Raw genomic sequence first — 123,398 nt, 5'->3', positions numbered from 1 at the left:
ATATCACTTGCACGACGAAAGTCATATCAATATATGGCTGAGGATCGTTTTCCGTGCGAATCTATCGACATAAGTAATTTACTACATTACGCAACACATTCTAGCCGTTATCTGCTACCTCAGAAAAAGGGTTAGCGAAGCAAAATGTTCTATAATGATGCTGTAATAGTTACCTTTTCGGGTGGGTTCGATTCCCAAAACTGGAAAATGTTTGTGTGATGAGCGTGAATGTTTTTCAGCGTCTGGGTATTTATATATATACTATAAGTATTTATGTAAATTATTCATAAGTCATCTCAGTACCCATAACACAAGCTACGCTTACTTCGGGGCTAGATGGCGATGTGTGCGTTGTCGTAGTATATACATTATTTATTTATTTATTTACCTTTACTACATTTATTGGCAACCAATGTGTGTAGTTCATGTTATTTGCATACTACACCCTAGTGGTTAGGACTTCGGCTACACTCGAGGGGCCGAGTTCGAATCCTAGCACGCTCTTCTAACTTTTCTGTTATGTACGTTTTAAGCAATTAAAATATCACTTGCTTTAATATTGATGAAACATCGTGAGGAAACCTGCATGCTTGAGTGTTCTCCATAATATTCTCGATGGGGTGTGGAGTCCACCAATCCGCAATGGGCCAGTGAGGTGGACTACGGCCTAAAACCTTCTGTGTGTGTGAGTGGAGACCCGTGCCCTGGCTGATGATGGCGATGCTGATGAATACGATTCGTCTTTTTTTTACTATTTTAAGTAAACACAAATTTACAAAACCCTGTCCAGTGGTAATAAGATATCAATTTTGCTTCATAAAGGTACCTTAATAGAATGCAGATAAAAAAAAACAAAAAATAATTTCTAAATAAAAGAAACTTTATTAATTATGTACTAAACGGAGATAAAAGTTCATAATAAAAATTACACGATACAATGGCATCTATTAGGAAGGCCACACATGCGACAATACATTTGCGCACACGTTTGAACAAACACTTGGCCAAACTATGCGCAAATTTATCATTGCATTTGTGGCCGTATACGCTTAAAATTTATCTTATTGTGGCCACATGCGACGTATTGACAACTTTGAACCGTTTTCAATAAAGACAATAAGGCTTAATTATATATAGCTTTCATAAAACTGAGGCTGAGCGATTCATTCCAACACATACCTTATTCAGTAATTAATATAGATACGACACAGTAAAATTACTTAAAACAGCTTTGAGACATTGTTTCCGATCCATTTATGTGATCAACACACGTTCAAGTATACGTTATCTCCAAAAGTTACTTGAGACTAGAGCAAGTGTGTTAAATTGCACCGAAAAAGGCTTTCAAGTCTGTTATTGCAATTGTGTTGCATCAGTCGATCAATAGCATCATAGACGTAATAAAAAAAAAAAAACGTTTACTAGTATTTAAATATTATATGAATATTATGTTTTTCACAGTTAATACACGTTTTTTCATCGTACTTTTTGCTATTGAGATACAATAATTGTAGTGTAATAAAAAGATTAGGGGCCCAGATATCGTTGTTGGTAAAGTGTTCCTACTTCTTGGTCATATATAAATGGATTTGAATTCACAGAACACGTGTCAGCGCGTAAAATGTAAACCCTACACGTTTGATTCTGCCTCTAGCTTGCAGATTGGATCATAGATTTGAACGTGTGTAAGGCACATAATTTATAGCAACAGATTATGAATAAGTAGGTAAATACATTTGGCCTAACATGTGTTATACATACCTACTTAGATCAATAACCGAGGTCAACGAAAGTATATATTTCTGATCTTATGTTTTTAATAATTAAATTTTGACTCCCATTAAAGAATAATAAAACAAAAACTTTTTATTTAATAAGTTTAAAATTCGATCAGGAATACATATGTCCGTAGCTGGAATTTATTATACAGTTTTTATAATATTATATTTATAATTTATAATTAAGTAAGTTTAAATATAGCACGACACATACATACAAATTTAAAATGACATTTTTAATATCAGAAGTGACATTTTTGACTACTTTTTAAATTCTCTTTTATGTGCGCAAAGCTTTAAGGCGCACTAAAATTGTGCGCAAATATTTAATCAAATGTTCGATAGAACTTTGCGCTCTCGCAAAACTTGTTTGCGGGTAATCTGAATTAATTAAAAATATATAGTTTTGCGATTGCGCGCTAGAAAATATTTTATTCCAAACGTCAATAGAAGTAAAATATAATATGTAAATCTTTTAAAAGGTATTATATAAAATGTCATGTCCAAACTTTCCATTTATTTATTCAACAGCACAAAGTTGGTCACAGTCTAAAAATATTGACACGTATAATATATTATATTAATATACAATTTATTTCTAAACACATTTGCGGTATTTACATTTTTTGTTTTTTTTATTTCATTTTAAGTGTAAAGCACCCCCTTTTCTAGGATATTAATAATATTATTCTTAAAAAATTCCATAAATGAAACAGAAGTAAGTTTATAGACAACTGTTGATATAAATAGAAAAAAAAAATGAGTATACCAATTTTTGTTCCTCTATTTAACAAGTACCATTTAGTTTTAATTAATTTATACAGGATGCTTCAAACTTAAAAATTAAAATATATTTTGTGTTATTTAAGAATACAACCATCGTATTATTTGCTATTAAATGCTACTTTATTTTTTTGTTAGTCAAAATATATAATTTTGCGTCAAAACTCCTCAAGTTTTGACAGCTTTCTTGATTATAGACATAACTACTTTTTTTTGATTTTCAATGCCCTGCGACAAAACTACTTAATGATCACCCATAGTTGGGACCATATCAGACTTTTAAATTATACGAGAGTCAGATTATTATTATTATTATGTATAAGGACCGTTTTAGAGCTTGGACCCACCACGCTGCTCCTATGCGTGTTGCTGGGCTTTTACGTTTATCATCACATGTTAGGGATAGCAATCGCGTCAGTTAGCCCTAGGGCTACGAACTTTTTTTAACAAAAACCCATTTACATAAAAAAATCTTGGCCTGAACTGGAAACCGATCCCATGACTTCGTGATCCGCATCTGAGCACGCGAATGCAGTGAAAAAACTATGAGATATAAAACGCGATGTGCAAGCTCTTCCAAACATGCGTCAAATGTTTGTGAGAGCTTTTGTGAGGCGTCCCAACTGCACGCAAGGTCATGAACAATGGAATCGCGGCTTAACATAGTTAGTGTGAATTTCCTAGCATTATTTTAACATTAGTAAGGCTGCATCGTAATATATCAACAATCTTCTGTAAACCTATTTTACAAGCAGGGTGCCTAGTGTGAGATTTATCTACCTACGTTAAAGAGCGCCATCTAGTGATAATACTGTTTGCCCAGTTTTGCAACTAGGTGGCACTCTTTCGTTTAGATAGAAAACGCAGTCAACTCTCGCGCGATTGAATAAATTATAAGAATAATAAACGTAAGTAGAAAATCTCATACAGCACCCCGAACGATATAAACGTTTGCAATACTTCTTAAAATACAGGGCCTAACATATTGTAACATTGTTTACAGACGGAAATAACGCTTCGGCTTCGTGTCATTTTAGGATGAGTATTATGCAGAAAAATAGGAATGGAAAATTTTACTCACATTAAAAGATATAATAAATATTGGATAGAAGCAAAATATGTTTTTATTTTATTTATTTTAACATACTTGATTTTTTTAAACAAGTCGTATACTAAATTATATTGAAAATATTATTCAAAGTCTGGCCAGGAAAATAATAAACCTAAAAGCCATATGCGGTATACAGTTACTCTGTCAAATGCCACGCAAAATTGGAGACTCCAAAACAGGTTTTTTTTATTTTCCTGATCAGGCTTTCAGCTATCCAAATTTGTTTCTATTTTCATTCAAGACTTCCATTTTGTTTCATCTGAATTCTTAACTATTAGCCTGGTCACACCCTGTGTATGCCTTCTATATACCGTTTAGAGTCATTATAATTCCAAACCCACAGTGTAGGTAAGTTTCACTAATCTGTGAGCAGTGTGGATTCGCGACGCCTGCGGTAGCCTGTCAAGACTTTGCTTGCGCGGCGGTACACTAAATGAGTATACAAACACTATGCACTACTAACCTTGCGGTGAATTATATTATATTACCTTGCGTGACAATACAATGTAAATATAGCTACAATCTTTAGCACTTCAAAATTACACATTATACGACCCTGTCTGTATCATGTTATGTATTTAATATTTAATAAATATTTCATCTTTACATAAGGCCTTACATTAAACTAGGCACAATTATGAATAAATAATAATATACATCGATAGAAATAAGGCATGTCGATTTCATAGTGTATTCAAAGGCACTACTGTATATTCACTTTAATATTCACAATGTGATAAAATAAAATTATATTTTAGTTAAAAGCTCAGTTCTGAGCCCGAAGCATAAGTTTTCCAGATTACAACCGTGACAATGGAGTTGTGGTAGTTTTACAGATTTGTATTCACGTACCAAACATGTTTTAATAATAAAAGAAAAAAAATATTTCGACACAAAAAAGTCAGTACTACTAAAGCCCGATTTCACCGTTGAAACTTAACACAAAAAAAGCAAGCTAAACTCTGTTTACGCCAACTGGGTTCAGGGCAGCTATTCAAAAAATTTAACGTGTAACAAATTTGTTGTTTTGTCAAAATGTTTTTTTGTCCAAAAATACCGGTGTAATCAGCCTTCAGCATTCCAAACGATGTTATTTAAGGATAATTTCTTACTTTTAACGTGATTTATCGTTACTTTGTTACTTGCGGCTCAGAACTGGGCTTAACGTAGGCTTTTTATGGACGGGTACACAGTACTTTTACGTAGGCACTTTAATCGTTCACATTAGTATTAATATAGAAACTCGGGATGGCACTGCACATTTTGGTTTTCTGTCATACATCATTGATGGATTACTAGATTTGGATTCAGTTGTCAAAAAGTGTCCGTCAAAAAAAACTTTCACTGAAAAATGGGGATTCTATTCTCGTTAAAATCATTTGTCAAAAGTATATTGACAAATAAGCTTTCAGTAACTAATAGGGGAGATCATTTCCATTGAGGTCAGTCGTCAAACTGTACTTTATAAAATAAGGTTCGCTCACCAATTTGGAGTCTTTTTTCGTTGAGGTGAGTCGTTAAAGTTAAAGTGATAAAGCTTTCATAAATTGAGAGTATTTTCATTGTGGTGATTCGTGGAACGTCATGTGAAAATAAGCTTTCACTATAGAATTGGGAGACTATTTTTATTGAGGTGAGTCATCACTTCCAGTCAGTGTACGTGAAAAATAGGCAACGAATTGGGAGTCTGAAAAACCAATACAAGTGACTCAATATCTTATTTTAAGAAAGCACATACGTACATATTGGTGCAAATTTTTTTGTACATAAAACACTAAACGAAATTGTCAATTCTAAAAAGCATTACTTTTAGACTTGTTATTATAGTTTAGTTTAAGAGATTTATGTACAACATAATAATGACAGCATCTTATACCTGTTGTTAATATATTATGTAACTGTGTAAATATTTTCATAATGTAAACTGTTACTTTAAATAATTCAGGCCATCATAATATTGTTACTATTATGACACTTATATTGTATTATCGAATATAATAAATTAAAATGTAAAGAAACCGCTTAGAAAGCATCATTGATATTACAAAACCCAAGATACACAATTCTTGTAAAAATATAATAATAAAAATGTCATATGTCAGCAATTTGTCGTGATTTATAATCATTGAGCACGCAACACTGTTGGGCACAGACGCCTCACTTAAAAGATAAAGACCGATAATACCGCTGGTATACGGGGTATGAAATTTTAGATAGTTACTTAGCCTACGTTTATAAATGACCGATCAACGGTTTAACATATTCTCCGAGACTCAGGCGTAACTCAAAGGCCTAGAGTCATTCACCGATTCAGTTACTGCCTTGGGTTAATGTTAGATTACCAGCACTATCAATTGCGCTGTTGAACCTAGCTCGTAAACTCTTTATGTACTATTTACCACATGTTGCATATCCCTATACCTACTAATTTTATAAATGTCCATGTAAGTTTGTTTGTTGCGCTTCCACGCAAAAACTACTTAACCGAAGCGGACAGCAGCAAACCCCTTATTTAAGGCTTAGCGATATTGAATACTTAATTGCTGCAACAATTATGAGGACTTCAGTGCTATGACTAAATACAAAATGTTAGAAATGTTCTATGTTAACCTTTAGCATTTGAATCAACCAAACTTTAAATATTTTTAGAACTACAACTAAATTGAATGGCACATCAAAAAACAAAAACAAACGCAGACGAAGTCGCGGGCAGCAGCTAGTATATTATGAATCAATGATAATTAATTCATTTTTCATTTACAATTAGAACACGATAACAAACCATGGCATACATTATTTCTATAATATTCCCATAATTTGCTAGCACCGTGTAGTGTATTTGCTATGTTATGCATGGGGACAACTCATACACTGTTTTATACACTATTGTTTAAGAGTTGCCCCTAACAATCAATTAAAACAAAAAGTTTTATAAGGCCTTTTAACACAGTTGAATAAACTTTCTAAATTTAAAACATTAAGTGTATCTTAGGTTTTTCTAATCAATGTTTTTAATTTTTTTTACTTTTATATTACCTTTTTCTTAATTTTTTGTCCGAATGCACTCTCCTTCTTCTCTCTCTCTTAAGGCACGGGACACACCACAGTGATCTTTAGAGGAACTAATGCTTACTTAAATTATTTTGAGATCAATTAAAAATATTTAAAAAATTTGTCCGCGCGATGTCCCAAAATTTGGTATAAAAAAGTCAAGACGAAACGACACTGAGATTTTTGAAGACATATTCCATTTATTTTCCGAAACGCTTAGTAAATTAGGTAGTTATGTTTTTTTTTAATATTCGTCCCAAACAAACATATACAAGTAAGTAACAAAATTTACAATTTAAAAAAAAAACTATTTTTCTTATAACGAAAAAACAACGTACTATTAAACCGAATAGACACAATTTTGTTTTCATCATATTTCACACCATTTACACAATACACTGATGGCACATTTTTAAGCCTGACATTAAAAAAAAAAAACTTTTTTTTACACATTTGGTCTTGACTATACATAATTAATATGAAATAATTCTATATTCCACAAACATATGCTTATTTTGCGATATTTCTACTTACACAATACATAATCTATTTACTATCAAATTACTATTTAGAAAACCATCCGTTACCGTAAATTAAAACTAAATTATTTGTGGCCCCAAAAAATAAAGTACGCCAGTTGTATTCATTTATAAGTAAATTTAGAGAATTAAAAGTTTTATTTATATTTTAGGAATACAGTCAAATAATTATTATTAGTGTAAAAAATGTTATTTTACTAACAATTTTTTATGGAGCCACATAACCTATGCATATTTTAATATAAAAATGTTACTCCAAAATAACTAGAAAGCTTTATTGGCATGCATTCTCATACACAAGCGCAGAGAGCAGAGACAATTTTCAATGCATTTAAGACAAAGAATAAGTACATTAAAATAAGATTTATTTTTAGGTTTTTTGTCATCAAACTGCCGTAATCATAAATTTTGCATATTTTTTTTCACATCATTCGCATAGCAACAAAATTTAACCAAACTAAAAGTGAGGTTCAAATTGAGGTGATCTTATGATGGGGACAGAGGTGTCTCTATCAGCTTAATTTTACCATAGTAATCCATGGTCGACCTCTCTGGCTCAGTGGTAAGCACTGGGAGGTCCACCACCATCATGTCATGATGGGCTAACCTTGCTTACTTTTAATGATAAGGCTGCCTATACACCCTTGCAATAATTAGGTGCTGTTTCTGTTATCCTTGTATTGTTCCTGTGCGTTTTGTGGCTATAAAAATGTGTCTGTGTGTTTATCTGTATATTATAAGTATTTATGTATATTATATTCATAAAAAAATATTCATCAGCTATCTTAGTACCCATATCACAAGCTACGCTTACTTTGGGGCTAGATGGCGATGTGTGTATTGCCGTAGTATATTCATTTATTATTTAATAAAGTTTTCTATTCTATTCTCGGTGGGCATTAATCTGTGTTAGAAATTATAGAAATACTATACCTCAGTTAGCGACCGAGATACATTGCCAAAGAGGTCATCTCGGTTAGCTTCTGATACTACAGAATGAAGTAATTTTTTTTTTTATGTGCAACAAGCACATTTTTATGTGCTTGTTGCACATAAAAAAGCCGTAATTTAATATCCACCGAGATACAAAATAGGCCTAGGTGAGATTGCAGTCAAGGTCAACTAAAAATGGAAATATCTCAATGCACTTTAACGTCTTTTAAATGGATACATAGAATCTCTACTCTCCAAGCAGTACAATGTGAACGTACACTTACATTTATCATTATTCGTATAGTTACAATACCTTGACATACCGTGTCCGAAACTAGCAACAAATCTATGAATTTTTTTCATTTATATCCTAAAAACCCAAGAAGTCAATCCGATGTATTTAATAAAGTTTAAAGTACCATAAATAAATCTTCCGTGCATCCTTAGTAAGAGTTATACCAAATAAAAAGCAAGAATATTTTTGACAACATTTTTAGGTCGGTGCCAAGTAAACCGTAAAAATTACTAAATATATACTTTGTATGACGTTCGCTGTTTTATAGTAGCAATGAAGGTACCTATTTAGTAATTTTACACGATATACAACGTGTAAATAAAACCCAAAATGTTAGATCACAGGAGTTATAGGTAAATTATTTACTGTCTCTGAGACTTATCTGTGCAACATATATAGCTAACAGTTCTTGAGTAAACAACTGCCATAGTATAGAACGAAATCAGATACAGCCCCATCATCACATGCAAAATTCAAATAATGTGTCTCCTGCCACTTTATAAGGTACGCGTCGCGTAGCGTAGCAACTATGCGCGTGTCAGTCTTTGATCATCAATAGGGTTGTGATAAGTAAACACTTAGAATATTTTGAATTAGTTTGTATGGATAAATTAATATGCTTGTTTTTATTTAATATTTTTACAGGGCTTTGACGTTGTGGTGCGGCAGTTGAATATGTTTTTTTTTTGTTTTTGTACGTGCTGTCAGCACTTTCCTAATGCCTCCTTTAAAATTATTATTTAATTCTGTTACACGTTGTATAACCATCGTTTGCAATGTAAGCGCACAACAATAAGTTTTAATGACATCACATTACAAATCTTTGAATTTATTTGCTTTTGTATACTATAATATGCTCTTAAATCACCCTTTCTACAACTGATAACTGCATTAAAATCCGTTGCAGAGTTTAAATGATCCAAGCGTACAAACAGCGGAAGTTACTTTGTTTTATACTATATAGTAAACTTTATATATTAATAATAGTATTTCAAAATTTACTTCTTGAGTTCATAGTATATTAGAAGCAACAGCTTGATTTTAATCGAACACTTATTTTACACCAATAATATCTTCAACTTGTCATTATATTGAACATTCACGAGTATAATATTCAAAATTCAGTTTCAATTTAAATATTCATCCATTTTCAATGTATGTCTTTATATAATTAAAATACCGAGTACACTTAAAAATACGTCTTACGTTTTCTTCCATCTTGGACACATGATTTGAGCTACAATTTTATAAAATAATTTTAGGCGTGTTAAGGTGAATCGTAAGATTAAAAAAAATTAAATTAAATATCGACTGTTAGAAATTATGAAACTGATGTAAGGAATGCTTTAACAATATAGCTTCTGTGGCTCTAACAAGTTTGTGGTTATTATATTTATCATCATGTTGGTAATCAAATGCGTCAATAATACAGTGTATTATGATTAAACATGACTATTACATTTTTTTTTGTAAATAACAGATTAATAAGAGATAAAAATCAATTAAGTACTTAATTGCTTTTTTTAATTATCTGAGACGTAGATCTGTTTATTGTGAAATAAGTCACGAAAAACCGCGTGAAAAATATTGCATTTTGACATGCACATTATTTATTCTATAGCCATTTTAATTAAAAATTATGAATAGCTGCTAAATTAAAATTATATCCAATTCGTTTTAAACAGTTCGAAGTAGCACCAGTGAGAATTCACCTTAACAAAGAGGCCCATACATTTGAGAAAATATAAAACCGTTACATGGCAACATGGTGTATAAGTGAGATTAGAAAAAAAAAAACTATACCATAACAATGGTAATGTTATCATTGTACGGAAATTTATTAATTGAATAATGCGATGGGATTTCAAAACTCCAGCTAACTAATCCAATTATTGAGACTATGAAACAATCTGATTTAGCGATTCCTGTCCGAATTTGTTTTAGTGAAAACGCACCTTAAGATCCCGTTATAAGTTTGAAATCCCATCATAAACGGGAAGCAGCGAAGTAACAGAAATGCACATAATAATTTTGCGAGATTAAATCCGAAATAAAATACGAAAAAACCGGTGGGGGAAGAAGGAAGAACACACGGCTAAGATACAGACGATATCGCGTTATGGGGCGAGCCCATCTGTGTCAGCACTTTGTCCAGCCATTGCAACGGACCATGGAGGTGAATCTCTATCCAACATGGAGTAGAAGTCACGTCTTGTCTATGGTATTCCGCACCCCAACCCTTCACAAACGACATACGTATCGTGCACATCTTAGTCAGCTCGTAAACCGCTTCGAAACCGTGATTGACACTTTGGGATAGAAGCTGGGCGAACTCCCTGTTGTTAAAGATCTTCAGCGAGCACCCTGGGGGGATTTTGCACACGGTGGAAGGGTGGAACCCATGGTGATGGTTGCAATTACGACTCTGGACGAATATCGCTGCATCGGATAAACACTCAGCGTACACCTCGCCGCCAACGTAGTATAAATGTACACCTTTGCCTATGTGACGCCTCGTGTTCTCGATAGTGGAATTTCTGTTCACATTACTCAACTGCCCCAGGCAGAATCTGTCGCTGTTGTTCGAGGGATCGGTGAAGCCATCTACAACTACAGAATGACTGTTGCAGTGGAATACCTCGCCAACTCGACAGTTCAGCTCGTAATAAGCAACGGACGCCCAGTATAAAGGCTCTTGGTACGAAACCGGGGCGACCTCCCCGGGGGGTTCAGAGTCGTCTGAGGGTGGAGAGTACGCCGGGGGTGGAGTATCGGGCAGTTCTGATGATGCTGAAGGCGGGAACCCGGATCCGGAGTAAGAAACGTTATGCGGCATCGCTGGTTCCGTGGTCCTTTGGAAAGGTAGAAGGGAGTGGCCAGGCGCGAACTCCGAATGCCTGGGAACTAGCACGGGTGGTAATACGGGACTCTCGACTCGCTTGTAGTGGTAGGGGTTGATGCATACCTCTTTCTGCTTCGCGCTGAAGGGATACTGACATATTTCGAGCGGTTTCAACTCGTGATGGCTCTGGAGATCCGGCCACCGCCATACTCGGCAGTAGATGACGTGCGGTAAACCTTTGCGATGGGAAACCTGTAATGTGGAAAATTTTGATGTTAACTTTACAACAAGCGATTAACGTTCAGGTGCAATACCGCGTAGAGAATGCAGGTTGTGGATAGTTTAAGAGAAAATACGTACGCACTTTGTCAAGGTTTAATCGCGACTCGTTATTAGTATTTCCCATTATTTAATTGGGATGGCTAGGCTTGTGTGCGCTGTGAATGTGTAATAGGAGAATGTTTGTATTTTATTTATTTATTTATTTGTACACCACTCAGAAAAACGAGACAAAAAAAACAAACACATGAAGAATGAAGCAGGATACAAAAGGCGGCCTTGTCGCTAAGTAGCGATCTCTTCCAGGCAACCTTAGGATTGTGAAAACTAAAAAGAAAACAAATAGGTGGGGTACACTATTTAGTACATACATACGAATATCTACATACTAATACATATCTTAATATACCATAAATACTTAAATATAAGTTTGAGTAGATAAATAAATAATAATAGTCGTCTTTACTGAGCAAGATAATGAGCCTTAACAGCATTTTTAAATATGCCCAATGACTTCGACTGTCTTATGTTCAATGGGAGTGCATTCCACAATTCAGTAGCTTCGACAGTGAACGAATGCTTATAAAACTTCGTTTTGTGGAACGGCATGCACAAAGTCAGCGCACGACTCGATCTAAGTTCAGACTGCACTCCAAGAAATTAAACTTCTCCTTAAGATTATAAGGAGTCTTATGATTAAATAACACACAGTTCATGTATGCGCGTTAGCTGCAAGTATGAAAGAATACGTGTAAGATGTACGTTTGTATATTATGTCTGTGTCACATATTCACTATTTAGCCTTATTTGACTCAACACAGGTAATACCATATATCTAACAGGTAGGACTGTCTAAAAATATTTCCTGTCTCATTTTTTTTATATAGTAAAAAGTAGTATGTCTAATCTGACAATGTGAGATGGTGATAACAAAAAAAACACTGGGGTTCTAAAGTTTATTGTGGGCTTCTTCTTAGACCAGGACGCGTTTGGAACCCTCGTAGCTTTTAAGTTTACCAATATGGTTATCGCCATCATCATACTAACGTATGCTAATCATGTAATGTACGCATCAAAAGTGCCACCTATGGGCCTACTTGAAGATATTTTTGACTTTGACTTTGACCTAGAAACTATTTGCTGTGAAACTACCGTGTTCAGTTTTTTTCCCAAACTATACGGCCAGTAAATGTTCCATAGGATTCCGTTATGATTTTATCCGACATCTCTATACTTTATATGTTATATTTATATTATATCAGACAAACAGACAGACAGACTTGATGGACCAAGCAAATGGCCACCGAATAGTAAGCCGAAAATCATCGCCCATAAACAGAGCATCACATCATGCAGGAGCACATTCTACCGCCTCAGGTTGGTGGACTGGGTGTGTCCACCAACCTGAGGCGTAGGTTTTAAGCCTAAAGTGGATACAAAATGCCAGTATTCCATACTTCATACCTGTAATCGTCCATCAAGCGATCTTGGTATGGTGACGCACTTGGAAGGCGTGCCGGGACAGGACAGAGCGCGCTCCAACTCCTCGATGGCGCCTTTCCGCTTCTTCAGCTTCTTCACCAGACTGTCCACTGCCTTCTCCGCCCATTTCTCCTCTTCATCGCCCTGGAGTATATACATTGCAAATATCATTAATAGTTCCAAAATAAGAGTTTGCCCATAATCACTGGTCAACGAGTAGGTGATAGCTGCAGATAGTAGTAGTTACTTAAGAGTATGCTACTGCCTTTACCCCTCACCCTCACGCAGAAGATGGGTGGTGGCAATTGACTTCTGATCTGCTGTATCACTCATATCCCAGATACAAGCTGTTGACCACAACATTGTCCGAGTTTAATTCAGCTTTTTAAAACTCATGCGGGAAGTTTTTTCCTGCAGTGAAGTGTCCATCCAGGGTGAAAGCTATGTTATATTCAGTTTTATTCAGAACCGTTTAAATGCTAAGCCATCTTTAGGTAAGAAATACTGTCAACTGAATTTCCAGGCTTAAAATGAATGGATATTCTTTATTCGTAGGGAGTTAAAGGTTTTCATAAAGATAAATGTTTGCGTTGCGATTGTTCTCGCATTCTTTCTGTTTATTTTTTATTTTTTGTAGACTTCTGTTAATAACACTTTCATAAAGATAAATTATTTAGGAAGCCATTACTGCTTCCAGAACCATGATATGTGGTCCAGATAATTTTTTAATATGTTTTTTTCCCTGAATGAAACTTCTGAAAAAACCCAAAAAAAAATTCACCAGTCAATAGGTTAAACTATAAAATGTAATATATTGAAGGTTTAATGTAATAGTAACTTCTCTATATTATATACGGTAAGGTCAAATTTAGTTCATCTCATTTAATGAAATATAATATAGATAGACATGTACTTTATTATTTTTAGATATATAGATAGATATATATTTGATTGTATTGAGCAAAAACGATGAATGAACCTATGTAAATAATATTGGTTAAGAAATTGAATAAAAGCTAGTATGAATTCATCATACAACAACATTTACTATGATTCAGATGTTTTCTAAGAATGATCGGCAGTCAATAGAAGTGACTCATTAACAAATAATACACCAATAGATTACATATAAGTACTTATAGACAACACACTTTTTGACTGAAAAAACCTAGGTGTTTGTGATGTAACTTAATTGATTGACTATAATTGACCACTTGGGCCTCACCATCAAAGCCTGACTTACTGACATTGCAGCCTTATGTATATCCAACAGTTTGGCACACCTACTCTCTATAGGAGAATGATTTAAAGGATGGAACCTCTATAATTCTCCAATGAAGGAACCACATACTGGATAAAAACCACCACTCCCAGCCAAAAATGGTGTTAAATATATAATTTCTCTGCCATACTAGCCAAATCAAATCAAATCCTTTTATTTGCATAAAACATTGTAGGTATACATGTTTAGTCATAATATATGACATGCAAATCTTAATCCAGGGTTAAACAATGTCTTTCAAACAAAATGAAGGCTGTGGAGGTGTTGGAAATGCCTGGAAAACATCTGTAATAATATTATTACTGATGTTATATGTTTTATTTAATGAACTAAATAACAAATATCAGCTTTAATATTAAAGCAGCCTTAAAATGATTTCAATGGTGGATGGAAATTTATTTTTAGGACCAGTTGAATTACTGAGGTTGTATATGGAGAACATAGAAACCCTTATTACATGGTCTACATTTAGCCATTATATCTCTTGTCAATGCTCTACATTTTGCCCCTTTATTTAATTTTTATTTATAAATATATTTTTATTTTCCTAATTTATTTTGGTGACAGACTAACTAACGACTCTTCACTAGTTTCTTGCTGGTATTACACTGAGTATTGCATTAGGCAGGCAGCTGTTTTATTTTAATCTGCAATATAATTTAGTATGTAGCACTTCTTAAGGACACTTTTATAAAAAGTTATGGTGCAGGAATTATTCATCAAAGAGGTGATAGCCTAGTGGCTAAGGAATTGGAATTACTTTTTTAATAAAGCAATTAAATGTCCCTTGCTTCAAATGCTGAAGGAAATCTTGGTGAGGAAACCTGCATGCCTGAGAGTTCATAATGGATCAAGGGTGTGTGAAGTCAATCCACACTTGGCCAGAGTGGTAACTATAGCCTAGACCCTTCTTAATCTTAAAGGAAGATCTGTGCCTTGAAGTGGGTTGATGAGGATGGCAGATGAATGACTTAGTTTGAAAAAATCCTTTTGGCAACGCAGTTTCCTTTTTCCATAAGCCTATAAACATTAAAGTGTCCTCTATGCAAAAGTAAGTATAAAGATACTGGCTAACTAGAACAATTTGTTCACTATATGAACTATATATAATCATTATTATTAAATCAATATGGGCCAACATTAGGTACTCTTTTGTAATGAGAAAGGTAATTGTTGTAGTCCAACAATCCATGTGCTAATCGAACTTGGCTTCCCCAATAGGAAAATATCCAAGTCTGAACCATGAGGTACCTTCCTTGCTCTACCTCTCCCAGAGTGGAAAAGAAGTCCCACCTACTAATGATAGCAGAAGGAAGGTTAATGCCACATAAAGATAAATATCTATCCACCCAGCTAGAACTTCTAGAATAGAATAATAGAATTCTACATCCTCCTTCCAACTAATATTATAAATGCAAGAGTTTGTGAGGATAATCTATCTTAAAATGAATGAATTAATAAATAAATGTATGGTTGTTGTCTTTTACTCTTTCATGCAAAAACTACTGAATGGATATTGATAAAACTAAACAACAGTAATATAGGTTATCTATCAGAATAACTCTTATTCAATAATAAAGATAGGTTCTTGGTTACATTAAAATTCTATAAATTCTTTACGAAATATAAAAGATAATTGTGTTTTATTTTTCATTTTCGCTTGTTGAATTCAAATTCGGGCATAAGTCTACCTATTTTGGGTGCAAATTACATATATGAATAGTCACCAACAATTCTACTAGTTTTGCGTTCAGACTTCCGAGAACCCTTTTAGCAGTTTTATAACTGAACTTCAGCGGCAAACTTAATTATTCTAAACGGCATCTATGTCAAAAACAGGCGTTTATATCAACATGTTCGATCGTATTTTGTATTTATTTTCTATGCTTCTATTTATTATTGAATAGTTGATTTACCTGTTTCCAGCCTAATAGCTTCTTTACGGCAGGGCTTGTGAATGAGAACAAGCTATTTAAACTAGACATAGGCCCACTGCTTGAAGATTCACCATCGTCGGTGTCCATGGTGACAAATGTATATAGGACTTCGATGAGTCACCAGGAGTTACGGGAACACGCGACCCGTGAATGCTTTTACTACGGAAGCGGTCAATTTGCCATCGATCACCATTAAATACACTTGGTATTCCCCACAGTTCACCAATAGTAGTCACGAATCCATGCAAAATAGCGATTAGCGTGACATTAGCAGTAAACAGATTAAAAATATGTCTAATCGTCTATGCGCCATGATAAAGATATAATTTTTTCAGAAGTTCTAGTTCTGGATTCTTGCTTTTTACTTTTTTGGGCCTTTTGGCAAATAGCTTTTTAATTTTTTGAACCTAGAGGTATAATATAGATATTATTTTAGCTTAGAGGTCTGGTGATCCCTTTCGTTTTTCTTCTTACCGGGGAAATTCAATAATGCATTTTAATTGATTGAGGGATAAAGTTTTAAAAATGTCTAAAATAAAGTCTGTTCTTTACTCAGATCAGTGTCTTTTATTCTCAGGTACTCTAATAATAAATTGAAATTTAATTAATTAATCATTTGTTTTTGTGTTTGTATCCTCATTCTATTCATCGTTTGTAAGCTATTCTATACTTTTTTAAGCTATTAACAATTCACAAAGATTATCCAGAAAATTCTCGAACTCGAAGTGTCAGTGTCGTTTTAACTTTTACGTTTAGGTATTCATAATTCATTATTCAGTGCGATTCGGTGAATTTTTATCTTAAACATTTGTTCCTTGAAAAGATTTGAGCAAGGCGAAGGAAAAACGAATACATTGTAAATTCCTAGTGTAGAGTGCGTAATAGTAGTGCGTTATCTAGTTTAAATTCATCATGGAGTGTCATCATTCAGTATCAATCATGGAGCAGGTAAGGTTATGCCGATTTCAGCTGTTTTGATGACTTATAGGATGACTAGACTTTAAATAACTTTTTTTTACAGGTTAATCTATTGAAAGATCAAGGTAATTTGGCTCTTTCTGCGGGGAATTGCAGGGAGGCTATTAAAAGCTACTCGACGGCTATAGAATTAGATCCGCAAAACCACGTTTTGTATAGCAACCGATCGGCTGCCCATGCGAAAGCGGGGTCCTACTCGTCCGCGTTGGACGACGCTAACAAAACTGTGTTACTTAACCCTACTTGGAGCAAAGGTTATTCTAGAAAGGGTAGTGCTTTAGCATACTTAGGTAGGTATGATGAGGCGATTGCAACGTACGAAAAAGGGCTGGAGCTCGAGCCCGGCAACCAGCAATTGGCGTCAGGCTTGGCGGAAGTGCGAAAACAAGTGGAGAAATCCAAGTTAATAGAAGAGGCTTTAATAGAAAAGTTGAGAAGAAACCCGGAGACTAGAGAGTGGTTAAAGAAACCAGAAAATCTTGAAATGGTTAAGGTAAGTCTCTAGTTATTAATGATAATTATTGTTTATTACTTTCTAGAGTTAAAAGGCTTTTTATAGGGTTGTTTCCTAGTACTTAACTGAACTCTTCTTTTTCCTATGAGCAGGGTGCCTTTGCCCATACTGAGTTGATGGAGAAAGAGATGCAACTCTTATCATTAGCAACAATAATAATTATGTGTACAATAGATACATTTTTTAATGACAAGGCTGCTTGGAAGTATCCAGCTCTGCTTTCATCTCTCACAAGATAGAAATATGAATGTTAAATTGTAAATAGTTGATTTTGGAAAGCTACTACTAAGTATCTTTCCAGCTTCTTTTTGGTACAATCTGCCTTCTGAACCGGTGGTAAAGTCACTACAAACAGACAGACTTAATGTTCCAAAAGTTTTTATATTATGCTTACTATAAATGAATTTCGAATTTTGATCAACATTTATTAAACTTGTTATTGTCACACTGGAGTCATTACAATAGTCAGTTTATAGTTGATTACTGTGCTTGCAATTATTATTAAAATTAATATAGGTGTAATATTGCAGAGTTTATTATTACTATCAATTTCTGTTGGCACCCTCACAAGAAAACCCTTATTTGTGGTTGCTGTGATTATTTTCCAGTTGCAGTTTTAAAATTAAAAAATATTAAATTATATTTTTTTAGTCACTCAGACACTATTGCAATAGTAGACTTGGGTCCCAATCTCCGGACTACAATCATAATCTTTGTAATTTATATTACTTTTGCACATATTGTGTAGCCTGCATTTTAATAAATAATAACATTAAATTTTATATAGACAATGTAAATTTTACTTTGTTTTCACTTGGTTGGCACATTCTGTATTACTGATTTAAAACAATATGTTGCTATATTTTTCTCAAGTCCATGAAATAAGCTGAGTAAACCTAGTGAACAAAAGTTTTGGAGAGTTTCCAAGGTTAGGTGAACATGTTGCACCCAACCAATTTGCATACAATCGAATTTACATAAATTTGCTAATGAAATATTACTTTGTTTGCTATATAGTAATTCATTTATCTAACTAAATGTGGTTAAACTGATAACAACACCCAAGTTGCAAACTACTAAACCTATTCTACTTATTAATAATACTAGTACCAAATATGTTATTAAGTTATGTTTAGTGTTCAATTTAATATGGAGTTTTGGTAAGTTTGGCCAGAATAACATGAACGTTACTAACATAACAAGTGATATACTCGGTTATAAAGAAGAATGAGGAATCGCGGAATGAAGTTGAACGGAATCAAATCAACAACATGGAAATGTTGCGTTTAGCCCCTATCGAGATGCATTCAATTATAACGTAGAAAACGAATAGAGTTCACAACAAATCGTTGCTATTGGACCAATGAACGTTGTATGCTGTCATATATAAGTATCTACATCATTTGTTTACCTTTTCTTAACAAAAGTAAAACCAAGTGGGTAGTTTAATTAACACATGTATAGACTGTCAAGTTTTGCTACCTAGCTCAATAAACGTGTTACTATGCAATATCGTATTATTTATACATAATATATGCCAATATCGCAAAGCATTTAAGTTTATAAATGAAGCTCCTGGATTGTGTTGCGCGAGCGGACAATTCAAATTGACGCCATTGGTATACCGCTATTGGCCACCGCCAAAATAATACAGTCCTAGTGAGACAAAATATTATTCTTCAAAAAGGTGATATTAACAATCGACTTATCAGAAACGGACTTAGATTGGTGATATCTGCTGCATACCATCTGCGAAAGGTGCAGAACTCCTTTGTGGGGTTGAGTTTACGCTTTTATAACATGATTCCTGAGGTAATTCTGGACTTACCAATGCATACATTTAAAAAATGTGATAATAGTAGGTTTTCAGTAAATGAATTGGCTCACCAATGAGTAAGCTCATAATTTTATGAGTACAAAATTAAATTTAATAACTTTAATCTTGGGAGAGTCAATAGGTATTTTCTAGGCAAGCGTGGGCGCAGGCGACCTCATCATTGTTTTCTAACAGGCATGATTTTTGCCAATAGATTGCCTATTGTCAATAAAAAATAAAACGTGTGTGTTATATATAGTTATACTTCTTTGCCGTAACAAGATAAAAATCTATTCAAAAATTTTATCTTATGCCTTATTCTACGTTTGTAGAGAAAACGACACTAAGAATTGAAAAAAGGTATTTAATATTGAAAGTTTTATTACAACCCATTATCTAGTTATCTCATTATCGGAACACCAAGTTTCACTGAACGTTAAAATTTGAGATTTTGTACAATTGAATCATTTTAATCTTCAATTTATTGAACTTCTTCAATTTATCATACAAGGTACAGTGGCAGGCAGAAGAAGAACAGGCCGTAGAAGAATATCATGGCTCAAAAACCTACGTCAATGGTTTGCAAAGTAGAGCTGGATTTAGTGATTGCCAACTTTCGTAAGAAGACGGCACAATAAGAAAAAGATTTTATAAAAGTTTTTTTTTTTTTTACAGAGTCTCAAACCACAAGACTTTGGTTCGCTTGATTCGAAAATGGAAAACGATATTAATCTCTCAACATTGAACACCATTTTAAGGTTCGCATCAGAAGAGGCAATGGACGTAGAGCCCCCCATCCCGGAGCCGCCTGCGCCAAAGCCAGAAAAGCCTCAAAAAGCAAAATATGAGGACCTACCGGCAAACCGTAGATTAGCATTACAAGAAAAAGACTTAGGCAATGATTGTTATAAGAGAAAAGAATTTGATAGCGCTATTAAACATTATAGTAAGGCAATTGAACATGACGCTAATGATATAACGTTCTATACAAACATGGCGGCAGTGTTCTTCGAACAAAAGGAGTATGAGAAATGTATAAAGGAGTGCGAGAAGGCGATTGAGATTGGTAGAGAAAATAGAGCTGATTTTAAACTTATTGCGAAAGCTTTTACAAGACTTGGTAAGTGATATTAAATGTTTTATAATATTGGTTCTACAAATGGGTTCTCCAATTCACTAGACAGTCGTAGTATATGTAGCATTATCACCTAATAATAATAGTGAAAATTTAAAGCTAATAAAATATCACTTGCTTTAACGGTGAAGAAAAACATCGTGAGGAAACCTAATATTCTCAAAATCTACATTTGGACAGAGTGGTGGACTATATATAGCCTAAAATCTTCTGATTGTGGGAGTTGATCAGTTTAAAATCCTACCCACTGCGTCATATACATTCAGTCCGTATAAAGTAGGTATTCAATTAAATTAAAAATACACAGCGTAGTCGTTCTCAGGCGAATCGACTTACTAGAAACGGACATAATTTAGTGATATCTGCATATCGTCTGAGGAAAGTACATAAATCCTTTGTGTGGGTGGGTATATGCTTTTAAAACATGATACCGAAGGTAATATTAAATCTACTTTTGCCTAAGTTTTAACAATATATTAAAACACATTAAACCAATCGTGGTTACTACATGATTGATGAATTTCTTAACGACAAGGATGCTTGAAAGCAGTCCACTCAGCTCTCATCTCTCACAAAACGGAAAGATTCTAAAAGATTATTGAAAAAGGATGTTGGATAAGAGCAAGCTGAGTTTCTTGCCGGCTCTTCTCGGTGGAATCTGGCTTCTGAACCGGTGGTAGAGTCACTACAAACAGACTGACTTGACGTTTCAAAAGGGCTACTTGAAATAAATCAATTTTGAATTTTGAAACGTTGAATCGCATTGTTCGTGATATTCTGCGTAATCAAAAATTACTAAATCCCATAATTTCCGACGTAAATTATACTTGCGTGCATCTTTTCACATAGTTGTAGTAAACTTGTCACTTACACTCTGTATGCTTAACAAATAAAAATTGTCTATGTTTTTGTTTAAATTTTTAACAGGTAATGCCTACAATAAAATGGAGCAATGGAAGTTAGCAAGAACCTACTATGAGAAGTCGATGTCAGAGCATCGCACACCGGAGATCAAAACTTTGCTTAGTGAGGTAGAGAAGAAGATTGCAGAGGAAGAGAGAAAGGCCTACGTTGATCCCGTTAAGGCTGAACAGGAGAAAGAACTTGGAAATGAATATTTTAAGAAGGGTAAGTTTTTTTGTATTTATCAAGCTAATTTAATTTCGTATTTTTGACTCAGAAAAATTAACTCTTAATAGAGTAAAGTTAAATTTAAAAAAATAATCGTGTGTACTTATTTACACGCGTTAGAAGTTATACTTCTTTGGCGTAACAAGATAAAAATCTTTTCAAAAATTTATCTTTCGCCTGATTCTACGTTTGTAGAAAAAACGACACTAACCATAGAAAAATTGTTTGAATTATTGAAAGTCAACTGTCAAACCCATTTTAGAAAAAACTAAAATGTTGTCTATAGCTATCTTCGTGGGGTCGGTTTTTTGTGACGGTGTGCGCGCGCATCGTAAACATTTACTTTCACCATTTTTCCCAAAGAAGTATAACTTCAAAAATATCCCCAATTTTATGTGTATAATATTGGATATTATGGAATGCATTCGTATCATCTTTATTGCCTGGGTCAAGTTAAAGAAAAGGATTGATCTACTAAATTCAATGTAAAATATTGAAATTCAATGTAAAGATTGGATCGATTGTTACGCATTATTTGTTTATTTGTTGAGGACTGTGCGCCTGGCCTGTTTTTTTTTATATTTTGCATAAATAGGTACTATAAATTACTATTGTGGCATATAATTTAATCATACACTTAAAATGCCTATTTTCGTGCGCGTGCGTATTTCGAAAACGATTGACCGATTTTATTCAATACTGAGGTGGTTTACAAAATAAACAATCAGTATAACCCAAAAGAACAGCCAAAAAAACTAATCACTGATTGCCTTATTCCCTTAGTTAAGGTAGCTTGGAAGAAATCACCTTTAGTGGCCTTTTGCACTTACCTATGTAAAATAATGTGTTTCCTATATTATGCAATAAAGTTGTTTAATTAAATAAATACATAATTTAGTATTTTCAATTCGAAGTTGCCATTTTCAATAGGTGGCGTTCGGGACGCATTGATAATAATGTACAATAACAATTAAATAAAGTTTAGGTGCTACGAAGTTTATCGCGTCAACTATTATTTGTCTTATTTAGGATGATAGTTTTGTATTGATGATGGTTTTGACAGGTGCAAGCCTGTCAAGTTTTATTTTTTTCGGTAAAATATAATACAGATAATGGCGAACGATAAACGAAGAACCTTGACATAAAGAAAATCGGTTTTATAATTAAATAAATCGAACATTCAATCAACAAAATCATCTAACTGCATTAAGATATTTTGTAAATATCAAAGTTACTTGCAGTTATTTATTACTAGCTATTGCCCGCGACTTCGTCTGCGTTTGTTTTTGTTTTTGAGACATATGGACATTAAATTTAGGTGTAGTTGTACTGAAATTTTTAAGTTGTGTATTCTTAAAAAAAAGATCTGTTCGCCTAAACAATATCTGAAAAGAACTGTCTGACCAGTCGCGGCTCCAAAAAATAGTAATCGTTATAGGACGAATCGAAATCGCATTGTAAGTTCATTTATATGCTAAAGGTTAACGAAGAACATTTCTAACATTTTTTTTATATAGTCCTTGTGTAAAATCGTCAAACTTTTTCATCACCTCTACCAAAGAAACTGAGCTTAATTGCGTGATAAAAAGTATCCTATATTACTTATATTAACTGCAAGAATATGTTTCCAAAGTTTCATGATGATCGGTAATCGGATCAGTAATTTTTGCGTCAAAGCGTAACAAACAGACTTACATTCACATTTATAATATTAGTAGGTATTTATTTTAGTAATCATTACAGATAATTATGTGCAGTGGTCTAGCATATAAAATTCATAGATAGGAATGATTTTATCAAAAAAAAACGTAAAATTATTTTTTTTGTATCAAATTATAATCTGACCATACAGCATTGCCATGAAACTATCTATTGCAAGTTATAATAAACGAATAATCGATAATCAAATAGATTCATTATTTTGTACAATATTATGCGATTATTATTACTAGCGGACCCGCGCGACTTCGTCCGCGAATGAGCCGACTTAAGAAAATATTCGTATGTTGTCGCGGACTGTTTTATAGAACTTTAAAGAAACAACAATTCCGCTATACTTACGCATCGCACGCATCAGAATCTCTCAAAAAGGTTATTTTTTGCAGTTTTTGCCCGAGATTCCAATATAAATTCCAATTTTTCCTTCCGATTCCTACCAAGATTATGTTAGCACAGACTCTCCTTCTTCCTATTCTGGATTACGCTGACGCAAGATTTGTTAACCTAACTGACGATCAGTTAAATAAACTTGAGAGACTTCAAAACATTAGCATTCGGTTCATATTTGGGTTACGTAAATATGACCATGTATCACAATTTCGCTCTCGTCTCAAGTGGTTACCTATTCGACTTCGCCGGAATTTGCACATTCTTTTTATTCTCTACTGTGTGTTGTTTTTCCTTCTTCTCCACCTTATTTAAAGGAAAAATTTGAATTCGTTGGTCGCCCTGGTGAAGTTCTCCGTACTGCAAGGAAATTGATCTTAAGGGTGCCTTCACATAATTCATCTTTCTTCCACCGATCTTTCACTGTTCAGGCTGTTATGCTTTGGAATGCCTTGCCTCTTGAAATCCGAGAGGCACAGTCTATTACCATTTTTAAAAAACTTGTCAAAGATCATTTTTTGTCTGCATCTGCGGATCTTTAACTTGCCTATTCCCTTCTGTTTTATTTGTGGTTTGACAATATTGTATATATTTATTTATTATTGATATTAATTATATAGGTATATATTAATTATTATCACTATCTATATATTTTATTGTAAGTTTGTTATATGTTTATTACAAACTTACAATAAAATATATAGATAGTGTTATATTATATTTGTATATATAGGTTTATGCATGTTTATTTGCAACACAGTACAGTTAAATGCACCACCTACCTCTCTTCTTGAGCTGTTTTTAACGCCTTTGGTTGCCTGGAAGAGATCGCTATGTAGCGATAAGGCCGCCAAATTGTATACCTTTTGTTAAATTTTTTACTGTTAATTTGTTATGTTTATGTGGTGTACAATAAAAGTGTATTCATTCATTCATTCATTCATAAATGAATCCTAGCTAGATCGATTTATCGCCCCACTTTAAAGAAACAACAATTCCGACAATTCCGATATACTTACGCATAACACGCATCAGAATCTCTCAAAAAGGTTATTTTTTGCAGTTTTTGCCCGAGATTCCAATATAAATGAATCCTAGCTATATCGATTTATCGGCTCCGAAACCCCCCTGTACTACTTAATTTCATGAAAATCGTTGGAGCTGATTCCGAGATTCGAATTATATATATACAAGAATTGGTCGTTTAAAGATATAAGATACAATACCTTATCCCTACTGTGGGATGTCAAAATTATAATCACAAATTAGATAAAGCAAAATAACCAAATGGTTTGTCCTTTTATAAAATTTTAGGTGCTACAAAGTTAATAGCATTAATAATTTTGCATGTTGATGTATTAACAGAATATGTTGGAACTTTATATCCTAAACACCAATAATTAACCCATACTTAGCAAAATAAATATTTCATTTCATAGCGTCAACTAGTAATGACCAAAAGTTAATCCCCAGAAGTAAATATCAATACCAATTTCCAGGTGACTACAGCACAGCCATGAAACACTACACAGAAGCCATCAAGCGCAACCCAGATGATCCCAAGCTGTACTCCAACCGAGCGGCGTGTTACACCAAGCTGGCCGCCTTCGACCTCGGCCTGCGGGACTGCGACCAGTGTTGTAAACTAGACCCCAAGTTCATCAAGGGCTGGATCCGGAAGGGCAAGATCTTGCAGGTGAGTTGTATTGTGGTTGAGCTCTAACCAAGTGACCTGATTTATACCGAATAGACCAGAGTGACTCCAAGATCCACTGTGTCCAATTACATAAAAATAACGGTGATAGCCGGTGATGGGTAGGACTTGGAGTTCACTTTCGAAAAGTTAGAGGATTGAACGTCAGAGATGCATGCTGATATTTGACCTTGTCCGTTAACTTTTAAGTTATGTTCCATAGAAATATAACAAAATTTAAAAAGAAAATCGACTGTAACAATATTTATATTAGGAGCAAAAATAAACTCGTTGTGCAGTTTACTAGGGTACAAAAAATTGCTAATTCATTCAAGGGCAATTGTATATTATTTTATAACAAATTACCAAATGAAATCTTTGAGATGTCTTTCAATTTAACAATAATCGTATAATTATCATTTATTATATTTGAATAGTAGACCCAGCCACTTTCGCTGATAATATATTATTTCTTGTGCTTTTTGCCTTTGTGATGTTTTTTCTGTCTATTCTTAAACTGATTCAGTGATACTGCAGTCACTCCATCCTCAGGCAACGCATTATACATGTGTATACTTCTATTGCTAAAAAAAAGGTTTGTAGCAGTTGAACTTTCTTTGCTAGGACAGGTTTATTTGTAGCAGTTAAATCATCATTTCATATCCATAGTTCCTCCCCTTCTCCTGGTAGAGCCTGGGCAGGGCTCAATCTAACGTGATTAATAAATAAATATACTACGACAATACACTACTATTCATCATCATACCAACCCATTACCGCCCCCCCTACAGAGCACGGGTTTCCTCCCATAATGAGAGGGGGTTAAGGCCGTAGTCCAACACGCTGGCCCAGTGCGGATTGGTGAAAATGTCCCTACTATTATTACCATTAAATTTTATTTGTTTGTCAAAGGGCATGCAACAACCCGCCAAGGCTCAGATGGCGTACCAGAAGGCTCTAGAGCTGGACCCCAGCAACGCAGAGGCTCTGGAGGGATACCGCGCCTGCTCCACGCAACTTCACTCCAATCCCGAGGAGGTGAGTTGAGCGAATGATTGAGTGAATGTTTTTCAACAGATCGACTGGTGGCGTGGCGACGCGCATGGAAAGCGTAAAATACAATTCCCATAATTTGACAGTGTTCAATAATTTTACATGTTTATTTTGACAGTTTACATATAATTATAATATAATCTTATAGTCATGAGGTGTTTTCTCGAGCTTATGACATGAAAGTGAGTTGATGAGTTTTTATATTACTAATGGATGTAAATGAAATTTGTTTTCTTCGAAAACTTCACTGTATGACATGATAAAACCTTTTGCGTTTTTCGTTTTTTTTAAATTGTCTTGTAAAAGTTATATGCATTAAATAACAGATTACAACAGGAGTCAGATGTGGCATACTGTAAAGACAAAGCAATCATAGTGTGATTTTGCTTCCTTTGTACGAGGCTGCACAATTTCACTTCCTGAATTATTACTCTAAGACATATTTTATTGTTAAAAATATTTTTATAAGTAAAACACATGTTATCCTCACATGTGTAAGGCGGAAAACAATACTGTATACACTATACACACTACTATGTATGGACATAGTACACATAGTGTGGCGATGCGGTGCAGGTTTACTCTTCAGATCTACTCAGATCTTTCACATCAAAAGTACAAACAGAACATAGAACCTCATCCTGCAGTAAGTTATCAAAAATGGAAAAGGATGAACAGACTTTTTGACTCTCTCCTTTGCTCGGGTTCTGTATGGGACATTAATGATGTTGGTCATGGCAAAAAAACACAAATTTTCAGGTCCGCAAACGCGCCATGGCAGACCCCGAAGTCCAGACCATCCTGCGGGATCCAGCCATGCGCTGTATCCTGGAACAGATGCAGCAGGATCCGCAGGCTTTGCAGGACCACCTCAAGAACCCAGAAATCGCCGCCAAGATACAGAAGCTCCTTGAATCCGGTCTGATAGCCATTCACTAACATTGTCTCTTCATTTAGGGGACCTAGGGTATGTGTCCAGGGTTCAGTTAACATTATGCTACTTTGTTCTATGCGTTCAATTATAAACTTCACAGATATCCAAAAGGTACGCGCGTACCGTGTCGGGCCGCATCTCAATGTATTGAAAACTTTATAATCCTTATGCTCATTTTTATAACTTCCAAAGTTCTCAGGATATCTGACCATCTTTTGCCGAACTAAAAATTGTATACAATTTTTCGTTAGGGAAAACGGACGGTTCCCGTGGAATTTTCAGCTGCGGTTCGAATAAAAGGCTGAGGTTTTAAGGAATTTGCTCTGCCGCATGTTCGACTGTTTCTCCTGGTCTTCATGCCCTTCACACCCTTCCCAGTGTATCCTGTATGATTTGCGCGCCGAACAAAGTGGTGATTAAGGTTTCCGGACGAATTCAAAACCATTCTAGTGTGCATCGGCAGCAAAAACCAGTGAATCAATGCTTTTTTCGTGTTTAATAGCGTGTACACAATATAATTTCGCAGTTTTACAAATATATACCTACAGCCAGTGGCGTGCATAGAGGGTATGCACAGGGTATGCAGATGGTATAAAATGAGTAAATACTTAAGGGTGGGATTTTAATAACTCTTACACTGCCTATCCTTAAGTTTTTCATAACTCTGCATGCCCTGTGCATACCCTCTGTGCACGTCACTGTCTACAGCGGCAGAGCAGTACGTTGTTTCTCAGTTAGCAAGTCTTAGCAAGTCGATTATTCTGGAAGTCCGTATTCTTTTGTTTTGCTTAGTGTTTTTGGTTACGATTTGACCACACTATATGAGACTGGTGGGCATCAGCAAGTGTTGTTTATTACTACCGGAATAATTAAAGTTAACTTTATGCTCCATACCACAAAGCTCACATTCTAATGCTTTAAGTTGAATGCAGTCACGGTAGACATGGTTTGCGAAGGTTTTTACCGACCGGTCTGTACACCGAGCCAGGCTGCAAGCAAATTTAAACCTTAAGCCCACAATGTTAGAGTAGCTTTAACAATGAGAGTTGACCGAGTGAATTCTTCTATACTGTTAAGAAACATAAAGTACATATTTTGTGCCCAGATTAAAGAACTTTACATGACGCATTTTCACAAGCAAGACTACAGTTATTGTTGAAAGTTATATTCATAAGTAGATTTATAATAAAATATCTAGAAATGTTAACAAAATATACTTTTAAGCTAATCCCTGGATATGTGCCTTTAGGAAATGTCTTAATTGGGATTGAATTGCCTTTTTAATATTTCCAATTCCTAAAATGCACCATTTACATATCGTGATTTTAATTATGAACTTTAAATGCCAGTTTGAAACTGGGTTATTACAAAAATAGAAAGCAATAAGAATTACTATTGATTGGTCACAATGAAGTAGTTAAGATATAAGAATTTGGCAATTAATATTGATGACAGTCCAATACTGTGACCCGAACAGCTACAGCTGTTCGGGTCACAGTATTGGACTTACGGCTTATTAAGTATCTCGGTGAATATCAAACTATATTAGAAACCTCAATCTCAGTTGCTAATCGAGATACACCAGCTGTGGCGTCGTCTGGGTTGGAAACTGAGGTTACAGAATGCAAAGTAAGAGTTTGAGAGTTGTTTGATGGAAAATTTACATAGTTTGTAACATAATTTGATATTCAAAACGATATAAAAAAGGCCTGCTGGTCTAGATGCCGCTCTGGTTCCGCATTTAGAATGGCAGGGCTCAGGTTGATGGCGATTATAGGGTCTCCAAATATAGTTTAACGTAAATCTGAGTTTGGACTCGTTAGACTGGCCTTGGTGAGTTATTTGTTGGTCATTGGCAGGCAAACCTGAAAGACTGTTATTGAAACAACTTTTTAAATAATACCATTGAAATTGTTATATTATGAAGTAGTAATTCAATCCCATTTGGATAAAGTATTCTCATTTTAATGTATTTTATGATATGCGCCTATCTTTATAGTTAACGGTTTGAATTGTATTAAGCTATTTTGAAAAGTTATCAATTCTACAGTACATGCTAATCACGGGCAGCGAGTTAACTTTATGGAAATTGTGACTGAGGGTGGTCAATTGCATCCCTTAGAGATTTTCCAGCTTCGCAGTAGATCATAGTGCACAGGTGAACAAGGGAGTTCACCTGTGCCCTCTCATAATCATCCACTTAAAGGAAATGCCACGCTAATACAAAACGCAACGGCCCACCAAGACATCCGCGGTTTGCGTCCTGCATGCGACCAATCGTGTCACACTATTAGTCGCACGCGCTTATTTGAACAAGGCGTGCTGTCACCTTATTGGATAACGAGTTTGTTGACAGTGGACGTGTCAGTGTGCGAGTTTATGAAGAGAGTCACTCAGGTGCCGCTTCTGTTAGCTCGCTCGATTCACTTTTTGTGAATTAGATCCATTTACTAAAAATTGCTGTAATATAAAGTTAAGGAGCCTACCGTGAATAGTTAAACTTTACATGTTGACTTCTCTATCGTCTTGCATCGGCAGCCCATGTAAAGTATCTCTATGTACGCATTGTTTGTGAAAAATGTTTTTAGTTTTCAACACTAGTGTTGAAATTATTAAATAAATGCATTTTTGGAACAGCTGGTCGTATTAAGTACTTATTAGCGTTTTATATTGCTAGAAAGAACGACTATTTAAGAATCGCACTGTTAAATATTATAAACACTTATGTTAGTACATGATTGCTATAAAATAAAGCACTACTGCAGGAACCGCAGTGCGTGCTAGCGCTAAGTTCGTTACGAAATAAAAAAAATAGAAACACTGTAACCTAAGAGTAAAATAGACCCACTCAATTAAAAATAAGCTTAAATTCGTCTGCACTTCATCAGCTAACTTTCTTAGCGGATTCTTGTAAAATAGAAACTTTAAATAAATGAATATTATGTCTATTTCACTTTGTCGTTATAGTGATTCGATATTTCGATTTGTAGTTTGGCGTTATAGCGCGGACGTAGCGTATGGCTCGTAAAGGGTTAATTTTCTTTAACACGACGTAGTGAATTAATTATACTTTGTTTTATATTGGGCGGCAGTTGTAAGACGAAAAAAAGTGAACGTGTATATCACAGATACCAATTACTGTGCTTGATGTGTTATAGACTATAGATAATAGATAACGAAGTTTGTAGGATATTGGTATTTTTATAATACAGATAAAAAAAACGTGTCACGACTGTGATTAATAAGGAAGAAAGGCTTTCCCCGCGCTAGTAAACCATTCCAAAGTATGCTTCAAAGTTTTGAAAAAATAAAAAAGCAATGAGCCTTTTGCACGCGATGACGTTGGTGAAAATTAAAACGTTAAATGTAGGATTGTGAACAAATTTGAGCGTTAACAGAATGAAGATAAATTCCATTTTACTCTGTAATTCTAGCGTTCAGATTCTCGAAAAAGACTGCCCGATTGTAGCCTACTATTCTCGTACTAAAAGATCTTGACTGCAAATATATCGCGTACGTAGCTCTTTTTATTTAAGTCGCCGATTATTAACTGCGCGTGTACACGTTGTCGTGTGGAAAGGGCTTTAGGTAAAATAATGGAACTTATTTTATAAGTTTATTTTAGGATTTATTCATTGTTTATTTCAAATGATATCTATTATTCAATAAACAAATATTGTAGGCATCAATTTTTGTTTTTTTTTTTAATATCCTTTTGATAATTCCAGGAGTTTTTTCTATTAGAAAGATGGCGATATCTTGACGATCGCAAAGGAGTTCCATTTGGCTGACACCTCCCCGACCACCTTTATAAAGTAACATAAGCACGTATAGCATTCATCGGCCCACTACAGGGCACGGGTCTCCTCCCAGAATGAGAACGGTTTAGACCTATTCCACCACGCTGGCCGATTGCCGATTAAGTGTATTTAATTTTAAAAAGCTTTAGGTAAGTCCCTTGTTTCATAGCTATCGATTTTTAATTTTGGTATTGATGACAACAAAACTTAGCAACTGATAGTTTGGAATCACGAACGACAACACTATAAACGCAGAGATTTCAAGAGTTATAAAACATTATGCTTATATAGAAGTGACGTCCTAATTTTGAATTCAGCGTTTACCCTGTCATGGCGCATCGCTAGATTTTGCAGTTTTATTTATTGAAAATAAATACCAATCTCACTTCGAAATTCGAATATAAATAAAAATACGTTTTTTATATTATATAAATATCATCAGACAAATACAATAGTTTAGTGATTCTTTGTTACTGTCATCATCATAGGCCCAAAATATTAATTATTAGGACTGAAAATTAATTATTTTATGAAGACATGAATATAAATTGAGATGTCACTGCCCAACGATTGGTTGCGTCGTCGTCGCCGCTATCAAGTTAAGCGGAGTAGGGGACAGCAAGCTTCATCAGCAAATAATTTACAGTAAAGTAATAATTTTCATCAGCAAATAATTTACAGTAAAGTGGGTCCTCACACGAAAGAGTATATAAACACTTAGTCATAAATCACACTAATGTCAATATTATTATCATTGCATCACACCTTGTTTTACACGTGCGTTCCTCAAAATACGTTTTTTTGTTAATACAAATGATTAGGAACTTGTCAGAAAAGTTACCAAATAAGAAGGCAGGAAGAAAGATACATGATTGCCAATCGGGCTGTTAACTAAGCTATTAATTTTATTTAAAAAAAAAACAAGAATTGGAGCCCAAATTGATGAGCGACATTTTTCGGCTGTACGATGATTTACCTTTGCCTCTTCGCTGCGGGAAAAAAGGAAAGAATGAAAAGTAACATTGACATTATAAATTGACGTTTTGACATTTGTGGGTTTGTTTTGAAGGTTGGTAAATGTCAGTGTCATTGAGTATTCGTAAATATTTAGTTCGCGTAGGAAGACGATCATTTTGTGGTTATTATTGTGTTTATTACTATATAGCTTGAATTGAATTGTTTATCGTAATTGATAAGTGTCCAAAATGTATATGAGAACAATGCAATAAGGGATTTTTAGAGTTACTATTATGTTTGGATAAACGTAATTTGTAAATTAAATCTTACTTATTACAAAATAGAAGCCAATAATATTTAATCGTAAGTAAACTAATTTTATCTAGCGCGTAAGAAAATATTCTTTGTTTATACATTTATTTTAAGCCCTTTCTGTTTTTGATATATGTGATCTGATAATTTATAACTTCTTTTAATTAATTTGATGTGATTGCTTAGGATGAACTTAAAAAGAAAGTTCACAGGGACCTATTAATTATGAACTGGGGCAATTTAGGTTTTTTCTTCCCCGGAGGGGGCAATTTAGGTTTTTTTTTGTTAGTTTTAGATGTCGGAAGCTTCGGTCGCGGCTAGTTGCCGACAAAGACGTGCAGTGTAGAAACCAATTAGTAGTATGGGTTCACTATAACTGCCTTACCCCCAACCGTTTACCTTAAACTTTGGGCCAACAATTTACCATTTTAATATAGACTATGTCTGAACTTTTTTATGCCTTTGTATAATTTACAGCGGTAACAATGAGAATCATTATGAGGAAAAATTAAAAGACAACCAAGTGAGGTTTATTTATGTTGTGTCTAATTATAATCAACAAGTCTTTTTATATCATATAGAGATAGAGATCATTGTATTCTCAAGGAGACAACAATGTCATTGAAAACAATAAAATTTCAAATTTAAGGTAAAATATAATATATAATAGCATGCCAAGTTTTCAATTGGACAATGGCCATTCCCAAAGTCCCGATGCGGTAGTGTGTATACATTTTTTTAAATTTGTGATCAGAAAATAACAAAAAACTCTCAAGAGTCTCACTGTCTGTAGTGTGCTGTACAAAATACCTAAGCTCGATGTTAATCAACTTCATTATCAACCTGTGACACTGCCCACTATCGAGCACAGACCTCCTCTCAGAATGAAAAGAGTGTAGGCTGTAGTCCACCTTAGCTGGCCAAGTGCAGATTGGTAGGCATTACAGACCTTCGATGTATCCTGCACTATTAAATATAATGTAAGCTTATTGAAAGTAAGATTCACTCTGAAAGCGAGGCTCAATATATATTTATATTTGTACCCACTTAGCTACTCTGTTTAGCAATATAATTTGTAATTTAAGTGTAATACTTAAGCACTGTGACTGGATGCATTCTGCATGTTTTGTTTATTAATGTGGCAGAGGCGAGCAGCTTTTATTTCAAATTAAAAGTCAAAGTTAAAAATATATTTATTCAAGTACCATAGAAGGCCCATAGATGGCACTTTTGATGCGTACATTACATGAGAACTGTGTACACTAGTGTGATGAAGGCAATAACCAAATTCATAAAGTTACGAGGGTTCCAAATGCGTTCTGGTCTAAAAAGAAGCCCACAACAAACTTGAGTGTTGTTTCTTATTTGTGTTGTTGCCTGTTTAACCATTCTAACCACTCCCGACTGATGACTTTATATATAGCTTTAATATGATCTGTCCATCTGACAGGGCAACAAGCCTTCAATGGACGCATCTTACATCTTCACGCCTGTAGGCGTGGCGGAAGATACGGAATACCTGCATAGGTATTATTATAATTTCATATAGATGGTAGTCACTACAAACAGACCGACTAGACGTTTAAAAAGTGCTTATATCAGGCCTACTTGAAATAAATTATTTATCAATTTTATTAACATCGTGTCCCAGAAATTGGTCCTTACGTCTGGTGACCCAAGAGCTAGCGCTTATTTAGCCCAACGGCTAAGTCTATTGATTCAAAGGGGCAATAGCGCCAGCATTTCTGGTACCATGCCCACAAGTGAATAGTTGGACGGCTTATATTTATTGTAAACATTAAATTTTAGTTCGTAATTATTATTTCCATACAAAAATTTATTTTTCGTTGGTTCATTAATAAATAAATAAAGACCTTGATGAATTTAGAATTTTTTCTTTGGATTTTGTATTTTATAGAATCTTATAATCTAGCAAGCTTTACCATCATGTGGTTACAGTCTGCAACTGACAAGGAATCATACTTTACCTCTTTTGTGTTTGTGGTAAAGCGCACTAGAAGTTCGACCTTACCTTATAGTAGTAGAAGCTATAGCAGCTTCACGATTTTCCGGTAGTCGTTTTATCAAGGTATTATGTAAAATGCATTTTTGTGGCAATATGCTCGCGTTAGGCTGATCGCATAGGTATAAGTTGGTGGGCGGCGTTGAGTGTCAGCCACGTCGCGTCGTCGTCGCTCGGGCAGTAATGCTGATAAATAATCTGCTGGTAAAACGACTACATCGATCGCACACGCATATGTAGGACCTATAAGGGTAGCCTTTTTTAGGTTAGGTACAAAGAGGACTAGAGAGAGGTCGGGCTATCTAAGAGGGATCTATTAACCCTCAATCTATTGCCTGCTCTTCACGACGCAGGAAACAGTCTGCATATTATTATGTAGACTATCACTACTAAGTAGCCGGGTTACCGAGATTGCCCTAATTTCGACCGGGAGAAGTTACTATGGAACGACTTTTAAAAAGTCCTGCTATTAGATGGGACATCGAGTAGGTAATTACCGCTATTTCGGTGTCCCCGTCGACCAAAATTGCGGCGACGCTTACAAACGTCGACCCACTATACTTCACTTCATTTCGAAAAATGTATTACTAGCTGTTACCCGCGACTTCGTCTGCGTTTGATTTGGTTTTTGATGTGGCATTCAATTTAATTGTAATTCTAAAAAATTTTTAAGTATTCAGTATCGCTAAGCCTTAAATGAGGGGTTTGCTGCTGTCCGCTGAGGAGTTCTGTCCTTTATCCATATTATCAGATCTACACATTCATCAGATCTACACAGTTTGGGCAAAATTAAACACATATTATAACCTCTATAGTACAAAAATAATTATTAATTCATTAAATCGGTAATAATTTGTCGGAGTTATGGTGTAAAATCGTCAAACACTTTTATCCCCTCTCCCAAGGGAACCGAGCTTATTGTCGGGATAGAAAGTATCCTATATTACTTCTAACACTGCCAAGAATATGTGTACAAAGTTTCATGAGGATCGGTTAAGTAGTTTTTGCGTGAAAGCGTAACAAACAAACTTACATTGACATTTATAATATTAGTAGGGATAAACAACTTCAACTTAACCTCTTATTTTTTTCTTTACCTGGACCTGCAATTTATATATAGTGTTGGGCTTTAAGTTACAGTTAGGCTAGGGATGGCGGTATCCCTTATTTTCTCAAACACTAGGGCCACAGAATTAAGAACGTACACCGTGTGTCAAGTACACACGGTGTACTTGACACACATCATTCTGTTTAGCAGTTTATGATGATAATTTTACCTCGGAAGTGCGTGAGGCGTTTTCACTGATTTTTGACATAATGCACTGCATGCGCTAGTTTCTAAATACGGGTTAATCTGTACCTAGGGTACAACATCTGGCAGAGCGGTGTCGCTGAAGCATCCTTTCTCGGTTTCCATCGTTGATAAGTATACTTAATCCGAAATAAAAGCTAGTGTTCAGCGAAAGTAGCGAATGTGCGGACAGACTAATAGCCGAGTCATTACGCCGGCGTTACATCATCGTTTAATGCTTGTATTAGCGATGTAGGTACCGCAGTAGCATAATGTTACTTCTGCCTAGTGTTTCTACATGACTATTAAGAATACAAATAGTTTTTTACTTATTACCTACCGCGTTGGGTGTCTGTGTCATAGCGCTCCAACAAATTGACTCGTATCAATGCTGTTATTGTGTTACATACATATCGCTTATTGACGGGCGGCCTTTCTTTTGTTAACGAAGCTGCCTTTGCCTGTACCTTTATTTATAAAAAGGCATCTTATTTCAGATTGGCCAAAGTTTTTAATAATCTGTGATCGATATAAGTATCATGGTGTAGTAGGAATTCCAAATAACAGGAATCCAGATAAAAAATATACTTAAAAAAATTGGCGGGAAATGGACTCAGTGGAGATACTTAAATAAAAGTAAAATAGTTTTTATGGTTTGAGTTAAGTAGTATAGAATGCCGTTTTTGCCTCACTTCTGAAACCGGGCGAAGCCCGGTTTCCCTCATCCTGAAACCAATCCACCATCGAAATTTTTTTGAGGATTCTAATAAGATTCTTATTGGATTTTGATGAAAATCTAACTAATTCCAATTGCGTTATATAGGTCAAAATACTATCTCATAGCACTCATATATGCGCCGACTCTACCTCACTACCTCAGGTTTTTACCTAAGTCTGTGGATTCTAATTCATATTGGAATATAGTTCCTGGATGAGTGTAATGCGTATTGGGATAAGTTCCAATACGCATTACACTATAGCAGATATAACTTTTTTTATTAACTTTACTATTCGATATAGGTATATTCGAATTCTAACAAGTTTCTAAAACCAAAGCTATTATTCTAATTATTATTAGATTTTCTCGTACTTTAAATTAGTAATTCAAATTATCGTAATTTCAATTAGTAAATTCATACTTTGATAAGATGAAACCAAAATATATAAACTTAACATATTTCAGCGTTATCAAAATAATTACGTTTTGATTAAGTTTATTAAGGTCTCAATATGTGATATTGATTAAGTATATGCAGATAATATTTGGAAAATAAGAATATTTACAACTTATTAAAATAGGTTTATGAAAACATTACGTACGATAGGTTTAACATATTACAGAATTATTAAAATGATTTTGGTTTCATTAAGTTTATTAAGGACTTTATATTACGATAGGTTTAACAACAGCATTATCAAATGGATTTTCGTTTGATTAAGTTTATTAAGAACTCTATATTTGATATTACGATAGGTTTAACATATTACAGAATTATTAAAATGATTTTGGTTTCATTAAGTTTATTAAGGACTTTATATTACGATAGGTTTAACATATTACAGCATTATCAAATGGATTTTCGTTTGATTAAGTTTATTAAGAACTCTATATTTGATATTACGATAGGTTTAACATATTACAGCATTATCAAAATGATTTTGGTTTGATTAAGTGTATTAAAGACTCGATAATTCTTATTGACAAAGGATATGCACATCATGTTTGAAACATTAGAATATTTATAACAAAAAAAAGAGAATTTCTTAGTAGAGCATCGTTTAAAATAAGACAATGTATTGTTAATAAATTATTTTCGTCTCGGAAAGATTCCAAAGTTTTTTTAATTCTATTTTATGGAGCACTGTAATAAATAACACGCAAGTAACCTTTCCCAAAGTATTTTTTGTTGCACATTCCTCGTTACAAACAATAAACCTACCTGATTGCAGACAAGAACTTACTTGTTCAACTCAAAAAAAAAAAATATATATTGTTCGTTGGAACATTATCTAAAGAATTTTTTTTATTTAACTATACGAAACACCGTAATAAATAACCCAACCTTTCCTTTGTCAAAGTATTTTTATTGTCCATTCCTAGTTACATGCAATAAACAGCAACGGTAGTTTAAATGATTAATTAAAGACAAGAACAAACTTGTATTATAAAAATGTGCGTATAAAACGTTTCACTCAACCATACAAGCCATAAGTTTATCCAGTGTCCAACTGTTAGTATCTAACCCAGTGTTTTAAAAGTCTTTAAGGCATAAGTTTATTCAGTGTCAGACTGTTAGTATCCAACCCAGTGTTTTAAAAGTCTACTTATTAAACACTTACTAAGATCGACCAGTGGTGTGAAACAACATTTATTCATCATGGAGGTAAGAATCACATACGTTTGTCTTTTTTTATCTATTCGTAACTTATAATTGAATCTTTACGATGTGGAACTGTTATGAATCTAATTAATATTTTGTTTTAATCGTGATCTCATATTTATTCTAGAATTCACCGAATGATGAATATACTTTAAAGCACTTCTATTACCCACTCAATATATCAGATGATCAAGATATGAGTGACAATAACAAGACCGCAATGAGAAGGAGCAACAGTATAGATGCTTTTTTTGAAAAGCAAAAGAAAAAGAAGAGACAGTCAAAGTCTTCATGTGTAGCGCAAGCAAGTGACGGGGGCCTATCATATATCTCATCCAACGACGATGACAGTATCAGTGCAACACATCTAATCAAAATAGACATCTATGACATGAAGAGAATTAAAGATGTTTCGCCTCTTGAATACTGGAAATATGCAGATTTGCGATTAAAGTACTACGTTGAATCTGCTGGTGATAAGCACTATCAAAGCATGCGAGATATTATATACAACATTACAAAGCAAATCGCTGGGAAGCATGACTGTAAAAAATACTTTATTGACAGAGATAACCAGAAACAATAAGTATTCTCTGAACCAGCGGTCGGTAAACATCACAAAGTAAAAAGACCCTCTATATAAACGTAGTTGTATTTTATTTTGTATTTTGCTTTACAATTTATTTGAAAACAATAATGGGACTATTAAAAAGTACTTTACAAACAGTAAAAAAAAATAACAATATGAAATCCCACTCCAACCATTCGGATAGACAAATAATGCGGTGGTTCATTTCGTCAGATCCGTCATTCCATATTCAAACGTTCTACGAAACTACACGATGACAACTGAGTTCAGCAACATTTCTTTCGAGGAAGAAATGGTTACGTTGTGTGAAGAAGTGGAGACGAAAATAAACTCCTTTGTTGAAAAAATAGTTGAAGATATGGATATCGATCAGCAGTTGCACGATTTATGTGAGAACATGGAACGCGAGCATAAGGGGTATTCCAGTCCAATATTACCCTTAAACATAGGACTGATGATGACAGCTCTTCGTGAGGACTATGTTATTTATTATGAAGAAGAAACTGATCAAGATCCGTCTCATTCTTTCTGGTCACAGTGTACACAAAAGTTATAGTTAATACTTTAAGATATATTTTTCATTGTATAATATAATGTGACATTTGTAACTTTGTTAAAATAAAAAACTATAATTTTTCGATTTTTTTTTATTTCATCTCTTTATAAATAAAGTCTTAAACATAGATTGAACAAGTTGATCATTATATAAAGTATTATCAGAAAATAAATTTAGAAATTTTGACATTGAGATATTATTAAATTTAAAATAAATATAAACTAAACAATATATTCCGCAAAATGAGCTAAAATAGTTCTGAAGTACTTTATCGTTGTGAATCCACTTTTTACAGTTAGTTTTTAGGAACATTTCATGGTAATCCATTGGTTTGCGACCAAACGAGTCAAAATATTCACCGACACCATTAGTATCAACATATATTGCTACCCAATGAGATCCAGGTTTTGTATCAGGATCTAAATTGGATATTAAATATGCTGGTGCTGTTAAATATATCGGTATCTTATTAGCAGCAAAAACATTTAAGTGAGTACTTGGATCGATAATTTTTAAATAGTTCTCAATCTCTGTGGTGTCCATTGGAAGTTTATAAAAAAAATTAAAAGCAAATAAAGAATCTTCTCTATATAATGGTTGTTTATGAAATGACTTGAAAATTAAATATTATCTTTATTTATATTATCTTAACTGTTATAGTCTAAACTTACATCTCGATTTTTATTTATTTCAATTACATTATCAAACTCTGCGTAAACTATGCAATTCACAGTTGTCGTTAAAGCTCTTTCAAATCGAACCTCAAATCTTACACTGCCCCGTTTAATGAGGTTCCAGTGAGAGTTTGAATTAGCAGACAAATCGGGGGTTAAATCAAAAGCAAAAAGACAATACCCATTATTATAATCCTCTTTAGAGACATCATTTCCATCATTCAAAAAATGAATTCCTGTTCCAGAGAATAAAGTATGATATGCACTTGTAAACACATTATCATCAAATGATGGTGTTAATGTTTTAGATGGTATGGATTGACCATCAACATATAAACCGAACAAGTTAAGTCCATGATTTCCAAAATTAAAAGGATTAGTATTTAGAGTTCCATTAAAAGCAGAGTTTCCTACGAATCCAATAATACATCTTTTGGGTATTTGTCCTAAAAACACATTATCTAGCATTTTACCCTGGATTCCAGATGGAATGGTTAACACTTTAACTTCAGCACGAGTGACAGGATATTTTGCAGTTGTAGTAGCTAACACTTTTTCATGCGCAATTAATACACTAGGATTGATCCGAACTTTACGCATTATAAGGCTAGCACTAGATAAATGCACTTTGAATTTACTATCTATAGATGAACACATAAGATTAAAACTATCTTTAGAACGTACGAGTTTTAGACGCATTTCAACACCATTGATTAAAAACTTGTCTTGATTAAAAATATCAGCATGTATATGGCCAATCATTTCAATAGTTTGACTTTCCTTTGCTAATTCTTCTCTTTTTGCATATCCCTGGTTTGAAGCATCACATGAATCCATTTTAGAAGCCGTATCTTTATACCAAAGACCACAAGTAAGGTGAGATTTTTTAGCAGCTGTACCATAATTAAGCAAAGTCTCGATGTAAGCTCGATATCCATAAGTGTTGTTTGGAGGTGTTACGAGCTTTTGATTTAAATATATGTCAACCTGACTAAAAAGTGAGTGAAGCCAATTGTTAACAGGAGCAACATTAGAAGCACTTGAAATGTTACTTGAATCGGTATTCTGAACTTTGGCTTTTATGTGCAGTAGGGTATGAGATAAATCAATGTAATCATCACCATTTCCTGGTACTAAAAATTCAATTGGTCCATCATCGGTCAATGATGAAATGGGGTTGTAATGAATCCATTGACCTCCCTCAATACTAGTCTGAGTCGATGGTAGAGCAAATAAATCCAACTCTGATTTTACGCATTCACAAGAATTATGGTGTAAAAATGACATTTTTAAATTTTAACTTTTAAAAAAAATATCCTGAATATTACTATGTTTAATTTTCTTAGAACCTTTCTGTTTGAGAGTGTTTTTGGAAGTGACACGTTTTCTTTTTTGCCGTCTAATTTTATATCCTGATCCGTTCATGATGGACTCAATTTTTTTATCAGCTTTTTGTTTTAGATTCGAAGTTGCTGTTTTAAAACGTGATCTGATAGATTCATCTATTGGTTGTACATTCAACATGTCGGATAATAAACCCACACCAGCATTCAGAGCTTCTTTACCGACAACTTTTGCACCATTTTTCAAAAGTGGAAGAACAGATCTAAATAATCCACCCAAAAAACTACCTATACCATGACCCCGCTGATACGGTGCACCCTTGTAAATTGCACCTATACCTGTACCAGCTTGATGAGAATAATAATGTAAGTATGGGCAAGGCATTTTGAATGGAAGTTTTTTCACTTGATTCTCTTAAAATGTACTTTAATACACGTCGTCCCAAACTGGAATGGTACTTTTCGACCTGTACTCGTTCTTATATCTATTTCTATTACATAAAACTCTCTTCGCATGAGAGGTAGGTAATGAGGTGGTGAAAAAATATGCATTTTGTTTGCCCCGTATACATAGACTGTAGGATCAAGTGGAACGATTCTAAGAAGAGGGGCCATAACATCTCCAACAATTTGTGGTTCGATAATATCACAATAAATAAACAATTGAGAGGGTAATCCTAATTTTAAATTATAAGGATATGTTCCAGTTTTATTTTGAATTAGATTTGTATTTGGTTCAAACCCTAGCTGTAAACATAACTTGGTTGACAACTTAAGTACATCAATTGCATTATCCATACATACTACTGATACTTGACTTTTTATTTCATCATAATTAAACATAAGTTGAGTATCAGTATGTTTGTTTAATTCAGCTACAAGATGTTGAATGCTATCATAATTCATAGCAGGAATATAGCTTCTATAGTGTACTAATGAAATTATATCTTCATCAGGTATCATAATCCATTTTGATGTATAAATAACGTTTTCTGATTCCCGAACTGTATACATAGTACAAGGATATTGAATTTCAACAACTCCAATATACCATTCTCCTTCCAAAATAAGTGATTTTGGTAATTTGGTTGAGAACTTGGTCGTCGTGTTTTCTGGGAAGTACTCCATTGAACTATTACTAAGTAAGGTTAAATAAAAATTTTCTTCCATCATAACTTTTTAAGGCTGGATTCTAAAATCCAACTGTTAAACTTATCCGGATAACCTTTCCACTTGACAAGCAATTGTTTTCTGTTACCTGAATAGCGAGAGCATAGTATTTTATCAATATTATATTGAGTGGTGGGGTCATATGTTACTTTTTGCAATTCATCCTCATAGAAAGTACCTACAATAGGCTCATCTTGAAGATCTGTGATGGTATAGACCACCTTACGCATACTATTTTTTATACCCGTTATTATAAATATTTCATCACTCCAATTAGTTTCATATCCTTTTTGGAAAATGTGTTTATATTTCGTTATCCTCACGTGATCACCGATTGAAAACTTAGTCTGCTTTGTAACACTAACTTTATTGTTGAGGCTTCCATATAAATTGTTCCATACTTTCATGATATTATCTACATTAACTTCAAATGGACACATTTTTATACTGGAATGAAAGCTATGGTTATAAGCATAGAGTAAATCTTGTAAAACATTAATATAAGTATAGGTATTTTTGTGAGTGAAATAACGCCACATTCTGGTTTTTAGTGTCCTTTGAAATCTCTCAACTATACTAGCTTTAATATCTGGGTTATTGGTTGTATAGTAATTCATATTTTTACTTTTAAAGTATTGTCTAACATCTTTTGACACAAATTCAGTACCTTTATCAGATTGTAAGTGGGTGGGAGTTGCTTTAGCTTCGGTAAATATGCTTTCAAATGCTTGTTTTATATTTTTAGAATTTTTCTTTTTAAGTGCTCTTGCAAAAGCATATTTACTAAAAACATCAATAACACACAGAATATAGTTAAAACCTTCATTATATTGAGAATAAGTACGCATATCGCTTAAATCAGCCTGCCAAAGTTCATTAAAATTAGATAATATGTATTTGTTTCTGGGGAATTTCCGATGCACAGGCTTATGTAACGTATAAGTTTCTTGAGCTTGCAACCACTCTTTTACTTGTTTCCTATTCATTTTACCCTTTAATGCTCTTACCAAGTGATCTATGCTACTGTAACCAGCTGGGTTCGAAATGTCGTAATAGATATCATTTATGTCTAGTATGGATTCCATCTTTCCCAAATGTCGTGTTTTTTTCTTAATGATTTTTGAGTTTCAAGACTCTCACCATCATTTGAGGTACTACGTCTTCTGAATTTTGGTGATTTATTACTAATATTTTCAAAAGCTTGCGGATTACCAATACAAGTCGAAGGAACTTCTATATTTTTTAGAGCAACAATAAATTTTTCCCATCCGATAGGTTTAGGTCGTTTTAATGATCTTAACGTATAATTCACTAGATCAACAATATTACTATCATCTATAACTTCATTATCTAACACTAATACCCCATCATTTTTCCACCTAATTTTGTCTTTATGGTTTAGGAGAGTATTTAACAATATTTCACCCTTTTTTTTGTACGTTTTTGGTATAAGTTTGTTTATATAAGTGGTTGTGTAAGAAATATCAATTGAAGAACCACATGCGTGCTTTTCATCTTCAGAGTCCTCACAAACTGCAGAATAATTGTCTTTGCTCTCCTTTTTAAGCAATTCAGTATCGTGCTTTTGCTCATTCTCTATAGTCACGGGTAGTTTTAATGGTCTCCTCTCTTCTCTGGTAAGGTGAAGATATCTTTGTAAAATTTGCATATACAATGACCATTTTTCACGGTCGTCCATTTTACTTTTTAGTATATTTTTCATTTCTTTGTCTAATCTTGATAATGAGTCTTCATGTATCGTATTTTCTGATTTTAAGCGTTCAATTACCTCTGGTTCAATAAGAATCATTTTTTTAGTGTACTCCATTTTTATACTAAGTTAAACAATCCATTCCTCCTTGCTGAATAATAATACGCTTTCTTACTTTACCTTTTCCTTTTTTAATTAATTTTCTTAGAATTGTTTTGTGTTTTTTCAGTTTACCCTTCTCACTATCCTTCAAAGGTACTTTACCATTCAATATATTAAAAATACATTCACTAATGCAATCAATTTCTTCGTCTTTGCAAACTTTTAATAACGCTGTACGATATTTAGGTTTAAGCGTAAGTAAAGCCCTTAATAAATCTTTATGAGTTTTTACACGTCCAAACATTATTATGTTCGTATTTTAATATTTAAATCACATTTGTAGAAAAAAAGCAATTCAGTTTTACTATGCTTAAGATGGGTTCTCTTGCTTCTTTATATTTCGGGGTATCGTCTTTAAAAATTTCTTTGATATATTCACATACACAATTTATTTCCTCTTTTTTAAGAGAACGAAGTAAAATTTTACGATATTTTGGTTTAAATGTTTGCAATGCAAATCTTAACTTTTTTATGTGTAACGTCGTGTTGCCTTCAACCATTATTTGTTACTGACATTAATCGAGTGCTGCACACCATATTTTAAACCCCTTCTTAGGGACATATACTACACAGTCATTAGTAGAGGGGTCAATTTTAGTTTTAAAACGACATGCGTCATTTGTATTTTGTTTCAAATCAACCATTAAGTAGCCATGAGGTTCCACAGTTGCATCTTTATAGGCCTCTTCGACAAATTTTGAATTATCTGGAAACACCTGGCGTGCTAAATGACGTATTTGCGTCCGGTCTCTGGGATTTTTGAAGTAAATAATATAGCTTGTATTCAGAGAAATATCTCGTTGTCCTCTACCTTGATGAAATAAATTTTGTGTAATGTAAAACACGCTTAAATTTCTGTGATGACTACCTTTAGTAAAAATATCAACGATGCGACCATCAGACTCTCGCATGAGATCATCAATTATTACTAAACGCGGTTGCTGACCATCAAACATACTCATTTCAGGAATTCCTTGTACATACGTTACATTTTCTAAATTATAAAGAGGTTGCATTTCATCATAACACCATAAAACTTGAGAAAAATGTGTGCTGCATAAATTAGTACAGTTTTTTAAAAAAGTTGTTACAAAGTTTGATTTACCACAACCACTTGGACCTGCTACTATAGCAGTAAATGGATGTAAAAAATGATACATTTTGTGAAGTGGTACGTGCTGTCTTGGTTATGGTAGAACAGGGAATGGGTTAAAAAAATAATATAACAGTATTTTAAAGTCACAAATATAATATGCTTAATAAAATGTTAATATTACAATGAAATCGATTTTATACACCTTTAATACATAATACAATTATTTGTAGTCTACATTATTTACAGTTTTAATACATCTTTGTATGTCAGCTAAATTATTCATCAATATTAATGATTAAAGAACTTTATAGCTAACATGGCTTTCCTTTTATTTATTATATTTTTCATAGCCTTCTCTGTTGAAAGTAAAAAAATAACATTACTAATAATAATCAAATACATTTAAAAAAAAATTATAACAAATAAGTTTATTAAGTATAGAGAAAACTTGTTCTACAAACAAATACCATCGATAAAACTCATGATTCAGTATTGAGCAAATTAATTTTGTAGTGACCCCAAGCTAATGTTTCAGTAGAGTTATTGATAAAAAATCGTTTTGTATCAGAATGTGAAAGTGATATTTTATTATTTTTTTGGGTAAATATAACATGTTTTATTGATCGAAATCTATACATTTCACATATCTCATTTTTCTTTTTGAATAGAACTGTTTTATAATTTTCCATTTGGAATGTTTTAGTAACTGATTTGTTAACTCCTTTTGCTTTTGCAACGAATTTATCTAATGAATTTATGGCATACATTTTTGATCTTAAACCAACAAATTCTGTGACAATTGTCCCGTTATTTTCATCTTTGAAATAGCCAATTTTTTTTTTATTTAATAAAGGAAAACCATATGTGTTATTAGAACAGTAGTCTGAAGTATCAAAATATTTGTTTAAATCAGGTTTAATATCAGCATAAAAATTGTCAGTAAAAATTTGATATATGAAGCTGTCAGTGTCAGTATACAACATTTTACAATTGGATCCATATTTTTTTTTCATGTAGTTATAGTGGAAATCATACATGAGGGTTTTAGAAATATCTAAAATACAAAGTCCTAAATATATGGGTTTATTGTAAAATAGTTTCGTTTTTTTAAGTTGAATAGCGACAAAATTTTCTGAGAATATTGAAAGGCTATGAAACTCAGGTCTCGCAATAAGTTTTTGAGCACCTCTGACTTTACCCCTATCTTCCCAATGCATACATAATTTAACATCCACTCGTTTTTCAATGTTTTCCATAGTTTTCCCAAATATTGAATTATTCATTAGTTTATAAAAGTCTTTTTCAAAATCGGAATGAGCAGAGGTACGTAGTTTTGTATTTAAATCAATATATTTTTGTAACCAAGGACTCTGTTGAAATTTTAAAATTCTATGGACTTTTTTTAGTTTTAACCCCATTTCAAGAGATTGTTTAAGGTTTCTGTAATGAATTACATATTTATTTTTATCATATAAATTTGGAACTAATTTTAAATGCTTGCTTCCTCCAGCTAAAATATTCTCTGGGCATAGTGGAAAATCGGAATGCAGATTATGCAAATCTTGTGGATATTCTAAATCGACTTCAAGAATATATCCTACATCAGAATCAATTGGAATATTAAAATCAGTATTACAATCCACCCATTCAAAACCACCCGTAGGAAGATACTGAGACATAGCCCAACCATATAAATTGTTAGCATCTAAGTACGTAATATAAGATGATTGAACTTGCTCATCAAAGTTTGGCATAAATTTATTATTAGCTTGTGCATAACGGTTGCTGCATTGGGAGACACCACCACGTATACCGGATTTTACAAAAGCTATTTTATCAAAATCTGTTAGTAGCTCTAATGTCACTTGTGTATACTTCAACATTGCATCCCAACTAAGTCCCGGTGCTGTATAATATTGAACGGGATCTAAATCATATGTTTTAATACATACGTTTCTAAAATTTTCAAATATATCAGTTAAAAGAAGTACATCTGTTTTTAGGTATAAGTCAGAATAGTCACCCATATCACGACATTTAAAATGAACCCAAACTTCCGTAACATGTCTATAATCCTCATTTGATACTGCACTGTTAGTTAGTGTATTAAAAAACTGTTCTTGTGTGGGAAGTGACGTTAACTTTAAAGATTCAAATGAAGTCATAAAATCATAGGGATATATACCTTTACGTTTTAAATAACGAAGATCATCAATATTTTGAAAATTCCTACTCAGTTCAGTAAAGTTTTCATCATTTAAATTTTTCGATAACGAATCTATACTACATGACAAAAATTTCAAAGAATCAATGAACCTTAATTCAATCTTATTAACACCTATTTGTATAATTTTTGAAAAAGAAATATATCGCTCTTTATTTTGGGGTATGACCTTTACTTCACCCTCCGAAAAATTTAATGCATGCACAATGAAATGAGCATCATAGTTACTTAGGTTGTGTAAAATTATGGGAATAAATTTGGGGGTTTCAAACTTTTCTGCACAACTTGTATGACAGACACCTACAAAGGTACCAGTATATTTATTAAAATCTATTTTATGTTCCGAATCGAGATCTTTATCACATATATAACATGTAGTAGTGACAGATATTTTATCCTTCATATCCACCGTGAGGGGAAGAGGGTTAATCACAGTTAAGTTTTGATTAACAATCCGTTTAACGTCTTCGCTTAACCTCTCCATAAATACTTTGGAACAATTATTACCCGTATATGTTTCATACTTAGACAAACTATCATTAAATGCACATTTTATATAGTACCCAAAACTGTATTCATCGTGTCTCTGAATATTTTCAGTATACGAGGTAGATGGATTATTACCACAGCCTTGTATAGGATTTAAAAATGATTCAAAATCTGCATAAATAACAAAAGGTACTTTTAACTTCCTCTCATATTTATCAAACGTCAATTTAGCTCTCGCAGCGTTCGGTAAATCGGTTCGGATGTGATTACAATCATGTTGTTGATGAATTTTCAATTTAGAATTAGTTTCAAAGTAAAGCAGACAACCATCACAAATATGTGTAGCATGTTCATGTAAATTTATTTGTCGGCTGACTAATCGAGAAAGATTTTTTATATAACAATAATGACCATTGGATCCATTGTTAATGAATAATAAATTAACATGATTTTGTTTACGACATTTTGTGAAATATAGTGGACCAATTATTTTCGTAGATTTATTTGTTATATCACGATCAAGACCAAAAACATTTATACTTATATTATTAAAGCACTCAAATTTATTAATATCTTTTAATTTAACCGGGAATGGGATATTTGTGAAATTTAAAGAGTTTTGTTTAGATAAATATGAAGATACTCTGTCTGAATTTTTATTAACTGGATGCAAAGCAGAAAGTATTGCCCATTTAAAACATTGATGATCTTTGTTTTTTACATTAATTATAGCCCGCTTATGTTTAATGTCTAAAGGTAAATCTATATAAGAAGATCCTTTTAATGGGTTAAATTTATTAATGTTTATATCAATATACTTTATTTTTTTAAGACTCCATCCACTGTCTTTCTTTTCAAAATTACTTATTTTATTTGAAATTTCTGTACTGCTACTAGAATAAATAACACTAATGTCATCACCTAAACAAAACATATAATTAAATGTTTGAAAATCAAAAGTATTTTCTATATTTTTTGTTGGTTGTACAAAATCTCCTTGTAAAATAAAATTTACTTTTATTGTAGTATGCTCTTTTAAAGCATTATCAAGCAAATTATATACAGTATTTTTAATTGTGTTAAGAAAGTGCTCAGGAGTTTCGAATATAGAACTAGTTTTAGTGGAATTGGGGATTCTGTACGTTACTATCCGCCGTCCGAAAGCAGTTTCTATTAATTGAACATTATTTAAGTTGGGATTTAAACTTAGAACATTTTTGCTATGAGTCTTGCTTTTAAGATGATTGGTATAATATTTTCTGTTAACATATACTTTGCAGTTAGGGCATTCGATAGTATTATTGTTTGTAGAACTTACAGATGTAGTTGTTTCTTCCTGTATTGGGTTCGTTGTTACCACCGCAGCAGATGTTGAAGGCTCTTGAGAAAATGGACGCTTACTCGAAGAATATTTTGTGACAGCAATTTTTCTTTTTACACCTCCTCCACTTTGTCTTGATCTGAAAATAATTAAAATGATAAAATCAAATAACATATCTTAAAACGCAATAGCATTACTAATACACTAGTAATAATTTACCATTTTTTATACACATTACGCAGTACGCCATCATAGGAAACACGCCATCAATTTCATCGCTTGAAATGGAACACGCGGAAGTAAAGTGATCCGTACAAGGGGTATAAAAAGGTTTTATGTCTGGATCTTCTAACAACCAACTCGGAAGTTTATCACTTATGTACCACAATCGTATATACCTATGCATCTTACTAACCACAAATGGTTTAGTGAATACACTAATGTCATCGTTGGTTAAAGATTCCATAGTGATTATTTTGCTTTCACAGTTTACTACTCAATGAGTAAAACTAAGAATCATCCGAACATTTATATATGGCACGCCCCCACTCTCAGAACAGACAAGATGCAACAAGTATTCTTATGTAATTTAAACAATAATGAAAATATACTCACAAAGCAGCTTGATCGGTTTCTACTTGTATACACAGGTTCACTAAGTCAAATTCAACTTCCGCTGCTTGACATAGCTCAACCATTTCTTCTTCGTAAACAAAGTCGTTGAGTTCGACAGTCATTGTGCAGTTTTGTGTGGTAACTTAGAATATGAAGTACATTTAAGAAAAAGGATAGCTTTTATATTAGTTTCGCTTGCATGAAGCAGTGGGGATAGCAAATAGATAAAGAAAAATATTTTTAAAATACAGGTAATAAGCACTTAAGTTTTCATGGGTTCGTATAGAGGGTCTTTTTACTTTGTGATGTTTACCGACCGCTGGTTCAGAGAATACTTATTGTTTCTGGTTATCTCTGTCAATAAAGTATTTTTTACAGTCATGCTTCCCAGCGATTTGCTTTGTAATGTTGTATATAATATCTCGCATGCTTTGATAGTGCTTATCACCAGCAGATTCAACGTAGTACTTTAATCGCAAATCTGCATATTTCCAGTATTCAAGAGGCGAAACATCTTTAATTCTCTTCATGTCATAGATGTCTATTTTGATTAGATGTGTTGCACTGATACTGTCATCGTCGTTGGATGAGATATATGATAGGCCCCCGTCACTTGCTTGCGCTACACATGAAGACTTTGACTGTCTCTTCTTTTTCTTTTGCTTTTCAAAAAAAGCATCTATACTGTTGCTCCTTCTCATTGCGGTCTTGTTATTGTCACTCATATCTTGATCATCTGATATATTGAGTGGGTAATAGAAGTGCTTTAAAGTATATTCATCATTCGGTGAATTCTAGAATAAATATGAGATCACGATTAAAACAAAATATTAATTAGATTCATAACAGTTCCACATCGTAAAGATTCAATTATAAGTTACGAATAGATAAAAAAAGACAAACGTATGTGATTCTTACCTCCATGATGAATAAATGTTGTTTCACACCACTGGTCGATCTTAGTAAGTGTTTAATAAGTAGACTTTTAAAACACTGGGTTGGATACTAACAGTCTGACACTGAATAAACTTATGCCTTAAAGACTTTTAAAACACTGGGTTAGATACTAACAGTTGGACACTGGATAAACTTATGGCTTGTATGGTTGAGTGAAACGTTTTATACGCACATTTTTATAATACAAGTTTGTTCTTGTCTTTAATTAATCATTTAAACTACCGTTGCTGTTTATTGCATGTAACTAGGAATGGACAATAAAAATACTTTGACAAAGGAAAGGTTGGGTTATTTATTACGGTGTTTCGTATAGTTAAATAAAAAAAATTCTTTAGATAATGTTCCAACGAACAATATATATTTTTTTTTTTTGAGTTGAACAAGTAAGTTCTTGTCTGCAATCAGGTAGGTTTATTGTTTGTAACGAGGAATGTGCAACAAAAAATACTTTGGGAAAGGTTACTTGCGTGTTATTTATTACAGTGCTCCATAAAATAGAATTAAAAAAACTTTGGAATCTTTCCGAGACGAAAATAATTTATTAACAATACATTGTCTTATTTTAAACGATGCTCTACTAAGAAATTCTCTTTTTTTTGTTATAAATATTCTAATGTTTCAAACATGATGTGCATATCCTTTGTCAATAAGAATTATCGAGTCTTTAATACACTTAATCAAACCAAAATCATTTTGATAATGCTGTAATATGTTAAACCTATCGTAATATCAAATATAGAGTTCTTAATAAACTTAATCAAACGAAAATCCATTTGATAATGCTGTAATATGTTAAACCTATCGTAATATAAAGTCCTTAATAAACTTAATGAAACCAAAATCATTTTAATAATTCTGTAATATGTTAAACCTATCGTAATATCAAATATAGAGTTCTTAATAAACTTAATCAAACGAAAATCCATTTGATAATGCTGTTGTTAAACCTATCGTAATATAAAGTCCTTAATAAACTTAATGAAACCAAAATCATTTTAATAATTCTGTAATATGTTAAACCTATCGTACGTAATGTTTTCATAAACCTATTTTAATAAGTTGTAAATATTCTTATTTTCCAAATATTATCTGCATATACTTAATCAATATCACATATTGAGACCTTAATAAACTTAATCAAAACGTAATTATTTTGATAACGCTGAAATATGTTAAGTTTATATATTTTGGTTTCATCTTATCAAAGTATGAATTTACTAATTGAAATTACGATAATTTGAATTACTAATTTAAAGTACGAGAAAATCTAATAATAATTAGAATAATAGCTTTGGTTTTAGAAACTTGTTAGAATTCGAATATACCTATATCGAATAGTAAAGTTAATAAAAAAAGTTATATCTGCTATAGTATAATGCGTATTGGAACTTATCCCAATACGCATTACACTCATCCAGGAACTATATTCCAATATGAATTAGAATCCACAGACTTAGGTAAAAACCTGAGGTAGTGAGGTAGAGTCGGCGCATATATGAGTGCTATGAGATAGTATTTTGACCTATATAACGCAATTGGAATTAGTTAGATTTTCATCAAAATCCAATAAGAATCTTATTAGAATCCTCAAAAAAATTTCGATGGTGGATTGGTTTCAGGATGAGGGAAACCGGGCTTCGCCCGGTTTCAGAAGTGAGGCAAAAACGGCATTCTATACTACTGAGTTATGCGGTGATCAGATTAATAAGTAGGATTGTAAATTCAGAATAAGAGGTTTCTTTTACTTCTGACCGAGAAGTTGGTGGGTACAGTCTTCGAGTCTGCTATTTCACGCTGGGACAACTTCTTTCGCGTTAATAAAGATCAAGAAAGTTCCAGCAATCTCATGGCTTAGACTCTAAACATTAGGTATGATATGCTGCTAGATAGCCGATATATCTTTTTGGAGAACCCAAGAGAGACTCTGTTTTAGGCAGGTTCTAATATGATTAAACGATAAGCTATCTTTGGCCTTGGCCTAGCCCTTGTTTTGATTATATATAATAACATACTAGCTGTGCCCTGCGGATTCATCAGCATAAACTTTGGGACGCAGCAAACTGATTCATAGTCTACCAGTACCTTCCTCAATAAATCAGCTACCTAACGTTAAAGGTTTTAATATGTGTTATGATAAATATAGAATAGATATTTTTATCATATAAAATTTATTTAAATTATTGTTAAATGTGATTCTTGGTGTGCAATAAAGTACTTACTGTCTTTCTTTCTTTAGAAATATCATATCGATTAAAGATGCACGTATCCATTGCAAATCATAAATGATCGTCCTCAAAAAAAAAACAAAATATCTTGTCACACAGAGACTCAAATAGAAGAGAGAGATTTAAAGCTTTCATTTACCGTAGCAGTGTACCAATAACTTAATGATTTTTGGGCATGGATAATGCATGCTAATGCAATGGAGATGATGAATCGAAACCCTCGAAAAACCTTTGTTCTAGTTCAACGGGCTAGATTTTATACTCACTTTATTGAAAATAAAATTTCGCTAACACACTAAAAAGATAGGTGAGGTTTAAATCATAACGCTATCGATTAATTATGCATTAGGGTATCTATTACCTATGACAATTATCTTTTTAATAAGGATACGCGATAAAGACAAAATTATTCTTCGATAATGAGGAAAAATTTCAGCATTAAGTGATTAATTAATTAATCATCAGTTTTAATAATAATTGCCAGTGCTTACACTTTCGTTCACGGGCGTGCAAGCTCTCAACAAATTGTAAGACGGCCGGATAACCTACACCAGCAGGGTGAGCACTACTGAACTATTGAACTATTATCGAGTTTACGATTTATAAGAAATCTCAGGGTCTCCTAAGAAAGAACAGGGTCATTCAGCGGTAGGTAGACAGAGCTATGCTCGGAGTCGCGTTACGTGATGAATTCAGTACTAAAGTAATGTAAGTTTTCATGTAAACTAACGTCACTGTCATTTTATATCGAGGACCAAAAGTCAAAATTTGAGTTACTCTATTAGCTCGATATGAGGAGACCCGACGATAAACTAGAGTTTCTGGCCTAAGAACTCATTATGTTTCGATGCTCAAGAGGCAGTGAGCAGAGCACATGGCTCTTAGGACCGTAGGTGGAGTCCTAAGATGCTGGATGGGCGACCGCGCCCTGGAAAGTCCTAGAAGGTGCAACGTTGGTAGACTCCTACTAGGTAGACGGAAGACATCAAGCGACTCGCAAGGAGTCACTGGATAAAAGCAGCCTTCAAAATACCCAGGTTTAGTGGACATCCTTTTGCCCACGATGATGTCAGAGATAGAACCACAAATGATTTGGTTTCACCGTATCTGAAGATAGATATTTAAATCTCTGACATACTTGAATGTCGATGTCACATGTTTTAGGTTAACCACAATTTCTGCTGACTTCCAATGAGTTGGAACCTAAGAACGCTAACAGCTTACGTGTTCGCAGGTGACAAAGATCCAAAATGGTGTCGGCTCAAATGAAAAGTGGCTTGTTGATGGGCTTCGGCTCCTTCATGGTGGTTTCTGGAGCGGTCGCGGCAGTCTTTTGGCCGTCCATGTTCTTCGCACAGCTAAGAAGAGTAAGTAGTTTATTTTTTATCATACATGGTAATACTTTAAGGGATCACATGATGCTGAATGACTGTGCAGCTATATTTTTTAAAGATTAAGTCTTGCCAGGATGTGTCTACCATATAAGAATTCAACTGCACTCGGAATCTCGCTCGACTTCCGCAGGACATGCAAGAAACAAGTTCAGTAAAGTTCCACCCTGTGGACATCCACCTGAAGCGTGGGTGCTAAGTCATGTGCCTTTTCTTTGGCGTGGTGGAAAAGCTTTATTGCTAACTCCGACCGTTGGGCAGGACGGAGGTTATGTGGGACTCTCTCCTCTAAAGGGGTTATTATTACTCTTGTTGGCTTTGTTGTACGCCCGGCTAAACCGTCGTATACCTCTCTGACGAAAAACCGAATAAAACTTACTTGGCTCTGGGATTCGAACCAGCAACGGCCGTTATGTGAAGTGCGAGTAACCTTGCGCTTCGCCACGGAACTCATTAATTACACCGGCACACACGCCCTTCAGACCAGAACACAGCAATACTGCTTGCCTCAGAAATAAGCATTCCGGTAGACCTTACTTCCCCGGACACCATCAGTCACATAAAGCTTTAGAATTGCTGACATCTCTAGGCAAGCGTGCTCTAATTTATCATCAAAGCTTTCCATCTGACAAACTTTACTGCGTATGTCAAAGTGTGTTTGTTAGTTTATTATATTATTAATGATGTTGGAAAAGAACAATCTGCTGAGTTTCTGGCCGACTCTTCCCAGTGGAATCTGCCTTCCGAACCGGTGGAAGAGTCACTAGACAAGTCTTGCTGCAAAACGTTTCAGAAGTGCTTCTTATTAACTAGGTCTACTTAAAACAAATTAATTTTGATTTTTTTAATGCTACTTTCACGCAGCAACGGAGCACACAAAGTGAATAGTTGAAAAAGTAGGTATGTATTAGTATAACCTTGTATTGTTTCCAGATGATGATCTTGTCGCCCACATCCACCTCCTTCGGCATATGGCGCGAGGTGCCCATACCGATGTATCTGGAGTGCTTTATGTTCAACATAACAAATGTTGAGGACATCGTGGCGGGAAAGAATGTACCCGTACAAGTTGAACAGCTGGGGCCGTATGTGTACAGAGAATTTCATATAAAGGTTAGTTTCACTTTTAATATGAATCCTGTCTAGTATAATAAATGCTAAAATAAATAAATAAATAAATATACTACGACAATACACACATCGCCTTCTAGCCTCTCAGTAAGCGTAGCCTGTGTTACGGGTACTAAGATTGCTGATAAATATTTTTATGAATGATATACACATACATCCCTACTAATATAATAAATGTCAATGTAAGTTTGTTTGTTACGCTTTCACGCAATAAAAAACCTTAATCCACGCAAATCGTAGTCGCGAGCATCAGCTAGTTGAATAACAAAATAAGTTAAGTACTAATGAGTTGTACTTCATACTAAAAAATGAGTCTTAGTTACTAGAAATAAAACTGCCGGCAGATCGGAATACAGTTATCACTTATCAGCCGACAGCCGACTGGCGCAGTGGGCAGCGACCCTGCTTTCTGAGTCCTTGGCCGTGGGTTCGATTCCCACGACTGGAAAATGTTTGTGTGATGAACATGATTGTTTTTCAGTGTCTGGGTGTTTATCTGTATATTATAAGTATTTATTTATTTATATCCATTAAAATATTCAACAGCTATCTTAGTACCCATAACACAAGCTACGCTTACTTTGGGTCTAGATTGCGATGGGTGTATTGTCGTAGTATATTTATATTTATTTATTTATTATTTACCCCTCCCCTTCCCGGGTGTCGTACGAGGCGACTAAGGGTGAACAGTCGCAGGCAAGAGTTAATAGTTAGTTTATCATATTTAGCTTAGTCAGTTACTGTTAGCGCAACGAATTCTAGATTATCTGTTAAAGTCAAGTATTAGATAATAGGTCATTACTCTGTATTTATATCTCTATTTTGTTCTAATAAATAAACATACTCGATTATTTTCAACGGCTTAGCAAATATAGGTAATAGCATTTCAACTATTTTCATTCAATTCATTTTATGACGACCTCCCTGGCGCAACGGTGAGCGCTGTGAATTTAAGAACCCGGGTTCGATTTCCGGAAAATGTTTGCGTGATGAACATTAATGTTTTTAGTGTCTGGGTGTTTATATTTATGTTATAAGTATTTATGTATATTGTTCATAAAATATTCGTCAGTTATATTTGTAGTTATAACAAAAGCTACGCTTACTTTGGGGCTAGATGGCGATGTGTGTATTGTCATAGTATATTAATTTATTGATGATACAATACATAGTTTTTTTACGACCCATCGCGCAGGCGGTGGGCGCTGCGGTCTCTTAAGTGGGAGGTCCCGGATTCGATCCACAGGCCACAAGGGCAATTTTTTTTTTATAATGTTAAGCCACTGACGGAATCTGCTGACAAGCATTTAAACGGTACCATACCACGAAGAAACCGAGTAGTGGGTATGGGATTATCCATAAACCATATAATATCCATAAACTTAGCAGGTTAGCCCGATACCATCGTAAACTACTCATTATTTACCACCAAGGGACGCTGAAGTTAAGCGCTATCTGGTAATGAAAAAAAAAAAACATTATTTATTTAAAGGGGATTGCTCACAAAGTTACTATGGCACACATATCGAAGCTAAACATAATAAAAAAATAAACTATCACCGATTTACTCGCCGCTTTAAAGCGAATAAAAGGCGTTTATAAAGCAAATTTTGCCTACTTGGATGAAAAAAAAAACATACGTAGCTATTTAGTAATTTAATCGTGAAACCATTATCTGTTTAAATTCCATTTCGATACTCCGAGCAAAGCGCTTTATTAATAGTATGTTTTATATACATAAGTTTTAATGAACTCTGGACAAGCAGATAATGTTATGCAGTATCCGTCAATGATAAGAAAGTTAAAAATACAGATGATTTTATTTGTACGAAAAGGGCATTAACATACAATTATTGTATGTTTTCCGATAATTGTATGTTAATTATGAGTATAGTTTACCTACTGCCATCGTGAAATATTTTGTATGTAGTTTTGATAAATAAAACACACTCAATTATTTTCAACGGCTTAGCAAATACAGGTAATACTTAGGTACCTGCATTTCAACCATTTTAGGTCCTGGGTTCGAATCCCGGTAAGGGCAAATTGAGAATTTATTGTTTCTGAATTTTTTCTGGTCTGGTCTGGTGGGAGGCTTTGGCCGTGGCTAGTTACCACCCTACCGACAACGACGTGCCGCTAAGCGATTAAGTGTTCGGGTGCGAGTGGTCGCGTAGAAACCTATTAGGGTATGACTACCATATTCCTTAACAGGTTAGCCCGCTTACTATCTAAAACTGCAACATCAGCAGCAGATTTACCTATTCTACTTATTATTAATAATAATAATAGACATGCAAAGGCGGCCTTATTGCTGCAAGCAATTCTAGATGGATTTATCGCCCCCGAAACCCCCTGTATACTAAATTTCATGAAAATCGTTGGAGCCGATACCGAGATTCCAATAATATATATAGAACATAGAAGAATTGCTCGTTTAAAGATATAACATTAGCATTCCTTTTTTTAACTACCCATTTTTTTCTCGTCTTTGAACCGTTTTACATAATGTTTTAAAGAAGTTACTATATGTTTTAATCATTCAGAAATAAGAGGCCCCTGACAAACAGTCAGACAATTTCTCCAAGTAAACTCTGTGACCTCATTTCGCTCAAATATTACTAATTATCTATTATTAATAATAATATTATAATAATAGATAATTAGTAATATTTAATTAGTGATATTATCTGACTGTTTGTGAGGGGCCTCTTATTTCTGAATGATTAAAAACATATAGTAACTTCTGTAAAACATTATGTAAAACGGTTCAAAGACGAGAAAAAAATGGGTAGTTAAAAAAAGGAATGCTAATCTTATATCTTTAAACGAGCAATTCTTCTATCTTCTATATATATTATTGGAATCTCGGAATCGGCTCCAACGATTTTCATGAAATTTAGTATACAGGGGGTTTCGGGGGCGATAAATCGATCTAGCTAGGATTCATTTTTAGAAAATGTCATTTTATTCGTGTGTTCCGGTAATAACCGATTTAGTGCAGAACGAAGTTGCACGGGTCATCTAGTTTATAAGAATATAAGGTTACCTGGCAGAGATCACTTTTAGTGATAAGGTCGACTTTTGCTTCTAATTTTTCTTCATATTCCTTAACAAGTGTTCTTTTTTTTTAATTTCTCCTTTACTACGCAATAAAGATGTTCAAATAAAATAAATAAATAAAAGTTATAGATACGTTTTGTAGGCATTATCCAAGCTCTTTGGACGGCCGATTGGGGCAGTGGACATTGACACTGTTTTCTGAGTCAAGGCTGTGGGTTCGATTCCCACATCTGGAGAATGTTTGTGTGATGAACATTAATGTTTTCCAGTGTCTGGGTGTTTATCTATATATAATAAGTATTTATGTATATTATTCATTAAAATATTCATCAGTCATCTTAGTACCCATAACACAAGCTACGCTTACTTTGGGGCTAGATGGCGATGTGTGTATTGTCGTAGTATATTTATTTATTTATTATATTATTCTACAACTTTTTTCTAGAACTCCATCATATACCGACCTCTCATCGTTAAGGTAGCGTTTGTAAGAGACCTTTTCAGAGTTACTTTGTAAATCCGACTACCACTAGAAGGTCTTTTCAGTTTTTAGAGTAATATATAGCCTATGGCATTCACAAATAATATGGCTTAATATATATAGGTGAAAGAGTTTTCAAAATCGTTTTACCGCGAAATCCTCACAAACTCACTAACTTAACGTCTTTAAGTATAGAAGTATAGATTAGAAAGCTGAAGAGTTGGTTTGTTTGAACGAGCTTATCTTAGGAACTACCGGTTCGGTAAAACAGCTTTAAGTGATTTGTTTTGGATAGTGCGTTTATCGAGGAAGGCTATTTAACATCACGCTACGATCAATAGCAGCAATACCACAGAATGAAGAACATATAGAACCCTCATTCAACCATTATTGCATGCAGTGCATTGTGCCCAAAAACAGTATAAACGCCCCGCGCAGCTGTCTCTTCACACCCGCAGAATGTTGCTATCTCACACACTTTTCCCATTTTCCCAACTTTATGGTAAACGTTTAGAATATTAGAGGTAAAATAATTACTGTCAACTACTAAAATAGTGTGTTTATTTCCTCATTGCTATCAAATATTTTTTTTGTTAATTGCATTTCGGAATAGTCGAGCAAAATTTAAAAGAGATATTTTTTGCAACGCTAGCTCGGCTTTTCTTCTTCTATGGTAGTACCGCCACTGGCTCTTACGTCTAGTGGATCAATTACATCCAGAACGCAGCAAGATGAGAGTTTGAATATGTATCCATAGAAGTTTTATATCCCGCCGATGTAATTCCGAAGTCCACGCAGACGAAGTCGCGGGCAGAAGCTAGTCATTTGTAATATTAGCAAGGATTTGTTGCAATCAGCGATAATTACATTAATTAGATACATACGACACTGGCTAATTTATTAAAAGAGGAATTTGACCTCCGATACCAGACTGGAGCAAATCGGCACCTATATACTTAATCAATATTTAATCAGAACAGGTGTACGATTGATCGTCGCAGACAACAAATTAAGGTGAAGTAATAATACCACAGCGGTGATAGCCCAGTGAGTAGGAGCTCGACTTCACTTTAGGAGGGGCCGAGTTCGAATCCCATCACGCACCTCCGAACTTTTATAATTTATGTGCATGTTAAGTTAACCGACATACCTGAGAGTTCTCCATACTGTTCTCAAAGGTGTGTGAAGTCCACCAATCCGCAATGAGCCAGCGTACGCTACGTCCTCAACCCGTTGACCTCCTCATTGTACGAGGAGAATAAGTTGATATGCTGATGATGAATAAGAAAATATATACAATGAAAATCAAGCTTAATTTGCTTTTTAACTAAATGTAAAAAACTCTTTCCTATTTTATTTTTCGTAGTTTATGGACGAATCGTGATGCATTTTTAAGTTTCATGAAGTGTTGTGTCTGGCAATGGCTCTAATTAACACGCTTGTATCCGCCCAAGGCACTTATTATATTCTTTATTGCCATACTGTATCTTGAACTAAATTATTACCAATTTATTTTATAATTTAACAATATGGCAAATGGCCGCAAACTCAGCCTTATGTCTGCTCCAGTATCAAACTGAGCAAACCACCGCGTCGCCCGTTGCGTTGCGATGTTGAATAATTAACACGTTTGTGTCTGTCCAAGGGTTTAAATCACAAATTTGTGTCTGATCAAGGCCCCAAACAACATATTTGTGCCTGACAAATATTCTAGTTCTACAATTTTTGTCTGACCAACGCTACATTGTCACCAGGAGAACATAACGTGGAACGACAACAACACAGTGACGTTTTACAACAAGCGGACGTGGGTCTTCCAACCGGAAATGTCCAACGGCAGCTTGTCTGATGGCATCACCAGCATAAATCCTATCGTGGCGGTAAGACAATCAGATTATTTCTTATTTTCTTTGTTTCATTTGAACTTTAACTTAATCTGAACTTACAGTTACCTTTAATTTATAAAACAATATATTTTTATATCATCATCTTCTTTAAAGTAAAGTAAATATACGCCTCTTGCATTCTACTTCTTTCTTCACGTTTCTGTTTTTATTTTATGGTTGTATATGTATGTTAATAAATTATTGGTTGTTCTCCTAGAGTTTTATCAACTGTCGGAGGATTGGCACAGGTGTGGATATAATAGACAAAGATTTTAAACTAATATTTTCGTTGTTAACCAACTTTTCTTAAATATACTTCAACGAGTACATACCACGATAATATTTTAGGATTCGTCGATATTTCGACCCGTGGTCACGACGGGACTACGTAGGTATGACATCTCGTACCTACGCAGTCCCGTGACCACGATCCATGCAACTGGGTCGAAATATCGTCAAATCCAAAAAGATTATCGTGGTATGTACCCGTTGATCTATGCTTAAGAAATGTTGATTAACCACGAAAATATACTTAAGAATAAACTATATTTAAGAAATAATATACAAATAAAATAAGAGATTTGCCGTGTTTTGGCAGCTCGTTATTTTTATCCCTTGTCAGGGATTTAACGTGTTTGCTTGTTCTGTAAAGGATTATAAGTTTAAAAAGAAAAATCCTATTAAACTAGTTAAATTTTCTCCTTCCCAGACCATAGCCTACATATTGCGTCACCAGCCCAAAGCTATAAGAGTCACGGTGAACGTGTTCATGAGGATGTTTCATGAGAACATGTTCATAACGGCCAACGTGTCCTCGTGGCTGTTCGACGGGATACAGGACCCGGTGCTGGACATCACGAAACGCTTCCCCGATTTTCCCATCAACATCCCCTTCGACAGGTTCGGGTGGTTTTATGAGGTGAGTCTTATCTACTTTAAAAACTTCTTTAGTCTTGTAGCGGTCTCCACAATACTAAACTAGATGGCGCCACAAAGATACTGCATCGCGCTAATGAACTGATGAATGAATGGTCGGATCTCAGTCCCCGGGCACGATCATCCGCTTGCAGGAAGATCTTCCTGTTCGTACTGTCGAGCACATCGCCAAAGCTTCCGTACAGCCGCGTTGAACGTTTTTTTAAAGGGGAAAAACTTATGGGTTCCCGTCACCAATGACCTCGACATGCTCGTGACATAATGAGCTAGACTAGTGACGCGTTATATCTATCGCCTGCGGCTTTTGTACGGTCTACAGGTACAAGTATCACAAGTACGATCAAAAATCTTTTGAAAGAATAATATACATACATACTAATATACACCAACATACTAAAATTTACATAGAGTTTTACTCTATGTCAATTTTAGTATGCTGGTAGAATATTTTAGGTAGTATTAGGATATATTCCATATAATTTATTTTAGTTTTATCTATTGTTTAGTTATTTCCACACTAACCCGCTCTAGCGGATTTCCTCTTGCCAAAGGTTGTCTGGGAGAGATAACTTAAAGGACAAGCGACCTTTGCACGCTAAAATATGTACTCTTTTAATTATTTTTTTCTTTTGTGTTTGCAATAAAGATTTCGAACAAACAAACAAACAAACGAATAATTAGGTACACTATTACATTGTATATATGTAAAAACACTAAAAAAATATTCGTGTTCATCACACAAACATTTTCCAGATGTGGGAATCGAACCCGCGGCTTTGGACTTACAAAGCAGGGTCGGGTATTAGTAAATACATAAAAAAAACCTTTTCTCTCAACTTTTTCAAGTTTTACTTCTTTTGATGCGTTAGGGAAAAATGGTGAGGGTAAAATTTTACTATGCGCGCGGACACCGTCACAAAAAACCGACACCCTGAAGTTAGGTTATAAGGTTTGACAGTGTACACTTATAATTGTCAAAATCTGCGGGGTCATTCCGGTGGTTTAATTGGTTCAATTGTACAAAATCTCAATATTTAATATTGAGTGAAACTTGGTTGTCCGAAAATGAGTCTATTAGTATTCCAAATTTAATAATTTTTATTATGTCCATTTCTTTAATTATTTAGGAATATTTTTATTGTGAAATGTAAATAAACTTTAAATGCGTTATAGTAAAACTTTCAATGTATTAAATACCTTTTTTCTATTGTTTGTGTCGTTTTATCTACAAACGTAGAGTAAGGCGAAAGATAACACTTTTGAAAAGATTTTTATCTTGTTACGCTAAAGAAGTATAACTTCTAACTCGTGTACAAAAGTACACACACGTTTTTTATTATGTTTATATTTTGATTATAGATTGTGATGCAAATTTAATTGGGACTGTATAATTTTAAGATAAGCCTTAGCTGGGTAACGTGATTTGTTTCACAATTTTTGCGAATATATAAGAAGCCGTGAACTAATTTTATATGTATTTACGCGTGACACATTTAGCAAGTCGACTCACTAGAGGGTCAAAGATAAAGTAAACAAATGATACTGGCACACGGAAACGATTGTTATATGCACATTATCGTTATACTTTGGAAGTAACTAGTCCGACTAGTTATGTAATGAGAGAAAATTAAACAATTTGACGGCCGATTGGCGCAGTTTGCAGGACCCTGCTTTCTGAGTCCAAAGTTGTGGGTTCGATTCCCATCCTGTTCCATGTTCCCGTGCTTTAGCAGGTGGACACGTTAATTATATCCCTCGTCAGGGGATATAATTGGGGGATAAAATTTTCGTCTCCTGCCTGTTCTAGCTCTGTAGTGGCGTGCACTGAGAGGTTTTTCAGGGTCATCATTATGTTTATTTATTCATTTAATTATTGGGGACACTTAAACATACACATTTTACATTGAACATTTTAAATATTTTTTTTTTATCACATACAATATCATGAGCTTATGTGAATGTCAATAACAAGTCCTGCGTGAGGAAACCTGCATGCCTGAGAGTTCTCCATAATGTTCTCAACGGCGTGTGTCCACCTATCAACACTTGGCCAGCGTGGTGGTGGACTATGGCCTAAACTAAATATTGTTACACTATAAAATGATGTTGGAAAAGAGCAATCTGCTGAGTTTCTTGCCGGCTCTTCTCAGTGGAATCTGCCTTCCGAACCGGTGGTAGAGTCACTACAAACAGACAGGCTTGACGTTTCAAAAGTGCTTATAAACTAGGCCTACTTGAAATAAATGAATTTAGAATTTTGAAACCCTTCTCATTCTGGGAGGAGAGCTGTAGTTGGCCGGTGACGGGTTGATAATGATGGTATAATAAATGATATCACTCCGTATTCTATAGTCCGACAGTGGTGGGAATAATAATCTTTATTAATATTAAACGGGTTACGAACCAAATGTACCTGCACATACCAACGATCACATCTGTCTGACATTAAAGATTTCGCAAAAAAACGACCTTCCTATGCTAATAAGGCGATACTGATACGAATGACAAAGCATGCCTACACGCTTATTTGATTAAGATTTTGTTATTGATTAAATTATTATACGGATGACAAGTAATTATTCATAGTAGGTGTTAGGGTAAAAGTGTCGGTATATCGATTATTTAGGAGTGGTTATAAATATAAATAAAACGCACATAACTCCGTGGTGCGTGCTGGGGCTCGAACTCTGTCCTCACGAAAGGAAAGCCGACGCTTTATTTTATTCTTTTTTATGAATGTTCTTCACGATATTTTCCCTCACCGTCGAAGCAAGTGATATTTTAATTACTTGAAACGCACATAACATAGATAAGTTATAGGTGCGTGATGGGAATCGAACTCGAACAAAGTGAAGTCGAAGTCCTGGGCTATCGCCGATCCCTGCTGGTACTGGTACAATGTTAGTTATATTATCAATATCGTAACAAGATTTAGATAACATTTGGTTATCAAAAGGCCGTAGTCCACCACGCTGGCCCAGTGCGGGTTTCTGCATTATGGAAGAAAACGCTTAGGCATGCAGGTTTCCTCACGATGTTTTCTTTACTTAATATACACGAGTACACTCGTAACAGAAAAGTTAGAGGTGCGTGCTGGGAATCAAACTCGGCCAAAGTTTAGTCGAAATCCTACCCAACGTGCTACTGCCGAATCCTACTGTTACTGGTACAATATTAGTTATATTATCAAAATTCTAACAAGATTTAGATAACATTTGGTTATCAATCAGTGCTAGCTATACGGTAGGTAGGTAATTAATAAATGATTACAAATATTGAGAATTATGATGTAATTGATATCCGTTCTTATATTATGAATGCGAAAGTATATTATAGATGCATGTTCCGTTCAACCAGTGCACAGATTTTGAGAAAATTTTGCGCAAACATTCTTACATAATATACATGCTTTTATTTCGGGCTCAACTATATTTTGAAAATTAAGTTTAATTTGCTATACCTACTCCGCGAAAAGCAGGAGAATCTGTATGGTGTAATTTAGGATCTTTTCAGTCTTTATAAATTATAATGCACACCAAACAGATCTTCAGCAATATAGGGTACTACGCACGTTTCGCTCCGATACCACAGCATCCTCTGGAGATGTTGACTTTACAATGAATAATTGTTAAGTTACTTCTTTATTTATTTATTCAATTAAAGTCCATTACAATGTCATATAGTTGATAATGTTTACATTTGAAATGGAACCCTGGGAGGGCGCTGTATTCATTAACAACACATTATAGGGAAGAGACCGGGAAAATTAAGTTAAATAGTCAAAAATTTAATTATCCAATTAGGCTCATAGATGGCACTTTGATGCGTAAGTTGCATAAATTGTAAGCACATGGTACGGAAATGATGGCGATAACTAAATTCGTAACTTTAAAACTAAAGCTGCGAGTGTTCTCAACGCGCCTTGGTTTAAAAAGATGCCCACAACAAACATACAGAGCAATAATCCACACACAAGCTTTTTTATCGTTTACGTAATGTGTTATAGTAAAATTATAATTATTTTTAGTATATAATAGATTAAACAGCTTTCGCTGATGCCTATATATCATTTCTTGTGCTCTTTGTATTTTTGACGTTTGTCCAGTCTATTCCTATATTGATTCAGTGATACTGCAGTCACTACATCTTCAGGCAAGGCATTCCATATTTGTATAACTCTATTGCTGATAAAGTGCTTGGAAGGATTAGACGATGCCTGCTGTAATCCAAGTTTGAGACCATAGCCCCTAAATCTGGGGTAACACTTTTTTGAAAATATTTCCTCAAAATTTAGAATGTTGTAATACTTATTTCATATTTTATAAGTTTCAATGAGATCGCCTCTTTCTCTTTTAGTATGAAAGGACTTGTCTTACAGCTTAAGTTTAATACAAACATTGAACTTATTAAGATACATCTCCAAGATACATCCGGTCAACCGGTTTTATTGTACTAATTTCCAACCGGTTTCGGTCACTAACCCTGGTATCCTCATCACTTAGGTTAAGGTTTCAGAATCCTTTATTTGATTGATTAAATAGAAAAATAGTTGCCATTTTCATTTACCAAAATAAGCGTCATGTTTTTTTTTTTGATAATTGTTTATAATTCGGTAAATCATTTAGTTTCCTTGGAAATATTTGTATCAATGAATCGGCAAAACAAATAATAATACCTATCAATCAATTGAGAACCCAAAGGTGTTAACCACACTTAACATAATTAGGTTCTTTGACCTTTCAAAGCGTGAAAAAATACGTTACGCCACGTTTATTAAAACCCTAAAGTTCTGACTCTCATGATGGAATAATGGAAATTTACTGAGATCACTATCTTTCCCACTATCCGTATGCAACCGCCCCCTGTCGAAACAGAAGATGCAAAAAAATGCCTAATAAGCTTTCAAATACGCGAAAAACACTCTGAATTATGTATTTATTTAGTTGTAATTTAATTAGATTTGTTTTGTTCCCTCATATAGTAATGGCTGCAGAATACTAACATAGATTAAGTTAATGTGTTTGCTTTTCTCAGCTCTTGGATAGTTTTAAGTGGTTGATTTACTTGGTTTGTAAATTTGAACATAAATATGTATTTATGATCCAATTTTTGCATTTTTTCTCTTGGATAGAAGCAGGCGTTACTTTGCGGAAATCCATAATGTATTATGAAAATTAAGCTTAATTTGCTATACTCCGCGAACAGCAGGATAATCTGTATGGTGTAATTTTATAATTACTTCAATCCGTATAGTAATGGCTACAGAATACTAACATAGATTAAGTTGCTTTTCTCAGCTCTTGGATAGTTTTAAGTGTATTTACTTACAATGAATTATTGTTAAGTCAGTCAGTGTTTGGTGTGGAGTATACGGATTGAAGTAATTATAAATTACACCATACAGATTCTCCTGCTGTTCGCGGGGTATAGCAAATTAAGCTTAATTTTCATAATCTACTAAAAATAATAATATCACTGCTAACTACGTATATAATTATAATATTTTATCCTACTATACGTATATTACTCTTTATTAAGTGTTAATAAAGAGCAGCGTGCAGTGAGGCAATTAGGGCGTTACATCACAGCGATTGCTGCAGTGAATACGTTTCGATCGGAACTGACTTTCGCTTATTGAATAATTCACACTTGCGCTGCGTGTTGTACAATATCTAACTTCCAACGATGATTCACTCGGCTTCCTGATACACTTAGGGTCCGTTCACACAGACCGGCTCGGAGAGCATCGGCCTGCTTTTTTCTTTTCACACAGACCGGGTCGTATACGCTTGGAATTGGCCGGAGCGGAGCCGCCAACTATTTCACATCGACCGGCTGGAAGAGATCTGAAAGCGGGTGCGGTTGGATGTGCTCGGAGCCGGTCGGATGCGCTCGGAGTCGGGTGGATACACTACAAAGGCAGTGCCAGTATTCCGCGCAGTCTAAGTTTTGTTTTCGGTGTGTTAACGTGTGCTTTTCGAAACATGGATTTAGATAGCTCCGACGAAGAAATATATTTGTTAGCAAGATTACTTGAAATAGAACATAGGAAACGTAAGCGCAAGCGGAAACAAATATGGGTAAAACATATTTGGAAAAACAGACTAATCCATGGGGAGTTTCACACCATTTTCGAGGAATTGAAGAGAGATAGCCTAAAATTTTATGAGTATTATCGTATGGAATATTGGCAATTTTTGAAATTGACAGATTTGTTAAGAGTACATATAACAAAAAAGACTACAAATTATCGTTGCACCATTACAGCCGAAGAAAGGTTAACGGTAACTTTAAGGTAAATAAAAAACAATTATTTATACTAATCATGTTATTTAGATCACAAAATCACAGCCCTCCATTTATTAAGCATTGTTTACGTTAATGAAATGTAAATTACTTATACTAATCATGTTAAATAACACAAACATCTAAATAGATCACAAAATCACAGCCCTCCATTTATTAAGCATTATTTACGTTAATGAAATGTAATTAAATAGTACAGATTTGTGTGTGTTTAATTATTATTATTATAATTATTATTGTTTTTGATTGTTTATTATTTTGTATTTTGTGTGCTGGTATTGTACCCGTAAGTAGTCTGATCTGGATAGTTTTGAGGAATATAGGTTTCGTTTGACACTAGGTAAGTAGATTGATTAGTCGATGGCGGTGAATTTATAGACAAAGAATAATTCAAATCTGTACTATTTTCATACAGACTTAATTCAGCTTCATTAACAATGTTAAACACGCGCCTTTTAATTCGTGCTTGGACTTCTTTTGGGAATGTTTCCACTGTATCTGACATAGACAAAAAAAAATTACGTAATGCCTTGTCACGGGGTGTAGTATTTCTTTTTTCTTCAAGATACTCTTCGAAAACCGTAGCAACATCTTTGCTTAAGCGTGGTCTCTTTTTCGAGCCAGAAGTACTTGCAAGCGATTCAACTTCAGAATGGTCAGAACGTTTAGATGATGTCGATGGTGGTGGTATTGGTGTGCCAGGCTCTGAATCATCCGATGATAATGTTACATTAGATATTTGGTTTCGATTGCGAAAAAATGGTATTATAAAAGAAAGTTCTTTTTCAAATTTTATCAATTTGGACGTAGTTGCACCATCGCCACTCTTGCCTTTTCGGTTATAATAGGCTTTTCTGAAGTTATCTCGCAGTTTCTTCCAACGATCCTGGCACTGCGTCACTGGAAAGAACAGAAATGAAAAATTAATAACATAACTCTTTTTTATTTTATAGTTCGTTTTGGTACGGCAGTCTTATATTTCTATTTTGTGTGTTTGTTTTATTTTTACAGATTCCTCATCACTGGTTGCAGTTTCAAAAACTTGTCATTTAATTTTCGAATGGGAATTTCTACAGTTCATTCAATTATTCATGAGACAATCAGAGTAATTTGTGATGTTTTGATGCCCATAGTTATGCAGATGCCAGATGAAGAAATGTGGGAAAAGGTTTCACGTGATTTCTTTAATATTTGGAATTTTCCTAACTGTTTGGGCGCTATAGACGGAAAGCATGTCAATATACAGGCACCAGATAATAGTGGAAGCTTATACTATAATTATAAAAACTTTTTCAGTACAGTGTTACTAGCTGTGGTCGACGCGAAATACAGTTTTTTAATTGTTGATGTCGGATCATATGGTAAAAATAGCGACGGCGGAATTTTACAGAATTCAAAATTTTGGAAAAAACTCAACACCAATAAGTTAAAGCTGCCCCCAAATAAACCTCTACCTAGTACCACTGAAAGCTTACCACATGTTTTTATAGGAGACGAGGCATTTCCTTTGAGCAATAATATATTGCGGCCGTATCCAAGAGAACAAGCAAGAACAGAATTATCAAAAAAAGTATTTAATCTGCGTTTAAGCAGGGCAAGAAAAGTCGTAGAATGTGCATTTGGAATGCTAACTCAAAGATTTGAAATTTATCAAAAACGAATGAAAATTCAGCCGAAGTACTGTGATTTAATTATATTAGCAACTACATGTTTACATAATTTTTTAATAGAAAATCGGACGCCAGGACAAGAGAATGAATTTCACAGCAATATAAATTTATTAACAGCAATAACAGACAATAATAATGAAAACAGTTCTAATAGCGACGCAGTTCTAACCACAAGGAATAAATTTAAGGATTATTTTTCATCAAGTGGTGCTTTAGATTGGCAAGATCAAGTGGCTACGCGAGTTTCTTAAGTTATATTTAATAAAAATTGTCTACTACATAAGTATATTCTAACGATCAGATACTCAAACGAGTTTTTAAAGTAAGGGCGCATTTAAACTCATGTTATTCCTATTTTGACTTTGAATCTAACACGTCGCAGCACGAGTTTAAGAAGCCCTTGCTTTAAAATTCGTTTGAGTATCTGGGGGAAGTGTAAAACAATGAAAACCTTACTTACCACTTATTCCGAGACATTTGCTAATTTCCTCCCATGCATTGTCTTTCATTATCCGATCGCTATATGATGGCTTGGTTATGTCAAATAAACACTCATATTTTGACACGAGTATTATTAATTTTTCATCATTCATCTTTTCGTACAAGTACGCACAACTATTACGTTCAAATGTTGCTATCAAAATGGCGGTCGGCGCGGCCGCAGCGGGCACGCAATCGGAGCCGATCGGCTACGCGATAGAGAAAGAGCACGCAATCGGAGCCCATCGGCTGCGCGAGCGAGAAAGAGCACGCAATCGGAGCCGACAGGCTGCGCAAGCGAGAAAGAGCACGCAATCAGAGCCGATCGGCTGCGCGAGCGAGAAAGAGCACGCAAGCGGAGCCGGTCGGCTCCTTTTATTACTTCACACGAAGCGCGTTCAGGCATTTTTAATGACAAAAAAGGTGCAAATGCAAAAATAAACTTTACTACAATCACTCAAAACACTGTTTCCAACGTGATAAAAATCTGCTCTCCTCTCCGAGCCGGTCTGTGTGAACGGACCCTTACGTATCAAATGTCAGGCCGAATGACCTTTTAAAAACGTGTTAGTGAATTTAAGTATTTATTAGTGAATTTAATTTAAGTAAATAATCGTTTGTAACTGTTGTCCGCTTTCTTCGTCCGTTCGTTTGTATTATTTGTTTATTGTTATTTATAGTATTTAAATAAATGCATTGTACTTTTTTTCATGCACCCTCTAACTTTGGGGCTAGGTCACAGAGGAGAAGCGAAACAGAGTCAAATGTTCTAAGAAGCGAGCAAAATTTATATCTATTTTAGTAGGGTTGGCACAAGAGTATACAATTTAATAAAAAATAGTTATTTGTTCAACAAGATGGCAAAGTTTGTTTTTATTGTGATTGCCTAGTTAAAATCCCGAGCTAGTGAAGGATTCGAGCTAGGAAGAATTAGGTAAATTGGAATCCCGAGTCTAGTGAGGCATTCCAAGGCACAAGAAACATAAAACTTTGCTATCGCGTGATACATACAATTCAATAGCGAGAAAATACAAGATGTAAAAGAAATATTTATTGAAACATTAAGGCATTTTTACATTTAGGATATTTTTATTAAAACACTAGGTATTCTTTAATAGTGTTTAAATAAAAAATTACCTTTAAACACTATTTAAATTATTAAATTACTAGCCGCGACTTCGTCTGCGTTTGATTTTGTTTTTTGATGTGGCATTCAATTTAATTGTAGTTCTAAAAAAAATTAAAGTATTCAGTATCGCTAAGCCTTAAATGAGAGGTTTGCTGCTGTCCACTGAGGAGTTCTGTCCTCTATCTCCAACCACAGTTTGGGCAAATGAAACACATATAATAATCTCTATAGTACAAAAATAATTATTTAAATCGGTTATAATTTGTCCGGTTATGGTGTAAAATCGTTAAACACTTTCACCCACCTCCTAAAGGAACCGAGCTTAATGTCGGGATAAAAAGTATCCTATATTACTTCTAACACTTCCAAGAATATGTGTACAAAGTTTAATGAGGATCGGTTAAGTAGTTTTTGCGTGAAAGCGTAACAAACAAACTTACATTTACATTTATAATATTAGTAGGGATTATCTTTAACATTCAATTAAATGAAAACACGACGCGCGAAGTGTACTGCAGCCCCAGAGTTTGAGCACAGGCCGAGCCGGAATAAACCGATTTCTCTCCGTACGCGTCGTAGCGCCTGTGCTCACGCACACACGCGCCTTAAGCTTGTAGTAGTGTACCTATCGTAGCGCGCTTGTATGAAGCTTTGCCTCTGTTCCGTTTTTCCTCTGTGGCTGATGGCGATGTTTGTATTGTCGTACATTATTTATTTATACCAAAGAACAAGTATTATAATTACTAAGCTGATTTAGATACGTTTTTCTATTATATTAATTGGCGGACCGTGCAAATGGCCCACCTGATGGTAAGTGAAAAACCATCGCCTATTAACAGAGCAGTGCAGTAGTGTCGCCTGAAATTACAATTAATTAAAAAATATATATATTACACTGGCAACCGCGCCCTTCAGACCGGAAAACAGCATTGTAACGATGCTGCTTTGCGGCAGAAATAAGCATGTCTGTAGTGTTTACCCGGACGAGCTCTGTCACAAAGCTTTACTACTACTACTACAACTTTTACTACATTACGGGTTTTTTCAAATCCCTTGAACCGTTTTTTTGCGATCAGAAATAACCTAAGTTACTCTCCGCCCTTTCAACTAAGTCTATGACAAAAATCAAATCGATTCATTTCTTTGTTAGGGCGTAGAGTAAGGACAAACAAACAAATATACATCGCATTTATAATAATACGTATGGATTTAATTTGATACATTTTTCATAAACACCACGCTGGGCAGACGGGGTGATTATCGCAGTAGATATGGCATTGTCTGCTATCGGTTATATTCATATAAAAATCAACCAAACAAGTAACATAAACAGAAATTCGTTATATATCAACGGATCGCTAAAATATTCAATGTAGTTATAAATTAAAAGAAAGAATTAAGAGATTGGATTGGATTATTGGATTAATTTATTCGTGCTTATTTTGTACTGGAACTGCATAGCTAGAACATTAGTGTTCTAAGAAGACAATAGTAAAATAATTCTCAATAATAAATTCGTAATTAAAAACACCTATACATCGATACCCTGCTTCAAAATAAGAATCTTGAATAAAATAAGTTTTTTTTAATATTATTATTTGATGTATATCGAGACATTTAATTTTGGTAACCATCATGTTGGTAATTAGTTTACCCGGTTTCTGCGATTCATGGGGGCTTTTTAATTATATTCAAATCCTACCATTTATCAAGCCTACAAGAATAAGTTCCACTAGCGCCACTTCTTCAGACAATATATTTACAAATATTAACCCAATCACTAAATATATAATAAGTCATTTAGATTCTGATGGTAAATTCTTTCATCTTAAAAATTGGGAGATATTATTGTCTAAACAAAAAATTACATTTGTGCCGGTGACATCAGATCGACTGGAAGAAATAAACACAAAATAAAATAAATAAATATACTACGATACGAACTATACCCCCATGGTCTAGCCCCAAAGTAAGCGTAGCTTGTGTTGTGTAATGGTACACTAAGATGAACGATAAATATTTTTATGAATATTATACATAAACACTTAGAATATACAGATAAACATACAGACACTGAAAAAGACTTTAAAATCAGAAAGTAGGTTCGATACAAACTGCGCCAATCGGCCGTCAAAATGGGAATAGGTCCTCTCATTTTAACGTCTAAACTTGGTCTCAAAAAAATCTAAACTACTTGATCCAGAAAGGTTTCGACTTTGTATTTTCGTAGGTATTAGGTAATTACATATTAAATACCTAAAATACCATGTCACGCTTTTATATTTTATTGCTTTTATCTCTTTTATTTTATTGTTCACGCAATTATAAACTTTACGCTTGTAGTTATAAGGTTCTTTGTAACAATATGATCATGTGCTATTTGACTTTTATATTTCTTTTCAGCGCAACAATTCCAGGGAGTTCGATGGCATTTTCCTCATGAATACAGGAGCCAGTGATTTCTCTCAGCTTGGCAACTTGGAGAAATGGAAGTACTCCAACATGACTGTGTTCCGTGATGAATGTGGTGAAGTCCGGGGATCCACTGGAGAACTGTGGGCACCCGAGATTGGACAGCCCGAGGTTACGATATTTGCCCCTGATATCTGCACGTAAGTTATGCTATCCTAGTACCTACTTCACCAAAGTGTCATCATACGCAAGACCGCGAGAAGTTCGCTGAGCTGACGGCCAACCTCCAGTAGTGGAGTGGCAAAAACAGAGAGAGAGAGAGAGAGAGCACGCCGTTGAGAACATTACATAAAACTCTCAGGCATGCCGGTTTCCTCACGATGTTGTCTTCCACCGTAAAGCAATTGATAATTAAATTGCTTAAATTAAAATGCACATAACTCTGAAAGGTCAGTGGTGCGTGCCGGGGCTCGAACTCCTCTCCACGAAAAGAAAACTGAAGCCTTACCCACTAGGCTACATCGCACTGGTGTGTAAAAATTATCAATATCCCACTACTGGAGTAACGGTGTAAAGTTTCCCAACAGGAGGTGTTGCCCATAATCTGGTGATAACCGTCCGCTGAGCAGATGTGTTGGTGTCCTCAGTAGATTGTAGTAGTAGCACGGAGGACGCTGAAAGAAAGAAAGAAAGAAAGAAAAAGTGTTACAAACAGTATTTCTTATAATAAACAACATAGTATGTTGTAATGTCTGTGTGTAACACCAGGCAGAAAGGGTGTACAGCTCAGCATTTGCCATGCATTTTAGGTACATGCATGCCGCTGATTTTCAGCTGAGACCCGAGAGACAATACGGCAAATCGAAGAGATGAATAAATATAATTAATGAAATTTATTAAGTGAAGCACAGGTTATTCCCATTAAAGTAATAAAAGTGATAAAAGCAGCAAAATTATGAAAAAATAAAAAATCAGAAAAACCGCTGCTTTCTCCGTTGGATTCCTTTAGTCGCCTCGTACGAAGCCTCGGGAAGAGGAGGGGTGGTGACCAATGCATTCTGTCATACGGCAATGTGTATAAATACTATACCTTAATAATCTGTGTTTCGTTCGCTGTCTGTGGGGATTTGTGATCTGTCTTTACATATGGATAAATTTGATGTCAAACTGTTGTAAAATAGAGTTTTATTCCCACCACGCCACACCAATATGGTATGACAAGCTTAGAAACCAAACTCCAACTTTTAAGTCTACATTTTATATTATACAACGTGTAACCGAATTACGAAATAATGTTAAAGGGTGCATAACTATATTTCAAAAGGAATCACCCTGTAAAAATATAAAACAAAAAAAAAAGCATTTGATACACGTTTCTTAACCAGCTAATCGGCTGATTTGTACTGCCACAATTTAGCCATATCTGAACATTGATTAATATTTACAGGCCTACATTGCCTTTCAGTTATGGTGCTCTGGTACTTTTAATTTACATTGCGGCACTTTAGCGTGCTCTTTATGCAAATAATAATGTTAATTTCCGTTGCTGCGTGAAAAGTCAAACTTTTGAATTTATAATATTCTTTATACAGAGTAATAGTATGTATATATAATAAGTCAAAGTCAAATATTGGACCCTGGATAGCCGGGTGTTATTTTTGTTATCACCATCTCACATTGTCATTAGAAAATATTTAAGAAGCAACCTGGTTAGAGCAATTGTTTACACCCAAGCTTTTTTATCGTTTACGTAATCCTTTATACTATAATAGGACTTTTCTATAAGCTTTCGCTTAATACAAACTTTGAACTTCTTTAGTGACATCCCCAAGATATCAACCGGTAATTTATTGTAAAATTGTATACAATATCCTTTAAATGAATTGCTTATTTTGTGTAGTCTAGTGTACTGCACTGCAAGTTTATCTTTGCTTCTAACGTTCAAATTATTGCAGTCACTACACGTAATATATATATATATATATGTATATTTTCTTCATCAGGTACATGGTACTGCCCGATAGCGGCCCCGTCCGAGTTCAGGGCATAGATGGCGTGGAGTACGCGGCCAATGACTCTTTGTTCGACAATGGCCACAATTATCCCAACAAGGTAAATACTTTATTATATTACACGTCAATATTTAGAACATCTGATGACTCTTTTAAGATTTTAATCAGCTCTTCGACGGCCGATTGGCACAGTGGGCAGCGACCCTGCTTTCCGAGTCCAAGGCTGTGGATTCGAATCCCACAACTGGAAAATGTTTGTGTGTTGAACAAGAATGTTATTCAGTATCTGGGTTTTTATCTTATATTTATGTATGTTATTCATAAAAATATTAATTCGTCATCTGTCGACCCATAACACCAGCTACGCTTTCTTTGGGGCTAGACCTTCCGAACTGTTTATAATATAGCTACAAACAGACCGACCTAGGTTTAGGGACTTCAATCTCCAAATATGCACAGGGTATGCAGATATTTATTATTTTCATTGGTAACTTGAATACTACATAAAGACAGATAATTTAGAGTAGCTAGATATTTCAAAAAAGATGTCTTGAAGCTCAAAAAACGATTTATCAACGGTATGTTCAAGGATGATGGTTATACCAGACGGTATGACTATAGTACCGTGGTCGATGGAGCGTGCGCTGGTGTGGGATGCGACCTGCGTTGATACGTTGGCAGCTTCTCACTTGCCGAATCTGCTCAAATCTTTAAGCGCCGTTAATATTGCTTTCGTTTAAGGCTCTGAGCCCATGGTCTTCGGACACGAAACATTTTATTAACATCGTGTCCCAAACATTCGTCTTTACGTCTGGTGACCCCAGAGCTGGCGCTTATTTAGCCCAAAGGCTAAGTCTAGCAATTCAAAGGGGCCATAAGTCAACAGTTAGACTTATATTTATTGTAGGCTTATATTTTATCTATTGTCAATATTAATTTTAGTTTCAAATTATTATTTCCCTACACAAACATATTTTTCGGTGGTTCAAAACGAAAAAAAAAAAAATTTTAGTTTGTGATTTTTATTTCTCTAGACAAATATGTTTCGTTTCGTCAAAACAAAAAAAAAAAATTTCAGCAAAGAATTTCTTTGGGTACATTATTACTAAAATATAAGTTTGTTCCTTTCCTAGTTATTCAGAATTAGTGTTTGTTTTATTTATATTCAGGATTTTTGTTTATAGGGTCTTGTTTTTAATGTGATGTGACTAGAGGTTTCCGAATTTCCGAAGTGCTTATAAACTAGTGTTTATATAACTATTTATATTTATGTATATATTATAAATGTATGTATTTCATTTAATTGTATCACCGGTTGCAATATCCCGTTTTCCCTAACCTAATTCTCTACCACAAAGGGTTGTCTGGAGGAGATCGCTTAAAGCGATAAGACCGCCTTTGCGCATCTTATACAATTATATATTTTTTATTGTTTTTTTTTATTTTTTGTTTTCACTTTTAATTTGTGCAATAAAGACTTTATTCATCTATCTAGTTAGGCCTACTTGAAATAAATGGTTATGAATTGTTTTCTGTAGGAGTGCTACTGCGACGTGGTCCGCGACGACGACTGCCTGCCGCCCGGCGCTCTCAACGTGTCCGCGTGCCGCTACGGCGCGCCGGCCTTCGTGTCGCAGCCGCACTTCTACAACATGCACCCGCACTACCCCGCCAAGATCCGGGGACTCAAGCCCACCGAGTGAGTATCCACCGTCGACACGGACACGCTACTGACACTAGCACGGCTAGTACGAGCAGAAGATAATTATCTTCACGGGGAAAGAATAAAAATTCATCCCCTCCCACAGCTTTATTAACTCACTGGCGCACAATAATATCCAAATAATATATGTGTTTTAACAAACCTTGTTCCCGGGCTTTAGCAGGTGGACACGTTAATTATATACCTTGTCAGAGGATATAATCGGGGGATATAATTTTTGTCACCCTGCATGGCTAACATGGGCAGGAGACAATTATATCCCCGGGTAGGGTAAGGATATAAGGGTATGGTAATTTACCTTCTCCCACAGCTTTATCAACTCTTAGAGCACTGGCGCACAAGTGGAAATAAGATCCAAATAATATGTGTATTAACAAACCATGTTCCCGGGCTTTAGCAGGTGGACACGTTAATTATATACCTTGTCAGTGGATATAATCGGGGGATAAATGTAATAAATTTAAACATTTTAAAATAATGATGGTGCATAGACAGTATCAGTCATATTTGAAAATATAATTTATGTCCATAAAAATAAAACAAAATTTTAAAAGAACTGTAACAATAAAAATAAACTCATTGTGCAGTTTACTAGGCTATTTTAATTGCAAATTCATTCAAGGGCAATTGTATATTATTTTATAACAGATTACCAAATGAAAACTTTGAGATGTCTCTCAATAAGTTCAAAGTTTATATAAAACGTAAGCTTACAGAAAAATCCTATTATAACGTTAAGGACTACTTAAACGATAAAAAAGCTTGGGAGTGAATTGCTCTAACTTCATAGCTTAATATAAATTTACTGCGAGATCGTGGTAACAAAAAAAAAATTACACGGCTAAGTTTGTTGTGGGCTCTTCTTACACCAGGGCGCGTTTGGAACCCTCGTAGCTTTAGGTTTAAGTTGGCGAACGAAGTTATCACCATCCCCTTACAATTATGTAAACATATATGTATAAACGCTTCATAAGTGCCTGTGATAGGTCTACATGAGTAAAGAAATTTTGAATTTGAATTCATAGGTGGCGGTTTCCCCTAACAGAACATCTCCTTTGTCCGTCAATCTTTATGTATATATTTCGTGTGTGCGTGTGTATGTCACTGAACTCCTCCTAAACGGCTGGACCGATTTGAATGAACTTGTTGGTATGCGTATGGGTGGCACCCTGGATGGTTTAGATTCACAAATCAGCCCGACAGATGGCGCTGGGGTCCGCTAGTTATTAATATAAAAAAATGACTTTTATGGTATTTTCCAGCGACATGAACTTCAAACTCTCCCTGGAGATGTACACAGGAATGCCGCTACAGGTGTCGGCGCAACTCCAGATCAACCTCCTGGTCAGGCACGTCGGCGGAATGGCGTAAGTCCCCAAACATGCTACAACTCAGTGGCGTGCACAGAAAGTATGCACAGGGTATGAAAATAAATAAATATACTACGACAACACACACATCGCTATCTAGCCCCAAAGTAAGCGTAGCTTGTGTTATGGGTACTGACTGACTGATGAATATTTCTATGAATCCCTACTAATATTATAAATGTCAATGTAAGTTTGTTTGTTAGGCTTTCAAGCAAAAACTACTTAACCGCCGATCCTCATGAAACTTTGTACACATATTTTTCGAAGTGTTAGAAGTAATAGGATACTTTTTATCCCGACATTAAGCTCGGATCCTTTGGGAGAGTGGATGAAAGTGTTTGACGACTTTACACCATAACACCGACAAATTATAACCGATTTAAATAATTATTTTTCTACTATAGAGGTTATAATATGTGTTTAATTTGCCAACACTTTGTGCAGATCTGATGAATGTAGTTGGAGATAGAGGACAGAACTCCTCAGCGGACAGCAGCAAACCCCTCATTTAAGGCTTAGCGATACTGAATACTTGAATGCCAATTGAATGTCACACCAAAAAACAAAATCAAACGCAGACGAAGTCGCGGGCAACAGCTAGTAATATACATAAATACTTATAATATACAGATAAAAACCCAGACACTGAAAAACATTCATGTTTATCACATAAATATTTTCCAGTTGTGGGAATCGAAACCGTCTTGGACCCAGAAAGAACGGTCGCTGCCCACTGCGCCAGTCAGCCGTCAAATGATATAAAATGACGAAAATATCCAGTATGAGTTATCAAAGACTTAAGGGTAGGCATTGTTAGAGTTATAAAAAGCCTACCCTTAAGTATTTATAACTCGTACTGGAGATTTTCTTCATTTTATATCACCTGCATACCCTCTAAAGACGCCACTGTTACCACTGCGACTAAAATGCCATGAGATAGTTATTTCTACTCATTATCTCGTCTCATCATATTCGGACGGCCGATTGGCGCAATGGGCAGCGACCCTGCTTTCTGAGTCAAGGCCGCGTGTTCGATTCCCACAACTGGAAAATGTTTGTGTTATGAAAATAAATGTTTTTCAGTGTCTGGGTGTTTATTTGTATATTATAAGTATTTATGTATATTATTCATAAAAATATTCATCTGCTATCTTAGTACCCATAACACGCTTACTACGCTTACTTTGGGGCTAGATGGCGATGTGTGTATTGTCGTAGTTTATTTATTTATATCAATCCATTACCGGCCCACAACAGGGCACGGGTCTCCTCGCACAATGAGAAGTTATTAAGTCCGTAGTCCATCACGCTGGCCCAGTGCGGATTGGTGGACTCCACACACCTTTGAGAACATTATGTAGAACTTCTTAGGCATGCAGGTTTCCTCACGATGTTTTCCTTCACCGTTGAGACAAGTGATATTTTAATCGTGCCGAGTCTTTGAAGTAGCCGACGCTTGCATCATGACACGGAACTTTTTTATTCCAGTACAAGTTAGTCCTTGACTGATATTTCACCTGCAGGGCTAGCACGGGCAGGAGATATAAATTATATCCCCCGATTATATCCTCTATCAAGGGATATAATTATCTTTTCCCCCTGCCAGAGCACGGCAACAGGGGAGAGGATAAATTTATCCCCGTTTGACATTTCTCGTGGATATATATCCCCCGCCCATAGCATGGGAAGAAATGAAAGGGGAAAGACTATCCTTTTTTGACATTTGAAAGAGACAATTTTATCCCCGTCCTTAGACGTGGGTTTAAAATTCTGTTAACGAATTAAAGTCGAAAAAAACATGTCTCGTGCTTTCTGGGGCTCTTATTATTCAAGTGAAATGGAGAAATCTGAACGAAAATTACACCGGCGATCTATACGTGACGCCAGTAATCCGTTCGAATTTCCCGATGCAGAGTTCCAACACTTGTTTCGGATGGGTAAAAATTGTGTGCTGTACTCGTGCGAGGACCTTAAAGAGGCACTAACCACTAAATGCTGTCGATGGACTACCAGTGCACATAAAAGTAAGTTGTTATTAAGTACCTAAAATCACCTTGTGCAAAGACATCATCTATATATGAACGTAGGTTTAAAAAAAAGCATGGCTAATCACTTTTGGTCTAGGTTCTCACATCTTTAAGGCTATTAGCGGACGGTAGTTATCAGCGGGGACAGGTCAAGACCATGGCTGTTGCTCAAACAACAGTCAGCAAATAACTGACCCAAATTACTGGAGCTATTGTCAGTATGTGAGTATATATAGGTACTTACTTCCTAATAATTCTCATTAGTAAATATAAATCCCATCCTGTTCAAAGTGCAGTGATGTGATAACTAGTTTTCACTTTATAGCCGAGTGCCCCTTGTACGTGTTGGTAAGATGGGAACTACAAGGTAAGGATAGAATAAGTGAAGAAGATCTAGCAAACCTCACCTTAGGGAATATTGTGAGGTTCACCACAGAGACTGGTAGGTTTCAGGGGGGACCCTGCCGGGACACCAGTAAAACCTGTGTCTCAAACATGGGGAATAGGGTGGAATGGTCCTTACATAGGACTGATCACCCGTCTGGCAATGGCAGACATCCCCTCATCAAATATAGATATACTTACTTTAATAATAAAATTATTAGTCAGTACTTAGTACTTCAGTATAAGTACATAGCAAAGATATTCAATGCTAGGTACTTTAATTATTTTTCATTTCATTTTAGACTAATGCCAAAGTAGATATTATTCCCGGGAACAGACTCTGGAGATCCACGATAGATGTTCAACTGGTAAAGACAAATTATTTAGATCTAGAGTTTATCAAAAACTTAAACAATCAAGTAAGTTAATAATTTTAAAATATGTTTTACAGATTGTGTGTCCATGACCAATACATATTTATTAACTCTAAAGTAAAATATGAAAAGATACAGCTGTATGAAAGTAGAATCGGACAGTACTACATCTTATGTATGTTTTAAATAAAATGTGCAAACTTTCAAAACTTTACTTATTGTTGCCATTTACTAGTATAAAAGGGAAACAATGCAAATCAAAAAAAGTTACACACCTACCTATATCATTATATTATACTCCTCATAATTACCTAGAAATTACATGCCTAGGATTCTGCTGCATATGTTGTATACAACTAGTCTGGTAAATTATTTATATGAATATACAAAAAACAATGTCTCATTATAATAAAATTGTTTATTTGAGGAATTAGTACAAAAACTTGGCAGTAGATACTGTATTTAGTAATGAAATATAAGAAAATACAAAAAAAAATGTCTGATAAATTATTTAACATGGGCATGGGTTAATCATCACGTCCAAATTACAATGTAGGATTGTGCATATATTTCTATTCAACATTTTATTAAAATCTTGGAGAAAATCTGAAAAAGCAAAACAAGTAGGAATTAATTTACATGTTTAAATAACAAAGTAGAATTTTATTGGGGACTCAGGCTATGCTCTAGAGCCTTGGATGATGACTCCGGATTTAGAAGCTGCACCAAATAGTTCTGCAGAGAAGTACACAAACTGGCACTGCCAAGTAAGAAACTGTGTGGAAAGGGCCAATAGGTACCTCAAAGACACATTTCGCAGCTTGGGGATTGACTGGGTGCTTCATTACAGTCCCGAAAAAGCATCTGCACTTATATATGCCTGCATAACACTTTATAATATTATGCATCATTATAGGCGTGTATTGTAAATATATACTTTAAATAATATTTAAGTTCCCATAACTTATTATTATTGGGCACATTAATGTTTGGTAATATTATAAAATTATATCTTATAATAATGGTTCCTTATAAATCATTGATCCTGCATTTTCACATACAATTTGCCCTACTAATTTGGGTCAACAGTATTGAGCATAATATAATTTGTATATTTCAGAACTCTAATGGAGCAAATGACAGTAAATTTTGTAAATACGAGCGAAGAACGACATCAGACATCAAATATGGATCAAACAAGATTGTTAACAGTTGCTCGACAAAAAAGAGAAACATTTATAAATACATATTTTAATTAATAAAATTTCTAAATTAACCTTTTCATCCTTTTTAATTTATTTTTGTGTGATAAATGAGCATCCTGCATTCTTCCATCTATACCTACTCTGGAAAATAAATAAATTCTTCACTTGGTTGACTTTACAGCAACATGTATACTATGTATATGTTGCCTGTGGTGCTGCGTCCCCGTGCTGTTGCAGCTTTTTTAATGTCCTGCCACGTCTGCAAATAAAAGAAAAATTATGCAAGACTTGTTTGATGCCAACAACACTAATAAATAATTTAAATTTTTTGCACTTGCTTACTTTACCGCAAAATTGACTTAACTGTTTCCACTGATTGACCGTCCCGTCTGGCCCATGCTTCTTCAGTAATGACTAAGATTTGCCACTGGGAGTCTGCCCTTTTGGCTCCTAAGAGTTCCTGTGAATTCCCCAGTGGCAAGGTGGTTGTGGGTTGTCATGAAATCTACCAACATTTGCAATTGTATTTTATTACTTCTTGATCTGAATAAACACAAATTTGTCAACTAATGGGCCATAGAAAAAGGCAAGCACAACTTTAAATAAAATAGTACAAGATCAATAATTTGATATGTAAACAGGATTGGATCTTGATGATTAACGTCTCTGTTTACTTTCACTGTAAAACATTCATTCATTAGGTACGCTTCTAAATCAATAGGTAGTCACTTTTTCAAACATTTTATAATAGAAGACCTACTTTTTAGCACTCATTTTATTTTCTCGAAAGGTAGGTTTTATACCACTTTGAAAAATCCAGAATTAATAATATAAACAAACAGCCGCAGACGAGGAACATTTATAGATAAAAAAAACAATAAAAAACTTAGACAACTAAAACAAAACAGAAAACGAAAAATTTATTTGTCAAAACCATGAGCACAGATTAGAATAATTAATTTGTGACATTTACCGGGGGTTCGTCTTTCCCCTATTATATCCACCGTGGATATATTGTCCACCCGTGTGCCCATGCTCAGGGGGTGGATATAAATGCGTGAGGGGATAAACGTTATATCCTTCCCCCGTGGAGAAAATGTCCCCCGCCCATGCTAGCCCTGCTGGTAGTATAGTCAACTATACAAATAAAATGGGGAATGGAAACCGAAATATTACTTGACCAGGATTTACGGTTACGTTATTTACTGTCTCTGAGACTAATTTTTCAAACGCTTTTAAGTTTTGAGTGAACCGCCGCCATTGTTTTTACTGAATGAAATCAGATACAGCCCTAACATCACATGCAAAATTGACTACTGTCATCTTATTAGGTACACGTCGCGTAGCGTAGGTACTATGCGCGTGTCGGTCTTTTATCTTGTCAACAGGGTTGTCATAAGTAAACACTTAGAATGTTTTAAATTCGTTTGTATGGAAATAAAAATATGCTTATTTTTATTTCATAATTTTAGAGGGTGATTCCTTATGAAATATACTCACGCACCCTTCTACGGTATTACGAAAATTTGTTACACGTTGTATATACTTTGCATACTATTGTTTGCAGCATAAACAACCAGTTTGCGGACCCGGACGTACTGGTGCCGATGTTCTGGTTCCGGCAGGAGGTGATCATGGATGACCACTTCTCCAGGCTCGCGAGGTTTGCCCTCAACCTGCGGAGTGGTATGCCCTACGGATTTTACGCGTTCACGGTAAATACATCTTATATTTTTTTATTAACTCTCGATCGTCTCTCTCTGTCACTCTCTGCGAAAAGCAGGAGAATCTGTATGTTTTAATTTATAATTTCTTCGATCCTTATACTCCACACTTCGGCAATGCACTCCCAACGCAAGTTTCGCCGTTGAACCGGAGACTACTCAGAAGATGTTGACTTTACAACTAATAATTGTTAATAATTATTCATTTTAAAGTAAACATCTTCATAATTGTTAACAAATTATTCATTGTAAAGTCAACATCTCCTGAGGATGCTCCGGTTTCGGAGCGAAACGTGCGTAGAGGGTACATTGCCTAAGATCTGTTTGGTGTGGAGTATAAGGATTGAAGAAATTAAGCTTAATTTTCATAATATACATATTAATAGTAGAAAAAAAGCAGAGAAAGATAAGAATTGTAATTTTTACTATTTTTAATACAACAAGACATAATTCGTGAAATTCGTGAGTTATTTCAAGGCGTGTTCTAAAGAAGTCTATACCAGCCTTCTTGAAACGTGTGAAATAACGGCCCAGCGGAAGCGGTGATAGCGCATTGGGTAGTAGCTCGAGTTCACTTTCAGGGAGCCGAGTTCGAATCCCAACACGCACCGCTAACTTTTCTCAGTTATGTGCGTTTGAAGTATTTAAAATATGACTTGCTTCAACGGTGAAGGAAAACATCTTGATGAAACCTGCATGCCTGAGAATTCTACATAATGATCTTAAAGGTGTGTCGAGTCCACCAACCCGCACTGGGCCAGCGTGGTGGACTACGGCCGTAACCCCTTCTCATTCTGGCAGGAGACCCGTGCCGTGTAGTGGGCCGGAAATGGGTAGTTGTGATTATTATTAAGAACGGCCGCACCCAACTGACAATGTTTTTTTTTTATTCAGGTCATCGGGATAGTGCTCCTAATAGCGGGAATAGCCATCTTAATACGGAAGCTTTTGCGATCCCCTGAGGAGCCCATACTGACCAACCAGCCGGACGACATACAATGACGCTGTGTGAGGTACTAGTATTATAAAGTTAAGTTGACGACAGTATTGGCACAGTATAAAGTGGAGATCCAACATTTCGACGCCTTTGATCTCTTGGTAAATGCCGACGTCGTCTCGACAGGGTCACGATACAGGCTAGAATGATAAATGATAAATGATAAATATAATGATAAATATACTACGACAATACACACATCGCCATCTAGCCCCAAAGTAAGCGTAGCTTGTGTTATGGGTACTAAGATAGCTGCTGAATGTTTTTTATGAATATAAAAATACTTATAATATACAGATATACACCCAGACACTGAAAAACATTAATGTTCATCACACAAACATTTTCCAGTTGTGGGAATCGAACCCACGACCTTGGACTCAGAAAGCAGGGTCGCTGCCCACTGCGCCACTCGGCCGTCTTACTAATAAGAAGACTTACTAATGAGGTCGGATTCTTTTCTCATCCGGTACTTTCTCTGTGTACCTTCTTCGGACCTCTGTATCATAGTTACTCTATGGTATTATATCTGAAGAGCTGTTGTTACCACTAAGTCATTTATAGGTTCTAAAAGATGTGTATAATCATATTATGACCAGTGATCGGAATAGGCAGTGCAATTTGAGGTCAATGACCTAACCAAGTCAATGACCTTTAAACATTATGATTACTGTATTTTCTCTTGCACGGAAGGGTAAAAATAATTAACTTTTTTGACGTCAGCCGACATAAATAACAATGCACGTACTAGTCGCTCCAGGTGCGAAGCTTAAAATCTCTTGCAACGTTTATTTATTTGAACTCGTGTACATGATAAACAACATCTTACAATGACATAACGTCCCATCAGGGCAATTCCAATAGAATGTATTGGCTTTTTGCCACGTATACAACGTGTAAATGAAAACCGAAATAATACTTCACAGGTTTTAGAAGTACATCATGTAAAGTCATATGAATCCTGTCACTTTATTAAGTACGCGTCGCGTAGCGTGGGTACTATGCTCGTGTCGGTCTTTCATCTTCAATAGGGTTGTCATAAGTAAACACTTAGAATGTTTTGAATTTGTTTGTACGGTTAGTAAAAATATATATGCTTCTTCTGATTTAATATTTCTAAAAGGTGATTCCTTATAAAATATTCTTATGTATCCTTCAACATGATTTCGTAATTCGGTTACACGTTGTTTATTTATTTCACAAAAGAAATAAAAAAAAAATTAATGCAATAATATTTGTGGGGTGTTAAGTTGTTGTTATGTCAAAAAGATATTTTTTTGAATATTTACAATTACGATTTACTTATACTTTACTTATATACTTTTAGTTTTAAATATATATTTGCAATCAAGTTGAATGTCCATATTAAGATAAAATATTAAGATTTCACAAAGTTGCACTACCTATTTCTAAGAGCAATTGTAATAGACATAGTCGCAAGTCAAACTTAAAGGAACGTTTGCCCTTTATTGAGAAACTACCGATTAAAATGTTTTATTTTTTAAAATTTCGATACTCAGTGTGCCATTGAGTATAGAATTACAACTATTTTATCATAATATAGTCTATGGTTGATAAAGGGTATTTTCTTCACTCATGATATAACATTGTTCATGATATAACTTCTCTTACAACTAAGTTTCATTCAACATTTATTTGATGAATAAATGAACATACTCGTAAGCGAAGTTCTGTCATAATTATTTGAGAAAGATATTATTTTTGATAGTCGATTCCCTCTGCATTTAATTTTATTATATCTTTAATACTTCCAAGTTGACGCGTTCCATTTTAAATTAAAGTCTGTTTTTCCTTTCCTGTCATATAATGTACACAATATAAGTGTAGGTTTATTTTAAATTTATAAGTATATAATAAGAACACACATAAAATTCTAATTCAAGTTCAAAAACGTTTCATTCATATAGACTTATCCTGTGGCGTTCACCGGGCTTCTTGCCAGGATATGCATATACGAGGTATATATCAATTATAGGGTAGGCAGTGCTTTTGTGAATAGCACGAAATAGCACGATAATTCTTATGAAGCGTCAATATAATAACCATTTTTGAAACCATTATTGGGAGGTGATGGTGATAATATAAAGAAAATCTCTTTTTATTATGTTTGTTTCTCGTTTTAATTTATTCTACAATAAACTACCCATTGACATCTTGGAGATGTCTCAAAAAAAACACCCGGCTAAGTTTGTAGTAGGCTTCTTCTTAGACCAGGACGGTTTGGAACCCTCGTAGCTTTAGTTTTAAGTTTACGAATGTGGTTATCGCCATCATCTCACTACCGTGTAATTCTTATGTACGTATCAAAAGTGCCACCTATGGGCCTATGTTACTTGAATAAAGTTATTTTTGACTTTGACTTGACTTGGAATAAATTGAAACGAGCGAGCGAGCATATTGACTATAAATTTGTCATAAGTGATAGAAAATGGTAGCTTTTTACGCAGTGCCATAATAATTGGCAAACTTTTTCTTTGATTATATGTACTTAAAATGTATTTAAATTCATTGATATTTGATACCATGTTCTGACAATTCCTAAGTTACCATTTATAGGCCAATGTGAACCAAATGATTGCCTGTACGTAGTTATTAAGTTAATTATTACGAAATGGTGCTATAGAATTTTGTTTGTAGTAAATGGTACAAGATATATATGATGTACATAAAAATTTAGGTGTAGATTAGTTTTTAGCTTCGATCAAATTATGTTAAATGTATAATATTGTTAATTATTTTTTAACTTGTCGCAAATTATATTTTTCAAATCGATAGTTTTGATATCTTTATAATGGGAAGATCAGGAGAAGTTCTTATTTTCAATGTTTTATATTTTGGGCTCAAATTCTTTACCATCAAAGCTAATTCTAATCGAATGATCTTGCCATATGTAAGGCTCATGGCCGGGCCAGGCCATTAAAGAATTTTATCTATTACATAGAATTTTGAACATACAGAATCCTCATTCAGCCATTGCATGCAGTGCATAGTAACCTTCTACTTTAACGCTCTATTATATTTGTACTGTGTGAATTTTCTGTGTGTGGTGTACAATAAAAGTGTATTCATTAATTGTGTCCAAAAACAGTGAAAACGCTCCGCGCACGTCTCACTACACACCCGCGGAATGTTGCTAGCTCACAAACTTTTTCCCATTTACCCATTTTATGGTAAACGAACATTAAAGGTAAAATAATTACTGTCAACTGCTAAATGGAATGAAGTGTCTAACCGCCATTCGAGACACACTACTAAAGTGGTCACTATTTCTACAATATAAGTCTTTTACACGGTTTCTGTACGTTCTTAATTCTATGAACGTGTCTGTTTTTTTGCAAATCTTTCATTCTAACTAAGCGACCGATCTTCTTGATTTTTGTCATAGAATTAGTTGAAAGGAAGCAGAGTACTTTTTATTCCAGGAATACAAACTGTTCACACGGGATATGTGTGACCGTTATAAAAGCTGGCGAAAAGCGTGGGCAACAGCTACTAAAGTTATAATAGGCGGCGGATGTCTTGCTGTTTCATTCGCACATATACTGTGCGAAAGAGGTAGAACTACATAGCCATTAAAAGTAGTGCTATCTCTTTCGCACAATATATGAGCGAAAGAGATAGCTTTTGATGGCGCGAGTTAATAGGATTCCGTAGTCCCGGGCCGTAACACTGGGCCGCCCCAGTGGCGTGCACTTGGTTTACTTACCAGGGTGTGCTTACGGCAGAAAGATAGCATAAAATGGCAAAAATCCTCCTCCTATACGAGTTATATATCAATTTTAGGGTAGGCAGTGCTTTTACGCATGTATGAAGTGCACACCACTGCTACGGCCAAAACCCTTCTCACTCTGAGAGGAGACACGTGACCTGTAGTGATGGGTTGATAATGATGATTTAAAAAAAAAAACTTGTTACCCTAAAATTCTATAATGGGTAGATTGAACCAATAAGAAGTAAGGAGACGAAGTAATATCACGGCATCTAAACATTACAAATTGTTTCCATATTTTAATCGAAAATCAAAACTCTATAAGTGCGAATATCCATTCCACAGTTCCAGATGAGAAGGTAACAGAGTATTTTTCAGCCTTGTATTGAGCTTTGAGAGAAAAATACAGTCTAATAGACTGTATTTTTTTTTACAGTAAACATGAAATCAGTTCATGTCTATTAAAATAGGAAATCAGTTAATGTTACGTGTTTTATTATGTCTTAAAACAATGTTTGTTACTGTTAGCACTATATGAACGGTGATATTATAAAGTACCACGGCTGTGCCTGCCATTTGTACCCACATGTTTCTTTTTTACATTAAACATGAAATCAGTTTATTTTACGTGTTTTATTATGTCTTAAAACAATGTTTGTTACTGTTAGCACTATATGAACGGTGATATTATAAAGTACCACGGCTGTGCCTGCCATTTGTACCCACATGTTTCTTTTTTACATTAAACATGAAATCAGTTTATTTTACGTGTTTTATTATGTCTTAAAACAATGTTTGTTACTGTTAGCACTATATGACCGGTAATATTATAAAGAACCACGGCTGTGCTTGCCATTTGTACCCACATGTTTCTTTTTTACATTAAACATGAAATCAGTTTATTTTACGTGTTTTATTATGTCTTAAAACAATGTTTGTTACTGTTAGCACTATATGACCGGTGATATTATAAAGTACCACGGCTGTGCTTGCCATTTGTACCCACATGTTTCTTTTTTACATTAAACATGAAATCAGTTTATTTTACGTGTTTTATTATGTCTTAAAACAATGTTTGTTACTGTTAGCACTATATGACCGGTGATATTATAAAGTACCACGGCTGTGCTTGCCATTTGTACCCACATGTTTTTTATAAACTTCTATATAGGTTTAAGTGAACCACAATTGCTGTTAACTTATTTATTCAATTAAGTTTAGATCTCTGGAGATAGAAGCCGTCACTAAGTCTTTCAGGACTTTTTTTTAGATAGAGATAGCCTGCATTCTTGATATGGGACCTAAGATACTTTATCCCGAGTAAATAAAACAGCATCCCGCAGGATTTAAAAATAAATAAATTAAAAAACCTATGTCAGTTTCTAATATCGTTACTTATTATTTAGTACTATTTAGTTGTAAGGTCTCGATGCTTGCATTCCTAAACAGAACTACGTTTGTATACAAAATTAAATAGTCAGCGAGATTTTGACACGTGTACAGAAATATTATTTACTTTTTATAAAATGTATTTGATGCAAATACACGTTGTTGTTATACCTTTATTGTAATAAAACATATTTTTTTATATTTACTTGTGCATTTTTATTTCTAGGCTAGGTGTCTAGTGAACTTCGTGGCTTCGACGGCAATATTTTTTTCAGGTTGCTAGATCGATTGAACTAATTGTATAACAGGACGGAATTGAGGATTTTTACCACATGACAGACAGTTTTAATTGACGCTATTTTGACGCTGTTAGTTATGAAGCTGTAAAGAGTGTCCGAGGAACTAAAATTTGTATTACTGACAAACCTTGAACTGACTGTTCAAGAGACACTCGAATGTCACATTTGGCGTTACAAGTGGGCGCAAAATATGTCATTTTTGACAAGTGATGCAAGTTGGTAAACAAAAATAATAAATGAATAAATATACTACGACAATACACACATCGCCATCTAGCCCCAAAGTACGCGTAGCTTGTGTTATGGGTACTGAGATAACTGATGAATATTTTTATGAAACATATACATAAATACTTATAAAATGCAGATAAACAATCAAATTCACTGAAAAACATTCAAGTTCATCACACAAACATTTTCCAGTTGTGGGAATCGAACCCACGGCCTTGGACTCAGTAAGCAGGGTCGCTGTCCACTGCGCCAATCGGTTTCAAACGTGTAGCTTGCATACATGAGCCCATAGATGAGCATAGTATATCGTTTATCCCGGAGAAGGTCTAAATAAATAATAAATATACACTAATATCATGTTATGATATGACATATCTCAGTAATTTTAACATAATTTAATGACTAAACAATGGGCTGGCTAAACAATTTAACATTATTACAGATTTATTAACTTGACGATCTTTAAAAGTGACTAATTATCCTGACATATGTATATTTCTAAGACATAAATCGTGTAATTGTAATAATATAAGGGTCAAACTGCTTCTTATTGCTACTCCCTGACAAGGCCTCAAGACTATGATAAGGCATGGATGCAAGTAAAATTCACCTCGGGATTTGTAAAATAGCATTTGTTAACTATGTGCTATTCCTTGACCGCTTAATTAACTTGAAATTAAGCATAGAACATGTATTGAAGGAAACGGTCATAGCTAACATTTTATGCCGAAAAAAAAGATTTTCGTCGGGAGTTTTTAAAATCCGAAATAAACGAAATCGCGGACAACAGTTAGAAGGTAAAAAAATAAAACGAAACACATACAAAATTTATTCTATTCGTAACTTCTATCAGACTTTGTAAACATTAAATCTATTGCCTTGCTTAAACTATTTTAAAGTTAATTAATATAGGATGAGTTGTTAGTGTCGTATGGTAACTAAATGGATGTACGAATTTGCATTTCCTCCGTAATTTTAAGTACTAAGATCCGAGTAATTATGCTTAACACCTAGTTATAAAAACGTTTACCACGGTGTCCAAGCCTGCCAACGACAATCCTAGTAATGTAGATAGTAAATTATCATGGATTTTTTTTTGCATTGCCACTAATAGAATCAAAGAAGTAAATTTTTGACCCAATTTTTGGCACTTAATGTGTGTGGTTTTTTTTCAATTTTACAATTTATTTATTTATTTTTATTAGGACTACCAACAAAATTACATGTATTATAGTTATGAATAAAGCTAGCCTTTGGTTACAAATGACACATAATTTAACTTATAGGTAGTCACAGCATGCACTGGTTAGTATGTACGATAACTCAATTTTATACCAGCATTATTAAAAGATATGTAAATTTATAATAATAAAATTTAAACAGAAAGCTTCATAAGTGCCTGTGATAGGCCTACATGAATAAAGAAATTTTGAATTTGAATTTGAAATAGAAACTAAAACTACACTACAATGAACATATAGCTTGCTATCGGTATGTAATCCCAGCAAATAACAAAACTGCACGGTGAAATTGATGGACGTTGGTGTTCCAACCAACCACGCAACTCCGCACCGGTAAACACAGCGTTGGTAGATCCCCAACCAGCTGGACAGACGAAATCACGCGAGTACCGGGGAGCCGCTGGATACAAGCGGCCCAGAATCGTGGAGGATGGAACCCCACACAAAAGACCTATGTCCAGCAGTGGACGTCAATCGGTTGATTTAATGATGGTGATGAATGACGGAGCAATTATTACTTAACCTAACACCACTCCACGCCGCGTTTCGCACCGACACCGGAGCATCTTGAGGAGATGTTGTTTTTACAATGCACAATTGCCAAGTACCTAAAACCGTCTCGTATTTTAAATCATGGAATTTAACAGAGCAACGCCGGCTTACATCCAACAATTCACCATTTTGGTAATTGATTCCTAAAACAATTGAATGCCTGTTTTAACTGACGTCGAGGCAATGCATAAATAAGTAACGCCTAATCTAAGATTCCCAGGCACTTGACCAATAGTAACCTAAGAGTTGGTGAAAGGTTTTAAAATTAAATAAAGTTGTTTGCTATAGATATCGTTCACTACCACAAACTCAAACGTTTGGATGTGCGATAGACATCAGAATCGCCCAAATTGCGATTCCAAAGTTAGTTAAAAACGTGCATAACGTTTTAATGTCTTAAACACTTTCAAACACTGGCACTACTAGGAACTAATCGTTCGTTATTTCTGATGATAATTCAGCATTATCTGGCATGGTCGCTTAGAAACTTCTTTGACACATCATTGTCAGTCTCCTTCATTTGCGGCATCGCGAATCTACGGATTTTGTACACTCCGCTCACGATCAGCGCGATGCCTATAATCTGAAAAAAAAAAAGATTTTTTTTCTATCTTTTTTCAAATAAACCCAGTTTTTTTTTATCCTCTACAAGTTAGCTCTTGACTGCAACCTCACCTGGTGGTAAGTGATGATGCAGTCTAAGATGGTAGCGGGCTAGTCTGTTAGGGGGTATGGTAGTCATCATCCTAATCGGTTCCCATGCAACATCGCACCGGAAGACTAAATCGCTCAGTACGTCTTTGTCGGTAGGGTGGCCAAAGTCTCCCGCCAGACCAGACCAGAGAAAATTTTGAAATTATAAATTCCCCAAGTGCCCCTGCTGGGAATCGAACCCCAGCCACTGTCCCCTGCTCCAATCGGCCGTCAAACTAGAAGATATAATGGACGGAAGACTCACAATAAAAGCGTAGAGTCCATACGGTAGCCCGAAGCGCACACCGAGCGCGGCCTTGGCGAAGTCCACGTACTCGCCGTCCACCTCGATGTCTTCGCGGAACCAGAACATTGGCAGCAGAGTGTCCGGATCCGGAAGCTGGTTATTCAGGCTGCAATCAGGTATTATTTCCCTTTACTGAATCCATAATCGTGGCTTATCTTACCCTCGCGGCCTATTCGATTCAAACTATGTCGTCGAGGGCCGCACCCTCGACGACATAGTTTGAATCGAATAACACTTTCTTGCATATTTTGTGGGTTGAGTCCATTCTGCTAAACTATACCTTAGTCCATATAGAGTAAAGGTACCTTATGCCAGGTATATGCCTGACGAGTGCGTTCGCCTGCAGCTGAGCGGAGATCGCCAGTGGCATGCCGGTCACTGGCTCGATTGACATCCTGAAGTTATGCTTCCTGGAACGCGAAACAGTAGAATTAGTAAAGCTTAGTGTCCTAGGAAGTGCAATGCTTTTTTCTGAGGAACAACAGCATTGTTGCAATACTGTGTTGCAAACTGAAGGGCGAGGTTGCCGGCAACCGAGGTAACAGGTAACCGAGGTTACAGGCAACCGAGGTTACAGGCAACCGAGGTTACAGGCAACCGAGGTTACAGGCATTGGGCAAAAGAGGCTTAATGCGTACGTCTCAGGTTGATGGACGCAGGGCGGCACTTTGTAAGCCGTGCTCTTTAAATACCCCTTGTTGCTCTGTTTTATTTTTTATTGTTAATTTCCCTCTTTGGAGAATCCGCTTCCTCTAACACAAGTCAGAGTCCTTATATAGTTATTTTTTCAACTTTATTTAATTTTAAAACAATTTGTAACTAACTAATTTGTATTTTTCTGTCTATTGCACTGTTTACTATTTTTGTGCAGCAGTCTATTATAATGTGTTGTGTATTTTTATTTGTTATTATCAGTTTGCAGTTTGTCAAGTGCTCGGCATTGTAACGTTGCCGCCAGAATATTGGGCAATCTGTTATAAGAAGGATAACTGTCTCCTCTTCCCCGTCATCACAGGCTCATGCGTTACTGTCCTTGCATTTGTATTAATGTAGATATCCTGCAAACCCTCCGTGGCCTGTCTGAGCCAGGGTTGCTCTGTTTATAGGTGATAGGGCCATATGCCACATGCATATCGCCCACCTATCTACAAAAAAAAGTGGTCGTCCAAAACGGAATAACTTGAAGTTGATGTTTTATAGATTCCCGTATTACTTTTTGAAATAATGGCTACACTTTTCGTGTCTTTTAGCTAATAGCATATGTTACTAGTAATGAAGTTGCTGCAGTAGTACGCTTGTATAATCTTTTGCGAGAATGGGTAATTAGAAAACTTACGGAATGGGGTTAAGGCCTTTAATCTTGCTGGGATAGTAGGGGCCCATGCCCAACATGTGGGGCAGGGACACGAAGGCGGGGGCCCCGTACTTGCATGCCGACACGTTGAACGAGCCAGCTGGCATGCAGTTTCTGTCCCGCACTTCATCGCAGTAGCATGCCTGAAAATGGAAATAAAATATTATGAAAATGAAACTTATTTTGCTATACTCCGCGAGAATTTGTCAAATCTTTATTAAAACCATGTGTAATTTTGCATTTTGCATTATGACGAGTATCACTAACAGACGGTTTAAAGAAATTACTTTAGAGGAAAAATAAATAACCTCAACTAAAAATTGGCCATACTAACTCAATGTAATGATATTATTATGTTTGTATGTAAACGCGTTTTTCTTTTTTATTATATTCGTTACAGTCATGCCTAGAAAGCATGATGAGGTCTAGATTGGAGCACGCTTGCCTTGAAGGTACTCTAGTTAAGTATACGTGGCAGGTAACACATTAACGCAGCTGATGTAATGATTGTGTCTACTTATGAAATTGTTTACAGTCCATGAAGTCCGGGGCTCCGGGAAAGGAAGGAAGAATATTTATTTTTCTATAAATAAACTAATTCAAAACATAATGTTTACTTATGACAACCCTATTAAAGATAAAAGACCGATACGTGCCTACCTACCGCAGTACCTACGCTATGCGGCTCGTACCTAACAAAGTATACATTTAGCAAGTAATGTAATGGCTGTATTTGATTTCTTTCTGTAAAAACTATGCCAGTGATTTACTCTTAAACTATTAGGTTTTCGGTTTCACAGTTAAGTCTCTGATTTCGGTTTTCATTTACTCGTTGTATATGTATATCTATATCTTTATCTCTTTGGGGTAAAGCAGCTGATATCGAAACTATATTTATATTGCAGAAAACAGTTGTACGGTCAATATATAAACTTAAATCACGCGAATCCCTCCGTGAGAAGTTTAAAGAAATAGGCAACAATATAGTATTTGTAAGACAACATATTAGTCTTTATAAACAAAAAGTGGACATAAACAGTCGACTTACAAGAAATGGTCATAAATTAGTGTCATCTGCATATCGTCTGCGAAAGGTACAGAAGTCATTTGTGGGATTGAGTATACGCTTTTATAATACGATTCCTAAAGTGATTTTGGACCTGCCAATGCATAAGATTAAGGAATTTGTTAAAACACATTAATTACAGCGAGGTTAGTATACAATTGATGAATTTCTTAATGACAAGGTTGCTTGGAAGCATCCGGCTCCGCTTTCAGCTCTCACAAGATAGAAAAATGAATGTTAAAATGTAAAATGTAAATTGTTGATGTTGGAAAAGAGCAACTGCTGAGTTTCTTGCCGGCTTCTTCTCGGTAGAATCTGCCTTCCGAATCGGTGGTAGAGTCAATACAAACAGACATACTTGACGTTTCAAAAGCTTATATTAAGCCTACTTGAAATAAATGAATTTTATGTAGGAGATTAGAATTTTGCACTAGGCTGAGGATCATCAAATAAAATAGCCGACCTTAATAATGTAGTACATACCTGATTTGGATATTTATAACCGTTGTCGAACAGAGAATCATTGGCTGAATATTCAACGCCTTCGATGCCATGTTTCACTACTTTCCCCGAAAACGGTAATGTTATGTGCCTGCGAAAGTGAAAACAAATTTATCATCCTCATTTTTAAGAAAAAGTTTGCAATAAATTACCTCTTGCGTTATGATTCTGAAGCGGTGATAGCGCATAGGGCAATAGCTCAACTTCCGTTTCGGGGGGCCCAGTTCGAATCCCAGCACGCACCACTAACTTTTCTAAGTTATATGCGTTTTAATCAACTAATATAACACTTGCTTCAACGGTGAAGGATAACATCGTGAGGAATTCTGCATTATCGAGAGTTGTCGATAATGTTCTCAAAGGAGTGTGGAGTCCACCAATCCGCACTGGGCCAGCGCGGTGGACTACGGTCTTAGACCCTTCTCATTGTGGGAGGAGACCCTTGCCCTGTAGTGGCCCGGTAATGGGTTGATATGATGATGATAATGATGAAAACATTAAGGTAACAACTCACGTGCAAAGATCCGCAGCGAATATGGTGATCTCTTGTTGATCCTTCTGTAGGTTCCACAGCTCTCCCGCCGAGCCCTGGATCAGCCCACACTGTTCCCTGAAGACGGAGCTGTTGGAGTTCTGCCATCGCTCCATCTGACCTAGTTTCCTGAAGTCGGTGCTGCCCGTGTTGATGTTGAAGAGTCCATCGGCATCTATGGAGCCATTTCTCTGGAACGCAAAATTATCGACTTGACAAACCAACAAGAGACTTTAATATTAAGTCACATCTAAGATTCTGTTCATTTTGTAACTTTTATGACGACCTCCTTGGCGCAGCGCTGAGCGCTTTGGTTTTAGGTGGGAGGTCCCGGAATCAATTCCCGGCAAGGGCTTTTTGGGAATTTATAGTATCTAAATTTGACAGCTTTATTATGAATTATGAGACACACGTTGTGTTCTGTAAATAAATAAAAAAAAATCTATTTAAATATAAATGTTAGTATTTTAATTTTGGGATTTAATATAATAATCTTATATCTATAAACGAGCAATTTTTGTATATATATAATTGGAATTTCGGAATCGGCTCTAACGATTCCGAAATTTCGGGGGGGCGATAAATCGATCTAGCTAGGATTCATTTTTAGAAAATGTCATTTTATTTGTGTTTTCCGGTAATAACCGATTTGGTGCAACGATATTGCACGGGTCAGCTAGTACTAATAAATATAGATACTACATAAAACACATCGCTAGCTATCCCCAAAGTAAACGTAGTTTATATTATGGGTACTAAGAGAGCTGATGAATATTTTAATGAATATAATGCATACAATACAATATACGGATACAACCCCAGTCACTAATAAACTTTTATGTACGAGTACATCACACAAACATCCAGTTGTGGGAATCGAACCATTTGGACTCGGAAAGCAGGCTGCCCACTGCGCCAACAAGCTGTCGAATTATATGTATACTGGGTGTTTGCCTTCAATAAGAACTTTATTATTATTGTCTACCTTGTAGAACCACCCGAATCTGTCAAACGGTATGGTGTACGGCAAGCTGGGGATCTTGCCCACGAACTCCAGAATGGGGTCTCGCACGCCGTCGAAAAGCCACGCGGACGCGTTGGCCGTGGCGAACATGTTGGTGTGGTACACGCGCAACACCATGTCCACTAAGAACTTCAGCATCATGCGGTCGTTGCGCACTGTGTAGGCGATTGTCTACAAAGACAAGTAACAAAGTTAGGAAAAATTAACCTAATATAATATATTATGAAACTATTTAACAATTATTCATTGTAAAGTCAACATCTCCTGAGGATGCTCCGGTTTCGGAGCGAAACGTGCGTAGAGGGTACATAGCCGAGGATCTGTTTGGTGTGGAGTATACGGATTGAAGTAATTATAAATTACACCATACAGATTCTCCTGCTGTTCGCGGAGTATAGCAAATTAAGCTTAATTTTTATAATATATTATAGATTTCCGCAAAGTAACGCCTGCTTCTATCCAATATCTAATATAATATATCAATTAATAATTTTAAAACTACCGACTTTCAATAGTGTACATTATGCAAAGAGGAGAAGGAGTTTGGAATTTGAGGTGATTATTCAAACCACTGGGCTATCACCGGAAGCGGTGATAGCGTAGGGGGTAGGACTTCGACTTCACTTTCGGGGGGCCGAGTTAGAATCCCAGCGCGCACCTCTAACTTTTGTATGTTTAAATATCACTTGCTTCAACGGTGAAGGAAAACATCGTGAGGGAACGAGCATACCTGAGAGTTTTCCATAATTTTCACAACGTTGTGTGGATTCCAGCAATCCGCACTGGGCCAGCGTGGCGGACTAGACAAGTTTTCCTGTAGTGTGCTGGTAATAGGAGGGGATTCACCGCCGTGACTCGCTGTTAAGCTGTCTTGTCTGCGCCTGTCTCTTTCCGGCCGTGTCCGATCTACCGTCCCATGGGATAGTAAGAGTGAGGAAATAGAGAGTGCTCATGTGTTTGTGCATTCACTTGTGGACTACAATATCTCCGACGTATTTTGAAAATCCCTCTAAAGATGGACCAACGTGGCTGAAAACGGTCAGTTGACTCACGGTCGTTACTTCATTACTGAAGATCGTAATCCTGGTGAAATCTTAGCTCCTTTTGCCCGATTCCTACTATGGTTGGCAATCGTCTCTATCGGCTACCGTCGGATGCTATTTTGGCGATTTGATAGAACCGGCACGAGTTTGACTGTTTCAACTGGCATCTGGTTCCCATCAAATTCAAAATTCATTTATTTCAAGTAGGCCTAATATAAGCACTTTTGAAACGTCAAGTCTGTCTGATTTCTACCGAAGATTCTACCAAGAAGAAGCCGGCAAGAAACTCAGCAGTTGCTCTTTTCCAACACCAAAAATTAACATTTTACATTGTAACATTCATTATTTTATCTTGTGATTCATTATTCTATGTTAATCTAGTTGGGGAACGGCCTCTAGGTCTTTTGCCTTCGGTGTTGTGTGTATGATAATGTAATTATATTTTTTTCCCGGCGTTTATTCCCTTATCGCATTATGTGCCCGAAATAGGAGAGCAAGCGCTGGTAACACTTTTATGCGCTTGGCTGTCCAGGGTATTCTTCACATGCCCTTCCAGCACCACATCTCGGACGCGTCTATCCTTTGCCTTTCTTTTGCCCCCTTGCGTCATGATTCTTCATCCACCCATTACCACCCCAGTACATGGCAATACAATCCAATCATTTCAATTTCAATCATAAGTGATATTTAAATTGCTTTAATTAAAAACGCGCATAACTCCGAAAAGTTAGCGGTGTGTGCCGGAGATCAATCTCGTTCTCTACGAAAAGAAAGCTGAAGCTTTATCCAATAGACTATCACCAGTGGCGTGCATAGACGGAATGATGTAAGCAGATTATAGAAAATGAAAAAAATCTCCAGTACGATTTATAAAAACCTTAAGGATAGGCATTGTAAGAGTTATAAAAAGCCTACCCTTAAATATTTATAGAGATCTTCTTCATTTAATATCATCTGCATACCCTGTGCATACCCTCTATGCACGTCACTGACTATCACTGCTTATCTTTATTATTATTTCGATTGGTGCAGGGAGCAGCGACTCTCCTTTCTGAGTTCAAGGCCATGGGTCCGATTCCCACAACTCGTCAATGTTTGTGTGATGAACAGGAATGTTTTTAGTGTCGAGGTGTTTATTTGTATAGAATAAGTATTTATGTATAGTCTATACCTCTTATTCATTAAAATATTACGCTTACTTTGGGGCTAGATGGCGATAAGTTTCATATTATATTTATTTATTATTTATGTATTATCGCTATGGAAAAGATTGCCAGGAGACAAAACATAGATAAAATTAGTCTTACCGCAACGATTGGATTAATAGTAGTGATGTTATCAGACAGGCTCCCACTCGACCGCTCCGGCTGGAAGTACCAGAAGCGCTGGTTTCTGAATGTCACAGTACCATTGTCGTTCCATGTTATGTCCACCTGGGAAAAAGATCTGTTACTTAACACCTACAGACATCGTCACATGGCAAATCTCACGACCAACAAACAAACAGGCAAGCAATTGGCAGGAGGCAATAATCTCCCCGGGGAAAGGATAAAAATGTATCTTCTCCCACAGCTTTCTTCTCAGCTTCTCTCAACAGCTCAACTCTCAGAGCATTAGCGTACAAGTGGAAATAATATCCAACTAATATATGATAAACCAGCGTAGTGTTCAAGTGCTTTAGCAAGTGGAAACGTTATTAACATCCTCTCTCAGGAAATATGATTTTGTCTCCTGTGCAAGCCCTGCAGAGTGTTTTAAATAGTAAAATCATCAAAATATATCTCATAATGACAACTTTGCTTGGAAGCTCCGCTTTCATCGCTCACAAGATAAAATAATTATTGAAAATAGCAACTGCCGAGTTTCTCGATATCCCGGAGTCCCAGCCGATGGTAGAGTCACTATAACAGACGGACAGACTTGACGTTACAAAAGGGCTTATGGGATAAGCCCACTTGAATTTTTCTCTTAAAGTATGGAGCAACTACATCAAAGAACTGTCAAACGCTTTGCTCTAGCTTCACGCACAATTTTTACAAGAACGGAGGGAGTTAGAGCCAAGACCCAAAGTTCTGCTCCAATGTGGTTTGGCAGGTGCAAATAAAGACGTCGCGTGGCAGAAGCAAAAAGGTCAAATATGTTTGAAATCCGTCCATTAATAAAATTAGTTACTTAAATCATAGAATGATTATGAATCGATATGGGGCTCACATTACCCGCGGGAGTTAGAGGTTTTATTTCCATTAGGATAATGAAAATAAAACGGTTATTGTATATTAAACTACCACTTGGTCTGATGTTTAGCATGTTCAACGACGGATCACAACGTTATATTGCTAAAATTGCTATAAATTAATTGGCATTTTTACTATTCATTTTTTTCTTCAAAAACAAAAATAACCTATGTATCAAATTAAAAGTAAATTAAATCTAAAACGCCTTCGAAACCACCGCAGCGAGGCACAGTACCTAAGATGCTGGCAACATTGCCCCTTTGAATGGCCGAACTAAATCTTTGGCCAAGCTAATAGCCCGCTCTAGGATCACCGGTAGACTCGTTAACCTTATTGACAATTCTCGTCAACCCTTAAGAAAAAAATTAATTTAATCGAATTGTCAATGCTTATTGACAATTATTTTTTTCTATTATTTGTTTACAATTCCATTACAATAGCATATATAATCTATACTTATATAATTATTATAATTTTAAAAAGAGAATCAATCATAATACATTTTTAATGGGTTTGGGCCTGTGCTAGACCAAGTCGTGTTTGCGCATGCGCCGCAATCTATCCTGCTGGGGCATGTCTGTGCGGCTTATACGCGACATCGCACCGGACCCCTAAATCGCTAAGTGGCACGTCTTTGTCGGTAGGGTGGTAAACCACGGCCGAAGCCCTCCCACCAGGCCAGACCAGAGAAAGTTCCGAAATGATTTACAAATTTCCCCTGCCGGAAATCAAACCCGGGGCCTCCTACTTAAATTCACAGCGCTCACCGTTGCGCCAGGGAGGTCGTCAGAAGTAGAAACCTAATTCGGATAATTAACCATTTAACTTACATAAAATCATGTTGATAGCTAAGTTAGGGCTTGAAGTAAGGACAAACAAACATACTTTCGCATTTATAATATTAGTATGGATGGTGATGGAGGCTCAAATCACGCAAATCCCTCCGAAATTCAAAGAAATAGGTATTACTTACTGTAGCTTCACAATAAATTTATTATAATATAGTATTTGAAAGACAACATATTAGTCTTTATAAACAAAAAGTGGATATAAACAGTCGACTTAGGTACAAGAAATGGTCATAAATTAGTGTCATCTGCATATCGTCTGCGAATGATACAGAAGTCATTTGAGGGATTGAGTATGCGCTTTTATAAAATGATTCCTAAGGCAATTTTGGACAGACAAATGCATAAGTTTAAATAATATATTAGTAATATTAATCTATTACAGCGAGTTTACTGTACAATTGATGAATTTCTTAATGACAAGGTTGCTTGGAAGCATCCGGCTCCACTTTTATCTCTCACAAGATAGTAAAATGAATGTTAAAATGTAAAATATAAATAGTTGATGTTGGAAAAGAGCAACTGTTGAGTTTCATGCCGGCTCTTCTCGGTGGAATCTGCCTTCCGAACCGGTGGTAGAGTCCCTACAAACAGACAGACTCGACGTTTAAAAAGTGCTTATTTAATCAAAATTCATCACATATATGAATTTGGATTTATTTTTGAATTTGATGATAATTTTTATCCACCGGTTTTTCATAATTCGATCTCGTGACCACACTTTTATAAGACTGCTGACCACTGCACCAGAGAAGCAGCAACGTCGTAAAATATATTAATTTGCATGAGATCAATTAATGACAGTTAATAATAAAAGCCTAATTGACGATGTTATTGTTTCAATTAATTAATTCCCGTTAATTACTGAGACGTCCGTTTTAATTCCAGTTTTGCTCGCCTTCATTATTGTATTGAGTCATCACAAATAGCCTTTAACAGTCCACAAATGGACCAACGGGAGTGTGTGCCCATAATCACGCTGGGCAGACAGGTTAGTGATGCATTAGATGTAGGACAGAAGATACTGACTAGTCTCAAACAGCACTATTTTTAAAATAGTTTATGATGTTCGACGGTAAAAAATCACTCTTTATAAAGAGTATATGGTAGTGTCCATGAAATGAAAATGAATGAATGAATGAATGAATACACTTTTATTGTACACCAAAGAAAAATAAGTAGTTACAAAGATATAAATACATATAAAGAGAGTACAATTTGGTGGCCTTATCGCTACATAGCGGTTTCTTCCAGGCAACCAATGGCGTAAAAGGAAAAAAACATAGAAAAGAAAATGCCGAAACATTTCTATAAAAGTCAGCCCCATTTCTGTGACGCGTGAAAATACCCTTATCTATTTATCATCCTAGGAACACCTATTAGATGGTTGTAAATGAATCGATGACCGACGTAGATAATATATCTATACATATATATGCATATACATATACATATAGATACACTATCTATGTCGGAAGTTGTACAAAAATTTGAACCTATCTATGGTATTTATTACTCGTAGATCATGTACTAACAACAGAAATGACTAAACATAAAATATATGCCTACTTTATCTATTTTATCACCATAAGATATCTATCCGTTCGTAGTAATTGACATGGATATAATAGTAGATACCTTTATCTATGGGAGAATTTGTACAAAATGACATAAAACTTTTTTTCCTCTTTTCTTAAATATAGTTCAACGGGTACATACTATGATAATATTTTTGGATTTGTCGATATTTCGACCCAGTGGCATGGATCGTGGTCACGAACGGGACTGCGTAGGTACACGATGTCAAGTTGGATGTCACTGGCAGAATCTGACTACCCGCTTTCGTGTTCTTTCGTCGGTATTTCATGAACTGTTCGACACACTACACTGACAAAGACACTTTTAAATTGAGAAGCTGTACGATGCTTTCTTGGTTTGCATAATTCTAACACTATGTTACACACACTTGCTAAATTAAAACCGTCCTCACGATTGACATTTTTGTGCTGCCGAATTTCAATATGTCGTATATAATGTGTCGGTGGAGAGAACTTTAGGGTCATGTAGCTCTATCCAGTGCTGGGTGTCCACGATCCATGCAACTGGGTCGAAATATCGACAAATTCGAAATATAACACCCTGTGGAGTTTACTAGGAAAACATTCATGCTCATCACACAAACATTTTCCAGTGTGTTCCAGTCTGAAGGCCGTGCCTCAAAATGATGCACACAGGGCGGCATGTTGCAGGGACTGCTCCTTGCATAGCCTGTGAAGTGTTCGTCCGTCCGTCAATTATTACTATAAAAAAAAAAAACAAAAGCGGCGTAATGTGTTGATACCTACACATTTTTGTACACTTACATTTTTTTCTGCGAATTGTACAGCTATGTGTTATGATTCATTTTCGTCAAATTACAACCTACATTACGTCAGCCGCTCACGTCATTTCTACAAAATTACTTGAAATTTTTCGTAGGAAAATGCCGATTATTGACTGAAGTGTCCGCTTTGATATACCGCGGGCAACTAAAATTGCTGAGTTCTACTACAAATAGGTACTAAAGAACTACTCAAGTTTGCCGTTACGATTTCAATGGAATTTCTATAATTAAAAAGTAACTCGTGTGTAACGATGGGGCTGATTTAAAGTTCCTTAAACAAATAGGTTAAAAAAAAAGTTACTTCTACACTCCAATATGAGTTTTTAGGCTTTTCAGAAGAGGCACGTGGGATAACATTTTCCACCAATTTCAAAATCCTGACTGTTACTGAAAATACTTCATAGCAGATAAAAGCATCCTTTTTTATTTGGTGGAATAAGATTTATGGCTCTTGGGCAGTACAGAGGGAATGAGGGAATTCTCCTTCCCTGAGGAGGGCTAAAAATCACCATAGCATATACATCTTGTTGTATATCCGTTGTTCACTTCCCGGACGTCTATCAACCTCCCCGAACAAGCTACCGCGCTAAAAATGCGGGACTCGGAGCAGTGTTTAAGACTGGTAACGTTGCCTCCTCCCAACAAAAGTTGACTAGAGGCAAATTGCCATTTTCTTCCCCCCGGCTACACCGGTAGCCGGCCGCTGACGGGCGGATGAGCGGGCTAACCGAGCCCAAAAATCGGTGATCCGCATTCAAATAAACAAGCTACTGGATAAACGATGTAGTCAAATAGTAATGCTTGCTCACGCAAATATTAAATCGAGTTTGTTGCGAGCGTAAACGTGGGTGTGTTAATAAATAAAATGAAAAATAAATAACATTTTATTTGTACACAAGTTAATATGTGGGTACACAAGCGAGGTCTTCAAATCATACATTGTCCTTTCACATTCTTCTGTTATACATGGTGCGCAAAATGTTGTTGACTTTACTTTCATTCAAATTTTACATAAGCTACATATATCAGTTTATAGATCTTTATCGCTTGTTACCTACGAACTGTTTTTAAAACGATGTTAAGTGAAATTAAACTCTGTTAAAAAGTAATTTTATTGCACTGTAGGGAAATAAATTATAGTAAAAAAAAACACTTATTATTGAGGGGCAGTAACTTTGAAAGTTAAACAAACTGAAAAACTTATTAAGTATCTAGTAAGTAAATAAGAAGCCGATAAGTTGGTCTGTTTAAACACGCAATTACAACACTAAAAATATTTACCTACTTAGGTACCTAATACACGGCAATTTTATAATGTTGCCTGTTTTATGTTTATCAGGTACGATGGAGCTGATCTGATGATGGAGCCGCAAGGTAGCCATGGGAATTGGGAATTGGTTATTTAAATACGCAACCCTATCGAGTCTGTAGTCGATCGACTATAAATTATATAAAACTAGATATGCCCTGCGGCTTCGCCAGCGAAAATTTCGGGACTTGTAGACTATGTACGCTGCGTACATAGTCTACACCTATGTAGTCATACATGAGATTTTCGACAAACATTTTTTTAACTTTCGTGAAATATACATTTTTTTTTAATAAAAAGTATCCTACATTACTTCTTATACCTCTAAGAATACGTGTACAAAGTTTCATGATGATCGGTTAAGTAGTTTTCGCACGAAAGCGTAACAAACAAACTTACAATCGCATTTATAATTTTAGGAGGATTATGAGGAAGGATTAGGAAGGATACTCAACCTCAGAGGTGCACCGTCCCTTGATTGGCAAAGTTGGCCGCAATTTCCGAGCCGAGCAATTTTTTATTACAGGGATGCGGATTTAAATCACACAGGTTCTGACGTTTCAAAATACAGATTTAAATGAAATATTATATAGTTATGTTTAACTTTAAGGCTCTTTTCTATTTACATCCAAAAAGCTTGTTTTAATAAAAATATATGTGAAATAAAGAATAAAATTGCGAGGCGCTAAATCGTTTTATCTGTGTACAATCAGGAAGTACCTGTCAGATTTAAAAATATAAAATACGTTTTGCATTAGAGAGCTATTGAGAAAGGTTATAGTAACAATGTATATGCATGTGTGCACGATAACGTGTGTGCGTGCATGTGTGTGTATACACGTGTTTGTGTGTTTGGGTGGGTGAAATATTATGCGCATGACATTGTAATTTTAGTTTCGTGATCCTCAACTCTATAACCAGGCTTCCGCTATCACATTGACTGAAAGGCACTTTGACGAATGTTGTGTCATTCATTGATACTTTATAAAGATGATACCGCGCTATTACTATTTACAACTAAGATATTGTATCATGTGATTGCTTTCATATAACTTTTGGTCCGACATCCAACTGATATTATAAATGTGGATGTTTGTAACTCGATCACGCAAAAACGGCTAAACGGATTTGGATGGAATTTGGCATGCATGTAGCCTTTGACATGGAAAAGAACATAGGCTATCTTTTACCCCGATTAAGTCGCGGGTAGAAGCTAGTAATCTATACTTATATTAAAAATCTGTTCTTTATATCCGTTTTTCAACCCCGACGCAAAAGTGAAGGGGTGTTATAAGTTTGACGTATCTTCGTGTGTGTGGTTTTCTGTCAACGAAACGTTACGAACGTGTTCAAAGTTTAATAATCTGATATTTCGACTAGTTTGTCGAATTGTTGGCGACCTCCCTGCCACAGTGGTGAGTGCTGTGGTCTTATGTGGGGGTTACCGGGTTCAATACCCGGCGGTAAGTGATGATGCAGTCCAAGATGGTAGCGGGCTTACCTGTTAGGGAGTATGGTATTTATACCATAAATAGGTTTCTGCGGTCACTCTGGGCCTCATAAGAAGGCTCAGAGTCGCTCAGCGAGCGATGAAAAGAGTTATGTTAGGAGTAGCTAGGAGTATCTCTACGTGATCTGAACTGAATGAGGAGATCCTTAGAAGAACTAGAGTTACCAACATAGCTCAACGAGTCGCGTAGCTGATGTGGCTGTGGGCGGAGCAGATATTGGTCGACCCCCAACCAGGTGGACAGACGACATGAAACGAGATTGCTAACTTGTAGTAAAATAAAAAAAGCCTTATTTTATCAATGCGAGAGTCTTTAGTTGTATACCTAGGTTTGGCTGAACAACAGCTGACAGCACAGATCCTGATGAACTTTGGTACGTATATGGTTTGCACATGCCTAAATATTTAATTTTTATACAGTCTCAATACATATATTTATATCTATATCTTGTTTGCGTAGTTGTAAGCTAACTTAGCACTTATTCTTTACATGCGACGTTTACTTGGTTGGTAAATAAAATAATTGGAAAAAATATATCGAAACGAACGTTATCAAAGATTGTCGCATCGTAAATTTAAACAGTCGCAGATTTTTATTCAGTTTAATTGTCGAATTATTTTATTTAAGTATTGATGATGTTACAATTAAGCTTATAGCTAAACTAATTACTGTAAAGGTCATGCCCACGTGTACCTACTGGTGCCAAGAACGGCAGTATTTCCGCGCTGAACAGCCAGGCTGATTCTTTGCGCAAAAAATGTACCAGCCCTTCTGACTAAGAATAAGGCGACCCACGGCGGGCCGCGGTGAAATGTCTCGAAAGATGTTTTTGGCACAAAGATTTTATGGTTTCCACGGAAAATGGAACAAATTCAAAATTCAAATTCATAAATGTTTTGTTCATGTAGACCTTATCACAGCCACTTGTGAAGCGTTCATACATTTAACATGATACACTATTGCTAGTGATGGTGATAACTGCATTCGTTAACTCAAAACTAAAGCTAGGAGGGTTCAAAACGCGCCCTGGTCTATGAAGAGGCCACAAAAAACTTAGGACAAATATTTAACTCTCGATTATTATTATTTATCATAAGAGAGTATGTAAGCTGTCGTCAATATTTAAATATCTGTTACGGAATGTGGTTTCTCTACAAGAATTGTATCTACAGAAATCGATTTTAAGTACGTTCAAATTAAAATTGTCATTTAACACTACATTGCTAAATGAGTACCTTCAATTAATTTGTCAAGTTTTATGAAACGTCAATAATTGTTGTGACGTTCAGACAATTCTTAAATCCTTTCGCGTGCCGCTAGCACCACACAAGAGTTTTTTATAGTTCTCAGATTTAAAGTGGATTGAAAATGGACAAACAATGTTTTCAGGTTGCAATTTATCCCGCCAGCGATTGAGCTGAACATAGGTCATGATCATCGTCATTATCAAAAAAATGGGACAGACAATGGGTCTTCTCCGGGTTAAGGCCGTAGTCCACCACGCTAGACAGTTGTGGATTGGCAGACTTCACACGCCTTTGAGAACATTATGGGAAACTCACAGTCATGGAGTTTTCCTCACGATGTTTTCCCGTAAGTGAAAGTTTAATTGCTTTTATTAAAAACGTATATAGCTACGAAAGGAAGACAAAGGCCTTATCAGGGCTCGGAAACCGGAAAGAATTTCAAACCGGTTTCGCTCATTGACCCGGTATCGGAATCATTTCGGTTAAGGTTTCGGTTTCGTTTTTTTAACCGGTTAAACAGAAAAACCGGTTCTTATTTAATTTCATTCAATCGTTTGAAATTAACTAGTTTCACGATCTTTAATTTTAGTTATTTTTGTGATTTGCTGCACGCGCTGCTATAAATATATGTACGAATAATCAGAAGTGGCGGATTATTTAAATGACCAAAAGTTTTTCCATGCACATATTTATAATATTGAAAGTATGCTTTATCGATATGTCAGATTTTATCAAATAGCCCTATGAAAGTGATTATGCGATTTATGTACGTACTAAGTGCGCTATTGCTTATAAGATTGACCTTCACATGAAGAGTGATTGCTTATTCACTCTTCATTTGGAAGACTTCATATTGTAGGCGGTGGAGAGAAAGGATACCGGAAGGGCATTGCAGACCTTAGCGGCGTGTTTTACAAATTAGGAAGCAGAAAAATGTTAATTACTATGGATTTTTAGGCATTACGTACGTAATTTCCGACTAGGTTCTTAGGAAGACAACGGATACTGGAAGGGGATTTTAGTTTTTAGAAGTGTGTTTGAGAAATGAGGAAGCAAAATATCGTAATTATAATGGATTTTTAGGCATTCAGTATAATATTGTATATTAACAATTAATCATTGTAAAGTCAACATCTCCTGATGATGCTCCGGTTTCGGAGCGAAACGTGCGTAGAGGGTGTATTGCCGAGGATCTGTTTGGTGTGGAGTATAAGGATTGAAGAAATTATAAATTACACCACACAGATTCTCCTGCTTTTCGCGAAGTATAGCAAATTAAGCTTAATTTTGATAATATATTCAGTATAATATCTTAGTTTTTTTCCTTAATAACTTCTCTCCTTTAACTTAACAATTCTTATGGGTGAAGCCCTCTTCAACCTTCCACCAACCAAGCAAATGGCCCACCTGTTGGTGAATGGAAAGCCTTGGCCTATAAACAGAGCAACATATTGCATTACTTAAAAGGCACAGAACATAAAAAAGTTAAAGGTTCGAGCTAGACCCCCGAAAGTGAAGACGAAGTTCCTTCCACTCGGCTATTACAGCTTCACAGTGCGGTTTGGTGGGTATCAATTAATTTCATCAAAAATGTTAGTGCTCTAGGCGCGGAGATCGCACAACGAATTTCCTAAATCCGTAGTTTCAACAGATAAACCTAATGCCCAAAAATTCTCAATTCGAGACGGAAACGTAGCCACTTCTTGATTTGTTGAACAGTTGAACATGCTAACCACTAGACAAACGATGTACAAGATTTATGTAAATAGCTGTAGCCTTGAATGCATGGATTTTCTTTGCTAAAATAATTATATGCTTACTGAGCAAATTTTTCAATCACTAGACAACTTTAGTGAGATATTTCGCTTAAAAAACCTGTCAAATTTATTCCTCCAATAATGATACTTCGATACTTGACGATTGAAAAACCAGCCGGTAGCGAAGAGAATGCTTAACCAAGCGAAGATTGGGTACATTGTATTTTTGTTATATACATATTATGTAAGATTTTTTTTTTTTTTATCTTACTCAATATTTCTTTATTTGAAGACTTTTATTTGTATTTCTTTTAACTCTAAAATATAATTTTTATTAATACATAACTATAACCTAAAATAAACTATTTAAAAACTAAATAAAATCTAAAACGTCCTCGAAACCACCGCAGCGAGGCACAGTTCCTAAGATGCTGGCAGCATCGCCCCTTTGGATGGCCAAACTAATTCGTTGGCCAAGGTAACTGCCCGCTCTAGGATCACCGGTAGACTCGATAACCCTTTTCGATAATTCTTTGAAAAGGGTTATAAGAATTGAAATCTTTTATTTTTATGAGTGTATGTACATATGCACCACCGTCATCGGTTGCCTGGAAGAAATCGCGATGAAAGGCTATCGAGATAAGGCTGCCAAATTGTATACGTTTTTTGTTATACTTATCTTCATTGATGTACTTTTTGTGGTGTGCAATAAAAGTATATTCGTTCATTCCATTTACTTATATTGACGCCTCGAATATATTTCTTATTTTAAGTAAGCTAGTAAGTAATTCATGCATACACTTATGAAACGTGAAATCTGTACATTGATAGTGACTCTACCACCGGCACAGTTCAAATTCTTCGCAGATAAAGCTGGCGAATAACTTAATAGTTTAGTCACTCTAATCCAACACCGACATTTATCATCCATACCCAGAGTTACCTTAGGATTCGTGTTATTAAAGTGTATCTTGACGGTTGACGGCCGTTTGGCGCAGTGGGCAGGGTCCTTTCTGTGTCCAAGGCCGTGGGTTCGATTCCCACAACTGTAAAATGTTTGTGTGATGAACATAAATGTTCTTCAGTGTCTGGGTGATTATATGTATATTATAAATATTTATATATATTATTCATAAAAATATTCAACAGTCGTCTTAGTACCCATAACACAAGCTACGCTTACTTTGGGACTAGATGCCGATGTGTGCATTGTCGTATTATATTTATTTATTCATTTATCTATAATATACCCAAAAATATCAAGTCCTTTTTATTTTTTTTACAATAATTGAATTCTAACAATAATTGATGCAGTGATCAGATAGCCCACCTGATGGTAAATGAAAAATCGTCGCCTATAAAAAGAGCAACATTTCTCAGGGCACGCAAGGAACCCGTCGTACAAATAGATCTGTATCCATAAAACTGAGGCGGCGCCAAGCCGGATATGTCTGTAGTTGTGCAACCACAAAGTGCAGTAGAGACAGCAGAAATAAGCATATCGCCAGATTTTTTTATTCTACTAGTTGGCGCTTGACTGCAATCTCACCTAGTAGTAACTGATGAGGCAGTCTAAGATGGTAGCGGGCTAACCTGTTAGGTAGTATGGTAGTCATATCCCAGATCGGTTTCTAAGCGACAGCGCACCGGAACGCTAAGTAGGGTGGTAACTAACCAATAGACACCACGCCAAAAAAAAGGGGGTAACTAGCCAGAGCAGACCAGAGAAAATTCAGAAATTATAAATTCCCGAATTGCCCTGCTGGGAATCGAACCTGGGACCTGCTACTTAAATTCACAGCGCTGATCGTTGCGTCAGAGTCGTCAATAACGTACTTCCCCGGACGAGGTTTCCACTACCAAAATCTGCCGCTGGAAGTAGGTATTTTAAATAGTTTTATACTCACTTTCCGATTAATCTCTCGAAACACGTAGGGGCCCATTTCCTTCACCTCTATCGTAACATTCTTCCCTGCCAGGATGTCGTCCACATTGGTTATGTTGAACAAGAAGCACTCCATGTATATAGGAATGGGGAGAGCTTTCCATATGTCGAATGATGTGGAGCCGTTCTTGAGGACCATCATCTGGCGACACAAAGACAAATATATAATAGACGTCTATCCATATGCTGTAGTGCGTACATACAGGATAGGACATAAAATGTCAAAGCCCAGTTTCTATAATAGTGTTAGCAAATCTGCCTTTGTATGTACATTTGGTTAAAGTTAAAAAGGTATCTTCGTTCAGACTTTTCAAAATTATGTATAATCTGTGGTCGGTATAAGTTAGAGTAGGATTTCAGAATGACAAGAAACCAGATCAAGAAGGAAGGACATATACAATGGCGGGAAAACAGAGGTACAGAGTAGTACAGAAATAAGTGTCAAGGGATCGATTAAAGTCAAAGTCAAAGTCAAATATTTCTTTATTCAAATAGGCATATAGATGGCACTTTTGATGCGTACATTTGAAATGTGTACACGGTAGTGAGATGATGGCGATAACCATGTTCGTTAATTTAAAACTATGTAACGAGGGTTCCAAACGCGGCTTGGTCTAAGAAGTAGCCCACAACAAATCTAGCCAGGTGTTCTTTTTTCACCTTCTCACATTGTCATTTAAAATTATTACAATAGCAACTTGTTTAGAGCAATAATTCACACTCTCCTTTTTTCATCGATTACGTAGTCCTTTATACTATATATAATAGGACTTTTCTATAAGCTATAGGACTTTTCTGTAAGCTACACAATAAGTCAATACCCACGTGTTGTATCTTCGCGTGGAATATTTGCGGCCACATGGCGTTCATCAGCACCCCCACCGTCATGAACGCCATGCCGCTGCCGATCAGCCACACGCTCCTCTTGCTTACCACCATTGTACCACCACCTGCGACAGAAACAACAGCACTACCATTATAAAAAGCAGCAACAGTGGCATTTTCAACATAACCTCAGCGACATGATAATCAGCCATGATTATTTCTGACGCTTTGAAGAGCTAGCATATGTGCAACGAGATAATTATCTGTACCCGATAGTCGTATCTTTTGCATAGAAATAGAGGTCATTATCATATCAACCAACTACAGGGCACGGTTCTCCCCCCAAAATAAATAAATAATAATAAATAAATGTACTACGACAATACACACACCGCCATCTAGCCCCAAAGTAAGCGTAGCTTGTGTTATGGGTACTAAGATGACTGATGAATATTTTTTTTTTATGAATAGTATACATAAATACTTAGAAATACGTATAACACCCAGACACTGAAAAACATTCATGCTCATCACACAAAGATTTTCCAGTTGTGGTAATCGAACCGACGGCCTTGGGCTCAGAAAGCAGGGTCGCTGCAAACTGCGCCAATCGGCCGTCAATTAAATGAATTATGATTTTTTTTTAATTTTATAGACATTTTTATTAGTCTACGGGGTAAAACAATGTTCCGCTGCTGTTCTTCAATCCTCATACTCCACACCAAACAGATCCTCGGCCATATACCCTCTACGCACGTTTCGCTCCGAAACCGGAGCATTATCAGGAAATGTTGACTTAACAATGAATAAGTGTTAAGGATTGAAGAAATTATAAATTATACCACACAGATTCTCCTGCTTTTCGCGGAGTTTAAAAAATTAAGCTTAGTTTTGATAATATTAATGTATTGTGCATTGCTGGTATATCATCCCTATCCCTATCCCTACTTCCCTACTTTCCTACTAATATAATAAATGTCAATGTAAGTTTGTTTGTTACGCTTTCACGCAAAAACTACTTAACCGATCCTCATGAAACTTTGTACACATATGCTTGGAAGTGTTAGAAGTAATATAGAATACTTTTTATCCCGACATTAAGCTCGGTTCCTTTGGGGACGGCGATTTTACACCACAACTCCGACAAATTATAACCGATTTAAATATTTATTTTTGTACTATAGAGGTTATAATATGTGTTTGATTTTGCCAAAACTTTGTGCAGATCTGATGAATGTAGTTGGAGATAGAGGACAGAACTCCTCAGCGGACAGCAGCAAACCCTTCATTTAAGGCTTAGCGATACTGAATACTTGAATGCCAATTGAATGCCACATCAAAAAACAAAAGTCGCGGGCAACAGCTAGTTTAAAATAAATAGAGCAATCTTTCCACAATGAGAAGTGGTAAGGCTGTAGTCGACCACGCTGGCCCAGTGCGGATTGTTGGACTTAACACACTTTGAAGAACATTATGGAGAACTCTCAGCTATGCAGGTTTCCTCACGATGTTTTCCTTAGCCGTTGAAGCAAGTGATATTTAAAAAAGTTAGGGCGTGTGCTGGGATCCAAACTCGGCCCCCCAAAAGTGAAGTCCTACCCACTGGGCGATTACCGCTTCACAATTATCAATAATTAATAATAGTTTTTTCAAGCAATTACATTTTATTTAATTATTTATTTAATACTATTTTATACATTTCTTTGGTTTAAGAAAATATCGTGAGAAAACTTTCAAGACTAAGAGTTCTTTTAAACGTTCTCAAGGGCGTATGAAGTCTACTTATAGGCAGCGTGGTAGACTGCGGCCTAACTTTTCTTATTCCGAGAGGAAATGACTTTTTGATGATGATGGTGAAGTTTATAGGAGCAACTTTATCACTATAGTCGCCAAGCCGGTTTAAAAACTAAAATAAATGAATTTAAGGACCCCGGGTCTGTATTTTCTTTTATTTATTTATTGCAGTCTTCCATAGTTTATAGATTCTTCGCGCCCCTTAGCCTTGCCGACTTTGGGTTCTGCTTATTCCTCTTAAATAACAGATTACTTAGTTACGTTAAAAAAAAGGTTTAATATTTTTTTTTTTATTATAAATGTAATGTAAATGTATTTATGAACTTAAATAATTTATCATATGTATTGTTTTATCGCAAGTTACAAGATATAAAGGGTATTTTTATTTATTTTTAGTAACGTTAATACCATAATAAAATTAAACAACAATAGTCACATAATTTTTTAAGAGTCGTCTAAATAATTATTATCTAACACTGTAAGTATGATTATTATATTCCACATTTACTTTCTTACCGTTAACATTATTACGAGTATATATAGTTTTAGTATTTTACCGTTTTACCATTTTACCGTATAGTTTATTTTACCATAGGGAAATATGTATTAGTTAATTTTATTTATTTTATATATGTACTGTTTTTTAATAATTAATATGTATGTATATTCTTAGAGCTTTGCGCACCGCTATAAGGTTTCATATGTGAGCCAATTCCTCATAATGGTTGCTTGGAAGGAATCACTATTAGTGATAAGGCCGCCTTTGTTACACATATTTAAATTACTGGTACCTTTGTTCTCTTTTATTTATTTTTTATGCTCTCTCTTCTCTTTTATTTATATACTCAGCTGGGTTCAGAGTATATTGTATTAAAATATGACAGATAATTTATGAAGCTTCATTATAAATAGATATTAAGTATTACTTACACTTATATTATGGCCAGTTGCGAATCCACAGGGTCCTTATGCATGAGCTCGTTTAAACTGAGTTTATTCTTTTCCGAATCAGTAAAAAAATACGCCAGACACTTGCTATTTTTGTCTCGCGAAAACCACCACTTTTTTGATTATAAAGTTTAATTACACGATTTTAGATACACGAGAGCCGGATTTTTTATTAACAATAATAATTTCAGTTCGCGTGTTAATGCAGTGTACGCGTTTAAGAGACGTCTGAAGCAGTGTTTTGCTGTATACTCTCTGATACTTATTGCACACGATATATTTTGACCGCAACTACAATCGAAGTGCAAACTGCACTAGCGTCTGTCTTTATAACAGTAAGATGTCCTGTAATCGGTAAAGACAAACGGTAAGTTGTCTCACTTAACTTTCTTGTAAGTCTCTTGAGATCTTGTAAGTTTATTTTATAACCTCATGTGCCCTGCGGCTTCGCCCGCATAAATTGCGGGACGCAGCGCAAGTACTGCCACGTAGTTTACACCTACCACAATAAATCAGATATAATATGTAAAGTTCTTTCAATCGTAGGTACGGTAAGTGCCAATTATACAAACCTATGATTTTAAGTAGAGATAGTTTTTCAACGTATCTTACAAACGTCTAAGGTGAGGGACAGACACGAATGAAAAATTACAGTTTTTGGTTCAGTATTGGTTATTGAGTGCCCTTCATTTTTTTTTTTAAATATCTTCAATACACATAATTCGACTCGTTACAGTTTAATTATAAGTAAAGATAAGCGTAGCCCACAGTGAAAATTCTGTACGAATAATATATTTTTTTAATTGCATTTGTGTCTAATTGCCTCAGTAGTCTAGCAGTTAGAGTAGTTGGTTAAATTAGAGTTATTTAGCGTGTTAATGCATCTCAAGGTTCACGGTTTGATGCCTGTTTTGGGGAAAAGCTGTATTGTAGGCATCGGGTGAATCAGTCGCCAGTGTCCATGAATAATAAGACTCTATGAACGGGTTGGGAGCCTATTTTAGTTTGTTTGCGACATACTGTATATTGGATTAACTTTAGGCTAATTTTCTTGGCAAACCATGTCAGGAAAACCATATATATATATATATATATATATATGTGTAAAAAATAACACTATCTACTAAATGTTATCACGAACACAACTTTTGGAATTTTTTTTTGCGTACTCAGCAAAATGTGCTGTTTGTGTACAAATCTAAAAGTGTTCGCGAAAATAATACGAAGACTTTGTGCTATTTTTTACTTTATAGGTACATAAGGTTTTCATGAATTCACTGACAGGCATATTAATTTTATTTATAATTACTACATATATTATTAGTAGGTATGTAGTATGTAGTTATTCCTATGTATTTTTTTAATCATGCACTACCTGCAGTCTGTTATCCTCATGTTTTCCTAATCCTAAGGTTGCCTGGCAGAGATCGCTACTAAGCGATAAGGCCGCCTTTTGTATACTTCTTGTCTGTGTTTTTTATTTTTCTGCTGTTTTTAACTTGTACTGTGCAAATATATATATAAAGAAATAATAAAATAAATATATTACATGTATTAAATAAGTTAGTAGTTAGTATGCTCCAGACCTAATAAGCCTGCCTTTATCAGATACCAGATATTGTAGATTACTATCGAGTCCTTATTTTTTGAATTTTTCTTTATTGTATCGATATATTCGAATATTTATAAAATAGGTAAGGACAGAAAAGTTTAACAGGTAAGCCATATTAACAGGCTTCGGTTCGGGAGGCTTTATATAGCGTTAAAAAAGTTAAATGTTTGTAATGTAATATAAGTAAATAATTACTTTTTTTTATTTTTTTTTAATAATAATAATTATTGTGTAAACTTGTCTTATTGTGTGAATAATCTTTTTACTAGGTAATTTTAGTGAAAAGTAGTGTTGTAAAAAAACAAATACAAAGCAACACATTTTTTTTTTCTATTATAGAAACATAGTATATACCGAATATTGTTCACATAACACAAGTTGAAACACCAACAAAATACCTTAACAAAATATTTATCTGTCAAAAATCAATCGATAAAAATTAATCTTAATATTATTTTATGAAGATGCCAATGATTTGTACAAAAAATTACTGCAATTTGATAAGTTGATAAAAAAATGTTGTCACACCTGCATTAGCTTATTATGTCATCTTAGGGCCTATACACACGGCGTTAATCAACGTGCAGAGGGCCCAAACGAAAGCTCGTTTACTTCACCGTAGATGTCGCAAGGATATAATGTTTTTACACTAGGATGTGCTATTTATGTGGTAGTTATGATGGCTTGCGTTTTGTTACTTATTGTTAATATCAATACACCAGTAGCAAGGAGTCGTTTCGAGTTATGAACTTTGTATTGTCAAAGTAAAATGGATCGAATGTGACTAGTTTTCGCATCGCAAATCCGGCACTACAAATTTCTGCTTGACAAACATTCTGTCGAAAGCCTTGATTTGAGCTTTAATTTTATAGAAATAAAATCCATTTTACTCCGATTGCGAGCTAGCAAATCTTGTATGCAACGGCAATTGCTTTCAATACTAATACAAGGTAACTAGGCTTGCTACTAGTTTATTGAGTGGAGACCTTCATATAATCGTAAGAAAAATAAAAATTAAATAAAATTATACCAAACAGACTCCTGTGGTCACCGCGTATGTATAATTAATTAAACATAATATTGTTGTGTTTGTTTTGATATGAGCCATCAAATCGCTTACAACACGTTACAGATATGCATCGCATCTGTTTCAGAAGTTAGCAACGGTTTACTAGCTGCAACTTTATATTGCTATAGGACGTCAACTTGAATTGTTCTCACAACGCTGCTCTGTACTTTTGTCTGCAAGTTATAATTGTGAAACCAAGCAGATGGACATTGGTAAGCAAAACCATAGCCTATAAACAGAACAGCACTTCGCAGGGCATGTAAGGAACACGTCCTGCAACTTGCCGCCCTGTGTTTATAAATCTATAATTCTGATGTGCCTATAATTATAATATACCGTCAACCCTTGCCCTTCAGACCGGAACGACACGTGGTAGAGTCACTACACACAGACAGACTTGACGTTTCAAAAGTGCTTATATTAGGCCTACTTAAAATAAATGAATTTTGAATTTGAACACAGCATAGCACCAACGCTATCAGAAATAAGCAATAAGTAATTGCTTATTTCTGACGAGCTCAAAAAGTACACGGTGTAAATGGGCCCTTACACCCAGAGTTGACGGGGCAATTTTGCAAGCATGATCGGTTAGATTATTTATGATAACTTTAATATAGCCCTTATCATGTTAAATCAGAGTTTTTAATAATTTGTAAAATAGAATGAAATTGACAGTTGTAATGTTTATGATTTTTTTTGACAATTTATTGATCAATTTAGATTCTTTGTTAAGTTCAGCTCATTCATTCAATCAAAATGTATTTTGCTTATACTAAGTAGCTCTGCCTGTAACTTGCCATCTGACGACAAGCGTAGGCATGGTAGTAAATTACTTATTCGCTTGCCTGTAAAGTACCTAATTTTGTTTGCGTGCAAACATAAAACATCGCAGATTTTAGCTAAGTATTACTGTGATACAGATAATTGATAAGGCAATAAACTAGAATATTTTGGACATTTGAGCATTATCATTAGCATCATATAAACCTATTACCGGCCCACTACAGGGCATGGGTCTCCTCCCACATTGAGAAGGGGTTAATCCGTAATCCACACACCTTTGAGAACAGTATGGAGTACTCTCAAACATGCAGGTTTCCTTCATTTTCTGTCTAGTCGGTCTCCTCGCACAATGAGAAGGCCGTTATCCACCACGCTAGCCCAGTGTAGGTTGGTGGACTTCACACGACTTTGAAGAACATTATGGAGAATCCTCAGGTATGCAGGTTTCCTCACAGTTGAAGCAAGTGATATTTTAATTGCTTAAAATAAACATTACTTACAAAAGTTAGAGATGTGTGCTGGGATTCGAACTTGGCCTCCCGAAAGTGAAGTCGAAGTCCTACCCACAGGGCTACCACCGCTTCTTGGGCATGTGATGCTGAACAGCAAAACGTTTAAACTTCTTCAACTAAACATACAAGGTAAATTGGCAGACAGTAAACCGAAACCTAACAAAAACCTTTCTCATGCAATATCTAGTGCGAAACCAGAAAGTAAAAGGGACGATTTTTTTTTTATTCCACTACAAGTTAGCCCTTGACAATCTCACCTGGTGGTAAATGTTAGGGCATATGGTAGTCATACCCCTAATCGGTTTCTACACGACATCGCACCGGAACACAAAATCTTCAAAAAAATCTTTATCGGTAGGGTGGTACCTAGCCTCGGCCAAAGCCTCCCACCAAACCAGAACAGAAAAGTTCTGAAATCATAAATTTCCAAATTGCCCCTGTCACGAATCGAACACAGGACCTACTTAAATTCATAGCGCTCACTGTTGCGCCAGGGAAGTCGTCGAATCGATTGGTGAAAGATAATTATATGCCTAAGACTCTCCTCAGATTTGGTGTTACTTGCTTAGACATTGCTATGTTTATAGTGAAAACGCGCATTCGCAATAAACGTGGATAAGCGTTACAGTTTTCACGCAGTGCTTTTTCATGCTCTGGCATTTAAAAGGTTACTACTCCAAACAACTTACCTCCAGGCACATCCATAGACAACAATATTACAACGTTTCACTGAACCACTAGGTAGCTACGGTATTACCAAGTTATTATTTATTTAATTTACTTAACAAGACGCACCTGGTTGAGCTTTATAGATAAAATATAAATTATTATAATGATTGACACCAAAGCAGTAAGCGCTCGTAAAATTAACTTATACTTACTGCAGATAAGAAATGGCTGTTAAATCATTAGTAAACAATATATTGCAAATAATTAATTTTTTTATACTTTACTATTAACTATAACTTATCCGGGCAACCCCAGTTTTGATAACTGAGGACGGAGGTCACACCACCTCTGCTCAGCCCCCGAAAAAACCGGCCCTGCCCGACATCAAAATTGTCTACGCCAATCCAGCGTTTAGACGCTTGAATGGTGCGGGCAAGAGACGAATGTGTAGGCTCCTGAAGGAGGGTCTCGATCTCAACGAGGCCATCCTTCAGGCAAGCAAACCTTGCTCGACTCAACCGGATGGTCCGCGTTAGAACCTCAAGAAGGGCAGACCAGAGGACAACTCCCCCAAGGAGAAGCCGAGCAAGGCTCCAAAATTGTCCACTACACATGTGAGGCGGGGCATCAACCCGCCCCTACACCAGTCCGACACTATCCACTCCTGGCCCAAGCGGCGTCACAATAGATCGTAGCCGGTCGAAGTGACACCAGGGACCAAGCGAACCTGAGCCGCAAGCAGAAGAACAAGGGAGTATGGTAGTAATCGGTTTCTACGCGAAATCGTACCGGAACACTTACAGATACAGCCTATTGTGGTATCCTAATCATCCAAAGGTTTTTGTTTAGATTGATTTTTATTAATATCGAGACTGTTGATGAATGAATGAAATTAATCAGATTTTTTCAAAGAAAATACTTACTTAAATTACGAATAAAAAATAATTAAATAATTATAGGCTTATAACTTTTGAAAACATGTTTCAAATATAGTATTTTTAAAAATTGAAACGTCTAAAAATACACAAGTAGTAAAAAAAGAACAAGTAATACACATAGAAATACCGGTGAAGTAAGAGTCAGACTCGAATACCAACAGTTCCGTAGGTACCTCGAAAGGAAATTATGCTAGTAGTTATTTGATTAATTTATTCGAGTGCCTCAAGTCCCTGTCTGTGGGTTCGTTTCCACAACTAGAAATATAATGAACACGAATATTTTTCAATGTTTAAATGCATACTATAAGTATTTATGAATTTTATCATAAAAAAAAAATTATCACTCATTGTACCACCTATATATCACATAAGCTACGTTTATTTTAGAGCGAGGCGTCGATGTACGTACTGTCGTAGTATATTTATTTATTATTATATAATTGAACTTCGGATCCTCCATGAATTCGTTATGTTCAGTGACACACGGAGTTCTTTGGATAAGGGACCCTAAAAACCAAATTAAAAGAGAGGAGAATGTCCTTACTGTTAATTAATTATAAACTATTATTTAATAAAAATGAATACAGGAATTAACCTCGCTGCCCTACATGGTTATGTTTTTTCTTACTCTATTTTCAAAATACTTTGTGGTTATAGTTACAGTTTTTACTTCTGCATTCCATAACGAGTTGTCAAATATAGTTAATGGATATAAGAAGGCCTCCTCAAAGTCCTGCACAGTCATAAATCTTGCAATCTTTGCTGTCAAGTCCTAAATAGCAC

The 123,398-nt window shown here is 35.3% G+C and overlaps 7 protein-coding genes and 1 long non-coding RNA gene across 9 annotated transcripts; 4 read left to right on the top strand and 4 right to left on the bottom strand.

The window, feature by feature from the left end:
• Positions 1-9,442: 9,442 nt before the first annotated feature.
• On the bottom strand, positions 9,443-16,585 carry LOC120627610 (protein mothers against dpp). Its single transcript, XM_039895622.1, has 3 exons — positions 16,292-16,585; positions 13,076-13,237; positions 9,443-11,584 (listed from the first exon to the last, which is right to left on the bottom strand). The coding sequence occupies exons 1-3, from the start codon at positions 16,397-16,399 to the stop codon at positions 10,586-10,588; spliced, it is 1,269 nt and encodes a 422-aa protein (XP_039751556.1). The 5' UTR covers positions 16,400-16,585; the 3' UTR covers positions 9,443-10,585.
• A 434-nt stretch (positions 16,586-17,019) lies between these two features.
• Positions 17,020-30,775, top strand: LOC120627251 (stress-induced-phosphoprotein 1). Its single transcript, XM_039895160.1, has 7 exons — positions 17,020-17,260; positions 17,334-17,783; positions 20,296-20,740; positions 21,683-21,883; positions 25,492-25,688; positions 26,598-26,723; positions 27,498-30,775. Exons 1-7 carry the CDS (start codon positions 17,225-17,227, stop codon positions 27,675-27,677), a joined length of 1,635 nt encoding a protein of 544 aa, XP_039751094.1. The 5' UTR covers positions 17,020-17,224; the 3' UTR covers positions 27,678-30,775.
• Positions 30,776-32,583: 1,808 nt separating this feature from the next.
• LOC120627252 (protein croquemort-like) lies at positions 32,584-86,461 on the top strand. The gene is made up of 11 exons (XM_039895162.1): positions 32,584-32,792; positions 54,803-54,935; positions 55,893-56,072; positions 61,389-61,514; positions 62,230-62,439; positions 74,445-74,653; positions 76,457-76,565; positions 78,004-78,164; positions 79,451-79,555; positions 85,116-85,263; positions 86,167-86,461. Exons 2-11 carry the CDS (start codon positions 54,819-54,821, stop codon positions 86,272-86,274), a joined length of 1,473 nt encoding a protein of 490 aa, XP_039751096.1. The 5' UTR covers positions 32,584-32,792; positions 54,803-54,818; the 3' UTR covers positions 86,275-86,461.
• LOC120627255 lies at positions 38,030-39,130 on the top strand. Its single transcript, XM_039895166.1, has 2 exons — positions 38,030-38,439; positions 38,564-39,130. The coding sequence occupies exons 1-2, from the start codon at positions 38,434-38,436 to the stop codon at positions 39,020-39,022; spliced, it is 465 nt and encodes a 154-aa protein (XP_039751100.1). The 5' UTR covers positions 38,030-38,433; the 3' UTR covers positions 39,023-39,130.
• LOC120627256 lies at positions 49,822-51,714 on the bottom strand. The gene is made up of 3 exons (XR_005658902.1): positions 51,305-51,714; positions 50,387-51,180; positions 49,822-49,910 (listed from the first exon to the last, which is right to left on the bottom strand). It is a non-coding gene; the product is annotated as an uncharacterized LOC120627256 (long non-coding RNA).
• On the top strand, positions 68,414-70,860 carry LOC120627253 (protein ANTAGONIST OF LIKE HETEROCHROMATIN PROTEIN 1-like). Of its 2 annotated transcripts, XM_039895164.1 has the most exons (3): positions 68,414-68,751; positions 69,774-69,930; positions 70,059-70,860. In XM_039895164.1, the coding sequence occupies exons 1-3, from the start codon at positions 68,441-68,443 to the stop codon at positions 70,107-70,109; spliced, it is 519 nt and encodes a 172-aa protein (XP_039751098.1). In that variant the 5' UTR covers positions 68,414-68,440; the 3' UTR covers positions 70,110-70,860. The 2 variants fall into 2 exon arrangements, with proteins under 2 accessions (XP_039751098.1, XP_039751097.1); XM_039895163.1 differs by having other exon boundaries at positions 69,774-70,860.
• Positions 68,792-71,360, bottom strand: LOC120627254. The gene is made up of 2 exons (XM_039895165.1): positions 70,893-71,360; positions 68,792-69,662 (listed from the first exon to the last, which is right to left on the bottom strand). Exons 1-2 carry the CDS (start codon positions 71,023-71,025, stop codon positions 69,016-69,018), a joined length of 780 nt encoding a protein of 259 aa, XP_039751099.1. The 5' UTR covers positions 71,026-71,360; the 3' UTR covers positions 68,792-69,015.
• Positions 86,462-94,174: 7,713 nt separating the features above from the next.
• LOC120627661 (protein croquemort-like) lies at positions 94,175-114,404 on the bottom strand. The gene is made up of 10 exons (XM_039895679.1): positions 114,291-114,404; positions 113,428-113,607; positions 101,539-101,664; positions 99,150-99,359; positions 98,147-98,355; positions 97,615-97,723; positions 96,048-96,208; positions 95,017-95,121; positions 94,670-94,817; positions 94,175-94,294 (listed from the first exon to the last, which is right to left on the bottom strand). The coding sequence occupies exons 1-10, from the start codon at positions 114,402-114,404 to the stop codon at positions 94,175-94,177; spliced, it is 1,482 nt and encodes a 493-aa protein (XP_039751613.1).
• Between the last annotated feature and the right edge of the window lie 8,994 nt (positions 114,405-123,398).

This window comes from Pararge aegeria, chromosome 11, assembly GCF_905163445.1.
Source record: "Pararge aegeria chromosome 11, ilParAegt1.1, whole genome shotgun sequence".
Taxonomy (NCBI): Eukaryota; Metazoa; Arthropoda; class Insecta; order Lepidoptera; family Nymphalidae; genus Pararge; species Pararge aegeria.
This window is presented reverse-complemented; position numbering and strand designations above follow the sequence as displayed.

Excerpts from the sequence above, each read along its gene's own strand:
- LOC120627610 (XM_039895622.1), bottom strand. The coding sequence starts at position 16,399 with ATGGACACCGACGATGGTGAATCTTCAAGCAGTGGGCCTATGTCTAGT. Across the intron at positions 13,238-16,291 it reads AGCTATTAGGCTGGAAACAG|GGCGATGAAGAGGAGAAATG; the intron begins GTAAATCAACTA and ends TATATACTCCAG. Across the intron at positions 11,585-13,075 it reads CGCTTGATGGACGATTACAG|GTTTCCCATCGCAAAGGTTT; the intron begins GTATGAAGTATG and ends TCCACATTACAG.
- LOC120627251 (XM_039895160.1), top strand. The coding sequence starts at position 17,225 with ATGGAGTGTCATCATTCAGTATCAATCATGGAGCAG. Across the intron at positions 17,784-20,295 it reads AAAATCTTGAAATGGTTAAG|AGTCTCAAACCACAAGACTT; the intron begins GTAAGTCTCTAG and ends TTTTTTTTACAG. Across the intron at positions 25,689-26,597 it reads GGAAGGGCAAGATCTTGCAG|GGCATGCAACAACCCGCCAA; the intron begins GTGAGTTGTATT and ends TGTTTGTCAAAG.
- LOC120627252 (XM_039895162.1), top strand. The coding sequence starts at position 54,819 with ATGGTGTCGGCTCAAATGAAAAGTGGCTTGTTGATGGGCTTCGGCTCC. Across the intron at positions 74,654-76,456 it reads TTTGCCCCTGATATCTGCAC|GTACATGGTACTGCCCGATA; the intron begins GTAAGTTATGCT and ends TTTCTTCATCAG. Across the intron at positions 79,556-85,115 it reads AGGCACGTCGGCGGAATGGC|CATAAACAACCAGTTTGCGG; the intron begins GTAAGTCCCCAA and ends TATTGTTTGCAG.
- LOC120627253 (XM_039895163.1), top strand. The coding sequence starts at position 68,441 with ATGGATTTAGATAGCTCCGACGAAGAAATATATTTGTTAGCAAGATTA. Across the intron at positions 68,752-69,773 it reads AGGTTAACGGTAACTTTAAG|ATTCCTCATCACTGGTTGCA; the intron begins GTAAATAAAAAA and ends TTATTTTTACAG.
- LOC120627254 (XM_039895165.1), bottom strand. The coding sequence starts at position 71,025 with ATGAATGATGAAAAATTAATAATACTCGTGTCAAAATATGAGTGTTTA. Across the intron at positions 69,663-70,892 it reads CAAATGTCTCGGAATAAGTG|TGACGCAGTGCCAGGATCGT; the intron begins GTAAGTAAGGTT and ends TGTTCTTTCCAG.
- LOC120627661 (XM_039895679.1), bottom strand. The coding sequence starts at position 114,404 with ATGGTGGTAAGCAAGAGGAGCGTGTGGCTGATCGGCAGCGGCATGGCG. Across the intron at positions 98,356-99,149 it reads GATTCGGGTGGTTCTACAAG|AGAAATGGCTCCATAGATGC; the intron begins GTAGACAATAAT and ends TTTGCGTTCCAG. Across the intron at positions 96,209-97,614 it reads GTTATAAATATCCAAATCAG|GCATGCTACTGCGATGAAGT; the intron begins GTATGTACTACA and ends TTCCATTTTCAG.